General features: G+C 33.0%; 4 protein-coding genes, 1 long non-coding RNA gene, 1 other non-coding gene and 1 pseudogene across 7 annotated transcripts; 5 read left to right on the top strand and 2 right to left on the bottom strand.

Moving 5' to 3' along the window:
• Positions 1-6,459: 6,459 nt before the first annotated feature.
• On the top strand, positions 6,460-10,734 carry LOC149498246 (uncharacterized). The gene is made up of 6 exons (XM_089717266.1): positions 6,460-6,838; positions 6,946-7,727; positions 9,267-9,453; positions 9,774-9,921; positions 10,020-10,260; positions 10,414-10,734. Exons 1-6 carry the CDS (start codon positions 6,460-6,462, stop codon positions 10,732-10,734), a joined length of 2,058 nt encoding a protein of 685 aa, XP_089573392.1.
• A 29,748-nt stretch (positions 10,735-40,482) lies between these two features.
• LOC149498245 (small nucleolar RNA R71) lies at positions 40,483-40,589 on the top strand. Its single transcript, XR_016319836.1, has one exon. It is a non-coding gene; the product is annotated as a small nucleolar RNA R71 (small nucleolar RNA).
• Positions 40,590-86,312: 45,723 nt separating this feature from the next.
• LOC105634478 (serine carboxypeptidase-like 45) lies at positions 86,313-89,434 on the top strand. The gene is made up of 10 exons (XM_012217345.3): positions 86,313-86,676; positions 86,759-86,860; positions 86,978-87,073; positions 87,536-87,628; positions 87,745-87,815; positions 87,942-88,226; positions 88,363-88,487; positions 88,693-88,785; positions 88,905-89,022; positions 89,115-89,434. The coding sequence occupies exons 1-10, from the start codon at positions 86,430-86,432 to the stop codon at positions 89,286-89,288; spliced, it is 1,404 nt and encodes a 467-aa protein (XP_012072735.1). The 5' UTR covers positions 86,313-86,429; the 3' UTR covers positions 89,289-89,434.
• Positions 89,435-90,690: 1,256 nt separating this feature from the next.
• Positions 90,691-100,070, top strand: LOC105634484 (serine carboxypeptidase-like 45; annotated as a pseudogene). Its single transcript, XR_016319382.1, has 11 exons — positions 90,691-91,063; positions 91,464-91,508; positions 96,333-96,437; positions 97,887-97,982; positions 98,078-98,170; positions 98,245-98,315; positions 98,425-98,775; positions 98,855-98,977; positions 99,380-99,472; positions 99,580-99,697; positions 99,799-100,070. The product of XR_016319382.1 is annotated as a serine carboxypeptidase-like 45 (transcript).
• A 634-nt stretch (positions 100,071-100,704) lies between these two features.
• Positions 100,705-115,387, bottom strand: LOC105634477 (serine carboxypeptidase-like 45). The gene is made up of 10 exons (XM_089717935.1): positions 114,825-115,387; positions 114,639-114,743; positions 113,463-113,558; positions 113,284-113,376; positions 113,039-113,109; positions 112,182-112,520; positions 111,985-112,109; positions 111,684-111,776; positions 110,919-111,036; positions 100,705-101,023 (listed from the first exon to the last, which is right to left on the bottom strand). Exons 1-10 carry the CDS (start codon positions 115,075-115,077, stop codon positions 100,883-100,885), a joined length of 1,434 nt encoding a protein of 477 aa, XP_089574061.1. The 5' UTR covers positions 115,078-115,387; the 3' UTR covers positions 100,705-100,882.
• Positions 115,388-127,819: 12,432 nt separating this feature from the next.
• On the bottom strand, positions 127,820-130,540 carry LOC105634483 (serine carboxypeptidase-like 45). Its single transcript, XM_020679425.3, has 9 exons — positions 130,248-130,540; positions 129,993-130,097; positions 129,792-129,887; positions 129,549-129,641; positions 129,395-129,465; positions 128,823-129,304; positions 128,645-128,737; positions 128,440-128,557; positions 127,820-128,159 (listed from the first exon to the last, which is right to left on the bottom strand). The coding sequence occupies exons 1-9, from the start codon at positions 130,486-130,488 to the stop codon at positions 128,019-128,021; spliced, it is 1,440 nt and encodes a 479-aa protein (XP_020535084.1). The 5' UTR covers positions 130,489-130,540; the 3' UTR covers positions 127,820-128,018.
• An 11,878-nt stretch (positions 130,541-142,418) lies between these two features.
• Positions 142,419-143,037, top strand: LOC149498244 (uncharacterized). Its single transcript, XR_016319744.1, has 2 exons — positions 142,419-142,650; positions 142,761-143,037. It is a non-coding gene; the product is annotated as an uncharacterized LOC149498244 (long non-coding RNA).
• Positions 143,038-144,179: the final 1,142 nt, after the last annotated feature.

Here is a 144,179-nt window from a genome sequence, read left to right as displayed (position 1 = left end):
TTGAGATTTAACATGACAATCCTAAGTAGCTCTCCCTGCTAAATATTTATTAACAAAGCACTTAGTCCATAAGAAATTAGGATTCTTCATAGCACTCCAACATACCTTTCCCACTAAAGCTTTATTCATGGATTGCTATGTTTTGAATATTATTATGAAAATCTATGGTATAGAAAAGATATATTTGTAACGACAAATTAAAAAATAGACTATTGGTCTGATGGAGAAAATTATTGCAAAATTTCTTGTAGAATATGTTCCTTTATTTGTTAAGGAAATTACTGAAAAAATTATCTTTAGCAATTAAAATATATTGTAAAAGTCTAAAAAATAATAATTTCCATTTTGGGTTTTGTGTTGTGGGTTTTGCAAGACTTGTTCTCATGTTTTGGAAGACTTGTATGCTTTCTTCTAGAAAAGGCACAGATAAGAGAAAGTAATAAAAGAGAGAGGAGGAAAGATTTTAGATCTCAAAGTGGTTTTTCTATTTTGAAAGAGACTTCATATCAAAATCCCGATTTTGCATGCATAATACCTTTTCTTCTAGTTTTGCAGTAGATTTTGCTGAAAATAAAAAATCTTTTTTTAAAGTATAGGCGATTCAAATGGGTGAAGGTTTTCTCGTGTTGAGTAAAAAGAACATTGATCATAGGACTATAATTATCAAGAAAGCAAGGCTTGAACACTATGGTCATGAGATTGCCACGCCAATATCTCCCCTCTGCGTGAAAAATCTCAGACCATCTAAAAAGAATTATAATTATTATTTTATTTATGGTTGCCCGCGTGTGGACAACGCAGGTTGCCCTTCCAATTAAATGGGCAAAATGAACTTTAAAAACTAAGTTATGGAGGAATTTGGCAAAAAAGTTTAATGTTGATTTTTTGAATATATGGTTCAAATTCAAGGGGCAAAATGAGTCTTTTTCCTTTTTATTTTTAAATATTCTAGTTTCCTCGCACATTGTTTCCGTGCATTGAAATTTTACACATTTTTTTATAAATTATAATATTATAAATGATTTATATTACTGAAAATCTAATTGCATTCACAAAATAAAAAAATATTTTATAAACTATTAAAATAAAAAATTCGATAACTAAATAACTTGTTAAGGAAATAACATATTTGTACTAATAAAAATTATTATAGTTTGACAACTAAAAATTTCATCGAAAATAAAATTACTTACCAACCAATTTAAATTTTCTTATTACTATCTAAATTTAATTAGCTTATTTTTTTCTTAAATAATATAATATCTTAAACTGCCTATATTGCTAAAATATTAGAAATCAGTGTTAACTGTTATAATAAATTAATATCTTAATTGTTATTTTAGAGCATCATTTATAATGTTCGTATTTTTTGTTTTTTTACTTTTTGCTAAAGTGTATGAGCATATTTGAGAGAAAAAAAAAAAGAATCTTTCTAATATATTTTATGATTTGCCAACATAACATATTATATCATAATTTTATATCTTATTATATATATTTCTAGTGAAAAACAATAAATCTTATTATAGTATTTCTAGGTAAATTCATTTATTTTTTGTTTTCAGTAGAAAGGACATTATATTTTTAAACCTGCCAGGTTGAGTTAGGTTGGATGGGGTTAAAATGGGTGATGTACAGTCCTGGCTTCAGAAAATCCAACTAGCGTCTCTCTCCCCTTCTCTTCTCCATTACTGTAGTCCTTTCGATAAAAAAGCCGAGCAAGCACCGCGTGGATCTCCTAACCATGGGAACATCCCCTAATTTCCCTTCTAATAATTCTATTTTTTGTAATTATAGAATTTGAATCAATGAAATTTTTTGGATTTTCGTTATCTGGTATGGATATGCTAATTCGAAGTTGATTTATTTTCACTTGTAACCTATGCTTGATCCAAAGTTTCTCTTTAATTCTTATTGAATTTTCTGTTGAAATTCATTTTTTTGCTGGCTTGGGAATACTGTTAGGTGTTATCTTTGTTTCTGAGCATTTGGTTTCTCTTTGTAGTTATGATTATTTGAGGAGATTCATCGAGCTTTAATCTACTTGGATGCGATTGCATTTGAGAAGCTAAATTTATTGCTTTTTATGTTTTAAGGTTTCTGAGTAAATTGGAAATTGCTTGTGTGTGCTTAACTTAATTGTTTTTTAGTATTTCAACAATTGACTATCCTTCCTGAAACTTTCTGCATTCCACTTTGATTAAATCTTAGGAGAAGAGAATAATGAAGTGGTAGTGGAGTCCACAAAATAAACAAAGTTAACTTTCCAAAAAAATAAATGAAAAAATATTAATTTAACTTTTGTAATGATATTAATAATAAATAATTGTTTTTAAATAATTATAAATAAAATCATGGTATAAAAATATGATTAGTAGAAAGAACTAATAACTAATTATGAGTTTTATCCGCTATTATCAGTTATAAGCTATTGATTAAAATCCTTACCGAACGCCTTTAGTTGTTGAATGCAAATCAACTTTTAACTATATAAATTAGCTGAACTAAATGCCTTCTAAATACTTAGGTATTATACGTTTTATGAATCATATCAATCAAGTTTACAAATACTTATAACCTCACCACTTGTTCTCATATATAGATATAAATTGATATGATTAGATTTTAAAAACCACAGTTACTATTATTAAATATTAATATTAATTTTAAATATTATCCCAAGAACATTGTAATGTGATTTGATTAATATTTCTTTTTCATTCAAAAAAATGTGCAATTCACCAAGACAAAGTCTAGTAGTAAGTACATTTATGACCTGGCTATATATCCAGGTTCGAATTCCCTCTCTAATACTAAACAAAACAAAAAGAAAGAAAAAAAAAAAAAAATTTTAACTGCAGTTTGATTCTCAATAGCAATTACACTTATTAACTCTCATGGAACTCTCTCTTGGGTTTCTATATTATTGAACCTCCTACCAATTTGATTAGAGATTTTCTAGTGCTGATTAGTGCAGGGGCTGTTTGGCCTAGACAAGTTGTGTAATCTTTTTTGGGTTTAAGCCCTCATTCTTCATTTTTAAAAAATATTAATTTTAAATTTAAAAAAAATCTTAAATTATAAAATAAATATAAATAAATATGAATAGTTTCAAAAGTCATTGTTATTATTACAACAAATTAATTCTTAAACATAGAAAACTTATTAAGTTCTCAAATCAAAATGTATAAAGATAAAAAAATTAAAATTTACAAAAAAAATAGAATGCTAAATAAAAAAATATAGAAAATCATTTTCTTTTGGTTTCAGTTTTTATATATATAGATTGATAGATAAATATAAATAATAAAAAAAAAAGATTCGGCCAAATATATAGTTGCACTCCTAAGTTTTTTTACTTTAATCAAATGACACCCTATACTTGATTTCACACATGATTTTATGTGAATATTTTGATTCTTGAAGTTTATATTGTATTTATTCAACATATGGTATTTAAGCATAGAAAACAATTCAAGGGACTTGTTAGGGTCTATAGTAACTATTTAGTTACCAAGTTATTTTACTTGAATTTATTTAAAGGACATGTTCGCTATTTATGCACAAGCTAAATAATTTGTGCATTGCTAAAAAAAATTATTATTCTATATATTTATTCGAGCAATTACATTGACATGCATCGCTTGCGAATCAATATTATTTAAATAAGTTTTAATGTATCTAATGTGGTGTTTAATATATATTATAATACTTTTATGGGTATAAGCAATATGTGTATTTCAAATATGTCGTATGTGGTATTTCAAATAGTCAAACTTTTATTTGTAGATGACATTTATCTAGTCTTATATTCAAAATTTCAAAGAAAGAAAATAAATAAATTTCAGTTTGTGGTTTAGTGGAAGAATTTAATTTATTATTTTGAACTATAATATTTTATTGAGAATGAATATAAATAAGTGAAGTTAATGTTTTAGTGACTTATAAGAATTTCTCATAAATTTTCATTATAATTTATGAATTGCTCTTATCTAAAATGAAATATTATTTATTACATAATAGAGTATAAAGAATGGAGAAAGTTGAATTCCATAAAGAAAATTTATTAGTACAAAATTTTATACTCTTAGATCTTTCAAACCATTATGAGTTGAGAATATTAGTTTATTTGACATATTGTCAAAGGGTGATGCTATTTAGTACAGTTTGAGCCAACTCAAATGGAGCCATAATTGTATTTTTAAACTTTTTTTATATTTAGAAAAAGGAAAATTAATTATTATGACAATTTTATCCCTCATTAATTTTTCTCTTAATAGTAGGAAAACTTAATGGTATTTAAAAATCCAAAGTCTTATTAATTTTCAATCAATTGCCATGCTTTTCTTTTTTCTCTCTCTTATGCAACAACCTCTCCATTGTTATCTTCTCCCCTATTGTCCCTACTTTTTACCCAGAAAAAAAAAAAAAAAAAAAAAAAATCTTTTTCATTGTTATACTCTTCATCGTGCATCAACCTCTCGTCGGACATCGTGGCCTAACCGGAGTTGCTTGCATTTGTTATTTCCTATTTCATTCTCTTCTTTTTTTTTTTATTTTTTTTTATTTTATTTTATTTGTTAGTAAAAAGGATGAATAATTAATTATTAAAGTAAAGCTAAAATAAACTTTAGAATAATTGTGACTTGTTCGAACCAGCAAATTAATAATTTATCTTTCTCCCTCTTTCTTTCTTTTTTTAATTAAGATAATTCATGATAAACATTATAATATAAAATCGAAAATTGTAAGAAAATAATCAAAACTTTTCATGTAAAATACACATTAATTCAACATGCTTAAATTCAACACATAATTTTTCTATATTCTAAAAACATAATTATTCAGTAATTTGAAATTTTCGTTAATTCATATAAAAATAATTAAAAAAATTATATTTCAATTTCAAATATTATATTGCATATTAATACATAAATACATATGTATTAATTTAAACCATATCTATAATTATATATATACTATTTTTTGTCTTTTAGAATTAGCTACATATACTAAATGTACATTTAGTTGCTCCTCATATATGATTTAATTAGTAATTTAATATTTTATAAAACAAACCATATCTTATAATTATGTACATACTCTTATATTCCATAGAATCAGTATATATCGCTATAATATAGAATAATTAAATCTATATATTCAATTACTTCTTAAAATTCATATATAGTACTATAATATATGATAATTGTGAATTAAACCACACAACTATCAATTATTCATATCTAACAAACTTTATGGAACAAATATATACAATCATAAGATATGCTTCAGTTTATAAAATATTAATGTACTAACTCGACCATAAGGAATAACAAAGTGTATATATTTTCTCAGGGTATCACAATTTATATTTAATTTTTAGATTTCATAAAATTAATAAATAATGCTATAATAAATATATAATGGTAACAGTATTAGAACTTGAAATGTATAACATCATCAATAAAAAATATAAATACCTGATACAAGTTATCATATTAAAAAGAATTTTTTAACGTAAATAGTTAAATTAAGTATAATTCACAAATTAATTTGATTAAATAAAAAATCTTTAATTGTAGTTTAAAGTATTTACAAGAGTAATTTGATTAAACAAAGATATGCAATGTACTTAATCAAATTAAGTATGATTCACTAATGAATTTGATTATATAAAAGTTCATAATATTAATAATTTGAAGAAGTACTAATTATTTAAAAGAGTAATTCAAGTTAAGCACAGACCTGCGATATACTTAATTATATTAATTAGCATTTCTAATGTTTTGGATCGATTAGTTACAAAGTCTTTGTCATTATAATTAGATTAATTAAAGAAGAAAATTTATCTTTTTAAATTAGATATAAATCTATACCATGTAGATTATAGTACATATTATAATAATATTTATATGAATTGAATGGAAATTGTTAATTTCGTTTAAATAAAATAATAAATATAAATTATAATATGAGCAATGATTAAAAATAAAACATTTATGTGAGCTATGGAATTAATTAATATAATTTTCTAATTTGATTAAGTAATAATTCTTAGTTTCAGTTATCCTTAAGGACTTTTATTTAATTTTGGCAAATATATACATTCCAAGTATATTTACTTAATATTTTCACATCGAAATTATTTTTAAAAATGAGTCTTTTCTAATGTTTAGAACATATCATCTATCTCTTTAAGGGTATTAGATAGATTAAAATATTTATACCTACACTTTATTTTCTTTAATTTAAAGTATACATCTAACTTAATAATGATAAAAAATAGATTCTAATCTCAATAATTATATTTTATTTCTTTAATGTACAAATCAATTATTCTAAAAAAAAAAAAAAAAAAAAATCAGAGCCAAGAGCCCTACGGCATCTGGTCTCTTTTCTTCCTTTCATTTTTCTGTCTTCTTTTTTCTCGTGTTCTTCTGTATTTCACGAACACAAATGGCCACGGAACAGTCTTTAATTTCTACTACTGCATCAAGTTCTTCTTCTTCCCCCTTTCCTTCTATTCAAATACCAAATGTTACACAGCTTCTATCAATCAAGCTTACCTCAACCAATTATTTGCTGTGGGAGGCTCAGATTCTGCCTTTGCTCTATGGTTATCGCTTGTCTGGATATATTGACGGTTCTATCATTGCTCCGCCTCAGCATTTGCCTAATGGTGATTCTCATCCAGCGTTCCTTGATTGGTTTGCTCAAGATCAGATTGTTCGAAGTTGGATTAACTGCTCTATTTTGGAGTCAATTATGCATCAAATTATACGATGCAAAACAGCCAAAGATGCATGGGACAAGTTGGCTGTGATTTATTCTATTGGTGCCAGGTCACAAGTTCAGCAACTTCGAAAGCAATTGAAACATCAGTCACGTGGGAATGACAATATTGATGATTATATGCATAAAGCTCATTCTTTGAGTGATCAGCTTGGAGTTCCATTCCTGAAGAGGCTTTAGTTTGTGATGTACTTGAGGGACTTGGTTCTGAATATCGTCCCTTTAAACGAGCTATAGAAGCACGCAATTCTCCAGTTAGCTTTGATGAATTATATGCTTTTCTTTTAAGTGAAGAAATTCAACTCAAGTTTGATTCCATCCAAATTACTTCTACTATTTCGCTGACTGCTCATTATAGCAATACACACTGTGGTGGACAAGGTAATTCTGGACGTGGAGGTCGAAATAGTCGTGGTGGGCAAGGACGTGGTTATGGTCAATCCTATGGAAATTCTTATCCTGGCCGAAGTACATATGGCCACTCATATGGTCAATCTTATGGTCAAAATTCAAACGCTGGTCTTGTATGTTTTAAGTGTAATGGCAGTGGCCATCTTTCAAGGCAGTGCCCCTCACCTCGAACCTCACCTCAAGCTAATGTTGCCAAAGCTGAACTTGAACCAGACCAAAACTGGATAGTGGATTTTGGTGCCAATTATCATCTAATTGCTAATCAGGAGAACATTGCTCAGCCAATGCATGTGCATGATTCTACTGCGCTAACAATTGCAGATGGTAAAAGTCTTCCGATTCTTTCTCGTGGTTCCACTATTTCTCATACTAATGGTCGTTCTTTTGTTTTCAATGATGTTCTTTATTTCCCACATGTCACTACTAACCTACTATCTGTTTCTGCTTTTACTTCACAAAATAATGCGTCTATTGAATTTTTTCCTAACTCTTATTTAGTGAAGGATATCCCCACGAGGCAGGTGCTATTCTAAGGCCCGAGTAAAGATGGACTCTATCTTTTTCCTATGTAATCTGCTCGATCAGTTTCACCTAAAGCATTTCCTGCCACTGTGTCATTGTGGCATGAGCGTTTGGGTCATGCAAATATTCGTATTGTTAAGCATGTTCTTAGGACTAATAAAATTTTTGTTGATTCTCATAAGCAATTTGATTTTTGTCATGCTTGTAATGTGAGCAAGTCTCATAAACTTCCTTTTCCTGATTCTGTTTATCATGCAAAGAAACCTCTTGAGTTAATTTGTTCCGATGTTTGGGGGCCTTCGCCTGTTGTTTCTGTTGATGGTTTTCGATATTACGTCGTTTTCTATAATCACTTTAGTAAATACTATTGGTTGTATTTTCTAAAGCAAAAATCTGATGTTTTTCCAGTATTTGTTCAATTTCACAAATTAGTTGAGACATATTTTGGTCTTCCAATAAAAAGCTTTCAGTCTGATTGGGGGGGGGGTGAGTTTCGATCTTTAACCACATATCTCAAAGAGCATGGGATTACTCAACGTGTTTCATGTCCACACACACCTGAACAAAATGGTTGTGCTGAGTGAAAACATAGACATATTGTCGAATTGGGTCGTGCTTTATTACACCATGCTTCAGTTCCATATTCATATTGGACATATGCTTTTGACACTACTGCATATACCATTAATCGCTTGCCTTCATCGAACATTCACAATCAAATACCTTATGAGCTTTTATTTTCGGTGCAACGCAATTATGATGAATTATGAGTGTTTGGTTCATTATGTTATCCTTGGCTTAAACCATATTAACCATATAAATTAGCACCTAAATCCTCTTGTTGTGTTTTTTTGGGGTATAGCAAAATTCACAAAGGTTATACTTGTCTTGTGCTTTCCACTAATCTCACGACATGTTTTATTTTTTTAGCAGGTGTTCCCCTACCAGAAACTAGTTGATACTAGCACGAGAGAAACTGCACCACCTCAACCAATTGCAATTCCATTTCCTCCTGTCCCTATTCCATAATTTGCTGGAATTTTGGGTGCTCAACCAAAACGCAGCACCGATAACCTCTCTACTACACGAAACACAACAAATCCTTCACCTGGTTCACAAAGCCTACATCATACCAATCAATCTGTACTCACCGTTTCACTAAACCAGCAGGACCTCGCCATTAACCCAATGCATACCTTTTCACTAAGTGAAACTCCAACCGAACCAACTTTTGAAGCAAACCTGTTTGGTCCAACCACCTCAGCAACCCATACATCACTCCACACCGTTTTAATCAATTCACCAGGCCCCACCGATTTCATTAACTCTCCTTCATCTGCTCAACACGAAATTGCAGTAACAGAAGCAGTCTCTCTTTCACTACCTTCATCTTCTGTTATTGACACCACACAACAATCCGCAAAAGTGCATCCAATGGTGACACGCAGCAAACTAGAACACTAAAGCCTAAAATTCTGTGGTCTCCGCAGTCTCATAATGCTACACTTTCAACTTTGGTTCCTACTTGTTATACACAGGCTATTACATGCTCCCATTGGCAAGATGCTATGATTCAGGAATTAAATGCATTATTACAAACTAGTATATGGGAATTGGTTCCTCGTAGTATTGCACAGAATGTTGTGGGTTGCAAGTGGGTCTTTCGAATCAAACAAAAACCTGATGGTAGTATTGAACGTTACAAAGCTCGGCTAGTAGCAAAGGGTTTCCTCAATGCCCCGGTGTTGGTTATTTTGAGACTTTTTCACTAGTTGTTAAACCAACTACCATCCGAGCAATATTGTCTCTAGCTGTCTCCAGAAATTGGGTGGTCAAACAATTAGATGTTTCCAATGCATTTTTGCATGGTGACTTGGAGGACGGAGTATTTATGGAATAACCACCAGGGTTCCAAGACAAAATGAAGCTAGACCATGTATGCCACCTTCGCCGTTCTCTTTATGGTTTGTACCAAGCACCATGACAATGGTACAAGAAACTACATTCTGCATTGATTCTTCATGGCTTTCGTGTATTACCTGCAGACTCATCATTGTTTCACTATGCTAAAACCAATGTCATACTTTTTGCGTTAGTGTACATTGATGATATAATATTAACAGGCACTAGTCTTAATGAGATGCAGCGAATAATGGCCTCTTTACAGTCGGAATTTATGCTTAAAGATCTTGGGTAGTTAGATTATTTTCTGGGCATGGAAGCACACTGGTTGCCTGAAGGCCTACTTCTCATACAGCAAAAACATATACTGGATTTGTTGAAAACACTAGAATGGAAGATTGCAAAGGTATTGCTACACCGGCTGTCTCGAGAGATAAAATGTCATTGAATGGAAGTTCCTTATTCTTAGATCCTACGTTCTATCGTCGTATTATGGGTGGTCTGCAGTATCTCAGTTTAACTAGACCAGAAGTCTGTTTTTCTGTTCATAAAGCTTCTCAGTTTCTTCAGGCTCCTACCGATGATAATTGGAGTTTAGTCAAGCGCATCTTAAGGTACTTGAAAGAGACAGTACATTACGGACTTCTCATTTGAAAATCCACTCATACTGATTTGAATGTGTATACTGATGCTGATTGGGCAAGCAATCTTGATGATCGAAAATTCACCACAGGTTATGCAATTTTTATAGGTCAAAATCTTATAACTTAATTTTCCAAAAAGCAACAGACTGTTGCTCGCTCTTCCACCGAAGTGGAGTATAGAGCCATTGGATTAGCTACCACTGCATTAACATGGATACAAGCGCTTTTACGTGATATTGGCTTTCATTCTGTTCATACACCAAATCTATGGTGTGACAATATTGGTGGTACATATTTGTCCGTAAATCCAGTTTTTCATGCGTGCACAAAGCATCTTGAGGTTGATTTTCATTTTGTACGTGACAAAGTACAAAAGAAGGAGCTTCAAGTAAAGTTCATTTGTTCCAATGATCAACTCGCTGATATCTTAACAAAACCGCTTTCCAAAGCACGACATTGAGCTCTAATGTTTCATTTAATAATTCAATCATTCTTCAAGAATGCTCGAATTGAGGGGACGTGATAAGGATACCAGCTGTATATTTCATATTGCTGTAACTAACCGTATCTTAAGATAAGTTTGTATAACTACAAACTCTTATAAATAATACAGTACCGAAACACAGAAATAATACAAGTTGAATTCCAAAAGATATTAAACAATATATATAAAACAATTAAAATACTAATTAAACATATAATCATTATTAATTCACTAATAAAAAGTTGTTGGAACTAAAAAAGTCATTGCATTGAAACTAATTAAACACAATAAATGCTGCTCAAGAATCAATAAGTAATTTGAATTTCCCCATCTATAGCAAAGGATATTTACGTCTTCACATGATAACATTTAATTAATAGAAAATTATGAAATGTAAATACAATTAGTAAAATTCGAAAATGTCCTTCTTGAGTTATTTCAAAATGCTAAGTAGCATTATCCATTGTTAAATGCCAATTTTGATATGGAAGTTGTGTTTTCCTAGACGTTGTGAAATATAATAAATATCTAGTGGCATATTATTGAGAATTTTTCTCAATAGAATAATATATTTTTTTTTGCCTTTGGTATTATGAAATTTAATGGGGTGTCACATGTGGAGTTTAAAAAGAATAGGATTGACTAATGAAATTTATTATAATGGGAGTGTAGTTGTATTTCTTATTCTTTACGTTGTTAATAATTTATTGATAGAGACAGTGGTTTAATAGTACAAAATTATTTCATTTCAAAAATTTTAATATGAAAGATATTGAGTTATACCTTTTATCTTGAGGATTATTGTTTATCATAGTGTTTGTTTGATTTTCTTAAAGAACCTAAATGAAATTTGTGTTATAATTGGTTCAATCATGAAAAGAAAATATAAAAATTATTAACAACTCGTATATGCTTATGGTTGTGGGACGATTCAAAGTCAAAATTTAAAATTTTCAATTGATATATATATATTTTCAGCTATAACTGAAAATGTTAGGTTCACATTTTGTAAGGTATAGGTCAACCTATGCCATATTTGAAAAACAATATATATATATATATATATATATATATATATATATACTGTGGGTCCCGTTTTTCAAATATGGCATAATCTAAGAGAGGGTGAATTTGATTTTCCAAAAATTTAACTTTTAAAAACTCAAATCAAAATTCTAAAGCAGCGAAATTAGAAAGACTTTGTGAAAGACAGTTATCACGACTAGAACTTCTTTATAAAGCTTATGAAAGATTAGAAAAATTATTATAACCCAGATTCTGATTTCTTCTAAATGTAATAGGATAAATTAAAACTTGGAGAAATCACAGTATAAAAATCTTGAATTCTAATGATCCATAAAGATAAACCTTTTTTACTTTTAGAATTAGAAAATCATTAACAACTTTGCAGTTCTGAAAACATAAACAGATGTGTAATTAAACCATGATCAACTAAGACTTCAAAAATCAAAAGAAGAATAATACAGGAATTTATAATGATTTGACACTAACTCGCCTACATCCACTCCCCAAGAATCATTTTGAGATCCTACACTATGTTATCTCTTTTAAAGTGTAAGAGACAAATCAATGTTATGAGAAAATATATCAAAAACCTATATCTAACCTTTAATCCACTAGATTTTTAAAGGTTCTGGTTGACAGTTATCACGATTAAAACTTCTTTACAAAGCTTATGAAAGATTAGAAAAATTATTATAAACCATATTCTGATTTCTTCTAAATGTAATAGGATAAATTAGAAGTTGGGGAAATCACAATATAAAAATTCAGAATTTTAATGATCCACAAAGAAAAACCTTTTTAACTTTTAGAATTAGAAAATCATTAACAACTTTGCAGTTCTGAAAACATAAACATATGTGTAATTAAAATATGATCAACTAAGACTTCACAAATCAAAAGAAGAATAATACAGGAATTTATAGTGGTTCGACATTAACTCGCCTACTTCCACTCCCCAATAATCATTTTGAGATTCTATACTATGTTATCTCTTTTAAAGTGTAAGAGACAAATCAACGTTATAAGAAAATAGATTAGAAACCTAGATCTAACCTTTAATCCACGAGATTTTTAAAGGTTCTAGTTGACCTCTACCTTTCTGTTTTACGGAGAATATAAAACTCAGAATCAAGACATTAGAATCTCATTAAGATGAATGTTGCTTGATAACCTTTACAATATAGCTTTTCAATCTAAGCTATACATAAATGTTTTCATTAAAAATCTCTAGCCTATAAAAAATTACATGAATCTATATAGGCAGAAAGAAATTCAAATATAAGCACATGCAAAATAGAAAAAAATTTGAAAATAGAAAGTAAGATCAGAACTGTTCTTCAAAAGAGTTATCACAAAATTTCCTTTCTCTTAAAAATATTTCTTGAAGAACAGAGAAGAAAAAGAAACAAAAGGGTGTTGCAAAGAAGAGCTTGGATGACTTGAAAATCTGAAAATGAATCTCTTACTCTTGCCCCCCAAATGTTTTAGAGAGAGGGAAACGATTTTTATACACAAAGGGAATGATATTTCCGTTATTAAATGACGTTGGACATTACTCCACAATGCAATGAATGTGACTAACATAGTGAGCTTAAAGAGGCAATGCATGAGATATATTTTAAAAAGCTGTCAGAGCACTTATTGCATACACACATGCAAAGCTTTGAAGATGGAGAAATTGTTTTAGAAAACTGTGTTGCTTTAGAACAAAAAGTGTCAACTCTGTTAGAAACATAATTGCTTTTGTAGAAAATTTATTTAATAGCCACCAAAAATATTTTTCCCAAAAACCTTTTTCACTTGGATAAACATGAAGAGCAATGATTAAGAGTTTTTCTCTCTAAGATATTTAATTTAAAATATTTCAAAAATGATTTTAAAAGTGATGAAAAATAATTTTTGCTTATACTAAAATTATCTCTCTCTATCGTACAATTTTCTAGCCTCAATAAAATACTACCACTAAAACTCTTCATTATTCTTCATGGTCTTCAAAAATAAACCATGAGTTGTTAGAGCTTGAATTCTTCAAAAATTTTATCATTAAAATTATGCATAAAATTACTTTAGTTCATACAAAATATTAAACTTATTTGGTTTATTTAATTATCAAAATCTTAGGATAAATTGACCTTGAGCCAACAGATACTTATTACCTCTATAGATTATGTAAGTTGCTTGAAACAAAGTTTCAAGTAAATTATGTGATTAAAAGGAAAATGTATTTTAAAGATGGTTGTGGTAAATTTTCATTTGTAGATCACTTTGAATTTATTATAATAATTGTTTTATTTTGTTCTAATTTAAGAGTTGTAAAATTCAAGAGGTTATATGCATATAAAATTTAGATATCTCACCATTTTTGCAATATAATTAAGATACATAGATCGAGTATATATATATTGTTGTTGATTAATAATTGTTAGTTTGTTAACCATAATTCATGGTCATTATAAGACAAGGTTGTACCATAAAGTTTGTGAGCTCTTTTGATATACTTAATTAATGAGAGTTGATATTTATATTAATATGTTATTAGAGCGATTCCATATGTGTTGTTATTATCCATATATGGCAATAAATGTTGGATGTGTATGGTTCATTCTTAGTAACCATAATTTTGGTTTTATATTAATTATGTGGGCGCACTAATTGTGGTATTACCATAAGATGTGAATAATTGAATTCTTAAAATATTTGTGTTTAAATATTAAGTTTTGCTCTTTGCAAATAAATAAAGGGTCATAATCAATATTACCCAAGTGGGAGAATGTTAGAAATTTTAATAGGGGCTACTATTAATTGTGGACTATTTTATTTTGTGAAAACAAACTGAATAAATACAGTTTAAGAATATGTATGTGGAGTCTAATTTGCGTTTATGTGATCACATGTGTAATGGGCTTATGCACCTCCAGTAGGCCAATATGGTAAGGCGATTAAAGTGTTTCTAATCTTATAAGGACTTGTGATAGGAAGGTTCATAGGATTTTATATAAATAGGCTAGGTCCCCTCTCCTTACCCTAATATTAGCTAGTTCCATTGAAAAGTCACCTTGTGAATAAGGAAACAGAGAGGAAGATCTAGTCCCTCTTTAATAAATTCTAATTTCATATTTGAGTGTCTTCATTGCAAAAAATTTCATATTTGAATGAGGAATCGTGAACTCTACTTTAGATCACAAATCAGGTACGCAAATTGCTTCTGCATTATTAATAAATTAGTATTCTAAATTCATGTACTAGATCTGTTAGTTTTCTTACACCTCGGTGCTTGTTTAGTATTTATTTGATGTTGATCGTGTTGGTGTAATATGGCATAGGAGTTAGTTTCTTTCCCTATGGGCTTGCTACCATACTTTATTCCTTGATGTCATTACTTTCAACTATGAATCTCTGATAAATCTCAAAATCTTAAAAAATAAGATTTCAAGCATTCTGATCTATGCTCATGTTTTAAGTAGTAGAATGGTGATTTTGAAACTAACCTCATGTTTTTTTATTACCGTAATTTGTTCTTCCACTTTGAGGCTCATGACTATTCACGACCCGTTTTTAAAGGCCAGATTCACACTAAGACTTAGGTGACTTAAAGCCTCCTAGGCCCATAGTAAGCCTAAATCAGATAGATCAATATACTGTTCATAAACAATGTCTCAGGCCCATCAATCTAAAATCTCAAAGTCATTATGCCATTTTAACCATTCAATAACTCATCTCAAAAGTCTAATAGGTCTAATCCAATATATATATATATATATATATATATATATATATGGTTTTGAAAATCGGATTGGATCGGCCAATTTAACCAGAATCCAGAGTATGGTCTAGTCCGGATTGGATAGTCAAAACGGAAGGATAAAGAACTATTGAGAATCGGTGAAAATCGGATAAGAACAGGGAAACCGGTTTGAGTAATTATTATGGTTCAAATAAAATAAAATAAAAAATCAGAAGAGATATAAGTTTGGAGTGTGTAGTTTGATTCAGTAGCATACGATGGTCGGACCACCTTCACTTGAAGCGGCTCACCGAGTTGCTTCGGCTGGTGTTGGTGGTGAGACTCACCACCCGACAATTTGGTCCCAATCGGCGATCGAAAATTTTGAAAGGAATAAGAATTTATTTTTTGAAATTTTTTCTCTCTCCTGGTTTTCTTTTTCCTCTTTCTTCAATTGTGATAAGTTTGCATTAAAGAAGATAAGCTATCATTGGCTCATTGCTCTCCTTGATTTACGTGGCTAAAAATATGGCAAAATTATTTTACCATTAACAGTTCTCTATTCTTTCCACACAACTACCTAATGTTTGGATGAGTAAGATAATATTCTTTTTAAAAAATAACATGAAAGGACTAATTAATTATTACATTAGTATACTAGTGGTCAATAAATAAATTTCCTTTTTCCAAATAATTGAACTTCCTTGTTTGTGTTGTTATTTTATTATTATATTTTCCAAAATAAATCAAATTTTTTGAAAATTATTTTGTTTATTATTATGATTAGTTAAATTTTTATTAAATTGGATTTTGTATTCATATATATTGGACTTATGTATGGTTTTGAAATTCTTTCAATAACAAAATGTTTATAAGTAAATTCTTTTTAGAAAGCTTTTCCTTCTTTTAAAAAAAAATTACCATTAAAAAAATTAAATTAATGCATTAAATTTATTGTAACAGTTTAAAGAAAATTATGGACTAAAAATGTTTATAGAAAATAAATAAACAAAATAAAAATAGATTTATTAATTTGAGAATTTATATGATGTATTGTTAGATATCTATGAAGTAGTAGGGAAGGTTATTCGTTTTGATTTATATAGTCTTCAATTTAAAAATATATTTAAAAATATAAAATATAAAAATTCACTTGAATCATATTGAATTTGGTCGAACCCTCTGGTTTAGTGAACCCCTACCTTTATCGGTTCAATGGCCGGTCCGATTCTCAAAACATTGATGTTAGGGGCATTTTAATAGTTAAACCATTTGGAATACCTTCAACTTTATTACTTGTAAAAATTGCACCCTAAAATGACCCTAACCCCCCAGACACTCGAATTTCAAACTTATGTAAAAATTACACCCTAATTACAAATTCATTCAAAATTGATATTAAATTTAATAAATGTTGGATCACATGAGTTAGTTAACCCACCTTGGGTAGACTTACTAAAATGCACCGTTTAAGGATAGAGAAGTTTAACCCATTCTAGCCTCTTCGTGTGCAACCGTTCTCTCTCTCACCATAGCTGACAGTGACACCTCCCTCTGAGATCTCACTACCGAGACTATCCATGCACTCTCTCTCTCTCTCTCTCTCTCTCTTGTTTGCTCTCCTCAACTTTTTTTCTTCAAGCCCATCTCGTAACTCCCACATATTGCCGACAACTATGGTGATACCCATGGATGATCACATGCACAAGGCCATGGTGTCGTTGATATTGCTGCAATAATGACAATAGAACCATTCAATATCTGAACCAACCATGCTTATAAACTATGCCCAAAATGATGAAGAGCAATGGTAGAGAAAGAGAGAGAGAGAGAGAGAGAGAGAGAGAGAGAGAGAGAGAGGGTTCTTTCCTATTGATGTTTCATATTTTTCAGTTAAAACAAAAATATGTGCTAACAGGTATACATTGTGGTTTGATGTGTTTAGAGGCTCTTGATCTTAAGATTCACATCAAATTAGAATATGCATCTCTCTTTATAATTTTTGCTTTACATGTTTGATATGTTAACTGTTGTATTTTTCTAATTTCTTTATATCGGGAATATTAATGGTTGATGTTGTCTTAAATTATAGTTGCAAGTAGATGTTAGTTTCAAAATATGAACTCAAAGATAATATCAGCTCCCAATCTCAGTGCTCTTAACTTTCCACGATCTTCAGCAAAATGGCAATGCTTATCATTCTTCTAATAAAGAGAACATACTTTTATTCAAGTCTAGTTCTTCCATCCCATCTAGAGTTGGCCAACTCATGTGGCTTAACTAACTCATGTGAGTTCCATGTTTATTATATTTTAATGTCAATTTTGACTGAATTTCTAATTAGAGTGCAATTTTTACATAAGTTTGAAATTGGGGTGCCTGGGAAGTTAAGTTTATTTTAAGGTGCAGTTGTTATAAGTCATAAAGTTGAGGGTATCCCAAATGGTTTACCCAATTTTAGCAAATGTCAGTTTTGAGGTTTTACTTTTAAGTAAATGTCAGAAAGTAATATTTATTAACAAACTAACAATTTTAGTGAAAATAAAACAAATACCCAAACTAACCTCCTACGTTATAAACGACAACCACTTAACTGACAGCGGTGGCTTGATAAATTACTCTAAAAACTAACAACACACTTCAACCCAAAAGAAGGAGCTGTTGGTACAACAAACTTTCCATATCTACAACCGCCCCGATTACCACGCTAAAAATCACTCTATAAAAACCTCACACATCTTGCGATCTCGAATTCAAATTTATAGTATATAAAACCGCCATTGACCTAATCTATAAGGCAAAAACCCTAGTTCAGATTACTTAAGATAAGAAAAACGAAAAGTAAAGAAATATTCTGCGATTCAACGAACAATCTCCATAAAAAACGCCGACATCTTCTGCGATTCAAAGGTGTGATAAAAAAATGTGTGACAAAAACTTTGATTCCAAAAGAAAAACTATGGGTCTCGTTATATAGCACAACTCTTGCCTAAGAGGGGGGGTGAATTGGATTTTCTAAAAATTTAAGTTTTAAAATCAAATATCAGAATTTTAAAGTAGCGGAATTACAAAGTCTGCATGAGAGTAAGTTTTGCAATTAGAACCACCTCATAAAGCTATAAAAAGTTAGAGCACATAATACTACTCAGATTGAGATTTCTTTAACATATAGTAGAATAAATTAGAAATGGAGAAATTATGAATATAAGTCCAAAATTTTGTTATTTGCACAAAGATAAAAATTTTACATTTCAAATTAGAAAATCATTAACAACTTTGCATTTCTAGAAGATAATTATGTGTGTGTGTAGAGCAAGTGTAATCAAGCAATGACTCAAAGTAAAAAGAAGATAAACACAAGAATTTATAGTGATTCGATACTAACCTGCCTACATCCACTCATCAAGAACTTCTTTTTAGATTCTCCACTATGTTATCTCTTTGAAAGGGTAAGAGACAAGCCAACATTACAAAGGACATATATCAAATACCTAGATCTAACCTTTAACCCACTAGATTTCCAAAGATTCTAGACGACCTCTACCCTTCTGTTTTGTAGAGAACAAAAAACACAAATTCAAGACATTAGAATCTCACTAAAGAATAATGTTGTTTGATATACACAAATGTTTTTCATTTAAAATCTCTAATCTACAACAGATTGCAACAACTCTATGTAGATAGAGAGAAATGTAATTATAAGTACAATAAGAACAAAAGAAGGATTGAAAACATATTTTAAGATCAGAGCTGTTCTTCAAAAGAGTTTTTGTAAATTTATTTTCATCTAAAAGATTTTCAGTAAACATGGAGAAGAAAAGAAATAAAACGGCTAAAGAGAAGAGCTTTAGATATTTCGAAAGTTTGAAGACTATACTCTCTTCCTCTTGATTTTTATTTTGACAGGGGAGACATTTTATACTTAGAGAAAACATTTTTTCCATTAGAATTGCAACGTTAAGATATCTTTGGAGGAAGATATTTTTCTAAAACTGAAGGTAGAAAAGGGATGGCGGAAGATTGTGTTAAAAAAAAGCTATCAGCCGTTTGTTTATATAATAAGCAAAACTGGATAGGTGATATGTAGTATTATAAAACTAGTTAGCTTTTATCAGAGATGTTAGTTATGTCTGAACATAATAGAATCTATGTTGAAATCTTTGTGATTAAAGTAAATATTGTGTTTCCTAGTTTAGGTTTATTCCTAATTAGTGTAAAGATTGTGTTTCCTAGTTTAGGTTTATTCCTATTTAGATTACTTCCTATATTGGAACAATTTTTTGTATATATATAGTGGAGTAGAGGTTGAAAAATATAACACAATTGAAAGAAATAAAACATATTCTTTCCTTTAATTTCTACATGGAATCAGAGCCACTGCCGTGAATTTTTCGATAACGGTTTCAGTTTGCAAAGTGGTCTAAGATACACACAGCACCGCCGGAAGTGAGAGTTGGTCACACCGCCCATCTCAGAAGGAAGAACGACTGTCGATCGGCACTCTGTCCAAACCGCGTCGCCGTCTGACCACGCGTGTGTGCACACGCGCCTCTAGAAGATTCTAACTGTTCTTCACACGTCGGTGCGTGCGGCTATTTTCGGCAAGCTTCGTCAACGATTCTTGTTCCGATGACCTCGACTCAGTGTGGCGACTCAGACCTATTGGTTCTTCAGCACCAGTTTTGCCTTTTTTAGAATTTTTTTTCCCTTTCCACCACTGCTATTGCCTTTTACTGCTGTTGACTTTTATCGTTGCTGCCTTTTTTTTTTACCACTACTGCCGTTTAATTTTTTTTAAGATATGGTTGATGGAAAGAATGTGGGTCCCATATATGTATGGTACAACCCAAGAGGGGGGGTGAATTGGGTTTTCTAAAAATAAAAATTTAACTTTAATACCAAAAACTCAGAATTCTGTTGCAGCAGAAATATAATGCATTTGTGAGAGTAAATTATTAAGATTAGAAGTTTCTCACAAAGCGTTATGCAGAAAATAGAAAGACTTTGCAAAGTACAACTATTGATTAAAACTGCTGCACAATATCTTATTTAATATCAAGACTACTTTATGAAGGAAAGCTATTACGTTTAGAACTTCCTCATAACGTTTAGATAAGTATAAAAGACTATGTGAGAGACAGTTATTGAATTCTGAACTGCTTCACAAAGCTTTAAGCCAGATTAGAACATTGATTAGAAACCCAAATAATGAGATATACTGAAATTAAAAGAACAATTTAGAACTTGGTATATTCACTATGCAGAAGTCCAGAGTTCTAATGTTCAGTAATAGATAAAGCTTATTCCAGTTTAGAACATCAAAACCATTAACAACTTTAGCATTTCTAAAACATAAACAGAAGTGTGAGTAAAATAGTTTCAAGCAGAACTTTAGAAAATAAAAAGATTAACACAGTGATTTATAGTGGTTCGGCATTAACTCGCCTACATCCACTCCCCAAGACTCATCTTAAGTTCCTCAACTATGATTTCTCTTTTCAAGGTAAGAGACAAATCAACAGTACAAAGCAATAGATCAACTCCTAGATCTACCCTTTGTCCCACTAGATTTTCCAAAGGTTCTAGTTAACCTCAACCCTTTCTATTTTTGGCAGAGAACAGAAACTCAAATCAAGACGTCGCTTGATAACCTATTTTACAATAGCTATTCACCTAAGCTATTACACAAATGTTTTTCAAATAAAAACCTGTCTACTAAAGATTATAGAATCTAAATAGATAGACAGAAATGCAAATATAAGCATAGAAAAAATAGTAATTTAAGATTAGAAAATCATTTTAGAGTTCAGAATTGTTTTTCAAAAGAAGTTGTTATAAAATTTCTTTTCTCTTCTAAAGATAAAACATGAAGTAATAAGATGAAAAGAAATAAGGGGGTTTGAGAGAAAAAAAATTTTGATCAACGGATGTATACTCTTAAAACACAAACCCTTTTTCTCCACATCTTTTTAAAGAGAAGACGCCTTTTATAGAGAGGATACTCTTAAAACACAAACACAAACTCTTAAAACACATCTTTTTAAAGAAATAAGATTATGGATTTCCTTAAAAATTTATTTCCGAGAATAAAAACACAAAGAGTTTTATTCGATTTATTCTATTACCAAAATCGATTGAGACAAAGTCTCTTTAATTTAGGTAAGTGAATAAAATTTGAATCTTTATGAAGATATTTTTTGAAAATAAGAAAAGCTTTTTCTAAGAGATTTGTTACCAAAATGATTGAGACATAATCTCTTTAATTTTAAGTAAAAGAATTAAGGAACGAAAAGCTTTCAATTTTTAAAGAAATATTTTTGAAAATTCTTTTGATAAAGAGAGAAGAAATTAATTTTATGCTTATAAATGAACATTCTCTCTATCCTACAATAAATTCTAAAAAACTAACCACTAAGATCTTTAATGGTCTTCATGATCTTTGTTTATCCTTGGATTTGTAGGATTTTACCTTGTTTATTTATTTTCCATATTTAGATCTGCATAAAATGATATTAGCACAAAATAATATAATTTAAATTTATTCGTTTTGTTTTAATCATCAAAATCTCGAGACAACAAATTGACCCTTGAGCCAACAATCTCCCTCTTTTTGATGATGACAAAACCAGTAAATTTATCAAACATAAAAACATGTGCTTCCCCTAAATTTATGCATGTCAATAAGTTATAATTTCTAAATATAACATATTTTATCATGAAGCAAGTTTAGAACATATATAAGGCTCCCCCTGAGTAAGTGCAGTAAAAACATCTATGGGGATTTAGAATAGAAAATAGTTTTAGAAACTGAAATTAGAACATAAAAATAGAATTTAAAAAAATGTTCTAAGCTCTAATAATCAGAGCATATGTTCAGAGCAACAAGATAAGAATAGAAACTGACATTATAAATAGAATATAAGTCCTAAGTCTAACCTGCAGAGCATACATTAGAATAGATAACTAAGTTCTAAAAATCTAACTAATCATATTATCATATAAAACATATAGACCATATTCTATTTTCTGTAAATAAACAAAATAACACAGATTAAAACATGATAAGCATTTTAGATATAAGTACTAAAATTAACACATATTAGCAGTTTGAGATAAGTACTTAATCATCAGAATGTCCTGTGTTCTCCCCCTTTTTGTCATCATACAAAAGGGTTAGTAAACCTAGAGCAAAAAAAGAAAATAATAATCATAAAAAAAAATTTAAACAGAATTCAAACAACACAGCCTATAAAGACACAAAACAAAAAAAAATTGTTCACAAAACATAGATAAGCCAAGTAAAGAAAATCAAAGGGGTTTGGAGTCTGTTCTAAGTCTCTTAGAACTTCTGAGGCTTTGAGCATGAGTGGTTTCAGTAGAACTTTCTTGACGATTAGAAGAGGGATGCAGAGGAGGCTTCCTTCCATGAACTCTATGTTTACCAGCAATGTGCTTTACTCTCTTTGGCTTTTTCTGAGGTAGGAGTGTAGGGTGTTCCCTTGACCTTTAGAGTAGCTAGCCTTCTCTCATTAATATTCTTCATTCTTTCTAAAGACTCAATGAGGGACTGATTGTGTGCAATTTCAGCCTTGCTTTGTTTAATAGCCTCATCAAGTTCCTTATTGTGTTCTTCAATAAGCTCTTTTTCCATTCTGCCCAGCATAGCTTGTCTACTCCTTTGTGCTGACAGAAGTTCAGATTCCTTTTCATCCTTAACCCCACTTTCTTTTTCTTCTTCACTTAATTCTAAATTTTCTGTTTCAGCATAACTGGCTTCCTCAATCTCTACTATCTCTTCTTTCTCAAACTTTTCAGAATCTTTTTTCTCTTCAGACTTAACTTCAACTCTCTCAATTTCTTCTTCTGTTTCCCTTTGTGATTCTGTCTCAACCTCAGCCACTGTCTCCTTTTCTTCCTCTGTTTCTTCCTTCTTTTCTTCTTCTAATTTCTTTTTCTTTTCTTTCTTCTCTGCTTCTTCTAATTTAACTTTTCATTTTTCCTCTTTTCTTTTCTTTTTCTCAGCCTCTTCTTCTTTTCTTCCTTTTCTTCTTCACTTCCTTTTTCTTGTTCCTCATCACCTTCTTCATCTTTCAGTTTCAAAGATCCACTATCTAACTTCGAAACACTATGACCCTCTCTATCATCTAAGTTCACTTGCAAAAATTCAAACACAGGGGTAAACACCATGCCATAGGGTAATTTCTTAGGGCTGTTCTACATTTTGTCAAAAATAGTGTGACACAGATTAAAGGGTTTCTTCTCAGTTATGTGCCAGATTATGCACATCTCAATCTGATTAACATAAGTCAGCGAAGCACTTTTTGGATAAATATAGTGCACAATCAATTTATACAGCCACTTCTTACTGTCAATTAAATTTGAACACTCAATTATACCATGTTTTTCTGCAAAACCTTTCTTCACAATTTTCTTTACAAATTCTTCCTTTTTGTATCCGTTTACCCTAGAAATATCTTTGATTTTTGTTACCTTAGACCCAGTGTTTGGTATATTGAAAACCTTGGTCAAGTCAACATAAGACAACGCCTTAATTTCTCCTTCAATTTTTACAGAAATTGATTCTGACCCACTGGTTTTAAGAGAACCATAAAACTCCTTAACCACATTCTCATAACATGGTCTATTCAAGGATAAAAAATCCATCCATCCCTGCAACTCAAAGAGTTCCCTCAAGTTGAACTCGTCCTTTCCAAAGAACTTCCAGTCAATTACATAAGAGCGCATAAGAGGGTATGGAGAAATAACAGATTTACCTTTACTGCGAGAACCAGAGACCCGTTCCTTTGATTTTTCTATTTTTGATTTTTCTTTCTTTGATTCCTCAACAGATTTCTTCTGTTTCGACTCTTTCTGTTCATACTTCTTAGATAGCCTCTTAAGAAGTTGAAGCTCTTGTTCTGTTAGAGAATCTGAGGAGGAAGAGGAGGAACTCGATCCGGCCATGGTTAGGGTTTTGAAGCAAAAAGCATTTTAGGGTTTCGTTGCAAGAAGGGAAAAGAGAAGACAGAACAGTTTTAATAGAGAAGTAAAACGATTTAATTTGAGAAGATATAATCTTTAAGAAATAAAGAGACACTTAAAAGAGAAGTTAACAAAACAAAAAAAAAATAAAAGAAATGAAAACAGTTTTAAGGAAATTCAAACTGACTCACAAAAATAATACTGCCAAAACTTAAATGAAATAAAGACATAAAAACATAGTAAGACAAAAAAAAAAAGACTGTTTTTGAATTTTTTCTAAAAGTAGAATCTCATAATGACATTAGAAAGTCACATCAGAGCAATATGCATTTCTTTTAGACAGAAACATTTTTCAGAATCACACAGAATATAATATAACACAGAGCAAATCTTTCAATCTCAAATATGGAAAGCAGTTTAGAACATACTTACAGAGTTCTAAAGTTAAGAGTTTAGAACTAACATACCGAGTTCACTTCTAATTAAGCAGAATTGGCTTTCATTCAAATGTTTAGTAAAGATATCTGCCAATTGCTTTTCTGTGGAATGAACTCAATCACTATATCAACTTTTTGAACATGATCACGTATGAAGTGATGTTTAAGTTCTATGTGCTTGGTTCTAGATGCTGGACTAGATTCTTAGATAGATTGATGGCGTTTATGTTGCCACACTTAATTGGCACTGTTTCTAATTTCAGACCATAGTCTGCCAATTGTTGCTTGATCTATAGAACTTGTACAACACAGCTTCCAGCAGCAATATATTCTGCTTCTGCAATAGAAAGAGCAACAAATGTCTGTTTCTTGCTAAAGCATGATACAAGGGCGCTACCTAGAAACTGGCAAGTTCCAGACGTGCTTTTTCTATCTATTCTGCTTCTTGCAAAATCAGAATCACTATACCCAACAAGATCAAATGTATCACCTTTAGAATACCACAGACCCAAATTAGAAGTGCCACAAAGATATCTTAGAATTCTTTTTACAGCAATTAAATGAGATTCTTTGGGACATGATTGAAATCTAGCACATAAACAAACACTAAAGTGAATGTCAGGTCTGCTTGCAGTTAGATATAGTAGAGAACCAATCATACTTCTAAACAATTTAATATCCACATCCTTTCCCTTTTCATCTTTTTCTGATTTTCAGGATGGACTCATTGGTGTACTACATACCTTAACATTCTCCATTTTGAACCGTTTCAACAATTCTCTAGTATATTTACCTTGGTTTATGAAAATTCCATTTTCATATTGTTTGATTTGAAGTCCAAGGAAGAAATTTAATTCTCCCATCATGCTCATTTTGAACTCACCCTATATAATCTTAGAAAATTCCTTACAAAGAAGGTCATTAGTAGAACCAAAGATTATGTCATCAACATAGATTGCACAAATAGAATATCATGTGCTTTATTTTTAATAAATAGTGTTGTATCAACCTTTCCTCTAGAAAAACCATTTTCTAATAAAACTTACTTAATCTTTCATACCAAGCTCTAGGAGCTTGTTTCAGACCATAAAGAGCTTTAATAAGTTTGTAAACATGATTCGGTTTATCTTAAACTTCAAATCTAGGTGGTTGTTCTACATACACTTCTTCATTTATAAAACCATTTAGAAAAGCACTTTTCACATCCATTTGATATAACATGAACTTTTTAAAACATGTAAATGTAGAAAGCATTCTAATGGCCTCAAGTCTAGCAACCGAGGCAAAGGTTTCATCAAAATTGATGCTTCCTCTTGGTTGTACCCTTGAGCCACTGACCTTGCTTTGTTTCTCACAACATTATCTTGTTCATCAAGCTTATTTCTAAACACCCATTTTGTTCCAATAAAAGAATGGTTTTTGGTTCTAGAAACAAGTTTCCAAACTTAGTTTATCTCAAATTGATTTAGTTCTTCTTGCATAGCAAGAATCCAACTTTCATCATTTTGAGCATCTTCTAAATTTTTAGGTTCTAATTGAGAAACGAAAGCAACATTACCAAAATATCTCTTATATTGAGCTCTAGTCATCATACTTTTTGAAGGATTATCCATGATGTCCTCTTGTGGATGATACTTGTGGAATCGCCATTCTTTTGGTAATTGAGAATTTTCATTTTCTGTTTCTAGCATTTGACTGTAGTTGCGTTCTGATCTTCATGTTCAGTTTCTGGTTGAGCCTGATTATCAACATTCTGCTCATTTTATGGCTGTTCTAATTATTCTGATTGTTCATTCTGCTTTTCTTGATTAGAATCTACAACATCATCATTTTCTGAAATTCTCGAAGAAGAGTCAGATTCATCAAACACAGCATGAATAAATTCTTCTACAACTAGATTTTTCTTAGTAAACACCCTATATGCTTTACTATTACTAGAATATCCTAGAAAAATTTCTTCATAAGATTTAGCATCGAATTTAGCAAGGTGATTTTTCTTGTTGTCTAGAATAAAACGTTTACACCCAAAAATGTGAAAATAACCAATATTTGACTTTCTACCTTTGTATAGCTCATATGAAGTCTTTTTCAGTTTAGATCTTACCAAAGCCCTATTTAGAATATAACATGCAGTGTTTACTACTTCTGCTCATAAATACTTTGGTAGTTTAGAATCACTCATCATGGTTTTGGCCATTTCTTGAAATGTTCTATTCTTGCGTTCCACTACTCCATTTTGTTGAGGTGTTCTAGGTGTTGAGAAGTTATGGAAGATTTCTGATTCTTTACAAAAAGCATCAAATTTCTGATTTTCAAATTCTTCTCCATGATCACTTCTAATTGTAGAGATGTTGTACCCTTTCTTATTTTGCATTCTCTTGCAAAGATGAACAAACATGTCATATAACTCATCCTTATTTCTAAGCAAGAGTGTCCAGGTGAATCTAGAATAATCATCTACAATAACAAATGCATAGAATTTTCCTCCAAGACTAGAAGGAGTAATAGGTCCAAATAAGTCAAGGTGTAGTAATTCTAAAGGTCTAGAAGTAGAAACCATGCCCTTAGATTTAAAAGATGTTCTAGTTTGTTTGCCCAATTGACAAGCATCACAAATGTGATCTTTTTCAAATTTTAACTTTGGCAAACCTCGAACCAAGTCTTTCTTAGATAGTTTAGAAATAAGGTGCATGCTTGCATGTCCAAGTCTTTTATGCCATAACCAACTAGAATTATCAACAGAAACTAAGTATATGTCTAGGTTATGCACATCAGAGAGATATACTAGGCATATATTTTCAAACCTTTTTCCAACAAATAAAGTTTTGTCATCATGCATGTTCTGAACTTCACAAAAAGATGGTTCAAAGATCACTCTTCTATTTTTATCACAAATCTAACTTATACTTAACAAATTATAATGTAATCCTTCTACTAAGCATACATCTTCTATTGAAGGATTAGAACCTACCACACCAATACCAACGATTTTACCTTTTGCTTTGTCTCCAAAGCTTACTGTACCTCCCTTTTTCTTTTCTAATCTGGTGAATTTCTTTCTATCACCAATCATATGCCTAGAGCAAGCATATGTACCACATTTCTGTTTTCAGCTCACTCCTTAGGCACACCTGAAAAGATCAAGCAGATTTAGGTACTCAACTCATATTGGGTCTTGGAGGGTTAGTGGTAACAGGTGTATTTAGCTTACTATGATTTTTCTTTCTGTTGAGACTGTCAGATTTTTGATGTTCTAAAGTCACAACATTAGAAGCAACATTTTTCTTATTAGAAATATGATTCTATTTAGAAATGCCATTGACAGCTGTTTTCGCAAGTGTACGAAATCGCAACAAGTAATATAGAGTAAGAAAGTATCGCATCCACAGGGATTGTTTATCAATTACCAAAATTATGTTAACCTATTATTATTTAGACGATGATAAAAGGAATTCGTTGTAAAGTAAATAAAATTCAAAGTAGAAGAGATCAAACACAAAATTTAGGTGAAAAGAAATCAGGGGATTAAGCTACTAGGGAATTTGATTTCATTTAATTCTATCCAGCTTATTCTATTAGTTCATTAATCAAGTTTAATTGTTCAAGTAGGAGAAAACAACCCTAAGGTTACTAACAAGCTCTCCCGATTTATTGTTAGCTATTCTAATCCAATTTAATCACCTATCTTAATAGTGAAATTAAACATGAATCAGATCAAGTTAATCACCTATCTTAGGTTTTATGGTTGTTTTATGAATTCACAACTTAATACTTTATTAACTTATGAAAGCCCCCCTTGAGTCAAACCATATAGTTTCCACATCAAGTTATTATTCTCAAGTAAATTATTACCTTGTTCATATCAATAACCCTTCTCCCAAATGTGATTATTGAAATAATTCAATCCAGGGGAATTTTTCTGCCTGGAAGCCTTAAGCACAATAATAAGTTATAACAAGAACAAAGAAAAATAAATCTAATATTATAAGCTGGAATCGAATTAAATTACATCAAATCCCTAGTATAAAAGTTTAGCTAGACATAGTAATTAAATTAAGCTCAATCATACTTGAATCATTCATTATATTTAAAGACAATAATAAAGAAAGAAACAAGATGAAGAGTTTAGAATAAAAACTGTATCACAACTATGTTGATGGCTTCCTTGAATCTTAGCACAATTATTTGAAGCTTGAAATCTTTGAGAAGAAGAGAATTATGTAAAGTGTTGAACAAAAAACGAGATCCCCTACTATGAGAAGTTCCTCCCTTTATATAGAGATCCTGAAGGCAAGTCTGACTCCTTTTAGGAAAATAGAATCCTTATTTAGCACAAAATCCTTTATAGGAGATCATAACTGTTTAGGCTCTTGATTTCTTCTTGATTAGGACTCCTTTTTCTTCAAGAATAGGTCCAGGTCTTGTTTAGTGTGTTTAGGAAACTCCCTGAAGTCGGCCCATGTGAGAAAGGCTTGATTTGCGTGTTAAATTCACGCTGGTTCCGCCTGGGCAGCACGGGCGTGCTTCATGGCACGGGCTGGGCGTGCTGTAGTCTGGAGGTCTGGCTAGTGAAGCACGGGGCGTGCTAGGTAGCACGGGCTAGTGAAGTACTGAGGCACGGGAGTGCTACAGAGCACAGGCAGGGCGTGCTCTTCTCTGGAAGTCTGTCTAGAGTTGCCATGGGCGTGCTATGCTTGACACGCCCTGGTCCCATTGTAGCACGGCCGTGCCTTTTGACACACCCTGGCCGTGCTCTCTTCTGTCTCTCCTTTGGTTTACTTGGCTTCTAGCACGGGCGTGCCTTCCAGCACGGGCTGGGCGTGCTAGAAGCTGAGTGCCTTGCATTCTAAAGTTCTTTTCTGCGCCAAATTTCTGCAATTTTCTCTTAGATCAAGCGGATTAAAGACCAAGGAAGCTTTTAAACACAATTATACTAAAAGTGATTTAAAATTAAATTAAAGAAGTAAAAACTTACTAAAATTCTAATAAAAACTATATTAAAAACACTATAAAATTTACACTTATCAAAATTCCCCAAACTTAAACCATTGCTTGTCCTCAAGCAACAAAACTAAAGGAAAAATAATTTGGCGACACTAGTTTAACATGGTTAGAGATGATTTCCATAATCTTTCATGATATCATGATTAGTAAACAAGTGAATAAACTCAATCGTTCTCCATGCTAATCATACTTAAGTTTGACTTTTATTTTTGAATAAAACACATTCATTGAGTAAAATACAAGTTTAAAGAGATTGTCAACACTAATATTTATTCAATTTATGATAAATAGGACATGAATTATCTAAAGAATTTTCAACCTTTCAAAAATAAGACAATTGATAGTGCAACAGTGGCATTCCCATATGCAGAATTAGTCATTCTTTCTCCACGATTTAAATGCATACAATTAAAAGATCAAAAGGTCTTTATTTTGGGTTGTAATGGGGCTTTCTTGGTGCAAATTTTGCTTAATCAAAAGAAAGGATAAAAGGGTAGTCAAAGAGTACAAAAGAATGTATAATATTCAAGATTCTATTTTAATTAAACTTTTACTAGTTCTAGGGAGTTTTGGTTTTGAAGCTTTCTTACTAGCTAGAGGCATCTTGTACAAGGTCTTTTCTTAATATTTTGGCACTATTCTTACTTGCTTTACCATTCATCTTGCATTCTTTTGATTGCTTTGCATGTGCCTCTTTCTTGATTCTTTCCTCTTTTCTTTATTTGCTAGTATTGATTGATGAATTCTCCCTCTTTGTTGCTATATTCTAATTAAAAGTCGAATCTTTTAATCATACAATCCTTTGTACTTAGGGTAAGAGATTTGAATTTGGCTTTAATGGCCTGGTTTATTTATGGTGAAGAAGAAAATTGTACGGTTTAAAGCTTCAAAGTGGGTTTCAAAGGTCATATATTTTTGTTTAGGTAGTTTAGGCTATATAGGTGTCAACAAAAATTGCCTAAATCATCTCTTTCAAGATGTAAACATTTAAATTTCTCGCCTCGAAGGAAGTTCTAATTTTTGTTCTAGGAATGCCAAGGTTTAAAATACTTTAGAGTAAAACACACCTTTATATCATAACTTTCATAAAAATCAGTGTTTTAAAAGTCTAGAAACAAATAGTTTAGATCAATGAACATGATTGAGTCAAAAATTCAAATTCAAAACTTAAATATGCTAGAATTTAGAATCGACTATATTTAACACTCATTACTAGACATGAGAACTTTCAAGCTTACTTGTAATCATTCCAAAAATGTTAAACAAAAACAAAAATTTTTGCCAAAATTCCCTTCCCCCAATTCAATCAATGACATTGTCCCCAATGTGCATAAATTCCCCAAACTTATTGCATTACTAGAAGGAAAGCAGTAAGAGAGAAGAAGAAATCTTACCAACATTGTATTGAACAATACAATAGAACGGGTGTGGGAAGAGTCTTAGCTAAAAGAGCAACTAAACATTAAGAATAAAAAAAACTACTAAAAAGTTATAAAAATTCAAATAACAAATAAACTAAAGTGAAAGCAACCAAGACAATGTATTAGAACAAATAAACAAAAATAAAACAAAGAAAAGTGAGAAATCCGTCAATTCTCTGGTGGTGGAGGTGGCTGCAGAAGCTGGAGGATGGTCTGGAGTTAGCCTTGCATGGTGTCCATCCGAGAATCAAGACTGCCGTTCATAATCTCGATGGACTGGAAACGGTCTGCGATCATCGTTTCCATACATTTAAGGCGCGTGTCAAAGAGGTCCATCCGAGACATCCATCATTCTTGCAAGGACTTCATCGTTCGACATGTTGGCTGTGCCTTGGAACGATGGACCGACACCGGAAGTACCTGCACCAAAAGAAGAAGGAAAAGGAGGAGGATTATCCTCTTCCATGTTAGCTCCACCGGCTGCTTCTGCTCCTGTATCATCAGGATTAGCTTCTGGGGTGCCCACTACTTGATATGTATCCCCGACTTTTTCAATCAGTTTCATATGTATCATAACATCTAGGTCCAGTCTAGTACCACACCCTCCTCCTACACAATCATAAATTGGCCTTGCCGGGTTCCAAACCTCTAAGTATCTAGCAATCCGGGTTACAAAACATCCCACCATTATGGCCCCTTTGTCGGCTCCAGCCACCTTTCCAAATTTTTGGCAGAGCCAATAACCAACATTCAATAAAACTCCATTCTCAATAGCCCACAGAAAATATAATTCGTTCAAACTTAGCACCCCATCGCTTTCACTCCTTCCAAAAATGGAATTAGATAAGAATTTGTGAATGTAGCGCAAAGAAGGTTTTTTTAATTTGGATGCTTTAGAATATCTAGGATTATAATTCACTTCACCTGTCAAATTTGGCCAAGTATTTCGTGCACTAAAATCCTTAGATATTTGTATCTGGCTATTGTCTGTAGGAAACCCAAAAATGTGGCTAATTTCATTCACAGTTAATTCAAAGTCTTGACTCAGAAGCCTAAAGTTAACCCTGCTTGGTGGTGAATTAGGCGATAATGGAATAAAAGCGTGATAGGAACTCAGAAATTCTAGAGTTAGAGGGGCATAAACTAAGTCCTTCATATCAAGAAATTGCCCCCATCCTATTCTCTTAAGAGGGTCTAACACAATATCCCTAAGACCCACTTGCGCTAAGGCAGCCTCATCGATAAATCTATTCGGTAAAATAGGCCGAAGAGATAATTTTGTGTACCTTTCTTGTTGATCGGATGAGGCAAATTCGAATGGAATTTCAGGAGGTGAAGGAGGTTGAGGAGCCGTGGAGGATCGCATAGTCGAACGCTTCCGAGCAGCAACGGATGATGCAGGTCTGCTACGTTTGTATCTAGGAGGCATTGTTGGAGTTGATTATGTGAAAATTTTGGGTGGAGAGTGTTTGATTTGAGAGAAAAGGGAGAAGAAAAAAGAAAGTTTGAGAGAAAGGAGTTGACGGCTAGGGCGTGCTAGATGGAAAAGAGAAGGTTTGGAGGCGTGCTCTTTAAATAGGGGCGCCAATAAATGAGTTGGTCTGATCGTGGCACGGCCGTGCTGATGAGCACGGCCTGGGCGTGCTCCCCTCTGACCTGCAAAACAACAAAAGTGGCGTACCTGGCACGGGTGTGCTACATAGCACGGCTTGGGCGTGCTCTTCTCTGCCTCTCATTTTGAAAAGTGCCTGGTGATAGCACGGGAGTGCTATCTGGCACGCCTTGGGCGTGCTTGTCCCTGCCTCTCAAGTTCTTTTCGCGCTCGCACATATGAAAGTCGCGCTCGCGTATTTTGCTGGCAAACTTTCTACCTCTCAAAGGTGCTTTCTCATGCCTGCGCATATGAATATCGCGCTTGCGTCTTCTCGCGTCTTCTGGTCCAATTGCTTCTGACACTCAGATCTGCTTGTCGCGCCCGCGCATATGAATGTCGCGCTCGCGACTTCAGCGCGCGCCCGCGTATATGAATGTCGCGCTCGCGACTTCAGCTCGCGCCCGTGCATATGGGAGGTGCGCTCGCGAGTTTTTCTTATAAATCTTCTGACTCTCTTTTCTAATTGTCGCGCTCGCGCTTGTGAATGTCGCGCTCGCGACTTGGGCGTTTTTCTTTGTTGGGACTTGCTTCGTAGCGCGACTTGGGCGTGCCACTTAGCACAGCTAGGGCGTGCTCTCCTCTGACCTTCAAGTGTGTTAATCTCTTTTCTATGGCACGGGCGTGCTGATGGGCACGCCTGAGGCGTGCTCTTCTCTGACCTTCAAGTATCAACACCTTGGAAAAAATGCACGGGCGTGCTTCGGGGCACGCCTGGGTGGGCTGGCTTCTCATCTCATGGCACGGGCGTGCCACCCAGCACGGCTAGGGCGTGCTTGGTTCTGGATTTCCACTTTTTCCTACAAAAACTCTTAACTAAACAAAAGAACACTTATGGAGAAAATTTGGGATTTTGACAAATAAAATAGGGAATAAAAATAAATAAATGGACGAAAATTTAATAAAAATAGATGGGTTGTCTCCCATGAGCACTTTTGTTTAACGTCGTTAAGTTCGACGCACTTATCTTAATTTAGGCTAAGCAAGACCAATTGTAGTCTTGATGGGTTCAAAGGTTTCATTATAATAGCTTCTCAAACGTTGAGCATTTACCTTGAAACTTCGATTCGACTTACCATCCACTATTTCAATCGCGCCATGAGGAAAGATTTCCTTGATTGTGAATGGTCTAGACCACCTAGAGCGCAACTTACCAGGAAATAACCGAAGTCTAGAGTTATAGAGCAACACCTGCTGGCCTACCTTTAGATCCCTCATGATAATGTGCTTATCATGCCATTGTTTAGTGCGATCTTTGTATATTTTGGCATTTTCATAAGCGTGAAGGCGCATTTCATCCATCATGTTTAGCTGTAGCAATCACTTTTGACCAACCTCCTTTGCATTAAAGTTAAAAAATTGAATGGTCCAAAATGCCTTATGTTCTAACTCTACAGGAAGATGACAAGCCTTACCATACACCATGTGATATGGAGACATACCTATAGGCGTTTTGAATGCCGTTCTGTAGGCCCATAGAGCATCGTCTAGCTTTTTGGACCAATCCTTTCTCGATTGTCCAATAGTGGTTTCGAGGATCTTTTTGATTTCTCTGTTAGTGACCTCTACTTGTCCACTGGTTTGAGGATGATATGGAGTACCTACACGATGAGTGACACCATATTTTGCAAGAAGGGAGTCTAAATATCTATTACAAAAATGCTTACCTCCGTCCGTGATTATCGCCCTGGGAGTTCCATGCCTTGTAAAAATGTTTTTCTTGATGAAGCTTATCACACTTTTGGCATCGTTATTTGGAAGAGCAACAGCTTCTGCCCACTTTGACACATAATCCACCGCCACTAGAATGTATTGATTTGAATATGATGGTGGAAAAGGTCCCATAAAGTCCAGACCCCATACATCGAAGATTTCGACTTCAAGGATGCTGTTCAGGGGCATTTCATGTCTCTTCGAAATGTTACCTAACCTTTGACAACGATCACAAAGACGAACATAGTTATAAGCATCTTTAAAAAGATTAGGCCAATACAAACCACTTTCTAGTATACGCGCAGCTGTCTTGTTTGCTCCAAAGTGGCCTCCACATTCCATTGAATGGCAGAATTTAAGGACACTTTCTATTTCAGTTTCCGGTATACATCTCCTGAAGAGCTGATCACTACAATACTTGAACAAAAATGGCTCCTCCCAATAGTAGAATTTGATATCATGAAAAAATTTTTTTCTTTGTTGGTAAGAAAAATTGGGAGGAGGAATTTTGCAAACAAGATAATTAACAATGTCAGCGTACCAGGGGGTTTGAGCATTTGCCACTAGAAGAAGTTGCTCATGAGGAAAGCTTTCATTGATTTGTAGCTCGCTTGTGTCTTCTTCCCCCAATTCAAGCCTGGAAAGATGGTCAGCAATGAGGTTCTCGGTCCCCTTTTTGTCGCGAATTTCTAGGTCAAACTTTTGCAATAGAAGTACCCAACGAATGAGTCTTGGCTTTGCATCTTTCTTTTCCAGCAAGTATTTGATGGCGGAGTGATCTGTGTAGACTATTGTTTTAGCTCCAATTAGATATGCCCTGAATTTGTCAAAAGCAAAAACAATAGCTAGCAGTTCTTTTTCCGTAGTTGCATAATTTAATTGTGCATCATTCAATGTGCGACTTGCATAATAGATAACATGCAACTTCTTGTCTTTTCTTTGTCCAAGAACAGCTCCTACAGCATGATCACTAGCATCACACATGAGTTCAAAGGGCAAAGTCCAGTCTGGTGTAGTGATGATCGGGGCTGAGATTAACTCCTTCTTCAACCTGTTGAAAGCATCTAAACATTCTTTGTCAAAATCAAAAGGTACATCTTTAACTAATAAATTGCAAAGAGGTTTAGTAATTTTTGAGAAATCCTTTATGAATCTCCTATAAAACCCTGCATGCCCAAGAAAACTTCTTATGCCCTTCACTGTGTTAGGGGGAGGTAGTTTTTCAATTACCTCAATTTTTGCCTTGTCTACTTCAATCCCCTTTTGAGAGATTTTATGCCCTAGGACAATACCTTCACTAACCATGAAGTGACATTTTTCCCAATTTAACACAAGGTTAGTATCTTCACATCGTTGCATCACTAAAGATAAATTATGAAGGCATGCATCGAAGGAAGAACCAAATACAGAAAAATCATCCATGAATATTTCAATAAATTTTTCCACCATATCAGAAAAGATGGACATCATGCACCTTTGAAAGGTTGCAGGGGCATTGCATAGCCCAAAAGGCATTCTCCTATAGGCAAAAGTGCCATAAGGACAAGTGAATGTAGTTTTCTCTTGGTCTTCAGGGGCTATAGGTATTTGGAAGTACCCTGAATAGCCATCTAAGAAACAATAAAAAGGATATCCTGCAAGCCTTTCAAGCATTTGATCAATAAAGGCAAGGGGAAAGTGATCTTTGCGTGTTGCTTTATTTAATTTTCTATAATCTATACACACACGCCAACCTGTGACTGTTCTTGTGGGGATTAATTCATTGTTTTCATTAGAAATAACAGTCATACCTCCCTTCTTTCGAACAACTTGGACAGGACTTACCCAATTACTGTCTGAAATTGGATAAATGATGCCGACATCTAAGAGTTTAATAATTTCAGCCTTAACTACCTCCTTCATGTTAGGATTCAGTCGCCTTTGGTGCTCGATTGAAGGTTTGTAGTTTTCTTCCATCAAGATTTTATGCATGCACAGACTTGGGCTTATTCCTTGTAGATCTGAGATAGACCATCCTAATGCTTTCTTGTGCCTTTGTAAAACCTGCAACAACCTTTCCTCTTGATCAAGCGTTAAGTGTGTGAATACTCAAATTTTGAGGCTTCTCATGTTGTTGGTGGCATGTGAAGCTCTTTAAATGGAGGAAAACATGCTGCTACAGTGCCATGCCAATTAGTTTGACTTTGCTACAGTAAATTTGACTGTAGAAAAGTAACTTTGACTTTGCTGCAGCAACTGTGCAAACAGTCCGGCCGGACCGGAGGCCATTTTGGACATTTACTGGAAATATGTCAATATGGTACTTGAAACGTCCGGAATTTCACGAGGATCGCAGAACTGGTCCCGGAATGATTTTTGGAGGTCGGAAACTCCCAAAAAAGCTCCCGGAGCGAGACATGGTGGCCACCACCAGCTACGGCGGCGCCGGCCGCCGGACACAGTGGCTCCTGCCGCCCAGCATGGGCGGCACCTGCCGCCCCACCGACTGGGCGGCACCTGCCGCCCAGCCTCTTGGGCGGCAGCTGCCGCCGAGCCAGGCGGCACCTGCCGCCCTGGACCCGAAAATGGCCTATAAATAGGCCATTTTCAGTCCAATTTTGGCACCCCGGTCTGTGTTGACGGACGAATCCTTCTCCCTCTCACGCTCCTTGCGTTTTCTTTACCGCTTTTTGCATTTAATTTAATTTTTATTGCATTTTTATTGTGATATTTGGACATTAAAATTAAACAAATTAAAATTAATTAATATTTCCTAAGCGAGGAGCTTAATCCGGAGTTAAGAAGTGGTCGACGATTAAATCAGGTATGTAAACAAAACTCTGCCTATTTAATTTTAGCACTTCATGCATATTTCTCTTCTACTCTTAATAATTCTACAATTGCATAAATGCATCCACGTCATTATTTTTGGTAAATAAACTGCCTTAATTAATTTGATTAAGCTTAAATGCCCAGTTAATCAATAATCGTGGTATTAAAGTTTAAATCCGACAATATTGGCTAAAAGAGCCTAGTTAATTAATAACTACGGTTCAATTGCCTCATTTCGAACAAATCCGGCTTAAGTCCAATTAATCAATAATTGTGGCTAAAAGCCTTAATCAATCACGTCTCGACAATAAATTGTGATTAAGCTCGAACGCCCGATTAATCGATAATCGTGGCATTAAAGCCTAAATCGCACATTTTGGCAAACTAATTGCCTAAAACAACACCTTTTGGCCAAAGGCCTAAAATCAATCATTTTTAGCAACAAATCGCTTAAAATCAATCTTTTGGCAAAATGCCTTAAAATCAACATTTTCGGCTTAAAACCGTAAAATCAACCATTTTGGCGACAATCGCCTAATTCGCGCATTTTGGCAACAATTGCCTAAATCAAATCATTTTGGCTAAAAGCCATTAAAATCAACATTTTTGGCAACATGCCTAAAAATCAATCAATCTTTGGCGAAATGCCTAAACACTCATGCACAAAGCATACACAAAAATGCACGAAGCATACACACAATCATGCATAAAGCATACACACTTATGCACAAAGCATACACACTTATGCACAAAGCATACACGCTTATGCACAAAGCATACACACTAATGCACAAAGCATACACACTTATGCACAAAGCATACACACTCATGCACAAAGCATACACACTCATGCATTAAGCATACACCTTCAAAGCCCTTTTAAAAAGGCCTATCGAACTACGTTGACTTTGATCTTCCATTCAAACGGAAGTACGTAGGCATGTTCGGGATTTCACCCCGGGTGGCAAGTCAAAATCACTCAAACATTTCATTAATCCATCATTTACCTTGCAAAGCATTCATTCATCGGTTAGTTTATCGGCATGACATAGTCTCGGGATCCATCTCGGGTTCGTAGATTGTGCCTTAATCATTGGGATAATTAATCTAGTAACTAGGTTAATTAAAAATGGAGTCACTTAGGGTTTTTTCCTAGTTTACCCTAAAATAATTAAACAAGGTGGCGACTCACACACCCACGTGCATTTCTTCTCATTCATCATATGCATCACATGCTTATGACATTTGGGGAAGGGGTTCACAAAGTGAGAAGAAATAATAACAGGAAAAGAATGGTTCTCACCTAGAAATGCATGTTTTAAATGAGGTGGAAGTTGTTTCAGTTCATGCTTAGGAAGTTCCTTTTCTTTTTCATTCAAGATGCTTGACTCATTAGCATTATTTTCAACATGCAAAGTGGTCTCCACACATTCATCGACTACGTCAATTCTAAAACAGTCTCCATGATCCATAGGGAGTTTACAAGATTTAAGTACATCAAATACAATCTCTTCCTGTCCAACTCTAAGAGTCAACTTACCCTCATAGACATCTATCAATGCTCTTGCAGTTGCAAGAAAAGGTCTTCCAAGGATTAGAGATCCTTCCCTATCTTCATCAATATCAAGAATAACAAAATCAACAGGAAAGATGAATGTACCTACCTTTACAAGCACGTCTTCTACAATCCCTCTAGGATATTTAATTGAACGATATGCTAATTGCAAAGACATCCTTGTTGGTTTGAGCTCTCCCATACCTAGCATCTTAAAAACTTCATAGGACATAAGATTAATGCTAGCACCTAAATCTGTCAAAGCCTTTTCAAAGTCAAGATTACCAATGTTACATGGGATAGAAAAACTTCCTGGATCTTTTAACTTTGGAGGCAGTTTGTTTTGGATAATTGCACTGCACTCCTCAGTTAACATCACTGTTTCTTGATCATCAATTTTTCGTTTCTTGCTCAAGATATCTTTTAGGAATTTAGCATAGCTAGGCATTTGAGCAAGAGCTTCAGCAAAAGGAATATTAATTTGAAGCTTCTTAAACACATCCAGAAACTTGAGGAAGCTCTTGTCATCTTGTGCTTTCTTTAATCTTTGTGGAAAGGGAACAGGGGGAACATAGGGTTTTACCTTTTCTTTTTCCTCTAAATTAATGATAGGCACTTTTGATTGTTCTTTTTTCTCCTTTTCTTTCCTCAGTGGTTCATCTAATTGTTTGCCACTCCTCAAGGTGATAGCCTGCACTTGTTCTTTTGGATTCTTTTCAGTATTGCTAGGTAACGTACCTTGAGGTCGAGATGCCATCATGTTTGCGAACTGCCCTAACTGAATCTCCAAATTCCTGATTGCAGCTTGCTGGATTTTATGGTTCTCCCTGGTTTCATTCATGAATTCCATGTGTGATTTGGAGAGGGCAGTGAGGAGGTCATCATGAGATTTCTTTTCTGGAGGGTGGAACCCTTGGGGTGCATTCAAGGCATTGTTAGGATTACCATAAGATAAGTTAGGATGATTCCTTAACCTGTTATCATATGAATTTGAATAAGGGTAATTCTTTCTTCCTTGATTCATCACATAGTTCACTTGCTCCAAAGTCTGCGGATTTAAGGAGTCCATGATGCATTCCCCAATTTCATGTTGTCCATTGCACCTATCACACACTTGCATAATCGAATTCACAGGATTAGTGGTTAACATGTCCAATTTCCTTACCATGTTATCTACCTTGGCATTGAGTGCTGTAATGGCGTCTATTTCATAGACTCCTGCGGTTCTTCTCCTTTCGGTATTGTTTTGGTAGTGGCTGTTGCTTGCCATCTCCTCTATCAACTCATATGCTTCATCAATACCTTTCTTTTCAAAGGATCCACCTGCAGCTGCATCTAAAGTGATTTTAATATTAGGAGATAGTGCATTATAAAAAGTTTGTACCTGTAGCCACTTGGGCAAACTGTGATGCGGGCACTTCCTTTGCAAGTCCTTGAATCTTTCCCAAGCTTCGTACAAGCTCTCTTGATCATGATGAGCAAATGTCATTATCTCATTATGCAGCTTGGTGGTTTTTAAGGATGGGAAGAATTTAGCTAGGAATTTTTGAGCTAATTCATCCCATGTGGTAAAACTTCCAGCGGGACACGATTGTAACCATGATCTAGCTTTATCTCTAAGAGTAAAAGGAAAAAGCCTCAACTTGATTGCATCTTCAGAAACACCATTTTGTTTGAATGTGTCACAAATTTCCAAAAAATTGGTGATGTGAGCATTAGGATCTTCACTAGGCAAACCTCCATATTGGATCGAGGTAGAGAGCATTTGGATAATTGCAGGTTTAATCTCAAAGTTATTAGCTTCTACCCTAGGTCTTGTAATACTTGAGGTTGTCCCATTCAGATTAGGTGTTGTATAATCCCTTAAGGTACGGACCGGATGTTGAAGTGGTGGTCCAACTACGTTTTTGTTTCTGTTTTCGTTTTCGTTGGCCATGTCTGCTTGTTGTTCGAGTTTTATTTCTCTTGCTTTTCTTGCAGCGTTGTGCCTACGAAAGGTTCTTTCAATTTCTGGGTCAAAGACTAGAGGTTCAGTCGTCCTTGATCTTCTTTGCATAAAACACCTAGAACAACACTTAAAAGAAAATTAAATAAAAACGAAAGAGTGTCTAAATTAATAACAGGGTAATTTGTATTGATATTGATACGCCAATCCCCGGCAACGGCGCCAAAAACTTGACAGCTGTTTTCGCAAGTGTACGAAATCGCAACAAGTAATATAGAGTAAGAAAGTATCGTATCCACAGGGATTGTTTATCAATTACCAAAATTATGTTAACCTATTATTATTTAGACGATGATAAAAGGAATTCGCTGTAAAGTAAATAAAATTCAAAGTAGAAGAGATCAAACACAAAATTTAGGTGAAAAGAAATCAGGGGATTAAGCTACTAGGGAATTTGATTTCATTTAATTCTATCCAGCTTATTCTATTAGTTCATTAATCAAGTTTAATTGTTCAAGTAGGAGAAAACAACCCTAAGGTTACTAACAAGCTCTCCCGATTTATTGTTAGCTATTCTAATCCAATTTAATCACCTATCTTAATAGTGAAATTAAACATGAATCAGATCATTAGGTTTTATGGTTGTTTTATGAATTCACAACTTAATACTTTATTAACTTATGAAAGCCCCCCTTGAGTCAAACCATATAGTTTCCACATTAAGTTATTATTCTCAAGTAAATTATTACCTTGTTCATATCAATAACCCTTCTCCCAAATGTGATTATTGAAATAATTCAATCCAGGGGAATTTTTCTGTCTGGAAGCCTTAAGCACAATAATAAGTTATAACAAGAACAAAGAAAAATAAATCTAATATTATAAGCTGGAATCGAATTAAATTACATCAAATCCCTAGTATAAAAGTTTAGCTAGACATAGTAATTAAATTAAGCTCAATCATACTTGAATCATTCATTATATTTAAAGACAATAATAAAGAAAGAAACAAGATGAAGAGTTTAGAACAAAAACTGTATCACAACTATGTTGATGGCTTCCTTGAATCTTAGCACAATTATTTGAAGCTTGAAATCTTTGAGAAGAAGAGAATTATGTAAAGTGTTGCACAAAAAACGAGATCCCCTACTATGAGAAGTTCCTCCCTTTATATAGAGATCCTGAAGGCAAGTCTGACTCCTTTTAGGAAAATAGAATCCTTATTTAGCACAAAATCCTTTATAGGAGATCATAACTGTTTAGGCTCTTGATTTCTTCTTGATTAGGACTCCTTTTTCTTCAAGAATAGGTCCAGGTCTTGTTTAGTGTGTTTAGGAAACTCCCTGAAGTCGGCCCATGTGAGAAAGGCTTGATTTGCGTGTTAAATTCACGCTGGTTCCGCCTGGGCAGCACGGGCGTGCTTCATGGCACGGGCTGGGCGTGCTGTAGTCTGGAGGTCTGGCTAGTGAAGCACGGGGCGTGCTAGGTAGCACGGGCTAGTGAAGTACTGAGGCACGGGCGTGCTACAGAGCACAGGCAGGGCGTGCTCTTCTCTGGAAGTCTGTCTAGAGTTGCCATGGGCGTGCTATGCTTGACACGCCCTGGTCCCATTGTAGCACGGCCGTGCCTTTTGACACACCCTGGCCGTGCTCTCTTCTGTCTCTCCTTTGGTTTACTTGGCTTCTAGCACGGGCGTGCCTTCCAGCACGGGCTGGGCGTGCTAGAAGCTGAGTGCCTTGCATTCTAAAGTTCTTTTCTGCGCCAAATTTCTGCAATTTTCTCTTAGATCAAGCGGATTAAAGACCAAGGAAGCTTTTAAACACAATTATACTAAAAGTGATTTAAAATTAAATTAAAGAAGTAAAAACTTACTAAAATTCTAATAAAAACTATATTAAAAACACTATAAAATTTACACTTATCAGCCATCATTGCTAGAATTTATCTTTTCTTTAGAAAATGATTCTGAAATGGATTTTAGAATTCTAATCTCTGTTTTTAAGGATTCATTTTTAGAATTCAGATTCTTACATTTTTCTTCAAAGTGTTTTAGATTTTCAGAAAATTTATCATTACAATCTTTAAGATCTTTGATCTCTATGATAAGATCTTTGCATGTAACTTTTTGATAAAAAGCATCTTTCAAATGATTACATTCAGTTTTTAATTTTTTGAAATCCTTCTTTAGAACCTTATGCTTTCTAATAAGTTTTTCAAATTCATTGCAAAGATTATTATAAGTATCTAAAAGATCATTTTTAGATTCAGGTTCAGAAATACTTACATTGCTTTCTTCACGCTTTTGGACCGTGGTATCTGTTTCATTGCTTTCAACTTTCTATGGTGAAGTCAGATTGTTGATTTCTTTGGAGTCAGATTGCTAATTTCCTTGGAGTCGAATCGATAGTGGCCATTAGACAAATATTTGCAGTTTGTTCTTGGTCACTTTGGCTTTCAGAATTAGAATCATCTAAATCACTCCAAGCGACTACGAATGCCTGCTTCAGCTTTTCTTTCTTTGACTTCTTTTTCAGTTTAGGATAGTTAGACTTGATATGTCCGGGTTTGTTGCATTCATAACAAACCACTTCAGAAGGTTCTTTCTTAGGTAAGTTGCTATTTTTAGGTGGAAAGTTCTTTTTAATGAACTTTTTCTGTGGCCTTCCACTCTTTTTATAGAACTTTTTCAATCTCTTATCAACAAGTGCTAAATCATCACTATCAAGATCAGAAGAACTTTCTTCACTAGAAATTACTGTCAAAGCCAGTCCTTTCTTTTTCTTATCTTTTACAGTCAAAGAAGATTTCATTTCTTCTAAAACAAGAGCTTCTATCAGACAATCATAAGTAACAGGAGTCTCTTTGTAATTCATAAAAGTTCCTATAGAATCCCATTTTTTAGGTAGAATTCTAAAGATTTTCTTAACAAGCTCATCTCCTGAAATTTCCTTTTTGAGAGTTCTGAAAGGATTAACTATATTAGTGAATCTAGAATTTAATTCAACAATAGTTTTTCCTTCTTTCATACTAAACATTTCATATTCTCTCCAAAGGATATTAATTCTGAATTCCTTCACTCTATCAGTACCCTCATAGGTAACTCTAAGTTTTTCCCAGACTTTCGTTGCAGACTTACATCCAGACACTTTGTTGTATTCTGTTGGATCTAAAGCACAATGAAGAATATTAATGGCTTTTGCATTTATAGAAATATCATTCCAATCAGCATCAGTATATTCTTCTTCTATTTTTCTAACTCTCTCATTTTCTACAGTTTTCATAGGAATACAAGGACCAGTAATGACGTTCCTCCAGCAGTTTATGTCAACTGATTTTATGAAATTTTCCATTCTAGTTTTCCAATAAGAGTAATTAGAACCATTGAACAAGGGTGGTCTAGAAACAGATTGACCTTCTAAAGATGTAAGAGGAACTGGGGCTGCTATGGGATCTTACCTCTTAAGCTGTTAAGCTTAGGTAAGTCAAGAGCTAAAGCTCTGATACCAGATTGTGGATCCCGTATATGTATGGCACAATCCAAGAGGGGGGGGGTAAATTGGGTTTTCTAAAAATAAAAATTTAACTTTAAAACTAAAAACTCAGAATTCTGTTGCAGCGAAAATATAATGCATTTGTGAGAGTAAGTTATTAAGATTAGAACTTTCTCACAAAGCGTTATGCAGAAAATAGAAAGACTTTGCAAAGTACAGCTATTGATTAAAACTGCTTTACAATATCTTATTCAATATCAAAACGACTTTATGAAGGAAGCTATTACGTTTAGAACTTCCTCATAAAGTTTAGATAAGCGTAAAAAACTATATGAGAGACAGTTATTGAATTCTGAACTACTTCACAAAGCTTTAAGCAAGATTAGAAAACTAATTAGAAACCCAAATAGTGAGATATACTGAAATTAGAAGAACAGTTTAGAACTTGGTATATTTACTATGCAGAAGCCCAGAGTTCTAATGTTCAGTAATAGATAAAGCTTATTCCAGTTTAGAACATCAAAACCATTAACAACTTTAGCATTTCTAAAACATAAATAGAAGTGTGAGTAAAATAGTATCAAGCAGAACTTTAGAAAATAAAAAGATTAACACAGTGATTTATAGTGGTTCAGCACTAACTCGCCGAAATCCACTCCCCAAGACTTATCTTGAGATCCTCAACTATGTTATCTTTGTTATCGAAAATTCTTTTGAGTCAATATCCTTTCTTTTTGGTAAGCGAATAAGAGAAGATTAAGCTTTCCTTTAAAAACATAATTTTCGAAAATAAGGATATATAAAAAAAATATTTTTCGAAATATTCATTTACCAAAAATGATTGAGACAAAAATCTCTTTCATTTGGGTAAGTAAGTAAATAAGAACAAGATTCCTTAAAAATTTATTTCCGAGAATAAAAACACAGATTTTTATTCGATTTATTCTATTACCAAAATCGATTGAGACAAAGTCTCTTTAATTTAGGTAAGTGAATAAAATTCAAATCTTTATGAAGATATTTTTCGAAAATAAGAAAAGCTTTTTGTAAAAGATTTGTTACCAAAATGATTGAGATATAATCTCTTTCATTTTAGGTAAAAGAATTAAGGAACGAAAAGCTTTCAATTTTTAAAGAAATATTTTCGAAAATTCTTTTGATAAAGAGAGAGGAAATTAATTTTGTGTTTATAAATGAACATTCTCTCTATCCTATAATAAATCCTAAAAAGCTAACCACATAGATCTTCAATGGTTTTCATAATCTTTGTTTATCCTTGGATTTGTAGGATTTTGCCTTGTTTATTTATTTTCCATATTTAGATCTGCATAAAATGATATTAGCACAAATAATATAATTTAAATTTATTCGTTTTGTTTTAGTCATCAAAATCTCGAGACAATAAATTGACCCTTGAGCCAACAAAGAAGGTAGATATGGTTTTTCACTCAGAGAGCGCCTCACTTCAGATTAGTCCGGTGAAGCTAGGTGGAACAAACTACCTAGCTTGGTCTCGATCTTGTTTATTATTCATTGAAGCTAAAGGTTTGCAGGGATACCTTGACGGTGGAGCAACTAAACTAGTTTTGACAGATCCAGCCTTTAACAAGTGGAAATCTGAGAATTCTCGTATTATGTCTTGGTTAATAAATTCCATGCAGCCAACTATTTCCCGAGGATATTTGCTTCTTGATACAGTTAAGAAGATATGGGATGCTGCTTCGCAGACGTATTCACAAACTGGAAACTATGCTCAGAGGTATGAATTGCGAGAGAAAGTTCATGAAACCAAGCAGGGAGTGTTGGCTCAAGGGTCAAATATTTATCTCGAGATGTTAATGATTAAAACAAAACAAATAAATTTAAATTATGTTATTTGTGCTAATAATATTTTACACAGATTATATATATATGGAAAGATAAATGAACAAGACAAGTCCTACAATTTCAAGGATCATGAAGACATTTAAAGACCCTAGTGGTTAGATTTTTTTTAGGATTCATTGTAGGATAGAGAGAACATCCAATTATAAGTACAAAATCAATTTTCTCTCACCTTATCCAAAGGATTTTTCAAAAATATCTCTTTAAATTAAAACTTTTTCTTTCGTTCCTTGATTATCTTACCTTAAATGGAGGAGATCTTGTCTCAAACATTTTTGGTAATAAAAATCTTAGAAAAAGCTTGTTTAAGTTTTCAGAAAATTTTTGAAGGTTTGAAATATTCAATTACCTAAATTCAAGAGACTTTGTCTCAAACGATTTTGGTAATAAGAATAAATCGAATAAAATTCTTATGTACTTCATTTTCGGAAACAAATTAAACTTTTTAAAGAGATCCAAAATCTTGATTTTATTTTCTTAGCTAAACGAAGGAAGATTCTATCTTAAATCGTTTTTGGTAAATAAATCTTTCGAAAAAGATTTTCAAATATTTATTTTCGAAAATTTTTGTTTTTAAAGGAAAGTTGGATTTTCTCTTATTCGCTTACCAAAAAGATAGAATGTTGACTCAAAAGAATTGGTAACAAAGATTTCTGTATCTTCTAAATATGAAAGTCAATATTCTGATTTGAAAAGGGGATTTCACTTTCTAAAAACGGAATTCTCATCCCTCTCTATAAAAAGGATTTTCATCCTTAAAAGTTGTGGAGAAAAAAAGTTTTCTTTTTAAGAGTATTCGTCCATTGATCATATCTTTTATCTCTCAAAACTTACTCTCTACCCCTTTATTTCCTTTCATCTTAATACTTTACGTTTTATCTTTAAAAGAGAAAAGAAATTTCATAAGCAACTTCTTTTGAAAAACAGTTCTGTTTCTCTAAACGATTTTTCTAATCTTAAAAACTATTTTTCCTGTGTTTATACTTGCATTTTTGTCTGTCTATTTAGATTCTATAATCTTTAGTGGACAGGTTTTCATTTGTTAAACTTTTGTGTAATAGCTTAGGTGAAAAGCTATTGGAAAATAGGTTATCAAGCGACCTTCTCCGTGAGAGAGATTCTAATGTCTTGAACTGAGTTTCTGTACTCTGCCAAAAACAGAAAGGGTTGAGGTTAACTAGAACCTTTGGAAAATCTAGTAGGACAAAGGGTAGATCTAGGTGTTGATCTATTGCCTTGTACTGTTGGTTTGTCTCTTACCCTTGAAAAGAGATAACATGGTTGAGGATATCAAGATGAGTCTTGGGGAGTGGATGTAGGCGAGTTAGTGCCGAACCACTATAAATCAGTATGTTGATCTTTTTACTTTCCGAAGTTTTGCTTGATATCATTTTATTTACACTTCAGTTATATTTTAGAAATGCTAAAGTTGTTTATGTTTTTGATGTTCTAATCTGTAATAAGTTGTATCTCTTCTGAACATTAGAACTCTGGACTTCTACTGAGTGACTATACCAAGTTCTAAACTGTTTTTCTATTTTCAGTATATTTCACTATTTGGGTTTCTAATCAGTTTTCTAAACTTGATTAAAGGTTTGTGAAGCAGTTCTAATTGATAGCTGCAATCTGCAAAGTCTTCCTAACTTTTGCATAGAGCATTGTGAGGAAGTTCTAATCAATAACTTATTCTCATAAGTGAACTACTTTTCCGCTGCAATAGAATTCTGAGTTTATTTTTAAAGTTAAATTTTTATTTTTAGAAAACCCAATTCACCCCCCTCTTGGGTTGTGCCATTCATATACGGGACCCACAATCTGGTATCAGAGCAAAAGCTTTTGACTTACCGAAGCTTAACAGCTTAAGAGATAAGATCCCATGGCAGCCTCACTCCCTCTTACATCTTTAGAAGGTCAATCTGTTTCTAAACCACCTTTGTTCAATGGTTCTAATTACTCTTATTGGAAAACCAGAATAGAAAATTTCATAAAATCAGTCGACATAAACTGTTGGAGGAATGTCATTACTGGTCCTCGCATTCCTATGAAAATTGTAGAAAATGAAAGAGTTAGAAAATCAGAAGAAGAATATACAGATGCTGATTGGAATGATATTTTTATAAACGCAAAAGCTATTAATATTCTCCATTGTGTTTTAGATGCAACAGAATATAACAAAGTGTCTGGATGTAAACCTGCAATAGAAGTTTAGGAAAAACTTAGAGTTACCTATGAGGGTACAGATAGAGTGAAGGAATCCAGAATAAATATCCTTTAGAGAAAATATGAAATGTTTAGTATGAGGGAAGGAGAAACTATTGCAGAATTAAATTCTATATTTACTAATATAGTTAATCCTTTGAGAACTCTCAGAAAGGAAATTTCAGAAGATGAGCTTGTTAAGAAAATCCTTAGAATTCTTCCTAAAAAATGGGATTCTATATGAACTGTTATGAATTACAAAGAGACTCCCGTTACTTATGATTATCTTATAGGAGCTCTTGTTTCAGAAGAAATGAAATCTTCTTTGACTGTGGAAGATAAGAAAAAGAAAGGACTGACTTTGAAAGCAGTTTCCAGTGAAGAAAGTTCTTCTGACCTTGATAATGATGATTTAGCACTTGTTGCTAAAAGATTTAAAAAGTACTATAAAAAGAGTGGAAGGCCACAGAAAAAGTTTATTAAAAAGAACTTTCCACCTAAGAAAGAACCTTCTGAAGTGGTTTGTTATGAATGCAATAAGCCCGGACATATTAAGCCCAACTGTCCTAAATTGAAAAAGAAGTCAAAGAAAGAGAAGCTGAAGCAGGCATTCGTAGCCGCCTGGAGTGATTCGAATGATTCTAATTCTAAAAGCCAAAGTGACCAAAAAGAAACTGCCAATATCTATTTGATGGCTACTATTAATTCTGACTCCAAGGAAATCAGCACTCTGACTTCAACACAGAAAGTTGAAATCAATGAAACAGATGCAACGGTCCAAAAGCATGAAGAAAGCAATATAAGTATTTTTGAACCTGAATCAGAAAATGATCTTCTAGATACTTACAATAACCTTTGTAATGAATTTGAAAAGCTTGTTAGAAAGCATAAAGTTCTAAAGAAAGATTTCAGAAAATTAAAAATTGAATCTAATAATTTAAAAGATACTTTTTACCAAGAAGTTACATGCAAAGATCTTATAATAGAGATCAAAGATCTTAAAGATTGTAATAATAGATTTTCTGAAAATCTGAAGCACCTTGAAGAAAAATGTAAAAATCTGAATTCTAAAAATGAATCTTTAAAAACTAAGATTAGAATTCTAAAATCAATTTCAGAATCGTTTTCTAAAGAAAAGACAAGTTCTAGCTATGATGGCATTTCTAAATTGAATCATGTTTCTAAGATGAAAAATTTTGTTTCTAATGTTGTGACTTTAGAAAATCATAGTCTCAATAGAAAGAAAAATCATAGTAAGCTAAATGCACCTGTTACCACTAACCCTCCAGGACCCAATATGAGTTGGGTACCTAAATCTGCTTAATCTTTTTAGGTGTGCCTAATGAGTAAGCTGAAGACAGAAATGTGGTACATGGACAGCGCTTGCTCTAGGCATATGACTGGTGATAGAAAGAAATTCACCAGATTAGAAAAGAAAAAAGGAGGTACAGTAAGCTTTAGAGACAAAGAAAAAGGTAAAATCGTTGGTATTGTTGTGGTAGGTTCTAGTCCTTTAAAAGAAGATGTATGCTTAGTACAAGGATTACATTATAACTTGTTAAGTGTAAGTCAGATTTGTGATAAAAATAGAAGAGTGATCTTTGAACCCTCTTATTGTGAAGTTTAGAACATGCAAGATAACAAAACATTATTTGTTGGAAAAAGGTTTGAGAATATATAACTAGTAGATCTCTCTGATATGCATAACCTGGATATATTTTTAATCTTTGTTGATAATTCTAGCTGGTTATGGCATAGAAGACTTGGACATGCAAGCATGCACCTTATTTCTAAACTGTCTAAGAAAGATTTGGTTCGAGGTTTGCCAAAGTTGAAATTTGAAAAGGATCACATTTGTGATGCTTGTCAAATGGGCAAACAAACCAGAGCATCTTTCAAATTTAAGGGCATGGTTTCTACTTCTAGACCTTTAGAATTGCTACACCTTGATTTATTCGGACCTATTACTCCTTCTAGTCTTGGAGAAAATTTCTATGCATTTGTTATTATAGATGATTACTCTAGATTCACTTGGACACTCTTCCTTAGAAATAAGGATGAGTCATATGACATGTTTGTTCATCTTTGCAAGAGAATAAAAAATGAGAAAGGATACAATATCTCTGTAATTAGAAGTGATCATGGAGGAGAATTTGAAAATTAGAAATTCGATACTTTTTGCAACAAGTCAGGAATCTTCCATAACTTTTTAGTACCAAGAACACCTCAACAAAATGGAGTAGTGGAACGCAAGAATAGAACACTTCAAGAGATGGCCAGAACCATGTTGAGTGATTCTAAATTACCAAAATATTTTTGGGCAGAAGCCGTTAACACTGCCTGTTATATTCTAAACAGGGCTTTGGTAAGATCTAAACTTAAAAAGACTCCATATGAGCTATACAAAGGTAGAAAACCAAATATTGGTTATTTTCACATTTTTGGGTGTAAATGCTTTATTCTAAATAACAAGAAAAATCATCTTGCTAAATTTGATGCTAAAACTTATGAAGGAATTTTTCTAGGATATTTTAGTAATAGTAAAGCATATAGGGTGTTTAATAAGAAGACTCTAGTTGTAGAAGAATCTATTCATGTTGTGTTTGATGAATCTGACTCTACTTCTAGAATTTTAGAAAATGATGATGTTGTAGATTCTAATCAAGAAAAGCAGAATGAACAATCAGAACAACTAGAACAGCCAAAAAATGAGCAGATCGTTGATAATCAGGTTGAACCAGAAGATGAATATGAAGATCAAAATGCAATTGAAAGTCAAATGCTAGAAACAGAAAATGAAAATTCACAATTACCAAAAGAATGGCGATTTCACAAGTATCATCCACAAGAGGACATCATGGATAATCCTTCAGAAAGGATGATGACTAGAGCTCAATATAAGAGATATTTTGGTAATGTTGCTTTCATTTCTCAATTAGAACCTAAAAATTTAAAAGATGCTCAAAATGATGAAAGTTGGATTATTGCTATGCAAGAAGAGCTAAATCAATTTGAGATAAACCAAGTTTGGAAACTTGTTTCTAGACCTAAAAACCATTCTATTATTAGAACAAAATGGGTGTTTAGAAATAAGCTTGATGAATAAGGTAATATTGTGAGAAACAAAGCAAAGTTAGTGGCTCAAGGGTACAACCAAGAGGAAGGCATCGATTTTGATGAGACCTTTGCCCCGGTTGCTGGACTTAATGCCATTACAATGCTTTTTGCATTTGCATGTTTTAAAAACTTCATGTTGTATCAAATGGATGTAAAAAGTACTTTTCTAAATGGTTTTCTAAATGAAGAAGTGTATGTAGAACAACCTCCTAGTTTTGAAATCTACGATAAACCAAATCATGTTTACAAACTTACTAAAGCTCTTTATGGTTTGAAGCAAGCTCTTAGAGCTTGGTATGAAAGATTAAGTAAGTTTTTATTAGAAAATGGTTTTGCTAGAGGACCGGTTGATACAACACTATTTATCAAAAATAAAGCACATGATATTCTAGTTGTACAAATCTATGTTGATGACATAATCTTTGGTTCTACTAATGACCTTCTGTGTAAGGAATTTTCTAAGATTATGCAGGATGAGTTCGAAATGAGCATGATGGGAGAATTAAACTTCTTTCTTAGACTTCAAATCAAACAATGTGAAAATGGAATTTTCATAAACCAAGAAAAATATACTAGAGAATTATTGAAACGGTTCAAAATGGAAAATGCCAAGGTATGTAGTACACCAATGAGTCCATCCTCAAAATTAGAAAAAGATGAGAAAGAAAAAGATGTGGACATCAAACTGTTGAGAAGTATGATTGGTTCTTTACTATATCTAACAGCAAGTAGACCTGACATACACTTTAGTGTTTGTCTAGGTGCTAGATTTCAGTCATGTCCCAAAGAATCTCATTTAATTGCTGTAAAAAGAATTCTAAGATATCTTTGTGGAACTTCTAATCTGGGTTTATGGTATTCTAAAGGTGATACATTTGATCTTGTTGGGTATAGTGATTCTGATTTTGCAGGAAGTAGAATAGATAGAAAAAGCATGTCTGGAGCTTGCCAGTTTCTAGGTAGCGCCCTTGTATCATGGTTTAGTAAGAAACAGACATTTGTCGCTCTTTCTACTGTAAAATCAGAATATATTACTACGGGAAGCTGTGTTGCACAAGTCCTATGGATCAAGCAACAATTGGCAGACTATGGTTTGAAATTAGAAACAGTACCAATAAAGTATGACAATATAAGCGCAATCAATTTATCTAAAAACCCAGTCCAGCATTCTAGAACCAAGCACATAGAACTCAGACATCATTTCATACGTGATCATGTTCAAAAAGGTGACATAGTGATTGAGTTCATTCCAACATAAAAGCAATTGGCAGATATCTTTACTAAACCATTAAATGAAAGCCAATTTTGTTTAATTAGAAGAGAGCTTGGTATGTTAGTCTTAAACTCTTAACTTTAGAACTCTGTAAGTATGTTCTAAACTGCTTTCCATATTTGAGATTGAAAGATATAATCCGTGCTATGTTCTAATACTTTATCCTGTGTGTCTATGAAAACGGTTTTTGTCTAAAAAGAAATGCATATTGCTCTGATATGACTTTCTAGTGTCATTATCAGGTCCTATTTTTGGACAAAATTTAAAAACAGTCAATTTATTTCTTTTGTGTGTGTTTTACTATGTTTTGTGTCTTTATTTTATTTAAATTTTTGCGGTATTATTTTTCTTTTTAAATTTCTTGTGTCGATTTGAATTTCCCTAAAATTGTCTTTTATTTTCATTTTATTTTATTTTAATTTCTCTTGTTAACTTCTTTTTAAGTGTTTCCTTCTTTCCTAAAGATTATTTCTTCACTTAATCATTTTTTTTTTGTGTCTCTCTATTAAAAACTGCTCTGTCTTCTCGCTTGCCTTCTTGCAACGAAACCCTAAATTGCTCTTTGCTTCAAAACCCCAACAATGGCCGGATCAAGTTCCACCTCTTCATCCGATTCCTTAACTGAATAAGAACTTCAATTCCTCAAAAGGCTATCAAAGAAATATGAACAGAGGGAGTCGAAATAGAAGAAATCTGTTGAGGAATCGAAGAAAGAAAAAGGAAAAAAAGAGAAATCAAAGAAACAAGTCGCTGGATCTCGCGACAAAGGTAAATCTGTTCTTTCTCCATATCCTCTTATGCGTTCTTATGTAATAGACTGGAAGTTCTTTGTGAATGACGAGTTCAACTTCAGGGAACTCTTTGAGTTCCAAGGATGGATGGATTTCCTATCTCTAAATAGACCATGTTATGAGAATATGGTTAAAGAATTTTATGGTTCTCTTAAAGTTAGTGACTCAGAATTGATTTCTGTAAAACTTGAGGGAGAAATCAAAGCGTTCTCTTACGCTGACTTGAGTAAGATTTTTAATTTGCCAAACACTAGGTCTAGGGTAACGAAAATCAAAGATATTTCTAGGGTTAGCGGATACAAAAAGGAAGAATTTGTTAAGAAAATTGTTAAGAAAGGTTCTGCAGATAAATAAGGTGCTATTGAATGTTCAAACTTAATGGACAATATGAAGTGGTTGTATAAACTGATTGTGCACTACATTTATCCAAAGAGTGCTTCACTCGCTTACGTGAATCAGGTTGAGATGTGCATAATGTGGCACATAATTGAGAAGAAACCCTTGAACCTTTGTCACACCATCTTTGATAAAATGCAAAATAGCCCTAAGAAACTACCCTATGGCATGGTGCTCACACTTGTGTTTGAATTTTTGGAAGTTAAACTAAATGAGAGTAAGAGTTACAATGTTTCAAAGCTAGACAGTGGGTCTTTGAAAATGAAAGATGAAGAAGGAGATGAAGAAAAAGAAAAAGAAGAGAAAGAAAAAGGAGAAGAAGTTGAGAAAAAGAAGAGAAGAGAAGAAAAAGGGAAAGCTAAGTTGGAAGATGCAGAAAAGAAAGAAAAGGGAGAAAGATTGGAAGAAGAAAAGAAGAAAGAAAAGGAAGAGAAACTGGAAGGAAAAGAAAAGGAAGAAACAGAGTAAGAAAAGGAGACGGAAGCTGAAATTAAGACAGAATCTGAAAAGGAAATAGAGGGAGAAGAAGAAAAAGTGAAAGTTAAGACTGAAGAGAAAAAGGACTTTGAAGAGGTTGAAAAAGAAGAGACTATAGAGATAGAGGATGCCAGTGATGTAGAAACAGAGAAATTGGAATTGAGTGAAGAAGATAAGGAAACTGAGGTCAAGGCTGAAAAAGAATCTGAGTTTTTATCAGCTCAAAGGAGTAGAGAAGCTATACTGGGCAAAATGGAAAAAGAGCTTATAGAGGAACACAATAAGGAGCTTGATGTGGCAATAAAAAAAAACAAAGCTGTGATTGAGCATAATCAGTCCCTCATCAAATCCTTAGAAAGAATGAAAAATATTAATGAAAGAAGGCTAGTTACACTTAAAGTTAAGGGAACTCCTTACACTCCTGCTTCAAAAAAGCCAAAGAAAGTAAAGCATACTGCTGGCAAACACAGAGTTCATGGAAGAAAGCCTCCACTGCACCCTACTTCTAAGCGTCCAGCAAGTTCTACTAAAACAGCTCCTGCTCAAAATCTCAGAAGTTCTAAGAGGCTTAGAACTATCTGATTTTATTATTTTCCTGTCTATTTCTTGTGAACATTTTTTTTCTCTTTTTGTGTTGTCTGAATTCTGTTTATTTTTTTTCTATTTTTGTTTTTTTTTTTTTTTGCTCTGATCTATATTAACCCTCTTGTATGATGACAAAAAGGGGGAGAACACATGATTTTTTTACGGTTAAGTACTCTGCTTATTATTTTCTAATCTGTGTTATTTTGTTATTTTGTGAGTTATATGTTTTACATGATGAACTGATTATTTAGCTTTTAGAACTTAGATTCCTATTCTAACGTATGCTCTGCAGGTTAGAATTAAGATTTCTGTTCTATTTCTAATGTCGGTGTTTATTCTTTTCTTATTGCTCTGATCATATGTTCTGAAAATTAGAACATAGAATTTATTTTCTTTTATGTATGTTCTAATATCAGTTTCTAAAATTATTTTCTTGTTCTAAATCCCCATAAATGTTTTACTGCACTAATCTAGGGGGAGCGTTATACATGTTCTAAACTTGCTTCATGATAGAACATATGACATATTTAGAACTTATATTTTTTTGACATGCATAAATTTAAGGGGAGCACTGTTTTATGTTTGATAAATTTATTGGTTTTGTCATCATCAAAAAGGGAGAGATTGTTGGCTTAAGGGTCAAATATTTATCTTGAGATTTTGATGATTAAAACAAAACAAATAAATTTAAATTATGTTATTTGTGCTAATAATATTTTACGTAGATTATATATATATGGAAAGATAAATGAACAAGGCAAGTCCTACAATTTCAAGGATCATGAAGACCCTAGTGGTTAGATTTTTTTTAGGATTCATTGTAGGATATAGAGAACATCCAATTATAAGCATAAAATCAATTTTCTCTCACCTTATCAAAAGGCTTTTTCGAAAATATTTCTTTAAATTAAAACTTTTTCTTTCGTTCCTTGATTATCTTACCTAAAATGGAGGAGATCTTGTCTCAAACATTTTTGGTAATAAAAATCTTAGAAAAAGCTTGTTTTAGTTTTTCAGAAATTTTTTTAAGGTTCGAAATATTCAATTACCTGAATTAAAGTGACTTTGTCTCAAACGATTTTGGTAATAAGAATAAATCGAATAAAATTCTTATATACTTCATTTTCGAAAAAAAACTTTTTAAAGAGATCCAAAATCTTGATTTTATTTTCTTACCTAAACGAATGAAGATTCTATCTTAAATCGTTTTTAGTAAATAAATCTTTCGAAAAAGATTTTCAAATATTTATTTTCGAAAATCTTTGTTTTTAAAGGAAAGTTGGATTTTCTCTTATTCGCTTACCAAAAGATAGAATGTTGACTCAAAAGAATTGGTAACAAAGATTTCCGTATCTTCTAAATATGGAAAGTCAATATTCTGATTTGAAAAGGAGATTTCACTTTCTAAAAACAGAATTCTCATCCCTCTCTATAAAAAGGATTTTCGTGCTTAAAAGTTGTGGAGAAAAAGAGTTTTCGTTTTAAGAGTATTCGTCCATTGATCATATCTTTTATCTCTCAAAACTTACTCTCTACCCCTTTATTTCTTTTCATCTTAATACTTTACGTTTTATCTTTAAAAGAGAAAAGAAATTTCATAAACAACTTCTTTCGAAAAACAGTTCTGTTTCTCTAAACGATTTTTCTAATCTTGAAAACTGTTTTTCCTATGCTTATAGTTGCATTTCTGTCTGTCTATTTAGATTATGTAATCTTTAGTGGACAGGTTTTCATTTGTTAAACTTTTGTGTAATAGCTTAGGTGAAAAGCTATTGGGAAATAGGTTATCAAGCGACCTTCTCCGTGAGAGAGATTCTAATATCTTGAACTGAGTTTCTGTACTCTGCCAAAAATAGAAAGGGTTGAGGTTAACTAGAACCTTTGGAAAATCTAGTGGGACAGAGGGTAGATCTAGGTGTTGATCTATTGCCCTGTACTATTGGTTTGTCTCTTACCCTTGAAAAGAGATAACATAGTTGAGGATCTCAAGATGAGTCTTGGGGAGTGGATGTAGGCGAGTTAGTGCCGAACCACTATAAATCATTGTGTTGATCTTTTTACTTTCTGAAATTTTACTTAATATCATTTTATTTACACTTCAGTTATATTTTAGAAATGCTTAAGTTGTCTATGTTTTTTATGTTCTAATCTGGAATGAGCTGTATCTCTTCTGAACATTAGAACTCTGGACTTTTGCTCAGTGAATATACCAAGTTCTATACTGTTTTTCTATTTTCAGTATATTTCACTATTTGGGTTTCTAATTAGTTTTCTAAACTTGATTTAAGCTTTGTGAAGCAGTTCTAATTGATAGCTGCACTCTGCAAAGTCTTTCTAATTTTTCCATAGAGCATTGTGAGGAAGTTCTAATCAATAACTTATTCTCGCAAGTGAAATACTTTCCGCTGCAATAGAATTCTGAGTTTGTTTTTAAAGTTAAATTTTTATTTTTAGAAAACCCAATTCACCCCCCCTTGGGTTGTGCCATTCATATACGAGACCCATAGGGAGATCTGACTATCACTCACTATTTTGCTGAACTTAGTGGGTTATGGCAGGAACTAGATTATTATCAAGACTTTCAAGCAAGATGTACTGATGATGCGACTCAAGTTCAAAAGTTGATTGAAGTAGAACGTGTGTATGATTTTCTGGCTGGCCTAAATAACGAGTATGATCAGATTCAAGTCCAAGTTCTTGGACGAGATCCTTTTCCATCCTTACGACAAGCATACTCATTTGTACAGCAAGAGGAGACTAGGAGGAATGCTATTGTTCACAGATCTACCATTGACAAAGCAGGGTTGATTGCGAATTCTGTAGCAGAACATATCCAAGCTGCAAAGATCAGTTCTTCAGATAGAAATCAATTATTTTGTGACTATTGCAGTAAGAACAGGCACACTAAGGAATTCTGCTGGAAATTACATGGACGCCCAACTAATGGGCGTGGAGGAAAGCGGGTCAGTTCTTCTAGACCACAGGCACACATATCTGATAGTGGAGCTTTATCTGAGGAACCATCTACTGCTAGAAGCTTTTCTGATAAGTAGATTCAGTCCCTGAAACGATTGTTGTCACAGCTTGATTCGCCCTCAACTCAAATTGTAGCCTCTAATTTTGTTAATTCAGGTAATGCTTTCCTTACTTTTCTTGCAAAAATTGCAAAACCCTCTTGGGTTTAATCAAAAGATTTTAAAAAATAATTTTGAAAGAGAGATTTAAAATAAAAATAATTTTTGTTCATAATAACATAAATCTCTCTATCCTATACTAATCCTAATAACTCACACAAACTAACCATAATAATCTTCAGTTAATCTTCATGGTCTTCAATAATCTTCTTTAAGTCATAGGAATAAGAAATCTTTATTTCTTTATCATAAAAAATTCTGCATAAAATACTTTAGCAAATACATAATATTAAATTTATATGTTTTGTTAATCATCAAAATCTTTATGGCATTTGACCTTGAGATAACAAAAACGATTTTATAAAAGAAATTATTGACTATTTTCTGTACATACAATAAATAACTCTTTCTAGTATATTTTTATAAAAATCAATATCAAAACTTAATACATTTATAATCTATTTCTAATAAAAAAATTGAAAGTAAGGATGTTTAGGTAATGTAAATACAATAAATATTTAGACTGATTATATATATATGGTAATTGAGTTTCCAAAATCTGGATTATGTATTTGGCTACTGTAAATACAGTATATTGTATGTGTGTGTGTGTATATATATATATATATATATATATATAATAATTCTACTGTAGATGCTCAAATTTTGCTTCTAATGGCTCAATGATGATAACCCTTTTTTTAACATAAAATTGGATTGGGACCCCTGATCGCTGGTTCTCAGACCGATGGTCCGTGGTTGAGATAATACACGTGTTTGACCATTTTTACCTTTTCGGGCTATTGGGTGTTTTGCAGCGAAATTGGGCCCGGGAAACGCTTTGGGTTTGCTCAGTGCACTTTTCTGTGCACCGCCTCATTTTGCGTGCCACTTGGTCTGATTCAGTAAAAGTGGGCCTGGCCTGATTTTGGGGCCCACCAGTGGTATTTGCCATCTAAGTCCTAAAATAGGGCAACACATCCCATTTGCCTATAAATAGGCCTTGGGATTAATGATAAAGGAGGACTTTTGATTAACTAAGGGAAACTATTGCATTTTGAAAACAAAACCTTAATCAAAGAAAAAACTTGTGTTTTCTACTTTGATCTTTGGTTTCATTCATTGATCTTTGATAAAAGAAAAAAAATCCCTTTTGCTAATCAAGAAAACCAAAAACACACATTTACTCTCAATCTTGGATCTCTAGTTCAAGAACCAAGCTTTTGGGTGCTCTTACATTCAATCTTCCAAATATTTTTGGATTTCTACAAAGAGGTAACTCCTAAGAGACATTAAACCTTTTCTTCTTTTCTTCTTTCATTTAGGTGTGAAAAATACCATTTCCTTGATTAGTCGGGAGAAAAATCCATGAAAAACCAATAGCTTCTGACTGTGTTAGAAGTAGCGCACGACACAGTCCAAGGGGCGCACGCCACTTCCCTCTCAATCAGATTGCTCTGTTTTTCCACTTTATAACACTCTGGTCAAGGCAAATGCCTAGCGCCACTATGTGTGGTGCACGCCCTGTGACATCCTACTAAATCGAGTCGTTGCATAGAGTTGACTTGAGTCGGGCTGAACCAAAATCCGGTTCGAGCCATTAGAGTCTAAGGTGGGATAGAATGGGATTTACAATAATAATGAAACGAAGTGGACTTACTTGAATAAAACAAAAAGATCAAAGTATAAGGATTAGGACTTACTTGCACTAAAATATAAAGTTTAGGTATTAAATTGTAACCTATTGAAAATTTAGGTACTATTTGGTAATTTTTAACATACAATCAATGATATATTGGAGCTTTCCCAAGACTTGCATTTCATTTTCCCTTCTTTATCTTTATCTTCATCTCCTTCATCTACCTTACTATGCCACCTTCCTTTCTCCATCAATTTTAATGGTATTCAAGCCTTAAATTCAACCTCTATTCTATCCAGTAAATAGAATTTCTTGAATTTCATAATTTAGTGATATTTTAGATTATTCATAAGAGTTCTTATGTATAGGAGAGGTGAGCTCAAAGGTAGAAGAAAAAGGAAGCTAAGAAGAAGATTTCAAGCTTTTTAAGTGAAGGTTTGATATCTCTTTTAGTTTAATTCTTGCATGAGAACTTGTGTAGTGTGTTGATAATGAGAAGATATGTTGCTGAATGTTGAGTAAGAGGTCTAGAAATGGTGAGAAAGCATGGGATGAAATGAATAAATGAAGTAGATATTGATTTCATGCTGAAATAGGTTTGTTGGATAACTGACCAGTAACTTCATCCTGATTTTGACCCTATTTAACAATGGAATTAGGAAGTGGTACAGAAGAGTTATTTGTTCCTCTATGTTTTAGCTGTCCATGAGTTTTTGACTCACCTAAATCGGAGTTATAAATTGAGAGATATGACCAAAATAGTACAAACTATACAGGTTGGAAACACGACTCGCGCTCATGAGTTTCAAGGTCGCGCTCGCGACTTGTGCTTGTAAACTCTCTGACTCTCTTGTGTGCTTCTCGCGCTCGCACAGTTGAATGTTGCGCTCATGATCTGTGCTTGTAAACTCTCTGACTCACTTGAGTGCTTCTCATGCTCGCGCAGTTTAATGTCGCGCTCGTGACTTGTGCTTTGATGCCTTTTGGTCCTCTTTTTCTATGAAAACAAGCCTTTTCATTCCTTTGCTCAAATTGTATTCCTACAATCACTTTAAAACAAAAAGACAACACGAGCAAACGTAAAATGTATAAAAACAAAATGCAATCATGCAAATGATGTGAAATTAACATAACACAAGTTGCTCGCTTTGCGAGGCTATCAGCATACAGGTATACAGTATGGTTTATGAATTTTACTATTGCTTTTGTTTTGTACTATTGACATACCGATAATATGCTCCATTGAGGTTAGGTAGAAACCATGTAGATAAGGCTATGTCGCGATATGGAATAGCAAATCTGTGCCCCATATAGTTTGGTACTCCGGCTACAGGCCGTTGAGTGGATATGATTATATATGGGCCATAGCAGGCCAGTCATATAGTATTCACCCAGTTTCATACAGTTCCTCTTATCACTTTGGTTTCACTATAACCCTATGGAGCCATACAGTTATATTGACTAAAAATTGCATAACTCATACAGCATAATGAACAGCAAGTACGATAATGGAAATATCATGATATGTGTGCTTACATGTTTATTTATACATATGTGTGTGCTTACATGTTTCTTTATACGTTGAGATATCCACTGAGTTTTATTTGCTCAGTGAGTTACCTGTTTAACTCGTAGGTTTTGGGACTGGACCGTAGAGAGTCATCTTACAACTGCTGCAGTTCATCTTTGGAAGACCCAGTCTTCAGGGTAGCTACTCATTTTGATATCTTGGTTCTGTCTATACTTATCATGGCATGTACAGGGCACATAGTTGGGCCCATTTCATTTTGGAAACTAGTATAATGTCTTGTAAAGTACATATCTATATAATATTAATGTAGAAAGCAACAACATGATATAATATTCAGCATACATAAGGATATCAGCCTGAAAGGACATAGGTTCAACCAGATTGTAACGTCTCGGTTCGGTTCATTCGGGTTAACGGGTGGACCGGGAAGGGATATTACATGCCCCATCACAAGTGGCACACGCCACACCCTCTATGGCGCAAAGCACTTCAGTTCAAAGGTTCAGAACCTTAAAAATCAATAAAATGGACATGATTCAGAATTCCAATGGTTAAGCACTAGACTTTATTGATCTAGAATGTGTTTCTAATCACAAATGGATTGAATAAACAATAATAAACAAGATATGGGTAGTGACAAGTGTATTTGTTCATCATTCATGATGAATATCAAGGCTTTGAACCCAAATCTTGATTAAAACTTTAAATTTATTGCATTTAAGATATTGTTCTTTATCTTTATGCACTTTTATTATTCTGTCTTTTAAATTTTTGCACTTTTATTTATTGGTTTGTGATTTTCACTGTGCTAACCCATTAACTCTTACTTATGAACATTAACGTACATTATTCTTATCATTAATTGTATGAATGAGTGTTTGTGGTTCTATGAATGATGACATTTTTTAGATTGTTATGTATGATAGATTGATTCTTTTCATTGAATCTTAAGCCTAAGGTAAAGGACCTTAATGGGTCCGGTTATTGCTTATTTGTAATAAAGGGATTTAGGAAATTTAGAGGGTTAAGGGTAGATTCTACACTAGGATATTGGTTTGTAATCTTTTCTCCTCATCCCCTTCTTTTGATGATTTATCTCATGTTTTGTGTATGATACTATATGCATGATTGCCATGATTTCCAAAAATTGCATTAAAATCGATTTTTATACCCCAATTTAAGTTAATCTTATTATTAATCTTTGTGAATTAATGGACAATAAGGAGGTAGGTTTAATTAGGCGGTTTGGGTGCCTAACACCTTTCCAAAACCATACCAAACTCCCTTACCTAGTCTCTGGTTTAAAACTGAGTTAGCCAACTCCAAAGAATCGACTAATTCGAGAATTTTTCCGAAAGAAGGTGTTGACTCCTAAAACAAAACTCTTACCGAAGTAAGAGACCCTTTTCCGAGGATCAATGAATGGGTCTAATAATGAAAATCAACTTTCTTAAATAAAATCAACCAAGTCCATTCAATTTTTCTTTTAGCGAAAATGATAATAAATATAAAGGATCCTTAGTCTGGTGACTACGCTAGGGATCGAACCCAGAATCTCTGATTTTTTATTTTTGGGTTCTAGTAAGGAGTTGACTCCAAATGTTGTCCATCTTATTCACAATCATTAATAATATTATTAACTTGAAAATTGAGTTTACCTTTTGTACATATATAAATGTCATTCATGCATTTATCTCTTCTTAATCTCTTTTTTACCCTAAACCCCAAAGGTGATATTGGGGGTTATGGTCCTTTCACTCTACTCGACTGTTGGATCCATCAGTAATATACACCACCCATAAGTATAGTACCTTTTGGTGTATCAAAAGAATTGACACAATCTGTTATCACCATTTGCTTAGACCCTAGGCTAAATGGGAGGAAACAACTAATTCATACTTATGGAACCAAAGACTTGTATAAACCTGACCGAAACTCATATACATGACCCTAGTTCCTTCCCTTAAGGTTACCATAATAATTAATGTTGTGTCATTCATACTAATAAATGTGAGAGACGTCGGTCCAAAATCCCGTGATGGTTTATGGGCCCAACTAATATGTCCTAGGATTTTAGAAAGACCTTTGATCATGAATCGTGTGTGAGAGATATAAGGATGAAGTTCATGCATTTTTCAACTCTCGTTCCCCCTTTGTTTGTATATACCTATGGTGATTGTGTTCTTCTCATGCATCACTTAATGTGTTTTGTTGTAGCCATATAGGAATATTCTATAATGGCTTGATCTCATCGTTCAAAGTGTCGAAGGGCGAACGGCTTGAGAGAAGTGCTAGAAGCAAAATGAGCAAAGAGAGCTCTTTCAAATGTTGAATATAAGGCTGAAGCTCAAGTGCCTAAGAGGGAAGTTCCTCTAGTTCCAACACCGACTAAAGAAGACCTATCAAAAGAGGCTCATCAACTCTTGCTCGAAATTAAGCAAGCTCAACTCGAGGCCATGACCCTCTTCCAAGGTGTGGAGGCACATTTTACGCTAATGCGTAATATCACCAACCGCCTTGTAGAGATTGGGCACTTCACCCTAGAGGATTCTAAGCCATATTAGACCTCTTAGGCTTTGAGTTTCAAAAGAACTATCATTGTAAAAATTCAACTTTTGGAAGCAATAAAAGGTAGTTTATTTTGATCCAAATATTATTAATATATATAAAAAAACCACAATAACAAAAGAAAAAAAGAAGAAAAAGAAAAATCTCAACTGTATATAAATAAAGAACCCTGCTCAAGTATCTTCGCTTAAGGCAAAAAGAAAGATACAAAATAAGCGAAAGGTCATTATAAATATTTGGCTATAAAATAGGGCACGTTTTGATTCTGTCAGTTCTCAAGAGCGCTTCTCTAATCTTCATCTCGTACAAGTCGTGATCAAGCCATGATGGAATATAACGTTAGCTGCATTTCACGATGTCATGTTGTGTGACTCCATTTTTGTATGTCATGCCATAGTCATGCATTCATGCATACATGCATACATGCATCATGTTGTGTTTTCTAACCTTTGTTTTGTGTAGTCAAGATACGCCAAGAAGAGAGAAAGCTCTGCAAGAAGTCAACTAGTTCAGGACGAATAGCCGTTTGGTTAGAGTTAAAGAACCTTCAATCCCTTTTGACCTTCCTGAATCAATTTCTACCAGTTCATTAGGCTCCCATTTTGAGATTAAGAACTCCCCGATTCAAGCCAATTTTACAGTTACTACTTCTGCTTCTCCATCTACTAATAATATGGGTGATAGTAGCATTCTCGTCTCAAAAATTGAAAAGCTGGTTGAGAAGATAGTGGCTGCCAGTTTAGAAAAGCTCTTACGGTCTGATAAGGGAAAAGACCATGCGGTCATTGAGGACGATGAAGCCAAAGGAGAGTCTGAAAATAAAAAGCAAGTGGGTGATACATGGCAAGGCGAAGAGTTCTTCGCCAAGAAGGCCAAGTCCGAACTGGTCGTTTTTGAAAAATTCGAGAAGCTAGATAAAAAATTTGAGAAGCTCCATGTCTTTATGAAATCAAAAGGCATGGACCAGTTTGTGGATATAAATGATGACGAGGATGAAGAGCTTGAGCTAACGAATACCATTCCCTTGACCTATAAGATGCCCAAGGTTTCCAAATATGACGGTACAAGCGATTTGAAGGTTCATGTAATGCAATACAAGTCTGTAATGGAATTGGCGATACTTCCATCAAAAGAAATCTTGAAGATGTTTCCTATGTCTCTAACCAGGTCAGCTCAGACTTGGTACTACAATTTGGGGGAGAAAGTAAGAAAGGACTTGAATGAGCTCACTACAGTCTTTTTGAAAGAATACGCCTATAACCTCCAAGTGAGTGTCAACCTGAGAGATTCAGAAGCTATAATTCAGAGAAGTGATGAGTCATTCATAGATTACATGGCTAGATGGAGAGCCAAGGTCACTCAAATGAGAAACTAATAATATACCAAGGAACAAATTACGATCTTTATCAAGGGAACCCCGCCAGCTTATAGGGAGAAAATGTATTATATGCCTTTGACTGAGTTCTTGCAAGTCTATGAGGCCAGTACTGCCATTGAGGACAAGTTGAGAAAAGATAAGAAATATGGACACTGCTCTGGAACCTTTAAGAAGTCAGGATTCCAAAGGTCCAGTTCTTCTGGAAAGACCCCGAGTTCAAGCAAGACTACCATAATAACTACCTTAGACCTGAGAGCTACCAATTTGCAACCTACGAGATTCTCCAACTTTGGTACTCCCTTATCAAAGGTGTTTGAAAAGGTTAAATCAGTAGGTTTGTTGCAACCGCAAGAACCAAGACCACCTCCCAAACCTCTGCCTAAGAACTTCAACCGTAATGCTTATTGTAAGTTTCACCAAGGCAATGGTCATACCATCGACCAATGTCTACAGTTGAGACATGAAATTCAAAACCTCATTAATGAAGGCAAGGTAACAGATCCTGAGAAATCTAGACCAAGCATAAGAATTAATCCATTGCCGAACTTTTGCAATGTGCTGCCTCTAAAGAATTTATACATGGTTGAGTCTGGCAAGACTCTCGAGAGAGTGATGGCTGAATTTGCGGATGAGGAGGAAGAAAGGGAAAGATAGATTCTGTTAGAACAGATTTTTGTAACGGTCCTGAATGTGTGGGACGACAGTGATGAGGAATGGCTGAACCACAATGAGGAATGGGTAGAGAGTGAAGATGATTTGTTAGTGAATCCCATTACTTTATATGTTTAGAGTAGTGAGGAGGAAGCCAACAATGTGAACCGTATGACCCGTAGCGGTCGAGTTTACCAGCTGTAGCTTAAACTTTGCCCCTAAAAGGTTCAGTGATAATATATTGTTTTTCCATATAAAACTGGATTGGGATTCCCGATCGCCTTGGTTTTTGGACCGATGGTTCATGGCTAAGATTATGAATGTGTTTAACCACTTTACCTTTTTGGATTATCGGGTGTTTCGTGACAAAATCAGGCCTGGGAAGTGCGTCGGTTGTGCCCGGAACACTTTCTGGTGCTCCACCTCATTTGGCGTGCCACTCAGTCTGATTTTGTAAAAGTGGACCCAGTCCTGTTGCTGGGCCTAATAGTGGCTTTTTTGCCACATTAGCCTAAAATGAGGCCATCCACCCTTATTTGCCTATAAATAGCCATTGAAGGGTGTGTTAAAATGGGCATTCTTTTGGGAAAGAAGGGGAAGTTCTTGCATTTTGAAAACTCAACAAAGAAATCTAAAGGCAACTTATGTTAACCTTGGATTTGTGTTGAGAATTTATTATTAATCAATCAAAAACCCCCTATAGATAATCTAGAATCCTAAAAACACGGACTCTAATCTTGAATCTCGGATTTTTGGATCAAGAACTAAGTATTTGGATTTCCTTCATCCATTTTTGAGCAAATCATTGAAGAAATCACAAAGGTAATTCCTGAGAATCTTTAAACATTTTCTTCATCTTTTTCTTTGCTTTTTTGGTGTTTAAAACACCATTTCTGGGTCTAGTTGTGAGGGAAACCTAGGGTAAACCAAATAGGGGTTTCTGTTCCATTGTGGCGCGAGGCCAACAGTTGGTGGTGTACACCACTACGTGTGGCATGCGCCACTTCCCTGTGGCTCATTCCATAAGTACCCAGAAACCTCTTGTTCTTACCTAATAAAAGTCCCGATTCAGTGATCCGATGGCCAAGCTCTGATATAAAAAGGTTCGTGATGCGTGTTAGGTTATATACGAATCAAATAAATAAACAAAACATGATTGAGAGTAATGATTGGTGGATTTATTCATCCTTGTAGGATGAACATCAAGACCATGAGCTCAAATCTTGTTAAAATCTTTAAATTTCTATCATTTAATTATTGTATTTTACTTTACTAGCATTTTATTATTTTTGTTCTTTATTATTTCTGTCCTTTAAACTCTTGTCATTTAGTTTAATGTTCATTGTTATTGTGCTAACCCTTTTATTGATTAATCTTGTATCATTTACATTCATCATATTCATGCTTGTTGGATGACTGATTGTGTTGTGATCTTATAATTAATGTATACTTCTGTGGATACTTGTTATTCCTTATGTTTGTTGCTTGTGGTTCGGATTTATTTTTTATTTAAGTTTTTTATTGCCAAATGTAAAGGATCCTAATTGGATTTCCTATTATTGCTTTAATGTAATAATTATTTGGGTTTGGAAAATTTGGAGGGTTTAAGGGTAGATTGTAATGATTAGGGTGGTTTGTAACTCTATTCTCCTCACCTCTCCTTCTTTGATTGATTTATTTTATGTTGCATGGATTAGATTGAATGTATGCTTGACATGTTTTCCAAAAAAATATAAAAAGTTTTACATCTCAGTTTTTTAGTTAATTGTATTGTTAAATTATTGTGAATTAATAGACAATGAAGAGGCTGGTTTAACCGGGCAAAATAGGTGCCTAACACCTTCCCATTTCGTACCTAACTCCCAAACCATATGCCTAACACCTTCCCATTTCGTACCTAACTCCCAAACCCTATCTCTGATTTAAAACTGGATTAGTCGATTCTGAAGAATCGGCTAATTCGAGAATTTTCCCTAGTAAGGGTGGCGACGTAAGAAAACCTTGTTTCAAAGATTAAATGGGTTTAAGTAAAAGAGAACCATTTTTAATAAATAAAATATATCAAGCTTGTTCAATTCGATTCTTTCCAAATCACTTTTGGGAAAATCCGATGTCCTTAGCCTGGCGACTCCGTTGGGGATCGAACCCAGAATCACTGGTTTTCGGTTTTGGGTTTGAATAAGAGAGTTGACTCCAAAAGTTGTCCAATTATTCACAATCTCTAAAAGAGTTATTAACTTCAAACTGAGTTTACTTTTCGTACTTATATATGTCAATCATGCATTTATCTCTTCTTAATCTCCTTTCTACCCTAAACCCTAAGGTGATATTAGGGGTTGTGATCCTCTCCCTCTACTCGACTTTTTGGATCCGCCACTAATATACACCACCCATAAGTCAAGTACCATTTGATATATCAAAAGAATTGGCACAATCCGTTATCACCATTACACTTAGACCCAAAGCAAATGGGAGAAAACAACTAATTCTTACTTATGGAACCCAAGACTTAATAAACCCGACCTAAGCTCATGCAATTGACCCTAGTTCCTCTAGGTTTACCTTAATAAGATTTGATTAATGCATTCATCCAAAAAATACGAGAGACGTCAGTCCAAAACCCTATGATGGTTTATGGGCCCAACCTATATGTCCTAGGGTTAGAAACAACCTTACCTTGAATCGTGTATGGGAGTTATAAGGGTGGAGGTCATGCATTTCCTTACTTCTTTTCCCCTTTGTTTGTATAATTGCTATGGATATGACTTGCTTTATCCATGCATCATTTAACTTGTTTATTGTAGCAATATAGGGTATATTCCATCATGGCTCGATCTCGTTGATCAAAGCGCCAAAAGACGAAACACCTAAGAGAGGTGTTGGAGGCAATACCAACTAAAAAAGCTCTTTCTAATAGTGACTGTTAGGCCGAGGCCCAAATGCCTATGAGGAAAGCTCCTCCGATTCTAACTCCGACGAAGGAAGACCAATTAGAAGAGGCTCATCAACTCTTGCTTGAAATAAAGCAGGCACAACTCGAAGCTATGACTCTCTTCCAAGGTGTGGAGGGCGATTCACGATCATGCGCAATATCGCCAACCGCCTTGCGGAAATCAGCCACGTCGCTCTAGAGGATGCGAAGCCTTATCAAACCTCTTAGGTTTGGCAGTTAAAGAATTGAAAATATTTAGTTATAACCTCAAAAGAACAATTAATGTAAAAAGTTCATTTTTGGAAAAGTAATGAAAGAGTCAATTTTTGAGCCAAATATTAGTAATGCAACAAAAAAAAAAAAAAAGAAAGGAAAGAAAAAATTCTTAATTGTATATAAATAAAGAACCTTATTGTAGTATTATCATGCTTGAGGCAAAAAGAAAGGGATACAAAATAGAAGAATAAGCAATAACGATCATTATAAGTATATGGCTATGAAATAGGGCATGTTTTGCTCCTAACAGTTCTCAAAAGCCTTTCTCTGATTTTAGATTTCAATAGTCATGATAAAGCCATGATGGAATATAACATTAGGTGCATTTCATGATTTGGTGATTGTATGATTGCATTATTGTATGGCATTTCATAAGCATGCATTCATGCATACATGCATCATGTCATGTTTTCTGACATTCATTTTGTGCAGTTAAGATAGCTTCACGAAGAGAGAAAACACTAAAAACAGTTAGTTAGTCAAGGACAGACAGTCAGTTGATTAGAGTCAAAGAATCTTCAACCCCCTCTTATTTACCTAGTTTAGTTTCTTCTAGTCCGTTGGGCCCCCGCTTTAAGATTGAAAACTCTCCAGTTTGAATAGATTCGCCAATTTTAGCTTCCACCTCCGCTGATAAAATGGCTGAGCCAAGCATTCTTGTTTCTGAAATGGAGAAGATGATTGAAAGAATAGTGGCATCTAGCCTTGAGAAGCTCATGAGGTCCGATAAAGGGAAAGAAAAGGTGGTTGTCGAAGTTGACGAAGAAGCTAAAGGAGAGTCTAAGAAAAAGGAGCATGTAGATGACACTTGGCAAGATGATGAGTTTTTCAAGAAAATGTCTACCAAGCATGCTGAGTCTGGGCCGGTCATCTCAGAAAAGTTTGAGAAGTTGGATAAGAAGCTCCAGAAACTACACATGTTTATAAAGTCCAAGGGAATGGACCAGTATGTTAATCTCAACGATGATGAGGATAAGGAGTTAGAGTTGAGGCAAGCTACCCCGATGACCTATAAGATGCCAAAAGTGGCGAAGTATGATGGCAATGGTGACCCGAAGGTGCACCTCATGCAGTACAAGTCTATCATGGAGATGGCAGATCTGCCGTCTAGGGAAATTTTGAAGATGTTCCTAATGTCCTTGACGGGGTTTGCCCAAACTTGGTATTACAATCTCGAGAAGAGGGTAAAAAGAGGTTGGAATGAGTCGATAACGGTTTTCCTCAAGGAATACACTTACAATCTCCAACTGAGCATCAATTTGCGAGATTTAGAAGCAACTATGCAAAAAAATGACGAGACCTTCACTGATGGAGAGCCAAAGTCACGCAAATGAGAAAATGCCCGGATACCGAGGAGTAGATCAAGATATTCATTATGGGGACTGTACCAATCTTCCGTGAGAAGTTGTACCATATGCCTTTGACTGAAATTTCTCAAGTTTATGAGGTGGGGACTGGCATCAAGGATAAGATCTGAGAAGGTAAGAAGCATGGGAACTGGGCCGGAAGCTTTAACAAGTCTGGGTTCCAAGGCTCGAGCCAATCAACTAAGACACCGAGCACCAACAAGAACACAACGCCAACCGCTCTGGATTTGAGAGCTACTAATGTGCCACCAAGGAGATTTTCTAACTTTGGCACTCCTCTCTCTAGGGTATTTGAGAAAGTAAAAGCGGCGAGTCTGTTACAACCGCTTGCCTCTGGCCATTTTGCTAAAGAACTACGATCAGAGTGCTTATTGCTAATTCCATAGGGTAAGGGTTATACAACTGATAATTGCTTACGATTGAGAAATGAGATACAAGGTCTAGTTGATAGTGGTAAATTTATTGATCCTAAGAAATCAAGGCCTAGCATGAGGACTAATCCCCTTTCGAACTTTAGGAACGTGCAGCCTCCTAAGAACTTACATACGGTTGAGTCTGGAAAGACTCCCAAGGAGGTGCTGGCCGAGTTTGAAGAGGAGGAGGAGGAAAGAGAGAGGGAGATGCTTTTGGAGAAAATTTATGTGATGGTGCTAAATGTTTGGGATAGTGATGAGGAATGGTTAGAACAGAGCGAGCAAGTCTAGGTAAGAAGTGAGGATGAAGAAGAAGTGAATCCTATTATTCTAAACATATGGCGTAGCGAGGATGAGAAAGAAGCCAAGACTATAAGCCATATGAGCCGAAGTGGTCAGATTTATCAACTGGATTTGATCAAGCCGAGGGAAGAGAAAGAAAAATCAAGCTCATTAGAGGTGCCAAAGAAGGAAGTAGAAGATGATGCCCTGATGAGACAACTGAAAAGAACCCATGGAAACATAAGCATGCGGGACCTATTGGTATCATCAAAACAACATCAAGAGGCTTTGCTAAAAGCCATAGTGGAGATTCTGGTTTCATCATCCATTTCTCTAGCTGATTTCATGGGGATAGTGCACTATGATCCGCTCACTATCACTTTTTATGATGATGACTTCTTCCCGAAGGAAGGAATCACACCAAGGCATTATTCATTACGGCTGAGGTTAGAGGGAGAGTGACTGAAAATGTGATGACAGATGATGGGTCAGCTCTGAATGTATGTCCGTTAAAGCTGCTTTCCAAGTTCAAGTTGGAATTGTCTGATTTGGAATCTTCTGATGTTGATATTAGAGCATACGACGACTCAAAGAGACAGGTTGAAGGCATCTACAAAACAATAGTCAAGGTGGGGCCAATAGAAAAGGAGACCGAGTTCATTGTAATTAACGTTCCCCCAACATTTGTCCTACTTTTGGGGTGCCTATGGCATCATTCCTTGGGAGGAGTGCCATCAATGCTATACCAGAAAATTAAATTTTCTTTCAATGGGAAAATCATCACCATACCTGCTGCTAGTGAAAGGAGTGTAGCTATGCTCAATGTCCATATATTTATCCAAAGAGTGCTTCGCTCACTTATGTTAATCAGGTTGAGATGTGTATAATGTGGCACATAATTGAGAAGAAACCCTTCAATCTGTGTCACAATATTTTTGACAAAATGCAGAACAGCCCTAAGAAATTATCCTATGGCATGGTGCTTACCCCTGTGTTTGAGTTTTTGAAAGTGAACTTAGATGATAGCGAAGGTCACGGTGTTTCAAAGTTAGATAGTGGATCTTTGAAACTGAAAGATGAAGAAGATGATGAAGGAAAAGGAATTGCTGAAGAAAAAGAAATTGAAGAAAAGAAAGAAAAAGAAGAAGAAGCTGAGAAAAAAAAAAGAAGAGAAGAAAAATGGAAAGTTAAGTTAGAGGAAGCAGAGAAGAAAGAAAAGGAAGAGAAATTGGAAGAAGAAGAGAAGGAAGAAACAGAGGAAGAACAAGAGACAGTGGCTGAGATTGAGACAGAATCTGAAAGGGAAATAGACGAAGAAAAAGAAAAGGTGGAAGTTAAGACTGAAGAGAAGAAGAATTCTGAAAAGATTGAGAAAGAAGAGACAGTAGAGATTGAGGATGCCAGTGATGCTGAGATAAAAAAATTGGAGTTAAGTGAAGAAGAAAAGGAAACTAAGGTTAAGACTGAGAAGGAATTTGAACTTTTGTAAGCTCAAAGGAGTAGAGAAGCTATGCTGTGCAAAATGGAAAAAGAGCTTATTGAAGAACACAATAAGGAGCTTGATAAGGCTATTAAACAAAGCAAGGCTGTAATTGCACACAATCAGTCCCTTATTGAATCCTTAGAAAGAATGAAGAATATTAATGAGAGAAGGCTAGCTACTCTAAAGGTCAAAGGAACACCCTACACTCCTACCTTAGAAAAGCCCAAGAGAATAAAGCACACTGCTGGTAAACACAGAGTTCATGGAAGGAAGCCTCCTCTGCATCCCTCTTCTAAACGTCCAGAAAGTTCTACTGAAACTGCTCCTACACAAAACCTCAGAAGTTCTAAGAGACTTAGAGCTGACTCCAAACCCCTCTGATTTCTTTTACTTGATCTATCTATGTTTTGAACAATTTTTCTTTGTGTTTTTTTTTTTTTTTGTAGGTTCTGTTGTTTGAATTCTGTTTAATTTTTTTGTTATGTTTATTTGCTTGTTTTGCTCTAGTTTTACTAACCCTCTTGTATGATGACAAAAAGGGGCAGAACACAGGACATTCTAATGATTAAGTACTTATCTCAAACTACTAGTACGTGTTAATTTTAGTACTTATATCTAAATGATTATCATGTTCTAATTTGTGTTATTTTATTTATTTACAGAAAATAGAATATGGGCTATATATTTTATATGATAATCTGATTAGTTAGATTTTTAGAACTTAGTTATCTATTCTAACGTATGCTTTGCACAGGTTAGACTTAGGACTTATGTTCTATTTCTAATGTCAGTTTCTATTCTCATCTTGTTGCTCTGATCATATGCTCTGATTATTAGAACTTAGAATATTTTTTTAATTCTAATTGTATGTTCTAATATTAGTTTCTAAAACTATTTTTTATTCTAAATCCCCATAGATGTTTTATTGCACTTACTCAGGGGGAGCTTTATATATGTTCTAAACTTGCTTCATAATAGAATATGTTATGTTTAGAACTTATATTTTATTGACATGCATAAATTTAGGGGGAGCACATGTTTTTGTGTTTGATAAATTTATTGGTTTCGTCATTATCAAAAAGGGGAGATTGTTGACTCAAGGGCCAATTTGTTATCTCGATATTTTGATGATTAAAACAAAATGAATAAATTTAAATTTTATTATTTGTGCTAATATCATTTTATGTAGATCTAAATATGGAAAATAATTAAACAAGGAAAAATCCTACAAATCCAAGGATAAACAAAGATCATGAATACCATTGAAGATCTTAGTAGTTAGCTTTTTAGGATTTATTGTAGGATAGAGAGAATGTTCATTTATAATTACAAAATTAATTTCTTCTCTCTTTATCAAAAGAATATTCGAAAATATTTCTTTAAATATTGAAAGTTTTTTGTTCCTTATTTCTTTTACCTAAAATGAAAGAGATTATGTCTTAATCATTTTGGTAACAAATCTCTTGGAAAAAGCTTTTCTTATTTTTGAAAATTATTTTCATAAAGATTCGAAATTTATTCACTTACTTAAATTAAAGAGACTTTGTCTCAATCAATCTTTGGTAACAGAATAAATCGAATAAGATTTTTATGCTCTTTATTTTCGAAAACAAATTTGTAAGGAAATTCAAAATCTTGTCTCTTATTTACTTACCTAAATGAAGAAAATTGTCTTAATCAATTTTGGTAAATGAATATTTCGAAAAAGATTTTTCAAATTCTTATTTTCGAAAATCTTATTTTTAAAGGAAAGTTTGATCTTCTCTAATTTGCTTAATAAAAAAAAAAGAATATTGACACAAAAGATTTGGTAACAAAGATCTCAGTATCTTCTAAAAATGGAAAGTCAGTATTCTGATTTGAAAAATAGATTTCACTTTCTAAATACGGGATTCTCATCCCTCTCTATAAAAGGAGTCTTCTTTTTAAATGACGCAGGGGTTTTTGTTTTAAGAGTATATGTCCATTGATCAAATCTTTTATCTCTCAAAACTTACTCCCAAACCCCCTTATTTCTTTTCATCTTATTACTTCACGTTTCATCTTTAAAAGAGAAAAGAAATTTAATAACAACTTCTTTTGAAAAACAGTTCTGATCTCTAAAACGATTTTCTAATCTTAAATGTTGTTTTTCCTATGTTTATATTTGCATTTCTGTCTGTCTATTTAGATTCTATAATCTTTTATAGATAGGTTTTTATTTGATAAACATTTGTGTAATAGCTTAGGTGAAAAGCTATTGTGAAATAGGTTATCAAGTGACCTTCTCTGTGTGAGAGATTCTAATGTCTTGATTTGAGTATCTGTTCCCTGCCAAAAACAAAAAGGGTTGAGGTTAACTAGAACCTTGAAAAATCTAGTGGGACAAAGGGTAGTCTAGGAGTTGATCTATTGCCTTGTACTATTGATTTGTCTCTTACCCTTGAAAAGAGATAACATAGTTGAGGATCTCAAGATGAGTCTTGGGGAGTGGATGTAGGCGAGTTAGTGCCGAACCACCATAAATCACTGTGTTAATCCTTTTATTTTCTGAAGTTCTGCTTGAAACCAATTTATCACACTTCTGTTTATATTTTAGAAATGCTAAAGTTGTTAATAGTTTTGGTGTTCTAAACTGGAATAAGCTTTATCCATTACTGAACTTTAGAACTCTGGACTTCTGTATAGTGGAAATACTAAGTTCTAAACTGTTCTTCTATTTTCATTATATTTCACTATTTAGGTTTCTAATCAGTTTTATAATCTTGATTAAAGCTTTGTGAAGTAGTTCAAAATTCAATAACTGTCTCTCACATAGTCTTTTATATACTTTATGAGGAAGTTCTAAACGCAATAGCTTTTCTTCATAAAGAAGTTTTGAAATTGAATAAGACATTGTGAAGCAGTTCTAATTGATAGCTACACTTTGCAAAGTCTTTCTATTCTCTGAATAGAGCATTGTGAGAAAGTTCTAATCACAATAACTTACTCTCACTAATGCATCATTTTTCCGCTACAACAGAATTCTGAGTTTTGATTTTAAAGTTAAATTTTTATTTTTAGAAAATCTGATGCACCCCCCTCTTAGGTTGTGCCATACATATTCAAGACCCACATTGTCATCTCTATCTATCGTCTATCTCTATTGTCTATCACTATCCTGTACTTGTGTCAGTCACCTATGTATACTATTCATAGTATCAAAAATCTGAAGGTGTTAACTAAACCCTCTATATTTCACGGGTCAGTATCTTATCTCAAAGCCCTCACAAAAAAATATGGGTTGAATCAAAATCAAAAGAAAAGATCTTACCCTATCAAGATAAGATCGATATGCACCGAAGGAATAGTTAATCTATCTGCGTTGCCTCAGATGTATGTCCATAGAGTCATCAGAGTCCTTGGGGTCAGCCCGTTAGGTAGAGTCTAGGGGTCGTCTTGGTCATCGCCCCAAGTCTAGTGTCAATCTCCCGAGTCAGAGTCGCTCTACGCTCTCTCTCCTAGTCTCCATGCTCGGCTATCCACCAAGCCTCATAAGCAGCAGTCCTGCCTCAGAAACTCCAACCTCTACTAAGTGAGCCTCTCTGGACCAATGATCCAGTATGGTAACCCTGGGAGAAATCAGTACATCCTAGAAAAGAGCTCTAGTTGGTGGCTACCCTTGAGTGTGTCCCATTTGCCTCATCAGCCTGGAACCCGGAGAAAATGTGATGGGGTCCATGCCAAGCAGATAAGCCATTTGGAACCCAGTTGGCCAAACCAGAAACCTCTTGATCTCATACTAGTCACACCTTTACATGATTGATCCAGCCTCCGCACCAATAAACACTATAGCCACTCATCCTCTAACCCAAGTCTCACCACGAATCACATGGATCGGTACTATGATGGCTCATAAGGACAGCGTTATGGTGGCTCCACTACCGTCAAATGATCTTTTAAGCAAACTTGCAAAACCAGACATTGCACCAATAGCACAATGATAAAACAGGCATTCAAATGCCAAACCCCAACCAAATAAATCTAATTATATCCTAAATTAAACACCTAAGCATTTCTCTGAAAGCATACAAGATCAGACTCTTCCCTTGCTATCCAAATACTAAACAGGCAGCATAAGCAATTACTTAGAAATTTTGTTTATTCAGAACCCAAGCCTTTTTCAAAAAGCACATTAATCAAAACTAGATCCACACTGAGCTAGTTCGAGAATGCTCACCTGAAGCAGGATCGGGCTAGCCGACCAAACCCCATCCACTCTATAAGCTAGATCGAGGCTCAAGATAGTCTTAGCCAAATCCGAACTAGCTATCTCGGCTCCTCACACCATCTGAAGGACTAAGTAGGCCACCCTCAAATCACCCCAGCTAATTGAACCAGTTAGTACACAAGTGCTCACCAAGCAAAAAAACTACAGCCCGGGTCCTAAACCTTTAAAACTCTAAATCTACAAAATCGAGTGGGTTCAGATACTGCTCAATGAGTCCAGCCAAATCAGCTCGGTCATCTACCACAAGCTTCCTGGTCGAAAAAGCCCAGCATCCTCATGAAGCTCCTAAAAGAACCAATCCCGGTAAATGTAGCTATCAGAGCCCTCTTAGGGTCACTACCCAATAATGCCGCAAACTCCTCGTATGTCGAGCACATCTCCTCATAGTGTGTACCAAACCGAAATACGTGAGCCTGTGGATCCCATGAGTGCAGGCATGCGTCCAGAAAAGCCCAATCAACCGGTAAACCCCTCAAAGTAACCAAAGAAGCCATATTGTACCAGCTCAAATTAATTTTCTCAACCTTCTCTAAATTTTTGGTCCATTTTTGCATGCCATAATTGATAAACGGCTCCATTTTTAGGCAAGTGCTTGAAATTTCAAAGAAATCGGGCTCCGAGAACAACACCATTTTAAGGCCATAAATGAAGCATTTATAGGCTCCCAATCCTCTACCTATAAAAATGCGGCGGCATTGATTTGTTCATAATCAGTATCGTCTGGCACTCCACAGGTACCGATCTGGCTAATCGGAGAAGCCTCTTTCAGTACCGATTTGGCAGTCCCCGTTGCCGGCCAGAAATACCTCGGTACCGATTTGCCCCTCTTTCCCAAAAACACATATTCTTTTCAAAATTCCATTTTTTCAGAGAATCGGTGAATTTCTCAAAAATAATAATGAAAATTACAATTTTCAGACACTAAAATCAATTTTTTTGCAGAAATCAGTTTTTTTCATACTATAAAATAAATAACCTTTTCACTTAAAAGTTGATACTTTTAGACTGCAAATTAAGTAATTTTCAAAATCGACTTTGGCAAACCAAGCCTAATATCTCCAAAAGAGCACCTACTCAAAAATTGAGCCGAGACTCAAAAATGGCACTCATGCATCATGCATAGATATTTTGTTCATTAACCATGACTTTTAGGCAAAAAGAATTAAGGCAGTTCAATGCAAAACTCAGAAAATCCGAGCAATTAGTGCCAAGTTCAGAAAATCAGGGTACTCAGTGCCAAGTTAAGAAAATCAAGGCAGTCAATGCCAAGTTCAGAAGATCAGGGCAGTTTAGTGCGAAGTTTAGAAAATCAAGGCAGTTTAGTGCCAAATTCAAAAAATCAAGGTAGTCAGTGCCCAAAGTTGAGAAACATGCAAATCAGTGCAATAACAAATAAAACAAGCAGTCAATGCAAATGTTCAATTCAAAAACAAGCAATCAGTGTCAAAATCTTATGATTCAGTGCGGACTTTGGATAAAACAGGCAAATCAGTGTAACCCCAGATGAAACGGGCAATCAATGCAATCCTTAATTTGAAAACAGGCAACCAGTGTGAAAATCTGACAATTCAATACAATTCAATATAGAAAATAGGCAGTCAGTACAATCTTCAGTTCAAACAGTGTAAACAGGCAGACAGTGCAACCACGGATGAACATAGACAATCAGTGCAACCACAGTCAGATAGTCCAAGCATTCAGTGCCGAATAATAGAGGAGAACAAGCATATAAGACTTGCAAGATAAAATATGAAAAATCCAATGTTATAATAAGCAAAGTGGGCAATCCTTTACAAAAGAAGATGTTGCTACCAGAGCAACATCAGCCCAAAATATGCTATGCAGTTAGTACCTAGACTACTCGAGCAAAAAGTTAGAGGCCTATCCTAAAAAGGGTGAGCAAAATGAAAGCAATGGCCAAAGACCTCAGCGGCACCTAAGATCATCCCACATCCTCCTGATCTGGTCCTCCAAGAAACTCTCATGGGTTAGTGCCTCAGACAGTGCCTCGCGGAGCTGACCAACCAGAACCGTCGTCCCCTCACATTAGCCTAGGGGAGGCTGCACGACTAAACAACATTTCAGAGTTAAGAAATAGTGCAGGAATCAACAAATGAATAAATTAAGTAAATCAGGAAATATCAGCACGCCCTTAGGATAGACTTTCCAATGATGTAGGACATCATCTATTAGAATGTATGATGCCATGCCATGCTGAGTAACATATCGTACCCGCTGTATACTCTCAAACAGCATATCTAGTACCTCAAAAGCGATAACCTTATGGCTCAACCCTGGTCTAGGTGGTGATGGTGGCCCCCGCTCTTACTCTACTCGTTTAGTCAGTAGCGAACTGGGGGAGGTATTCACACTCCGTTTGTACTCGCTAAGTGGGGAATAGGAGGATGTTGGTGATTGTAAGCCCATTCTGGCAAAAATCAAGTAAGGAGACAAGTTGCCAAAGAAGAAAGCAAGGGAAGAGAGAAGGAGAGTGTGTAGGGCAAATGGACCACCACCAGCCCCCTTATTTATAGAAAATGGGGAGGATAGGCCTCGCCCTTACCCAGAAGATCAAGCTTTTTGAGATTCATCTGAACTTAGAACTTCACAGGTTTTAGCCAAAGTGACCACAATAGATTTCCAAAAACAACGGTACCTTCTAATATGACAGATGATTAAAGAAAGGGCTTGAAAAATCAGCTGAATCAAACCGGCTCCAGAAAAAATGTTCTCGAAATCAAATGAGATTTTAACAAGATGTTCCAGATATTGCCATGACTTATCAAGTATGGTTCTCAGACCAAAATTCTATTCAAAAGTGCTGAAATTAGGGCTTTAAAAGCTCAGATATTGATAAGCTTCGATCTTTTAGAGGGGCAAACTGTTGACCATGATTTTAGCACTGGCTTCTAGGAAATTCTGCTACGGTTCTAACAGCATGAGAATTAGCTCGATCAGACATCATTGGGCCTCAAACGAACTCCTAAAAGCCTGAAAACCCTAAAACTAAAGTCCAGGGGCAGGGCAGTAATTTGCCATGATCTGCGTCGACCTGCCCTTGGCCGGCACCGATCAGCCCCAAATCAGTACCAATCTGGTGGTTGTTGAGCATCTCAATTGGTATCGATTTGCAGCACAACGGTACCATTTTTTAGTTGCTCGAGCATTAACGACTCTAATTCTCCCTCGTGAACGATTCTAAGGCTATATAGTCCGACCTTGCTCTTCTTCCTTAGTTGAGTTAAAACCCAACTTGGTTCTTGAAAGTCTATCCTTTCGACTTTCGCTCACACTTTGGTCTTCCTTAGACCTAAGCTACTAGTTAATTAATTTATTATTAATTAATTTAAAAATTAATTAATAATTTGTTAATTAATAATATTATAAATAATAGGGTCCTCGCGCCCGACCTGTGCTTAAATTGGAGGAAGACCCAACGTCTTTGGTCGTTTTTCACTATGGAACTCTGAAGCCGCACGCTTGCACCATCCGACCTTTTTGACCCTGCATCCTAGGGTACAAACACTAAGCTTGATATTTGTCAATTAAGCCTGGTTTATCCGACACCTTATCAACTGTTAAGCCCAATCCGTCCGGCACACTGCATGCTTTAAGGCCGGTCCGTCCAGCACACTAAGCCCAATCCATCTAACACACTATGCTCGGTCTATCCAGCAAAATCAATAAAACCAATTCTCAACTAAGCCTAGTCCACCTGGTCCCCGTGGCACACCCTATAAGCCCACTCCCGGAGTGTCACCTTCAAAACTCTACCATCCTAATCGATAGTAGAATTTCGTGCGCCCCGATCCTCATACAAACGAGGTACGAAGGCATACCTATGGATTTCAACCTAGGTAGCGGGCACCGACCAAACTAACCGGTCGGGATTTAGGGAAATATGTCGCACGACCTAGAATCTTCGATAAACAAGGCTGGAGTCGGGCTCTCCTCCGAATTACACCTTTATAATTATTACTACTTTTAATGCACTATATTACTAATATTGCCATGCATTATTAGTATGCTCATGCATTGATAAACTGACATCCATGCAAAACACTGGTTTTGATTCCTTAATTATAACCCAAACCATTGATTCATTTCGAAAAGAAGCTGAAAACCTAATCCCCAAACCTAATGATTCGAGGCTAGTTCATTTTATCCTAAAAGGCAAACTGAAAATGGAGTCCATCGTGGAGTTTTTTCCTTAATCTTTTCCCCAAAAATAAAAATCAATTAAGATGGTGACTCTAACACAACACGCACCTGTCAAAGCATTCCAAAGAGCCAACCGACATCACTTAAAGTGCTGAATCGAGCCACAATCTGACAATCAATCTAATCATAAATAAAAAGGAACCGTAAGGAGTTTCTCCCAGTTTTCATGACAAACCGACCAATGGGTCCGACCGGATCAAAGACTCCGCCCTTCGGACATCTTTTTCCTCTGTGCTCGGTTGGAGGCGCACAATTACATATCATATGTTGATATGGCAATGAGTAGATCTCATTTTGAGCTAAAATTCTGACATGCCACGTATGCTAGAAAAAACCTGATTGTAAAATTATTTGATCATTACACAATTAAAAAATGTTTCTGTTCAGACATCAAAAGAGCAAAATTCAAAAAGTACAAATACTAATAATGTAACTAACCGTTATCCTAATAATTTTTAAAAATATCAACATTACCATCATCGTTAACAACCTTTTTGACTTTTTTTGAAGGTAAACAGTATTGAGTTTCTTTTTAATATTTATTTTTTTATTTATTAGAAGCTTCAATGACTAAAAGAACATTGTAGACTAAATAAAAGAGGATAATGCTCCCCTTTACTCTTCACTGAATTGGTAGAGACTATTGTTGTCGCTTGAACTTGAGGCCTCTAATTTTCCATATAAATGAGAAGACAAATCTAAACACATCTGATTTGCACTTTTAAGTGATTATTGGTCTTTTTTATGACGTGCGTTGCACGTTGACTATGTTCGTTATATACTCATTTTTCGAACCCTTTTAATTTTTTTATCTTTGTAATATTAAAGCATAAGTTTTATTTAGATTAAAATAAATACAAGTGGTTAATTTGTATAAACTTTATTGTAAAATTTACTTGTAATGCTACTTCTTATGTACTTAATTCTATTTTTATATAATGAAGTGGTCTCAAACTGAATTGATAATGGTAATTATTTTGACTACAGTAGCAGTATTACTTACCCAGTGTATTAGAAAAAGGAATATATGCACATACACACAAATTTTTGAAACCCCAGAAAGTGATCCAAAACAAAAATATATAGTTTTAGTTTTTTTTTTAATTTCCTAAACACTATTTTCTATCAACTCAAATAGATTTAGAATAAGAGAAAAAAAAATATCAAAAAAATTAAAAATATTTAATCATCAAGAGGCCATATATTATTGTAAGGGAGATATAAATATCTTACTAAATTAAAATGATAAGAGTTACAAATTATTCGGCAACAAAAAAAATAAAAAAATAAAAAATCATTATTAAAAATAAAGTTCTTTCAGAACTCACTTAATAAAAAAAGTTTCAATATATATAAATATAAATATATCAATAAAATATTATATATATTTTTAAATTAAAAAATTTAAATTGTTCACCAATTCCACACACACATATGTTCATTTTATTTAAAATAAATTTTGCAAAGTAAAAATTTTAAAATTTGAAAGGTTTAATTATGTGTATTCTATTTGAAATTTATTTTTAAAAAATATACCCAATCAAATTATACGACCATAAAGAAAAAATATTAATAAAATAATATACTATTTCTTTTTTTATTTCTCTCATAAATAAAATATTATATATATTATATTTAAAAATTTATTTAAAAATATATCCAATCAAATTTTATAAATATAAAGAAAAAAGGATATTAATAAAAAATATTTTAAATTATAATTAAAATAGAATTAAATATTTAAAAAATAAAATATAAAATTTCAAATGTCTCCTTATAATATATTTATATTAATAATAAATTTAAAAAAGATAAAGTTAAAATTTTGAAAAGCTTAATTATCTATATGCATTTATTTAAAAATAATTATTATAAATATACCTAATCAACTAATTGGCTATGACTAAAGTTATTTTAATATATTTTAAATCTCATTAAAGGCACTATCAAAAATTTCATTATTCCCACATTTATATATATTATTACTTTTTTTATGACGTGCATTACACGTTGACTATACTCGTTATATACTCATTTTTTTGTACTCTTTTAATTTTTATTATCTACATAATATTAAAGGATAAATTTTTATTTAGAATAAAATAAATACAAGTGATTTATTAGTATTATACTTTGTCGTACAAAATAGTTATAATGCTACTTCTTATATACTTAATTCTATTTTTATATAAAGAAGTGGTCTCAAACTGAATTGATAATGGTAATCATTTTGATTAAGTGGCATTATTACTTACCTAATGTATGAGAAAATGGAATATATGAATATATATAAATTCTTAAAACCCCAAAAAGTGACACAAAATAGAAATATATAGTTCTAATTTTTTTTCTAGTTTCTTAAACACTATTTTCTTTAAAGTCAAACAGATTGAGAATAATATCAAGAAAATTAAATATACTTAATCATCAAGAAGACATCTATTTATTGCAAGGGAAATATAAATCTTTTACTACATTAAAATGATAATAGTAACAAATTATTCAGTAACAAAAAAATAAAAATAAAAAATATTATTAAGAATAAAACTCTTTTCCGAATGCATCTAGCAAAAAAAAATTTTCAATTATTAAGATTAAAATTTAAAATTTAAATATTAATAAAAATAATATTTTTTTTATTTTTTTATCTCACCTCTAAATAAAATATTATGTATATTCTATTTAAAAATTTATGTTTATAAAATAAATCCAATTAAATCATAAAAATATAAAGAAAAATATTAATAAAAAAAATTTTAATAGAATTAAATATTTAAAAAATAAAATATAAAATTTTAAATATATCCTCATCATATTTATTTATTAAAAATAAATTTAAAAAAGATAAAAGTTAAAATTTTAAAATATTTAATTATTTATATGTATTTATTTAAAAATAATTTTATAAATATATCAAATTAATTAATAAAATATAATTTTTTAATTAACTATGATCCAAATTATTTTAATATATTTTAAATTTATTTAAAAATATTATCAAAAATCTCATTTATTTCTTTTATCTCTGAGTTTACACAGAGTATAGATAGGGGTTAACCAAAACACATGAACTACTTAAAAATAAGAAGAAAAATTGATTGGCGCTGACTGATTTGACAATTTTGGAATGGTGTATGAGTGTTCAAACTGAGGCCATAGAACGTGCATTTGAAAAAGCGTTCAAAGTTTGAAAAAGAAGATGCCGACAATATCAATATTGTCTCACTTTTTGTCTCGAATTTGGCTTTTCTGTTTGCTTGTGTGTATCGCATATCCACGGGCTCTGTTTTCTCTATATACATACTGCTACCATCTTTTGTCTCAATTATCGCACCAACTTTGTATTATTGGTTTCTCAATGCTACTATATATTTTTATTCTTTATTTTAATTAATATTATGAAAACCATTATATTTTATTTTATTAATTTGTTGAAATTCTAATCTCACAAATGACTACACAATGAAGGTTTTTTTTTCATGAAATTCTAATTTAGCAATAAAATAATACTACAAGTAATTCATGAAATAAATAATAGTAATAGGACAAGTCTATGTTTTATTCCCTAATACTTTAATTCAATCTTCTTAGTAATAGTGCTTAATGAATATATGAAAATTAATATAGAAGAAATTGTCCTAAAAAAATTTTCTAATAAAGATATGTATTAATGAGTTAACATGACCATATTTCTAAAAAAAATAAACAAAATGCCTTTTATACCATAGTCAAATTAAAAATACACTTGATTATAATTTTTTTTATTAGCAGGGTGAAATTACACTTTCACTTGTTGGGCAGTGTAATAAATTCACTTTATTAATAATTTTAAGAAAGAAAAAAAGAAAATTTTAAATTATTATTTACTTAAAAGAACGCAATTTAAAGACTGCTCTAGTAGTAATTAAGGCAACCTTAACTTCGAGAAACGATGTTTGCAAATCTGAAACGAAGCTAATTTTATATTCTCGTACTCGTGAAAATGGTGTGATTGAATTTACACTAAGTATTTTGTGACTATATTTAAATAAATAAATGTTCCTCCTTACTCGTTACACTGAATTTAAAAATTCATTTATTAATAAAAAAATTATACTTTCATTCAAATTCTCCACGTTACTTAAAGCATCCAATACCTTATCTCAATCAGCCAAACCGTAGTTAATTTATTATAATTCTTTTTATTAATTAGTAAAGGTGGTATCGCATGTTTTAGCATTATAATAAATTTTCTTTATTCTAATTTTATAATTATTTTATATAATTAAAAAACTGTTAAGGCATCAGCTCTGATATCAGTTTTTGGGCATCAGCTCTGATACCATTCGTTGGGCCCTTTCAACCAATTAAGAGAAAATTAACGCAGCAGAAAAATAGAAATGGGACACACAGAAATTTACGTGGTTCACCCTCAATTATTTAGGGCTACGTCCACGAGACAAACTCCGAATAATTCTTCCACTATTAAAAATAGTAAGTATAGAGAGTAATACAAAAATAGTGATACACAAATTGTTTCCCAAAAACACCCCAAAATAATCTTCACTATTTTTCTCTCTCTAATTTTAGGAAACCATCCTAAAACTAGAAAACTCTCTCGCATTTTCTCTCTTCTTTCTTCTGTGTGCTGAGATGAGCTGAGCCATCTCCTATTTATAGGAGAGTTGACGTAAAAGCCGTATGTGAGTTACACACGGCTTCTCCATTTACGTCATAGTTTGGTTGCCAATCTTTGATTCCTTCTAAAGAACATGTGTTTTTTTTTTTTTTTTCAAATTTATTGTGGGTCCCACTTGAGTGGGCACCGCACAACAAAAACATAGGAAAGGATTTATTCAAAAGAAAAAACATGTGAATGAATAAATTTTCTTTTCCTTCAAATTAAATAAATAAGTAATTAAGTAAATTTTCTTTCAAAATATAAGATTCAATTAATATTAATTGCGGAAAAGTGAAGAGAGAGAGAGAGAGAGAGAGAGAAATTGTATTATTGCTTGGTTAAAAGAAGACACATTTTCAAGAAACTCCACTCTCTCTCTCTTATTCTCTCCTCACTAACTCTCCAATGAAGCCACAGCAATGGATTATCAAAGCCACAATTTGCGTAACTGTGCTCTTGTTAGCAGCACAATGTCTCTCAGCCTCAGAAATCGATGAAATTGTAAAATTGCCAGGCCAACCAGAGGTCAGTTTCAAGCAGTACGCAGGTTACATAACAATTGATGAAAACCATAAGAGAGCTCTTTTCTACTACTTTGTGGAAGCAGAGATAAACTCAGCTTCGAAGCCTCTTGTTCTCTGGCTAAATGGAGGTACATATATATACATATAAAAAACCAAAATTTGCATGCTTTTTAAATGCTCTAAACTGATGAAATTAGATATTCTTTATAGGGCCTGGTTGCTCTTCTATTGGAGCAGGAGCTTTCTGTGAGCATGGACCTTTTAAACCAAGTGGAGACATACTACTTAAAAATGATTTTAGCTGGAATAAAGGTTGCCCATTTGAAATATTCACGGTTCTTGCATTTTTTTTTTCTTAATAATTGAAGCTTTATTTTTGTTTTTTGGTTCATTTTTCTGTGCTCTAATCTTTTCTTTTCTTGCTTACAGAAGCAAATATGTTATACCTGGAATCACCTGCAGGAGTTGGCTTCTCCTACTCTGCTAATGATTCCTTCTACGCTTCTGTGAATGATGAGATAACAGGTTGCTTCTTATAAACTGATAATTATATCATACATAAATAACATTGAATTCGTGTTATTTATAATTTAATTTCATTAAGCAAGTTCATTTATAAATAAATTTTCATATTTGGATAAAATCTAAAGTTCTTTTTTAATATATAACTTTACTAGCTCGTGCTTTGTTCTGAATTTATTTGCAAATTCTATGATTTGGGTAGAACTTGGGACATGTAACTACTTCTATAGAATTAAAAATTTAGAAAACGAAATTTTATTTATAAGCTTTGATTGTGGATTTACAAATAAATTTGTTAAAATTGTGGAATTCGTTTATACCAAACAAGCTCAAATGCATAAATAGCTTTGAACTTCATTATATATCTAATACATGTACAATGTGAATTGTTTTAGTTCAACAGTTGCCTATGCTGGGATTTTCTTGTATTGAACTTATAAAGAGGCTTTTTCTTTTCCTTGATAGCTCAAGACAATCTTGCATTTCTTGAACACTGGTTTTCCAAATTCCCAGAATATAAAGATAGAGATTTCTTCATAACGGGAGAGAGCTATGCAGGTAGAATATTTATTTAGTTGTTAGTTTTGAATATGACAGTAAGAATTTATTGCAATTTGAACTAAAAAGGACTCAGAAAGGAAAGAGATTCTAAATGATCTTATTTCTCTTTGTAGGTCATTATGCCCCACAGCTTGCACAGCTCATTGTCCAGTCCAATGCAAAAATAAACCTGAAAGGGATTGCAGTGAGTAAAAAGAATATTTATAGTGGAGTCCTTATACAATGAGCTCATGCTTTCTATACCATTTTCCTTTCTATATGCATATCTGAATTGTTAGTAATAACATTTATTCAACTTTGATGGCTGCAGATAGGAAACCCACTTCTAGAATTTGATACAGACTTCAATTCACGAGCCGAATATTTTTGGTCTCATGGTCTAATATCAGATGCAACCTACCAGATTTTTACCACAATTTGTAACTATTCTCAGATCAGGAGAGAATACGAAGCTAGTGGCTTTCTTTCCCCTGCTTGCTCTAAAGTGAATAGTGAAGTCTCAAGAGAAGTTAGTAAATTTGTTGATACTTATGACATTACTCTTGATGTTTGCTTATCATCTGTCCAATCCCAAGCGCATCTGTTGAATCAAATGGTATGCTCTTCCACTCTTCATTTCCTTTAGTTCTGCTTATTTCCTAGATCAAATTGTAGGCCGTTATAAGACAAGTTTCAATTCCATCCTACATAAATGGTTTTTGATGAGGCTACTACTACGTTGTGTTGAACAGGAATATGCTGGGCAAATTGATGTCTGCGTAGAAGATAAAACAGTGAAGTATTTAAACAGAAAAGATGTTCAAGAAGCTCTTCATGCTCAGCTTCTTGGTGTCAATGCATGGACTGTGTGCACCGAGTAATTATCTGATCTTAACCTTGCTAATACCAATTCCTTCCATACCAGATTAAATTCCATTTGGTGCAGTGGTCTAATTGATTCATTGATTGTTAGAAATTCAATATCCAACTTTAACAACTATTTTCATTGAATTAAACTTTATTTCCTATTACTTTGGTTTTGCTCTCACCATTTTGTGTTTTATTTTTTCTTCTGATAATAGTGTGGTGAAGTATAATACTCAAAATCTAGAAATACCTACCATTCCTATTATTGGCAAGCTTGTCAAATCCGGCATTCGAGTTTTTGTTTACAGGTGATCAACTTAACAATATAGTTCAGAATATTATCTAATATCCTAATTATAAACATTAGAATATTTGGCCATGTGGGAGATTTCTCATCAGTAATTAACATTTTGAACTTTTTCTGCAGTGGAGACCAAGATTCAGTCATTCCACTTACTGGAACAAGATCACTGGTGAATGGATTGGCAAAGCAATTAGGACTCAACACAACTGTTCCCTATAGAACCTGGTTCGAGGGAAAACAGGTTTATTTAAATTTCATCACTAGGAAACCAAAATTTCTTCATAGTTCAGCTTAGCAGAATAAAATGAAGGCTAATTAATCAATTTTCTCCAGGTTGCTGGTTGGACACAAGTATATGGAGATATCTTATCTTTTGCCACCATTAGAGGTGCATCTCATGAAGCTCCATTTTCACAGCCAGAGAGATCCCTTGTGCTATTTAGTTCATTTTTAGAGGGAAAACAACTCCCAGAAGCCTTCTCTTTCGCCGATAAATTTCATAAATAGTCATTTCATATCAGTAGTTGACATTGTAAATTGTTGCTGCGAGTACTAGCATTTCTCTCTATCTGTTAGATTAAACATGTTATTGCATATTGGCCGTAAAAATTTTCCATAATCTTATTATTATTTTAGCTGAGGATTACTTACAAGATGCTAAGCACGTCGTACAAACTAGGCAGGACTGTTGCTAAACACCATAAGTGTAGAATAAATTCTCGAATGCAGAGTATATATGTATAGATATTTATATCATAGATGCATTTGTATTAGAACCTATAGGTGCGTAAATCATAGAGAATTTGTCGATGCACAATGATGGCTGAATATGTGCGATGGGTGAGGAGTGATTTGGAATGTTATATCGAGGGTTACGGTTTATCGGTTTACATGAAAAAATGAGTTATGGAATTGAGAAATCAAGTGTGGGGCTGTCTTTCGAGTATTCTCAACACCATGCTTAAGGAATTGGGGTTGTCAGCTCGAGTATTGGCGGGCCAATTCCAGTGGCATGCTGGCTTGAAGAAAGGACGTCGCCACCCGCCCAAAAGGTTAAATGACCCTTATTGGATAGCCAGAACTCAGGGATAGGCTCCCATTTAGTTTTGGAATTCCTAGGACTAATTAAACCCATCTTATTGTGATTATTTGTTGAATTGACTATGTGTTCTTGATCATGACGATATGATACAAAGCTATGCCCCAGATTTTGCTTTTTTTTTTTTTTTTGCTTCTTTTTGAATATTTTGTAACGTAATTAATAAATGTACTAGAAGTTTTAATGAATTATGGTGGAGCTTATTTTTAGCCTTAAATAAGGGAACAAATTTCCTTAAATCATGGAGATTTGATATTGACTCATACTCTTTTGTATCAGTATATATATTTCACTACAACAATGAAATCTGTGTTTTCCCTTTACAGCTCATTATCTTCTTCTCTATATCTGTATACCAAACAAATTTTTACATCTGGTATTAGAGCTGAATTGATCTTTGTGGGACTGTGTGAGAGAACCAACAAGAAACCCTCACATCAAAAAACCAAAAACACTTGAATGATTTGGTTATCCTTGCAATGGCTACAAGCAGCAACATTTCTGCTCCTTCTCCTCCAGTTTTTACTGGAGAATTATCATTTGTGGTCTATAAAAATGGAAGCATATCTCAAGGGTCTGCTACGGTGGGAGGCTGTTGAAACAGACTTTGAAGTTGCATTGCCAGGGAATCCAACGTTGAATCAGATTAAAGTTTATGAGGAAAGGATTTCTAGAAAGTTTAGAGCCCTGCATAGTGTTCATTCAGTAGTAAATGAGACTACTTTCCTAAGGATCATGGCTTGCAAAATAGCAAACTAAGTCTGGGACAGCCTGAAATCAAAATTCCAAGGAAGCGAAAAGACAGAACAGATGCAGATCTTCAATTTAAGGAAGGAGTTTGAGATTCTCAGAATGAAAGATATTGAGAAGGTGAAGGAGTACATCGATCGAGTTATGAAAGTTGTGAATAAAGTAAGGTTGTTCGGTGAGGATTTACCAGAAAGGAGAGTTGTGGAGCAAGTAATGTTAACTCTTCCAGAAAGATTTGAGGCAAAGATCACTTCACTTGATGATGCCTATGATCTGTGTATGTTGTCTCTCACAGTGCTTGTAAGTCCTCTGCAAGCTATTGAGCAACGAAAGGCTTTTAAAGAAGAAGAAGGCTCAACTAAGAATGCACTTGTTGCCTCAAAAGGCAAGGTGCAAACTGATGGTGCAAAAACAGACTCTCATTTAAAGAGAAGTAAAAAATTTAATTATAACAGTAAAGGAAGAAATAAAAGACAAGTATCCACCTTGTCCTCATTGTAAGAAGTCAAATCACACTAAAAATTACTGTTGGTTCAGGCCTGGGATCCAATGCAAAGCCTGCAAGCAGTTTGGACATGTTGAGAGGGTCTGTCCAGGAAATGCTAGTTAACAAAATCAAGCTCAGCCTGCTCAAATCACTGATGGGTCTGAAAATCAAGAGAAAAACCTTTTTGATGTTGCCATTGTTGAATCATGTTCAGTTGGAACTCAAACCATTGATGCCTGAATGATTAACAATGGCTGTACTTACCATATGACAGCAAATTCAAAAATCTTTACAACTATGGACAGAACTTATTCTTCTAAAGTAAAGCTTGGTAACAGGTGACAAGTTGACGTCAAATGCAAAGGTGTTGTATTTGTGCAAACTCTATCAGGTACAAAACTTTATCTCTGATGTACTATTTGTGCCTGTGATTTGTTATAATTTATTAAGTGTCGGTCAGCTCTCAGAAAAGAATTATTCACTTAAATTTAAAAACAAATTCTGTGAAATTATTGATCCTTCTGTGGTAAAGCTTCTATCAATTAAAATGCATAGTCGGAGCTTTAATATTGATTGGAAAAATGATAACATTGGAGCTTTTATTAGTATTGAAACTAATTCTTATTTATGGCATAAAAGGCCAGAACACATAAATTATGATGCTTTAAAGTTGCTCCAGAAAAGCAAAATGGTGAATGATTTGCCTGTTGTTTCTGTGATTTCTGATGTTTGTGGCACTTGTCAACTTGGCAAATTTAGTAAAACTCCATTTCCTCTAAATTTAGCGAATTTTGAGAAGCTCCAGCTGGTTTATTCGGATGTATGTGGACCCATGAGCGTACCTTCCCATAATAGCAGCAGATACTTTCTTTTGTTTATTGATGATTTTTCAAGTTATTGTTGGGTCTACTTTCTTAAAAACAAATCTAAAGTGTTTTCTATGTTTCAAAAGTTCAGGGCTCCTGCAGAAAATCAAAGCTGATATATGATCAAAACTCAAGACTATCACTATCTTTCTTAGTTGGTCAATTTGGACTTACCTTGTAATCTCTATAATAACCTAGGTAGCACAGATGAGACACCAAACACCAAACATGACATTTCATGCTAAGACACGTTGTACTCTTATAAAAAATAGGTGTAATGCATGACTTATGTATTTTAGGTAAAAAATTTTGTGGCACTCTCAACTTTTACTTTAATATATTCAACACTTCGATTCATAAAATAGTACCCATTAAATACTTTTATAAAAATTATTTATTGAACACTGAAATTTGTAAAATTAGATTGATTGGATAGTTGAAAAATATAATAATTATTATTTCAAAGATTATACGACGCATGCTTCAAGTGAATAATTTGCATATAAATGCCAAAAACACAAAAAAAAAATATTATTGCTACAATGTGAATATATTTTTTCCATACCACAATATTTTTTTTCTATAAAGTGCACGAGTTAATTTATGCATTTGGTCCATAAATTAACAAAATTATCACCAAAATCAATAGCTAATCTTAACATTTTATTTCGATTAAATCCAAACCTATAGGACATTTTCCTTCTCATAATTTTTATTTATACTATATATAAATGTGGAAATATGGGGGAATAATAGGATTTCAAATAATGCTCTTAATAAAATTTAGAATATGCTATTAGTCATAACTAATTAGAAAATTATTTTTTACTAGTTGATTGAATATATTTATAAAAATTATTTTTTAAATAAATCCATATAGATAATTAAGTATTTCAAAATTTTAAGTTTTATCTCTTTTAAATTTATTTTTAGTAAATATATATGATAAGGAGACATTTGAAAATTTTTATATTTTATTTTTTGACATATTTAATTCTATTTAATTATAATTTAAAATATTTTATTTCTGAGAAAAATAAAAAAATATGTTTTTTTATTAATATTCTCTTTTTTCTTTGCATTTGTATGATTTGATTGGATTTTTTTTTTTCAAAATAAATTTTCAAATAGAATATATATAATATTTTATTTAGGAGAGAGGTAAGAAAAAAAATATATTATTTTATTAATATTTTTCTTTATATTTGTATGGTTTGATTTAAATATTTTTTATAAAATAAATTCTCAAATAGAATTCACATAATTAAACCTTTTAAAAGTTTAAAATTTTTATTTTTCAAAAATTATTTTAAAATTTTATTTTTAATAAATATATATGATAAGCAACATTTGAAAATTTTTATATTTTATTTTTAAATATTTGATTCTATTTTAATTATGATTTAAAATATTTTATTTTAGAGAGAAATTAAAAATATATTATTTTTCTTAATATTATTTTTTTTTATATTTGTATGATTTGATTGGATATATTTGTTTAAAATAAATTCTCAAATAGAATATAAATAATATTTTACTTAGGAGAGAGATAATTTTTATTTGTACTTTTTTTTTATATTGGTATGATTTGATTGGGTATATTTTTTAAGAAATAAATTTTCAAATAGAATACACATAATTAAATCTTTCAAAATTTTTAAAGTTTTATTTTTAAAATTTATTTCAAATAAAATGAATATATGTCTCTATGGGATTGGCAACATTTTAAAATTTTAATTTTAAAAATATATAATATTTTATTGTATATATATCCAAACTTTTTTGTTAAGTTATCAGTTCTGAAAAGAGTTTTATTCTTAATAATAATTTTTTTAATTTTCTTTTTTATTACTGAATAATTTATAACTATTATCATTTAATTTAGTAAGAGATTTATATGTCCTTTGTAATAAATAGACGACCTCTTGATGAATAAGTATTTTTAATTTTCATGATATTTTTTTCTCTCATATCCTAAATCTGTTTGACTTGAAAAAAAAATTTTAAGAAATTAAAAAAAACTAGAACTATATATTTCTGTTTTGGATTATATTTTGGGTTTCAAGAATTTGTGTGTATAACCATATATTTATTTCTCTATACACATAATCAATTCAGTTTGAAACCACTTCATTATATAAAAATAGAATTATGTACATAAAAAGTAGCATTATAATGAGTTTGTATAGCAAAGTATAATACAAATTAACTACTTATACTTATTTTAATCTAAACAAAAATTTATGTTTTAATGTTATATAGATAAAAAAAAAAACAAGTATATAACGAGTATAGTCAACGTGCAACGCACGTCATAAAAAAAAAGGTAAATTATAAAAAGATTAATAGACTATGTATACATGATTTACATCTCATAATATTTTATTAAAAATACAAATAACTGAACAACAATCCAGAATAATTATAAATATAAAATAAAGGGTACATCATTTTCTATTTCAATGTTGTTAGTTAAATTCTCTAACTTATGGTAAAAATCCTCTCCTCTGTCTCAAGCATACCTAATTCTCTTATTACGATGTAAACTAGCTTTTGAATTAGACAATAATCAATTCATATATAGTAAACTTACTTATTATAAACATTAATCTAGGATTTTTCCCTTTTTATCTGTTTTTAATTTTTTGTTTTAAGCAGTGTTTTGACAATCAGACTGGTCAGTGAATAAGTAAAGGGAGGGGTTCACTGAATCGGAGGGTTCGACTGGATTCAATATGGTTCAAATAAAAAATATTTTTAAATTCGACTTTTACAAAAACAATAAAAATTAGTAAATAATTTAAAAAAATAAAATATGAATAAATTTAAAACAAAAATATTTATTAATTACCATATAATATATTTTTATTTTTCATGTAATTAAATATATTAGGACCTTTGGTTTAGAAATAAAAAGGCCCAAAAATTGACAATTTTTAAGAGGCCCGAATTTTAAAAAATGCCTATATTTTTTGAAAAAATCTAGAATTGAATTGAATCGGTCTGGCTCAATGGTTTTCATTCGATTCAGGCCAGTTTTTTTAACATTTAATTTTCCTATACAATTTGGACCGGACCATAGTCCGGTTTCCGGTCGAACCGATCATTTCGGTTTAATTTTCAGAACAATGGTTTTAAGTATAAATAATTATTTAATTTTATATTTAGGCACTAATTTATAAATTCTATTAGTAAATTTATTTAAACAATTTTTAAAATTTTCAAATCTATTTTAAAAGTGTTAAACAATATCCTTAATGTATCTTAGAAGTGTATTTAAAATGTTCAAAATTAATAAAATAAAAAAAATAATAGGACACATTTTTTTATATAACATGATCGACATATTTTTAAAAGTGTTGTCGGAGTGTCCGTGTCCATAGAGGCAATTGCTAAAAAATTCCAAGCAACATGCTAAGTTGAAACCTTGGTTGCTGGGATGAAAACAAGTCGAGCAGAATTCGAATTCCAATCGTAGCAGTGATGCTCGATGCTTGAATAAGTTTAATAGAAATTATTTTGACAGTATTAAGGAATTAAAGTCTCACTATTTTATATTTGGGTTTGATTATATTATTCTTCCATAATTTTATAAAGCAGTTTCAAAAGTAATCGTATGAGTTATAAAAAAAGAATTTTATAATTATAAGGAAATTTGAATAGATGCAGACTGTTTTCAACCGGCACTAGAAGTTTTGTTTTATTCGAAATTAATAACCGTTAAAACAACACTTACTTGAATTAATTAAATAATTAATTTTGAATTTAAATAATAATAATAATAATAACAATAATAAAGTTGCATAAAAAATATTAACTAATTATTTTATGGTCAAATTTTGGTTTCCCTTCATATTTTCCATCATCTATTTTGTTGAAATTTTCATACTAAATGATTATAATCTACTAACTACACTAATATATATATATATATTTAAACTCGAGTCTAATGATATTTAGCTCGAAAGCTCGTCGATTTTTATCGAACTTAAACAACTTGCGAGCTGGCTCGACTCGCCTTATTTACACCTCTAAATGGTTGAATGTGTTTTATGTTGGTTTTTCAACTATTTTCCCCTTCACCCATGTCTGATATTTCTTTAAAAAATATTTATATAGTTTAGCCCTCTTCTATTTATTAATCCTGGTTTTACCCCTCCTAACAAGTATCCTTCAGAAGTACACGTGCCACATAGATAAATCCATTGCTTTACATGTGCGTAATGTTAACTTCTGTACACACTGACCTTACAAGTTAGCTTGCAAAAGCATATAGCTTTCTTTCTCTTCCTCACTCTTTAATTTCTAGTTAATTTGATGTTGGGATATTATATTGGATCGTATGGTAGGTCCTGGCTGCTCTTCTGCTGGAGCTGGAGCTTTCTCTGGGCGTGGTCCTTTCAGGCCAACTGGAGAGGGCAATTTGGTCAGAAACGAATACAGTTGGAATAAAGGTACCACTTTTTCTTTTGTTTTTAACTCTATTTTCTTTAGTCTTTTCTTTTATTCCTTCCTTCGTTAGCTGACCAAATAGAAATTACATTCAGGAATTGGAGCCACAAATACTGATCCGATGGCATCCAATGGCAGCTAATTCATTGCTTGTAAAGTACTTGTGTTTTGATATTTTTTTAATATTATGAACTAAACAATATTTTTTTAATATTTAATATTTAATATTTAATATTTATTTTTGATAATCCTCTAATAGATAATATAACTTTTATTGACACATGATCTTAAATTATATAACGTAAATTTTCAAACATTTTTTAACAAAAAATAAATCAAAGAACGTGTTTTGGAATAATATAACTGATCAATTATTTAATTATTCTTTAATTAAAAAAAATAAAAAATGAAGGTTAGAATCTAGATATTATATACTGTAATTTTTTTGGTCAATTTAAACAGTAAAGCCCACCCACACATCGTCTCTATTATTTTATTGTTCCTTTGGAAAAATTGGCTAAAAAACAAAAAGGCGGCATGTATAGTACCCAAATGTCTTATTATCTGATAGGCTTGACACGCTGGCCCCATTACTTTTGTTGTCATGTCATTTTTTCCATGGAATAACAAACGGACCGAGGACAGAACAATCAACCCACTTAAGTAACCGAAGCCTAATCAAATGCATTCCCTCTTTGTCTCATTGAAAGGCTATAATTGTCAAATCAGAAACCAAATAGTGTTTCTATAAACAGCCAAATTGGCTTCCATTTTTCTATATTTGTATATTTCTTAATATAAATTTTAAAATATATATATTTTTTAAACGTATAATTAGAAATACTTTTATTTTAATAAAAAATTTTATTTTTATTATTTTATCAATAAATGAAACATAAACCTAATTTAGACAAGTCAATCCCATTTATAAATTATTGGACGGTGAAACTCATTTTGCAGGTAATCAATTGATTTCGGTTAAGTTGATTTGTGATAGGTCTACCATATATTACATTATACATCTTTTAATTGTTTAATTATTATTAACTGGTATAATTATATATATGGTGCTTAAATTTTGTCAGTTTTTCTATTTATTATCTAAAATTTGTCATTTAAATCCATTTGGTCGGCTATCTAATATAAATATCTGCTAAGTTGAATATTTGTAATTTTTGCATACTAACAAACCTGACTACACTGTAATTCTGCAACTCATATAATCATATTAAAATTGTAATATGAGATTTCCTATTTCAAGTTTCAAGCCTTAACTACACTGTAATTCTGCTTACAGGAAATATATTTTAAATTTAGTTCTTTAGAAAAAATCATGTAGAAAACATATAAACTATGAACTGAACTAAAAAAATTTTTGCATAATTGTAATGAATCATAACTGTATATGGAGAGCAGAGCTAAAATTACAGCTTTCTTGTTTATATATGCAGAAGCAAATATAATACACCTGGAATCACCAGCAAGAGTTGGCTTCTTTTATTCTGCTAATGCATCTTTCTATGACTCTGTAAACGACACTATCACAGGTTTGGATATGCTTTCCTACTGCAAAATATTTATGATATAAAAATATATAATTACTATTCATTTTGGTATTTACTTATTTATGTTTTCTCTTTAGCACAAGACAATCTCATATTCTTGCAGAAGTGGTTCAAAAAATATCGTAAGTATAAAAAGAGAGATTTCTTTATTCCTGGAGAGAGCTATGCTGGTAAAAACAACTTATTGGAAATAGTACTAAGACCATTTGATGAGCAGCAATGAACTCTATTTTTTTTTTAGCAGGTCACTATGTCCCACAACTCGCGAAGCTAATTGTTCAGTCCGGGTTACAATTCAATTTGAAGGGCATTGCTGTAAGTACAAGTGCTTATTTAAAAACCAAAAGGATTATTTTTCTTTTTATGCCAAATTTTTCTTTCCAACGAGTACATAACAATTCTGATTATTCATCCTTTTTTCCAGATAGGAAACCCTTCATTAGATTTCAGCATAGACTCAAACGCACGAGGCGATTACTACTGGTCTCATGGGCTGATATCAGATTCTACTCATCCACTTCTCACTTCAGTTTGTAACACATCACAGCTACTGAGAGAGGCCACAATAATAGGGTCATTATCACCTGTTTGTGCAGCTGTAGCTGTTCAATTTACTAAAGAACTTTCTGATTCTATTAATGGCTACGATGTTACTGCTGATGTCTGCGTTCCTGAAGGGAATTCAAAACTCAAACTCCACAATAATCTACTGAGACCAGATTTTCTAGTTTCATTATCCACTCAGTTACTGCAGAAAGAACTTAATCATCATGCAGTAAGTTCTCTACAAGAATCACTAATTTCTCTCAGCCGTTTTACATTGAAATAATTAGAATGGACTTTTTATTATACAGAAAGCGCCAGAGAATATAGATGTTTGTGCAAGCAAAGGCTTTTGAATACTTGAACAAAAAGGAAGTGCAAGAAGCTCTTCATGCCAAGCTCATAGGAGTAGCCAGTTGGACTAACTGCAGCGAGTAAGTAATTATTCTTCGCTCTTTAAGATATGATTTTTATTTATTCACTGAGAGGCCAAATGAGCAGAATAATACTGTGAGCTATACAACAGAAGGTAATATTTTTCTTTAACTCATCAAATTATACAATAGAAGGTAACACTTTTCTTTAACTTATCAAATTAGTGAAAACTCTCGTAAATATATAAATATTATTACTTTCTAAATTTATTGTTTTTGGAAAAAAACTAACATACAATGATAGATATATAAATATGCGCCAACACCCATATTGTAGAATGTTGTGAAGCACTGGACAATTCAATTTTTAATTTTTTTGCAAGTAATTTTAATGAATTTTTTTATTTATTTTAAACTAATTTTTTATTGATAGTTTCTAAGATCTATGTAATTATAGTTCAGGGTACTGGAATATGATAGGAAAAACCTAGAGATATCTATGATTGATGTTGTTGGCTCTCTGATCACTTCAGGAATCCGGGTCACAGTGTACAGGTATATACTTAATTTTTTTTAAAAAAAATATTTATTTCTTTTCTAAAGCTAGAGCAAAAAGACCTTTTTTAAGTCATTTTAACTCGATCTAAAAAGTAACTGTATAGTGGGGATCAAGATTCAGTTGTTCCATTTACTGGGACAAGGACTTTGGTAAATGGTTTGGCAAAGAAGCTGAGATTGAATACAACTACCACTTACAGAGTTTGGTTTGAAGATAAACAGGTTGCTCTGTTGTTATGACTTCAGGAAATATATATATATATATATGACTTCAGGAATTTTTTTTTCTGAACTTGTTATTTGTTATTTGTTTGCTTTTTAAGGTTGGAGAATGGACATAAGTTTGTGGAGAAATGTTAACGTTTGCAACTATCAGAGGAGGCTCTCATTTGTCACCTGTTTCATCACCAAAGAGATCATTAGCACTATCTAAAGTATTTCTTAGTGGGGATCCACTTAGCTAATTATTTAGTACTTCTGGGGTTAATGCATTTTCATATGCATAACTATGATAGCAATAAATGCTTTTATGATTTAAACAAACCTCATGTGCTCATTTTTCCCTAATTGAGAATATGATTAATGGTTTCAAGAATATATAGTTTTACTCAATACTCCAACCTTTTTCATTCTTATATCTAATGCAATAAAGTTGATCATCTATCTATTGATCGTATAAGAGCATCTCCAATATTAATGCGGACTGTGGTTGATGTGTTATATGGAATAAAATGTGTGAATAATGATGCGGTTGAATGTCTATTTATAGATGTTCAATTTTAAAAGCTCATCTCTAATATATTGGTTTTTAATCCTCTTCCATTCTCTTTTTTTCTTTTCTTTTCGGGCCTACGATTCACTATGCAATCAATTATTGTAGAGCAATATTCACATTGTCTAAAAAACCCTCTAGAAATAGAAGGTGTGATACATAATGTCTATTTATTTTTTTGACACGTCAGCTTGACATTCTAAATAAACATTAGCATTGGATAGCATTTTTCAAAAAGTCTTTTCATTTTTCTGATATAACAATTAAATAAAAGTAATCCACATTATCATTGGAGATGCTCTTAAGTTTTTTTGGCGCTCTCCATTTTGGATAGAAATCAAATATAACAATGAATAGGAAATTAAGCAGGAATAGTCAATACTCGATAGTTTCCATTTAGACTTAAAATTCTTTTTTCCATAAGGAATCATAGGAAATGAAGAAGATAATACATATATTTTTAATCAGAGAAAATTATTAAGTAAATTGAATATATAAAAATATGCATTACAGAATCTACATTTATGCGTATGAAAATGCACAACACAAGTACTCAATAAGTGGATTTCCAGTAACAAATGTTTTAAATAGTGCTAATGATCTCTTGGTGATGAAAGAGGTGCACAAGACAAGTACTAAATAAGTGGATCTCCAGTAACAAATGTTTTAAATAGTGCTAATGATCTCTTTGGTGATGAAAGAGGTGTCATATGAGAGCCTCCTCTAATAGTTGCAAATCTTAAAATTTCTCCATAAACTTGTGTCCATCCTCCAACCTAACAAAACAAACAAATAAATAAATGAAAAGCTAGGGAAAAAAAAATTCAAGAACTAAATTCATATATGATATTTAATAACAATATTCAACATTATTTTTTTCAATATTTTTTAAGTTTAACTTATTTAAATGACTTTTTTTTTATTCATTAGAAAGCTCAATTGATCGAAACAACCTGATTAGCTACACAATTGGGTAATCCTTTCATTGACTTATCAAATTAATGAAAACTCTAGTGATTAAGAGGACTAGAGTTTGTTACATCCAACGAATCACATTAGTGAGAAAACTAACCAACTACACAGATATATTTTAAAAAAAGTTAAAATTCATTTAAGGTAATAATTCAAACTGAGTGTAAACATGACCCTGAAATAGGTTATTTCGCTGTCCAAATCCTCAAAATTACTCATTCATAAGAATAGGGCTAAGACCTATGCCAAACTAGAACTCTAGATTGTGACAAAAATCTTATTGTCAAACATTTTCTTACTGGGACTACCAACAAGCATGGACTAATGTCTTTCTAGTCCAAAACAAATACAAAAAACATTCTTCGCTCTTCTTCCTTGGCTCAAAAAGCCAGCAAGTTGACATGATCAAGACAAAAATCCCATTTTGGTTCTCCAATTGGTGGAAATGGTATGGAGCTCAAAATAATAAATGGTGTGCCCAAAATAATACTATGAGAAATATCTTGTGCAATGAGAAAAGAATTTCGAATATAAACACCATTACTAACAATGAAAACATTTATCTTTTACTTGATTCTTAAAGGAGTATCATTAGCTGTTCTCAACTCCTCATCTATTTTTTAGAGAAAGGTTGTAGGTATAATTTCTTCTTTAATAAAATTACATCAACCCCTATATCAAAGAGTGCAACAACATCAATTTGAAAATCTTTTTGAAAAAAAAAAATGCTTTTTGTTGAAAATGATTTTGCAAACTTAATAATGTGACTTTGATCAAGTACTTTCGAGAGGTAACTTTTTGCAAAATACAAACAAAATCAATTGGAATCTTTTTAGATTTTTGTAACAAAAGCATTTGTTCTTGATCAATACTCTTTTATGAGGTTTGATCATTACAATTAAACTTCATTTATGCAAAAACGGATTTGTGGAAAATTATTACGAATGGATACATCTTGGTGAACCTCGGGTTTCCAGTGGGTCAGGCCACTCTGTTTCTGTAAGTTTAGAGAGTCAGCTTTTGCAATTTGAGTATGGTAATTGATGCAATGATATGGTAATCGATACGGCTAGAGCAGAATTCCATTGGGACAATATGGAGGAACCGCCAAACTATGCAGTATAACAATTGTTTGACATGCTAAGTGCAGCTAATAGTGAACTGTGGCCTGGATGTAAGAATCATTCAGTTCTATCTGTAGTGGCACGATTACTGCACATGAAATCGAAGCACCATTTTTGAGAAAGGTATTACGATGATTTTGTGCAATTATCAAATGAAATATTGCCTGAAGGCCATTCGATGGTGGATAATCTTTACCGGACAAAAAAATTAGTTTGGGGATTAGGACTACCAATGAAAAAGATTGATTGTTGTCAAAATGATTGTATGATATGCTGGGGTGTTGACTCTGAATTTAGAGTATGCAAGTTTTGTAATCTTCCAAGATATCAAAGGCAGAGTCAAGGACTAGTAGAGTACAAAGAGAGAAGGCTTTCAAGAAGATGCATTATTTCCCTCTTGTTCCTCGCCTTCAAAGGTTATATGCATCTAAGGCGACAGCTGAACACATGAGATGACATGCTTTGCATGAATATGAGGATGGTATAATGACTCATCCGTCAGACTCTAAAGCTTGGAAACACTTTGATAACGATCATCCTGGGTTTGCTGCTAAGATGAGAAATGTGAGTTGGGGCTTTGTACTGATGGGTTTCAGCCGTTTGGCCAATCAGGACAACAATATTCATCATGGCTTGTCATTATAACACTACATAATCTACCACCCTCAATGTGTATGAAAGATGAATACATGTTTTTATGTGTTATTGTACCTAGCCCTAATAATCTGAAATACAAAATTGATGTGTTTCTGCAACCTTTGATTGTTGAACTTAATGATTTATGGGAATATGGGGTTAAAACGTTTGATATTTCGGCCAATCAGAATTTCATAATGCGAGTTGCTTTGCTTAGGACCGTCAGTGATTTTTCAGCATTTGGAATGTTATCTGGGTAGAGTACGACAGGCAAATTGGCTTGTCCTCGTTGCATGGAAAACACTAATGCATTTACACTAAAAAACGGAGGTAAAAAATGTTGGTTTGATTATCATCGGAAATTCTTACCAGAATTTCACGTTTGGAGGCGAAATCGACAATGCTTTAGCAAGAACACGACTATTGCCGATCCCCCTCCACCTATGAAGTTTGGAGCTGAAATATTATAAGAAATTGAAGGTCTAGGGCTTATGAAAGTTATAGATTTAGGTGCAGAAGAGGTAAATAGTAGAATTGGCCGGAATAGTGAATGGAAAAGCGAAGCATCTTTTGAAATTTGCCATACTGGAGTTCACTTCTTATCTGTCATAACCTTGATGTAATGCACATAGGAACAAATGTGTTTGAAAATTTGGTCAACACTGTCATGAACATTGAGGGGAAATACAAAGAGAATGCAAAAGCGAGAGCAGACATGAAGGAAATTTGTCATTAACTAGAACTCGAGCAATCTTTAGCTACTAGAAAGTTTCCAAAGACTGTTATTCTTTAGATAAACCCTAAAGGCAAGTATTATATGAGTGGGTCCAATCATTGAGGTTTTCAGATGGAAACGTATCAAATATGGGTAGATGTGTCGACATGAGGAAATACAGATTATTTGGCATGAAAAGCCACTGTCATATTTTCATGCAAATATTGATTCTTGTGGCATTCCATGAATTGTTGCCAAGGAAAATTTGGGAAGCAATGACAGAGTTCTCTTTTTTAAGGAATTGATGATGACTGTTATCCGATGCTATGATATGACGAATTAGCGCAAGAAATCCCAATAGTGATATGCAAATTGGAGTGAATTTTCCTATCCGGCTTCTTTGATTCTATGGAGCATCTACTGGTTCATTTGCCCTATAAATGTCGTATAGCAGGACTGGTACAATATAAACGGATGTATCCATTTGAGAGGTGAATCACTAACATCCCATTCTAATCATTACAATATTCATTCAACTCATATTTACATATTGTCTTTGTACAATTATAGACACCTGCACAAAATAAAAAAGAACGTGCGCAATAAGGCAAAGGTCGGGGGATCAATTTGCAATGCATATTTGGTGAAAGAAGCTTCCACCTTCTGTTCATACTACTTCAAACCACATGTTTATACCAAGCATCGGAGAGTGCCACACAATTATGACGGAGGAGATCGAATAGAATCTGAGTTAGAAGGGAATCTAACAATTTTCACCTATCCTGGCCGTACGATTGGTAAATAAAAAAAAAAAAGACGATTGATTGATGCAGAGATACGAGCGGCTCAAACCTATATTTTATTGAATTGCAAAGAGATTATGGCATTTATACAGTAAGTATAATCTTATAGAGAGTCTAAACTTAATACAGCTCAGTTAAATCATATTTATGATTTTTTTTCATTCATAAACAGGAAATATATCAAGCTTTTACGACTATAAAATTCCAATTTGACTGATACTGCAGTTGATGCAAAACTAGACTCTAAATTTGTAGAATGGTTCAAATGTTATGTAAGTAACTTTCTAGTTAGATAATATATATGTGTACATTCTTATATTTTACTTGTGTCATTACTATTTCCCATAGGCTCGAAGCTCGCGAAGCAATGTTAATAACAGATTCATTAATGATCTAGCAAAAGGACCTCTTCCAGTTGCTAATGCCTACTTGGCTACTTTGTAAATGGTTACAAGTTTCACACTGAGGGATATGGGACAACCAGAAAGTCAATGAACAGTGGTGTTTGCATAAAGGGATCAAACTATAGTGACGAGTCAAATGATTTTTATGGAAAATTGGTTGAGATTTTGGAGTTAGAATATCCATCCCTACCAATCAAGTGCACAATCTTATTCAAATGTTAATGGTTTGATCCTACACCAAATGTTGGCATGAAGGTTCATCCTAAGTATAATCTTGTAGATATTAATCATAGAAGAAGATGTACGAAGTATGTTTTGGCGATGCAAGCTGCACAGGTGTACTATGTTCCATATCCATCATTAAAACGAAATTGTTGCGATTGGATGGCGGTATGCAAAATCAAGCCTAGAGCAGTTGTCCATGAAGTTGAAACCAAACAATTGCTTTACTCACAATATTTGAGCCATTTCAAGAAGTTGCGGTTGATACGCAACCGATGCAAGTTATTGAAGATTTAACGGATAGACTGGATGATGAAAGCAAAACTTATGTTGAAATAGGAGCATCAGATGATGAAGAGGAAGAAGATCAAATCATCATGGGTTCCTCAAAAGACGAAGATCAAGAAGAAGAAGAAGAAGAAGAAGAAGAAGAAGAAGAGGAAGAAGATGAAGATAGAAATACTTAATGCATTATGTATTATGGATAATAAATTAATAGATGTATATATAATATTATCAATGAAGAATTTTAATGTTCTTGACTTTCTTTATACATATTTACCATATGTTCTACAATTCATATTATTGTATACATACATATATAGGTTCTGTTATCTATAGTACAGATGGCTAGATGTAAGGGGTTGATTTAGACGCGTCCGACAGGGGTCTGTGTGGAGGTCGTGGCCGAGGACGCAGCACACATGGACGAGGATGGACTGTCCCTCCTCTACCTCCTCCTCCTTCTTTAGGTACAGTTGGGGCTTCATCTTCTGCTCAGCCCCCCGTGCCGCCACCACTTCCTTCTATTTCTTCCTCTTCTACCCCATTTGCTGGACCAGTAGAGTCTTCACCAACTTCACAGTCACCTACTGCACCAGGTAATCATAAATGTCATTTACTGTCATTTTAGTTATATATTATTCCCCTATATTGATAGCAATTGTCACTTACTCCTTTTGTAGCTTCATCAGAGCCACGTAACAAGCTCAGTTTAGTAGCGAGGCAGTAAGTACTTATTTACTTTTTCCTTTGAATTTGGTTTTGTTTAGATTTTGATGCATTCATCTACTTATATTTCACTTATATTTTTTTTTTCTCAGCATATATCCATCCTCTCGAGCATCAAGGTAAATTATGAGGATAATCAAGCTACATCTGGATAAAGATGGATACACATGGGATGCCATACCATAAAAGGTGAGATACTTTTATTCGAAAGAGTTTCAGGTACGATTTGATTCAAGTTATATCTTCATTCAATGTAGTTAATAATCTGAATCTATGGGCCTTCACGTACTCTTTATGGAAATATTATTTTTCATTTTTGTAGAAGCATTTCGCATGGGAAGAGGCTATTACGGCTATGCTAAAAGTGGTCTGGGAAAAATTGTGTGATCTACGGTACATTGACTTCACTTATAGGATGCAAAAAAGCGGTAAAAAGCAGCAGTGCGTGTCTCAGGAGATATGGAAGAACTGGCAGAAGGCTTGGGAGGATCCTACATTCAAGAGAAAATATGAGATATTTGCATGAAACAGGCGTAGTGAGACTGGTGGTGTCGAAGCAGGACCTTCCCGACACACAGGCAGATCAATATCTACTATAGAGACATCTCAATTATTGGTGAGTTAATTAGTTACAGTTACAAAACTGATGTTTAATGAAATGACACCATATTAATATATCATGCATAAAAATTCATTACAGGCTAAAAAATATGGTCATGAGCCCACACCAATGGAGGTGTTTACTTACACTCACACAAAGGACCACGATGAAAATACGTTTGTTGACAGATATGCGTTGGGCGTCAATGTAAGTAATAATGAAGAATTTTTACATTTACTTTCTAGTCTTCTCTTATGCGTATAAGTTTAATATAATAAAGCTTGCAACTGCAATGATTAATTAATTTGTTGTTTTTAGGAGAACTACAGTACAGCTCGCAAGCGTGTTATTTCTTCTCAGGCTGGATCTAAAGTTGAGCCCAAAATTGATGAGTTAGCACTTTATCTAGAGGCCATAGGGACGAAAAAAAGAGAAACGTATATGCAATTGGGTCTCAGGCATCACAGTTTTACTGCGACTCAGGGTCTGACTCTCCTACAGCCTCCTCAGGACCACAGCCCGACCATAGTGCTGAGGAGACTCGTGCATTACGAGCTCATGTTGATGCGCAGGAGAGACAACTTGCAGAGCTTAGAGCACATGTGATGCGGATGTTCGGTCAGCATGGTGCTGGTACGTCTTCCTCTGATCCTCCACCTATCGATCGACATGTTTCTACAGCTCTGCATCAACCACTATCGTCTCCTCTTGATCCCGATACTGCAGACGATACTTTGGTCACTCCTGCTGACACTACGACATATCTAGCAGATACTACGGCCCATCCAATAGACACTACACTGGATCGTGCAGAGGACCAACATCATAGATTTGACTTTAGACCTTTTTAGCATTTTGTGATTTTTCCATATTTTGTATAGTACATTACATTTACAATTCCATTCTTAAATTGTTATTCTATTCTGATGTTGATGATGATGCTTGTGATTGTGGTATATATATATATATATATATTTTTTTTTTTTTTTTTTTTTGACAGGTGGAAAAAATTATGGTTTTTAATATTATTATTTTTTTTTTTGCCTATAATTATATTTTGCAAGCGACTGGCGGTCGAACTGCAACCAAATTATAATTATTAAATTTAAATTTGCGACAGACGATTAAGTAATCACTTTCAGAATTTGCAACCACATCGTCATAATTGTGACCAATAAATTTTTTGCGACAAGCTTTCAGCAGGAAAACACAACGAAATTTAGCGACCGATTTGTATAAGAGTGCGACCAACTAATTTGCGACCGCTTAGTCATTCAGTCGCACAATTATTTGCGACGTGCACTTTTGCCATCGATCGAGGTTTGTCGCAAATCGGTCGCTGAATGAAAGTAGTGACTAATTTCTTACACAAATCGGTTATTTATACTTATTTAAGTTATTGTTTATTTAACGATTTTTTTGTAGTGTACTAGTCCATTTTAATTATACTTATTTAAGTTATTGTTTATTTATTTTCTTTATTATACCAGTTGTTCATGAAACTGGTTCTTGCCTAGTTCGTGTTACTGGTTTTTATTTATTTTACTGTTTATCTTCCAATTCTCTAATCCTTTAATTTAATATCCAGTCATCTGGTCTTTTATTTTATTTTCATTTTATTTTTCAATTATCTGGTATTTTAATTTACTGTTTATCTTTCCAGTTATCTTGTCCTTTATTTTATTATTTTATTTATTTTTATTATTTTATTTATCCTATTTATTGCTTTTAATCAATTTATTTCTTGTTATTATCTCTTGTTGCTTTAGTTTGCTCTTCTTCCATTTTCAGTATCTTTAATATTAATTGTTTGATCTATTCTCTGTCTCTTTCAATCTCTCCCTTCCTCCTCCTTGGTGTGCGTGTATATATATATAGTTGATGATTAAATTTTTGGCCAAAAACCAAAAAAGAGTAATTTTCTAGAAGTTGTGATTTTTATCTAAACATTCAAAAATATATAATTTGCTGCAACTTTTAAATTATTAAATTATACATTTGTTACGGTTAAAATAAATTATATTCTATAATATTTTTTTTTAAATCACTCATCACCAAATTTAATTCTAATAAAACACTTTATAAGAGAGCATTTAGTTCAGCTAACTTATAGAGTTAATAATTATTCGTATCTAATGTTTAGCTTGTAGATGTTCGGTAAGGTTTTTAACAATAATTGATAGCTAATAAAAGTCTCATTCTCTTATTAATTTCATCAACTACGTTTTAAAATTTTTTGTATCTGCGGTAACTGATTTTAATTTATATCATATTTAGACTTTATTAACCTCGTAAAAATAATTACCAATAAAATTATTTTATTCAAATTAACATTTTTATGCTTATTTTATTTATAGTCATGTAAAAATAATATTTTTATAATAAATATTATTCTAAAACTTTAATTAATATCTTTATTTATATAATCCATTAAAATAAAAAATATGATGGAATACATAAATTCACCCCTGAACTTTATCACTTTAATTTTATGGCATCCTCAGCTTTTACTTTGACTCATCAAACACTTTAACTTATAAAATTATACTTATTACACACTTCAATTTTTAAAATTATTTTATTGAACACTTTAGCTTACAAAATTACATAAATTAAACACTTATTAAAAAGTTGAAATGTATGAAAATTATTTTTCCAAAAGTCATGCTAACTATATATCAAGTCGATATTTACAAATAAAAGTCAAAAATCTTAAATATTATTGATATTAGTGTGGAAACATGCATAATATTACCAAAATTTACAAGTTCAAGTGCACGATAGGTCATTTCTAAAGTTCAGAGTGTCATAAAGTTAAAGTTAGAAAATTTATGGGTGAATTTATGTATTCAACCTAAAAGATATTCACCTAGTATATATACGCAAACACATTATACATCATAATATATAAAAATAATTATATTCAATTTTACTAAATACCATTATTTATCAGTTAACCACCAGCGGCAACTTCTATCATCTGGTACGAATAACTAAACTAAATGGGCCCCAGACCTCTTCTCTGTTGCAAAATATGATGGCATAATTTTGTTCAAATGAACACTGATAACAAATACCTAAAGTTATATTTAGTAAGCCCTAAAAGAAATGTAATATAACAAAAATCATTTTAATGTAACGCGTTTGATTATATTAGGTTATGTTCTATTACTAAAATTTAGAATAAGTTGACCAATTTTGGAATGTCTGATAATAATTGTATTAATAATTAATTAGCCATTAAACTTTTAAACAATTTTATAATTTAAAGATTTCAAAACTAATACTCTCCCCTTCCATATTAAATATATATATATATATATACTAAATGTCAGTTTTTGAAACTTTATTTTAAAAAAAGTCAGTTTGACCTTTAAATTTAAGTTAATGTCATTTATGTTATTCAATTATAATTGTGCCCATTTATTTTTTGTTAGGACGCTATAAAATATTTCATTGTTTTCTTTCTTTGGTGTTTCCTTTTTGTCGTTTCTCTCTAGTAAGGTTATTTTGATATTATTTAAACTTAAGTGTTATTATTTTAATTTATAGTATTCTTTTCCTCCATAAATATAAGTTGTTTAATATTTTAGCATGTTAATTAAGAAAATAATTAATTTTTCTAAATTAAATAAACGATCATTAATTTGATTAAATTACCTTTTATCTCACATTATTAACAAATAATTTATTAATAGTATATACTACCTCCAAATTACCTTTTATCTCATATTATTAATACTTAATTTATTTAATAGTATATACTATCTACGTTCCATAATACTTGTAACATTTATTGTTTCAAGGAGTAATAAATATTTTTTTCTATGTTTATCTTTTGTGTAGGACTAATAATTATTATTTAAATTTAATGGTTTCTTAGAGAATTAATATTAAATTAAGGGTAATATAGTCAATTTACTCAATAATTTATTGTAACTTAAATAAATTTAATGGTTTTTTTAAAAATCGTGAAATTTCAAATGTGATAAGTATTACAGAACAGATGTAGTATAAAGGTAAAATTAAAAAAGATCATTAATTTAACAGAGAGAATGCTACGTTGGGATTAAATTCAAATCTTAACTTTAAATTTTACTAAATTTATACTCATATACTGTTTGAAGTATTAAGAACATACAAACCATATTTCCAAAAAAAGAAAAGAAAGAAGCGGACAAACCTGTTTATCTTCAAGCCAAGCTCTGTAAGTTGTAGTTGTATTCAATCTCAGCTTTTTGGCCAAATCATTTACCAAAGTCCTTGTTCCAGTAAATGGAACAACTGAATCTTGATCCCCACTGCACAGTTACTTTTTAACTTGGGTTACAATGACTAAAAATTCTAGATCTTTTTTCCGGCTCAAATTTTAAAAAATTAATCAATAAAAAAAAGATAAAACTTGTCGACACACGGTAAGACAGAGCTAATGGGTAACTCATTTCAAATCGAATTGAATAGAGAGTATAAAATACAAATCAAATTTTTTTACAACAAGTTGAACCAGACTGAAATTTACATCTGAACCAAACCAACCGAATCGAACCAGTCAGTTCGGTCTATTTTTGTTAGTTTTTGCCATTTCAATTCGATTTTAAGTCCAACGATGAATTTTCTTATAACCAAACTGAACAACAAATTTGGTTCAAACCCAACAAACTAATTAACTGAACATCTCTTGGACACTGATCGAACCGAACCAAGAAGGATCAATTCGGTTCGGTCAGTAGTTTTACTCACCTCTATGCCTTGTATATTGGCCCACTTATATACCAAATCAATCAGTAAATATATTTTATTCTTTTTCCAGTGAATATTAAAAAATACTCTTGTTTGATTTTTTTTTTTTTTTTTCGATTAGCTTCGCGTAAGGATAGACTCGTGCATAGGGAGCAAGCAAATCCTTTCCGATAAGAGTAAAAAAAAAAAAATCACTAACGATATATACCTGTACACCATGACCTGGATTCCTGAAGTAACCAGTGAGCCCACAACATCAATCATAGATATCTCTAGGTTTTCAATATCATATTGCAGTACCCTGTAATTTAATGGCAAATATAATTTAAACATATAAAAAATAGTTAAAAATTAGTTTAAAAAATAATAATGAAAAAAATTATTTTTCAGAAGTTCCATTGATCCTTTCAGTAATTAAAACTACAATATTTTAGATTTTTATGCTCAAAATAAAATTGGAAAGTACTTAATGTATCAATTAATTCTACGAGTGCAAAATAATTACTTACGGGCTGCAGAAAGTCCAATTTGTGACTCCTACGAGCTTAGCATGAAGAGCTTCTTGCACATCTTTCTTGTTCAAGTATTCAAGAGCTTTTTCTTCCACACAAAGATCTATATTCTCTGGAGCTTTCTATACGGATAAAAATAAAAATGTAATTGTAAAACAGCAAACAGAAATTATTGATTCATACAGAGAACTTACTGTAGGATGATTAGGTAATTGAGTGGACAATGAAACTAGAAATTCCGGTCTCAACAGATCATTGTGGAGTTTGAGTTTTGAATTCTCGTAAGAAATGCAGACATCAGCAGTTACATCGTAGCCGTTGATCGAATCAGAAATTTCTTTAGAAAGTTGAACAGTTACAGTTTTACAAGCAGGTGATAATGAGCCTATTATTATTCCCTCCCTCAATAGCTGTGATGCGTTGCAAATTGAATTGAGAAGCTGATGAGTTGAATCTGATATCAGCCCATGAGACCAGTAGTAATCACCTCGTGAGTTTGAGTCTCTACTGAAATCCAATAGAGGGTTTCCTAACTGAAAAACATGCATCAACAATCAAAACTAAGAATTTTTTTATGCAAAGAAAATCGAACAGAACGAAATTATATTTTTAGCCTCATAGTCCGAGAATGAATGTTTTCTACTTTTTTATAAAGTAAAAACAAAAATGATGAATTCCAATTGCAAGTTAGTGGAGAAAAAGTCTGTAATAAAAAATAATCTCCCCTTTGTATAAATGAATTGGACATGTAAAGTTTATTTATAAATGAATATTAGATATAATTCCTTTATAAATAAATTTTTTATATTTGAAATAAATTTAAAATTGAAAATTCATTTACTTTTATTATCTAAAAAAGTTTCGACATAATAGTTGTGAAAAAGCTAGGAGGATGTTCAGAAATTTTACCTTTTTGAAAGAATTTATTTTAGTTCTACTCAAATTAATAAAATTGAATTTATAGAATTTTTTTTTTTCAAAAAAAATATAAATAAATTGGAATTTTCATTTATTCCAAATAATGGGTTAGTTTTTAATAAGTGGTGCTTACAGCAATGCCCTTTAAATTGAATTGTAAACCTGACTGAACAACGAGCTCTGCCAGTTGTGGGACATAGTGGCCTGCAAATTAAACAAATAGATTTTTACTTTTGGTAAGTTGAATTAAAGGAACATAATATAAAGTAATTAAAGGTATCTTTAGTATAAATATTTTTTATTACATAATTCTATAATTCCTTACATTCCGGCTCACCAGACATAACCTAAGTATAATTTCCAGAAAATTGTTTTTACCAGCATAGCTCTCTCCTGCAATAAATAAATCTCTGTTTCTGTATTCTGGAAATTTGATGAACCACTTCTGCATGAATATGAAGTTGTCTTGTGCTAAAGGGAAAACAAATAAATAAAAATGAAAATTAATAATAATGTATTATATCATAATTATTTATAGTAGGAAATCATATTCAAACCTGTGATGGTATCGTTTACAGAATCATAGAAAGATGCATTAGCAGAATAAGAGAAGCCAACTCCTACTGGTGATTCCAGATATATTATATTTGCTTCTGCATACATAACAGAAGAAAGGTTAACTTTAGCTCTTCTTCTTAAAATTGTTTTCTACTTGATATACATGCAGGGGTGAGCAAACGGTAGGTTAGGTTCAAACTGAACCGAACTAAAAACATAAAATATAAACCGAACTTTTTTTACAAGAGGCAGAATCTGAACCGGATCGACTCAACCTGAGCAGTTAATTTGGTCGATTTTGATCGGTTTTTACTATTACAATTTGGTTTTAAGTCCAACCAATAAACTTATACCAAAATAACTAGAACTAAACATTAAATTTAATTCAAACCGAGTAAACCGATTAACCAAACCTCCTTTGAACACCTGATCAAACGGAACCAAAAAAGGTCCGTTCGTTTCGATTCGGTTTAATCGGTAACTTTGCACACTCCTATATACATGTATAGCCAAAAATAGAAAAAAAAATATAATTGCTCTCTATTTGATTTTTTCTATATAACTAAACTTAAAATATCATTCCTAAGTAATCAGAATTACATTAATTAATTCTCAAAAAAAAAAAAAAATTTACAATAGTTAGACTTGGATCGACACCCCAATTGGACCTAATTAATATTAATAATATAATAAATAAATAATTTTATTTGATTATGTTAAATTTCAATAAATTCAACTTATGAGAATAAAATGAATACTTTAAGATATTACAATAGAAAAGATTGAAAATTTTAAATGAATTAAATGCATTTGTGTAAAATTTTTCGTTAGAGAACAAAAATTAACTATTTTTACCCATTAATTTTCTTTTTTTCAATTTCTCTATACTTTTACATTTATATATTTCTTATTTTTTCACTATTTGTTATTAAATTTTGTGGAAAGTTATATATCATAAGAAATTCTCGAGACTTTTATTTTAAAGCAGGAATATAAGACAATAAAAAAAAGGTAAGTCTTATCCTAAAGTACAAGGGACAAAAGAAAAGAAAAAGAAAGAGTATAAAAGTTCAGCTTTAAAATGAAAAAAAAAAAAAAAAAAAAAAAAAAAAAAAAAAAAAAAAAAAAGGAAAGACTACATGTGCAGAAAATGGAAAAATATTAAATGAATACACCTTTATTCCAACTATATTCGTTTCTGACCAAATTGCCCTTTCCACTTGGCCTGAAAGGACCATGCTCAGAGAAAGCTCCAGCTCCAAGAGAAGAGCAACCAGGCCCTGCAGATGGAATACATTAATCGAATACCAAATTAATACATAAACAAATACCAAATTAATAACTACTTAAAATGGTTTTACCTCCATTTAACCAGAGAACCAGAGGCTTCGAAGCTGTGTCTCTTTCTGCTTCAACAAAGTAATAGAATAGAGCTCTCTGTTGTCTTTCATTAATGGTAACGTAGCCTGCGTATTGCTTGAAACTGACCTTTGGTTGCCCTGGCAAACTTAATATTTTGTCTTCTTCCTTTGAGGATGATCCTACTGCTCTGAATATTTGCATCAACAGAACACAAATTACAGCCATAGCAGTTATCCATGACTGAGATTGCATTATAAGAGGAAGTAATTAACACAGAGAGAGATAGAGAGAGAGAGAGTGAGGAAGCGGAAGTAGAGCTTTATGCTTTTGTGAGCTAAGTTGTAGGGTCTGTGAGTACAGAAATTAAGGACATTATGTATATACAAAGAAACGGTTGACGTAGAAAGGGGCGGACCTAGACTTCAGACTTTTGGGAAGTTCAAAATAAATTTTTCAAAATTAGTAGACTGAAAAAAAAAAAAATTATACTAATTTATAAGACAAATTTAAAAAAAAATTCTGGAGTTTGGAGGCCGGCCTCCCCCAGTCCCCCCTTCCTCCGCCCCTGGTCATAGAGATTCGCGTGGACATAATTGACCAGCTAATAAGATATTGATGTTCTCGGATTATTTGGAAAATAAATATATATGAAAAGAATAAAGGGGAAAAAGACAAATCTATCCTATCCTTGATTAAGCTGGTTTCGAGAAAAAAAATACCCATTACTTATATAGACGTGGACACCCCTCTGTTTTATTTTAATAGTAATATTTACTCTTATTATAGTGATTTTTAAAAGTGATTGAAATTCATTGATCTTTTAAAAATACATGATAAAATATTTAAATTGTTCTTCTTAAATATAAATATAAAAATAAAAATTATTCTTCTAATATAAATATAAAAATAAATTACACCTCATAAATATGGGTAAAATAAAAAAATTAATATACTGAAAATTCTAAATGAGTACTTAAAGTGGAATAAGGTAAAATACATATTTGTTGCTATTAAATTGAAACATAGTGAGTATAATACTCTCTTACTCCCAAAAAAAAAAAAAAAAGAGTCTCAACTTGAGTTAGTTCAACCATAAAATTTATCATTCTTTTTTCATATATACCCCTATATTAATATTTTTTTTGATAATTTAAATTTTAAAATTATTTATAGAGTTTTTCAATAAAAAATTAATATCTTGGCACATATTTTAATTACTTTATATTATGTACATTATGTTGTGAGAGAAAATACAAACAATGTAATATGAAATGTTCCTTTTCATTTTTATTAAAACATAAGTAAGGAATAGGAGCATTAAATATGATGATGGTTAGGATAAAGAAGTTGTAGTATAATTACTTATAGTTATACTATTTGACTAAATGTTTAGTAATTCTATGGTATTTTAGGAAAGTTAATAAAAAGACCATTTTCAAAAATGAAAGTCAGACTATTATTTTTGGACATTCATTATGAAAAATAAGACTTTTTTTTTTTTTTTGAAACAGAGGAAGTATATATTTACCAATCAAGTTACGGTTCTATGCTTGCGAATCTGTAGTTTAGGTTTTATTTAACATTTTTTAATTAGTTTATTTATTTAAGAAAAGTAATTCAATTTTATAAATTTAAATCCAAATAAAAATATTATTAGTGAAATTAGGAGAGATAGGACTTCATTCCATAATGTCAATACATAATAGGCATAAGTTGCTAATAAATGTGCAACACTAGTTATTTAAAAACAAAACTTTGATCAAGTTCTTGAATAAGTAAAATACAGTCTCAAACAATGATCGAAATAATAACGATCATTTCGCTTGCTTGGACAGCCTAAACTAATATAAAAAAAGTCTAGTTCACACAAAACTTGGGGCTTTTTATGAAAATGGAGTTTATATATAAAAAAATACATATAAATGATGTTCCAAAAAACATTTATCGAATTTGGTGTTTTATTGACATTGTAAAGCATTTGTTAAACTTTGAATGTAAAAATTGTATTGTTATACTATAATTGTAACAAATGTTGTGGATCCCTCTCACACGTGGGACAAGTTTGAAAGAAAAAAAAGGAAACAAACCACGTTTTTTTTAAATGGTCAAATAAGGCTGCAGATAAGGAAAAAAAAGGAAGAAAATGTTGAAATTTTAGACGCGTTAATAGCGCATCCATTCGGTAGACACGTTAATAATGTGTCCCCTTCTCCTATAAATAGGAGAAGGTTTTTCCTAAACAAACACACAAAAACAAAGAATAGGAATACATAATTAAGTGTAGAGAATTTTAGGAAAATGTTCCTAAAATTGGGAAAGAGAGAAAATAGTGAGGATTATAATTTTTTTTGGATGTTTTTGGAAATCACTTAAAGTACCACTATTTTTGTAATCTCTTTTGTACCTACTATTTTTAGTGAAAGAATTATTCATAGTTTTTGTCCCGTGGATGTAGCCCATAACAGTTGAAGGATGAACCACATAAATCTTAGTGTCCTTATTTTTCATCTGGCATTTACGGTAATTATTTAATTTTTACCGTGGTTATTATTTCTGGTGAATTCGATCGTTAATATCCAATACGTAATTATTGGAGGCCCCACTCGGGATCAGTTAGAATTCCAACAACTAGTATCAGAGCCTTTGGTTGATAAATTCTGTCAATGTTTCTACAAAGTTACTATTCACGTGAATAGTGAATTTCGTGAATTGTAAAATTTTTTCAGTTTCAGAATTCGTCGACGGGTCAATGATCAAATTGACGGATTCGAATTATTCAATGTGGAAATCCAGAATGGAGGACTACCTTAATTGCAAAGATCTGTACGATCCAATTGAAGGTGACAGTGCAAAGCCAGAAGAAATGAAAGAAAGGCAGTGGGAGAAATTAAAAACGCAGACATTGGTACAATACGCCAATAGATAGATGCTAGCCTGTACAACCACGTGAGAAATGAAAAAGATCCCCAAGTTCTCTAGAAGAAATTAGAGAATATGTACGAGGCTACAAATGCTCAAGGTAAAGTGTTCATGATTCGTAAAGTCATGAACTTAAAGCTGTCAGAGGGAAGATTAATTACACAACACCTGAATGATTTTGAAGGACTCGTAACTGAGTTAGCAGTTAGCAGTATGTCCTTAGATGACGAGATGCAAGCATGCCTACTATTGGGATCTTTACCGAATAGTTGGGATACTCTTGTGGTATAATTAAGTAACTCAGCTCCAAATGGTGTGGTAACAATGTCTATGGTAAAGAATAGACTACTCAATGAAGAACTACGAAGAAGAGATGTTGCCAGTACCAGTTCACAAGCCCTTGTCATAGAGAATAGGGGCCAGACCAAGAGTAGAGGTCGAGGGCATGTAAAGTCAGGTGGTAGATCCAAGTCCAGAGAGATGAGAAAATGTTACAATTGCGGTAAGGAGGGTCATCTCAAAAGAAATTGTCATTTACTCAAACAGGATCATGCAAACCGAAGACAGGAGAATGACAGAAATACATCTACTATAGTCTCAACAGAAGATGGTGAGGTGACTTTAGTCACTCATGATGCAGATTGCTGTTATGTTGGAGATGCAGATACGGAGTGGATAGTAGACTCTAGTGCTTCATACCACTGTATTCCAAAAAGGGAATACTTTTTCACTTATAAAGCAGGAGATTTTGGCACTATTAGAATGAGAAATAATAGTGTCTTGCAAATGGTGGGAATCGATGATGTCTGCATAAAAGTGTCGGGTGCACATTAATACTTAAAAATATGAGACATATTTTCGATCTTCGGTTAAACCTGTTGTCTGTCAATGTACTGGACAAGGAAGGCTATTAACACCATACAGGTGACGGTAATTGGAAACTCACCAAAGGGTCTTTGGTGGTGGTGAGAGGACAATTATGTTGCTTGCTGTATAAGATGCACGCAACAATATGTGCGGGTCAACTGAATACAGTTGAAGATGATGCTTCACCAAATTTGTGGCATAGGCAGCTGGCGCACGTAAGTGAGAAAGGGTTGAATATGTTGGTTAAGAAGTCCCTTATCCCATTAGCCAAAGGTAAAATAAACACTTGTGATCACTGTTTATTTGGGAAGGAACATCGTGTCTCATTTTTGAAAAGCTCTAGATGGAGAGACAACAAGTTGGAGTTAGTACACTCTGACGTATGTGGTCCCATAGAGGTAGAATCACTTGGAGGAAGTAGATATTTTCTAACTTTCATTGATGATTTCTCAAGAAAAATATGGATATATTTGTTGCGCACAAAGGACCAAGTATTCAAGCAGTTTTAGCAATTCCATGCGATGGTGGAAAGGGGACTGGAGCGGCATTAAAGTGTTTACGCACGAATAATGATGGTGAATACATCTCTAAGGAGTTTAGAGATTATTATAGTCAGCATGGTATCAGGCATGAAAAGACAGTTCCTGGTACGCCTCAACACAATGGCGTTGTTGAACGGATGAATCGCACCATTGTTGAAAGAGTCAGATCCATGCTCAAAATGGCCAACTTACCTAAGCCATTTTGGGGAGAAGCTGTCAATACTGCTGTCTACCTAATCAACCGACTACCTTCAGCACCTTTGGACTTTGATATCCCAAAGAAGGTCTAGACAGGTAGAAATATTTCATACTCTCACCTGAGGGTATTTGGCTACAAGGCATTTATGCATGTTCCGAAGGAGCAGAGATCAAAGCTTGATGACAAGTCAGTTCCTTGCACTTTTGTCGGTTATGGAGACGAAGAGTTTGGCTACAGGTTGTGGGACCCAGTGAAAAAAAATTTGTCCGGAGCCGAGACATAGTATTCCACGAGAATGAGATCATGGCAGATACAACTTGTGAAGAATCCACAAGTGATGGTGTTGTTGATATTACAGCTGGAAGCATTCCTACAGATGATGTCACAAGAGGAGGAATGCCAGAATCAGAACGGGAAGAAGAAGAAGAGCCAGTCATGGGGGATCAAGAGACGATTGTAGATGATAACAGTGATGCAGAGGGTATTGAACAGGGGGAGGCAGAGAACCCTGTTCTACCAGAAGGAGTTGAACCTCAGTTAAGAAGGTCAACCAGAGAACGCCAATGTCATAGCCCAGCCCATGGTCAATATTGTCCGCTTTGGGGCTCCAGCCCGTACGAGTACCCCCTCACGGTTTTGTTTTCAGGCAGGCTTTGCAACCCGCCCAAAAGGCCTCAACCATGTTCTGGAACCACCCCTCTTATGTACAGGACCACCCCCTCGTACTTAACCGATGTGGGATTTGCCTAAGGTGTGCTGGCCTTGCCACATACACCCCCCCTTGGGGACTCAGCGTCCTCGCTGAGGTTGAGTACGAGGGGGTGGTCCTGTACATAAGAGGGGTGGTTCCAGAACATGGTTGAGGCCTTTTGGGCGGGTTGCAAAGCCTGCCTGAAAACAAAACCGTGAGGGGGTACTCGTACGGGCTGGAGCCCCAAAGCGGACAATATTGACCATGGGCTGGGCTATGACAATTGGTATCAGAGCCGACCCTCGTTCCTCTGGCCGGTGGTGGGGCAAACCTCAGCGAGGACGCTGAGTCCCCAAGGGGGGGTGTATGTGGCAAGGCCAGCACACCTTAGGCAAATCCCACATCGGTTAAGTACGAGGGGGTGGTCCTGTACATAAGAGGGGTGGTTCCAGAACATGGTTGAGGCCTTTTGGGCGGGTTGCAAAGCCTGCCTGAAAACAAAACCGTGAGGGGGTACTCGTACGGGCTGGAGCCCCAAAGCGGACAATATTGACCATGGGCTGGGCTATGACAGCCAACCATCTACAAGGTACCTTAGTTCTGATTACATTATGATTTCTGATGAGGGGGAGCCAGAGAGCTTCCAAGATGTGCAATCTTGCAAAGATAAAGATTGCTGGACAAAGGCCATGCAAGAGGAGATGAATTCTTTGAAAAAGAATGATACATATGAGCTGGTGAAACTTCCAAAAGGGAAGAGAACATTCAAGAACAAATAGGTGTATAAACTGAAGAAAGATGATGGCAACCTAGTGAGATACAAAGCTCGATTGGTCGTCAAAGGCTTTACTCAAAAGAAAGGTATTGACTTTGATGAGATTTTTTCACCAGTTGTGAAAATGAGTTCTATTCGAGTTGTGCTAGGTCTAGTAGTCAGTTTGAATATTGAGTTAGAGCAGCTTGATGTAAAGACCTCATTCTTGCATGGGGATCTAGAGGAAGAAATCTATATGGAACAACCAGAAGGTTTCAAGGTCAAGGGAAAAGAGGACATGGTTTGTCGTTTGAAGAAGAACTTGTACAGGTTGAAACAAGCACCGCGACAATGGTATAAAAAGTTTGATTCTTTCATGGTGAATCAAGGATACAAAAGGACAGATGCAGATCCTTGTGTATATGTCCAGAAATTCCCTGATGGTAAATTTATTATCCTTCTCTTATATGTTGATGATATGCTAATCGTTGGACCAGATGCATATATGATTAGCAAGTTAAAAAGTGATTTGTGAAAAGCATTTGACATGAAGGATTTGGGATCGGCAAGGCGAATTCTCGGAATGGAGATTATCCGAGACAGAAAGTCCTGCAAGTTATGGTTATCACAGGAAAAATATATTGAACGAGTTCTAGAGAGGTTCAATATGAAGAATGCTAAACCAGTTAGCACTGCGCTTGTCGCTCACTTCAAGTTGAGTAAGAAATCTTATCCATCAATAGAGAAAGAAAAAGGAGATATGTCAAATGTTTCATATTCTTCAGCGGTCGGAAGTTTGATGCACGCAATGGTGTCTACGAGACCAGATATCGCTCATGCAGTTGGCGTTGTGAGCGAATTTCTGTCAAATCCCGAGAAGACACATTGAGAAGCAGTAAAGTAGATCTTCAGATACCTGAGAGGAACTTCAAAGTTATGTTTAACTTTTGGAGGTGAAAAGCATGCACTTGTTGGTTACACAGATGCAGATATGGCCGGTGATCTTGATGAAAGAAAAAATCTACATCAGGATACCTATTTTATTCTCAGGAGGAGCTATTTCATGGTAGTCGAGATTCCAAAAATGTGTTTCATTATCAACGACCGAAGTAGAGTACGTTGCAGCAACGGAAGCAGGAAAGGAAATGCTTTGATTAAAGTAATTCTTTCAAGAATTCGGTGTGCAGCAGGAAGAATATATAGTTTATTGTGATAGTTAAAGTGCGTTAGACTTGAACAAAAATACGTATCATGCACAGACGAAGCACATTGATGTAAGATATCATTGGCTTAGATCTGCCATTGAAGAGAAGCAGTTTCAGTTGCGAAAGATCCACACAGACAGAAATGCTGTGGATATATTGACAAAGGTCGTTCGAAAGGAAAAGTTCAAACTATGTGTCAAAGTGGCAAGAATGGAGAGTCTCACCATGTAGTCAGGAGGGGGAGAATTGTTGTGGGTCCCTCCGACATGTGGGACACACACAAATTTGAAAGAAAAAAAGGAAACAAACTACGTTTTTTTTTTTTGAAAGAGTAAACTACGTTTTTTTAAAAGGTCAAATAAGGCTGCAGACAAAGAAAAAAAGGGAAGAAAATGTTGAAATTTTGGACGCGTTAATAGCGCATCCATTCGATGGACGCGTTAATAATGTGTCCCCTTCTCCTATGAATAGGAGAAGGTTTTCCCTAAATAAACACATAAAAAGCAAAGAATAGGAATACACAATTAAGTATAGAGAATTTTAGGAAAAGGTTCCTAAAATTAGGAAAGAGAGAAAATAGTAAGGATTATAATTTTTTTGGATGTTTTTGGGAAACACTTAGAGTACCACTATTTTTGTAATCTCTTTTGTACCTACTATTTTTAGTGGAAGAATTATTCAGAGTTTTTTGTCCCGTGGACGTAGCCCATAACAGTTGAAGGATGAACCACGTAAATCTCGGTATCCTTATTTTTCATTTGGCATTTATGGTAATTATTTAATTTTTACCATGGTTATTATTTCTGGTGAATTCGATCGTTAATATCCAATACGTAATTATTGGAGGCCCCATTCAGGATCAGTTAGAATCCCAACAACAAAAGGAATAATTTTTTTTTTTTTTTAATGTTGTCCTTCTCTCCTTGTTAAATGTTACACTTATAGTGTAATAATGTCAGAATATACGCATAGAATGAGATTCTCATGCAAATTCATTTGTGTTAGGTACAATTGTTGAACTTACAGTGTAACAACTTATAGTTGAGATTCCCTGCAAATTCATATATGCTAAGTGCATTTTTTACACTTATAGTGTAACAACCTATAAACTATTGTTATTGTTATATTTAGTGTAACAACCTATAGGTTTTATTTACTCAATTTAAACCATATATGTGAATGAAAAAGGAGAAAGGAATGATTTTATGTATGGAATTGTATAAGTGATGGTATTATTGTTAGGAAGAAAGATATCGTTGTGTAAGAGGTGGTATTATTAAGAGGAAGAAAGGTATTTGGCTGGTTGCAAGAAGAATTTATATTATACTATCTCGTGAATGTTTGGAACTCAAAATGCTTATACATCTATCTATTGTATAACAATACTTCCTATTTATAGTCATTGCTTATTCTTCATTTTCTCTTTCTTTTATATCTTTAACTATTCTAAGTAAACTATAATTATACATATTGCTAGGGGCGGAGCTCCCTTAGGGCCTAAGGGTGCTGTGGCGCCCCAAAACTTTTTTTTTAAAAAACTTTCTTATGAAAATGATTTTAATCCTTCAAAATATAGAAAAATTGCATTAAAAAAAATTTTTTTATTGCTTTTTGTTATTGCACAACATGTTTGAAGATTTGTGGTATTTAGTAAGGTTTAAATTTCTTTTTTTTTGTTAATATATAATGGTAGATGTTTGTTGATCGAAATAATTACCTTATTTTGTTTAGATATGCTTTTTTTTTTTTTCTTATTATATTGTGTAACTATTTTGTTTTAGATTTGATAATAAAGGCAAATGTGATCATCTTATTTCAAGATAAATACTTATACTTATATGTAAAAGTTATTTGATTTAATTTTATTTTCCTGCATGATTCTAAATTTTTTTTTCTTATTATATTGTGTAACTGTTTTGTTTTAGATTTGATAATAAAGGTAAAAGTGATCATCTTATTTCAAGATAAATACTTATACTTATATGTAAAGTCATTCAATTTTATTTTATTTCCCCGCATGATTCTAAAATTTTTATTTTATATATTGTTATATTTATTGTGGAACAATATCATAAATATATTGTTAACTTTAACTTTAATTTTTAACTTATTGTGATCATCTTATTGTTATCATCCTTTTAACTTTAATTTTTTAAATTGTTACGTTGTAAGTGTGATAATGTCCTTTAACTTCAAATTTTCTAAAAGTTCGTGTTATATCTGTGTCTACATTTAACGTTTAACAAGGAGAGAGAGGGAAGAAAATATTTTTCCGACAAAAAAATATTGCTTTTGTTACAGCCATAATATAACAATGCATTTGTTACATTTAAAGTGTAATAAATACCTTTGAAATACTATATTCGTAAATACTTTTTGGAGGACATCATTTCTGTAATTAATAATTAGTTTTTTTCTAAACATGTCACGATCCATTTCTATTGACCGAATCAGCACTATGGCCTAGGTAGTAAACTCAAATACTAATTATAACTCTATAGACCCAATTAAATATTCAATTGGACGGTCCAATAAAATATTAATGATCCAAATTATTGTAAGTTCTTAATTCAAATACCAACGTGAATACATATATTCATCACTCGTTATCTTTTCAATCTTCACAGCCTTGCTCTACATGCATTTATAGGTATAATCATTAACTTACTCATTGGGCACCATTTAACTATTCGACTTGTACTATCAATTTTTCAAATAAAATTCACATGTAATTGATATTATTATTACAATCATAAAACTCTTATAATAACTGCATATATCCACTTCTATTACAAATATTAGAGGACCTTAGTTAAATAGGAACTATTGTACACATCTAGACATTACTTCAACAAACTCCGAGAAGAAGGATGAATTATGCTATTTTAAATTTGATAAAGTATTATATATTATTACTCTCATCAAAAGCAAGAATTTGTTTCTCTTCTTGACCAATTAAACTTCCACAACAATTTCTTGGAAATCCTCAATCTAATATCAAATTCACATACATTGCATATTTAGTTATTTACTTCCAGTTCTGTTGACATTTAAATTCCTATTATTCTTATTCATAATTCACTTTTATATTTTTAAACAAACTAATAACTTTAAATCCTTCACAAATTTATTTACTATTTTGAAATTCATATTTCTCTAAATGGGCATTGAAATCTATATTTATTTAAGAAATCATTAGGTTCACTTGAATCCATTTATTAAAATCCTTTGACTAAACTTAATTTTCTTTAAGAGACATATTTTATAAATACTTTGGCTAACTTAAAAGACATATTTTATTTCTGAAATTAACTTAGAGATTACCTTTTTCAAATCCAATTTAAAACAAGGATTTAACTTATTTACGTAAATCAAATGTATATACATATATACTCATACATTTATTTATCTTAATAAATAAATATTATATAGTTTTACCATATATATATTTTCATATATTTATTTACTTTACCAAATAATAAAATATAATTTTGTAGTAACATCTTTAATTTATTTACTTAAAATATCACTTAACATCTCATTTTTAAATACTTTGTCAAATTCAATCAAATACAAATAAATTTTGGTTTTTATTTATCTAATTCATTCTTTCATAATTTATTTCTTATTTAATATTACAAAATGTTATCTTGTATGATAAATTAATTCTTTAAGAATCCCTTTCTTTGCTTTTTCTGTAAAAATTTGACAGCATTTCATTTGTAATTTAGTTTATCCGAATTTCACATACTGTGCAAATTGCAATAACAACAGCCCATCCACCGTACTTCATAATAATTTTTTTCCATCCGCACTTACGGTATTTCATAAATTACCAATGTCAATATTTATTTTATTTTTGATTAATTCATTAATAAACTTAAATTGTCTAAATTTTAAATTTGAACTTTATACCAAATTTAACGGACTACATCTTAAAGTGTACCGATAAAAAATGGAATTTGAATTCGGATTCGGTGCACGAAATCCACATTTCTACCTCTTGGAGTCTCGCCGCCCGGAAAATCGACACTGCCAAGAATTTTGTAAAGACACCACCACCCGACTGCACATTGCAACTTCAGCTCGCCACACTTGTTGTGCCGGCTGGAAACAAACGGAGGGAGAGAGAGAGAGAGAGAGAGGTTACGCCGTCGACAAGGGAGTTGCTGGAGCCGTTCGATTGTGACGAGATCGTCGGAGACGGCGAAGGGGCTGCTGCGTCGTTCGCAACGGAGAGATCGCAGCTCGCCTGCCTGCTGTTAACCAGAGACGAAAACCGAGAGAGAGAAACTGGCTGCGCGACGACGAAGAGGAGGTGGCACCGGCTGGCTCAAGTGGTGGCCGGAATAACAGAAAGAGAGAGAGGAAGGGCGGCTTACTGCCGCTGGAACGAGGAAGAGGAAAGAAGAAGAAGAGAAAGAAAAGAGAGGAAAAAAAAAAAAAAGATAAAAAAAAAAGCTGCTAGGGTTTTCTAGAATAATCCGGTTTATTTTGAACTGAGTTTGATCAAAACCAAGGATTTGGTCTGATTTCCACTTGATTTATATGTTTTTTCATTTGGTTTGAAGATTTAAACTGATTTATGAGTCTGATTTAATAATAATAATAATAATAAAATGTATTCTTTTAAGTGGTTGTATAATGCCATTGGTTGGAATTAAAAATTAGCTTTTTAATGAAAAATCTATAAAATTGAATTTTTGGATATTTCGAAACACCATTTTCGTAAAAGCCCCAAAACCTGCATAAGAGTTTGCCTTCCACCCAACTTAGTGCTTCCTTAAAGGATAAAGCTTCGGCAACATTGATGTCTGCTGCACTAGATAAGTCCAACTGACAGGCGTTAAAAAAACTCGCATCTGTAGTACGCAAAAACCAATTGGTGGTATTATCCAGACAGCTGGGCGTGATTAACTGGAATCGGCAAACAACAGTTGAGCGGACTGCCAAGCCTTTTGCCAAATGGAAGCAGCTCTAAATTGCCCTCTGCAACATAGCACAGTGTTCGGATTTTGCAATGTAACCCACAAAATCAAGCAAAATGTGCGGACATCAGCTGAAACACATGTAATGACCATATACTAATAGAATCCTTGTTAACTTTTTTTGTGTGCTGAAAAGTAGAATTTGAATTTACAATTAGTATAATTACCTATATATCCTTTCAATTAATGCAAAGGTGAAAGTTTTAGTTTCGTTAATTTTTATTGACATGGCAAAATATGCCTATATGTAGGTCATGCAATAAGCCTAAAATAAGCTAGGCTACATGTAACTCTATTTACCAACAAGTTAACGTATTTTATGTTAGGATTTCTAGGCGTGGAAACCCTAAATGATAGTGTGTGTTTGCTGGGAAAAGGGAAGTAAGTTCAGGAAAAAGAAAGAAAAAAAAAAAAGAAAAAAAAAGAATTAACAAGTTGCAAATTCAAGGTTTAGATCTGCCCTTAAAAAATAAATTGGCATCCACCAATCCATATAATGATTGCCATGCGGCAATAAAAATGGAAGAAATGACCTAATTAAGCTCTTAGAGCAACATACGAACAAATAGTGTACTTTTGAAAAAATAATAAAGACTAGTTAAAACTTTGAATTAGTCACATGTTATTAATTAATGCAAATTAATTATCATTAACAATAAAAAGAGAAATTGTTTTGTCCAGTAGTAGGTCTTTTAAAAAAATCTAACAAAAAAGTGGTAAGAAGATAATTAGGCAAAATAGTAAAAGAATGTGATCAAACAATGTCAAAGAATAAAAATGTGATCAAACCCACTGTCTGATAGAATGCATCTAGACAAATTGGTCAAAATGACTAGAAAATAAAAATGAATTTGAATTGCTAAAAAAGAGATGAGCAATCAATGAAATACATCAGGGATTCAAACATCTCAATTATTCAAAAATCAAAAGAAGAAAGAAGAAAGAAACATAAAAGAAATTGCATTGCCCATCAAGTATGATTGTATGGGGAAAACTCCTTTCTTGAAATTTAGATCCATGTTCTTGATTTAGCTAAGTGGCTTCCCAGCTAGAAATGCTTTAAATAATGCTAGTGATCTCTTGGGTGATGAAAATGGTGCCAAATGAGACCCTCCTCTAATTGTTGTAAAACTTAATATGTCTCCATAAACTTCTGTCCATCCACCAACCTGAACAACAACAAATAAACTTAATTGTTGTAAATTTCCTTTTTTTTTTTTTTTTTTGGTTTTTTTAAGAATAAATTATTTCCTTTAAAAAACTATCATAAGACAAAAAATAATCCATTTTGCTCCTTCAAATTCAAAAATTTATATTTGGCCCTTCAAATTTCAACTTCTAGTTGGATCCATGGGCATAGCAAAACTTTCTGGCATAACAAACTTAATTAGGTATCAAGTCCTTTGGTTCTTAACAACATATACTTATTATGTATAGAAAAAGGCTAACCTGTTTATCTTCAATCCAACCTCTATAAGCCACAGTTGCATTCAGTCCCAGCTGCTTTGCCAAATTATTTACCAATGTTCTTGACCCAATAAATGGAATAACCGAATCTTGGTCTCCACTGTATCATTATTTTCAAAAACGAGAATTAATTGACTAAAAATTGTCTCTCCTTTTTCACTGAGAAATGTAAAATCAAATTACGTACCTGTATATTAGAACCCGAATGCCTGAACTGACAAGTGAACCCACCACGCCAATGGTAGGTATCTCAAGGTTTTCCCTATCGTAGTTAACTACTCTGCAATAAGCGATAGTATATGTTATCAAAATATGTAATATGGAAAATTATCTATGAGGCTTAAGAGTGTGGAATTGTAAATTACTGGCTGCAGGAACTCCACTTGGCGATTCCTACTAGCTGGGCATGAAGAGCTTCTTGAACATTTTTGAAGTTCAAGTATTCATAAGTCTTTTCTTGTACACAAAGATCGATATTTTCTGAAGCTTTCTGCGTATAAGGAGAGCTTACGGGCTTGCTAGAATTTTCTTGTAATGATTTAGAAAATCGGAACCTTGCCCTCAAAGGATGATCATTCACTTTCAGTTGTGCTTGGCCATAAGAAACACAAACATCAGAAGTGACATCATACTCATCAATTTCATAAGGAATTTCTGCCGAAATTCGATCATTAACAGCTTCACAATCAGGTGAAAGAGAGCCTCTTATTCCCTCTCTCCATAGCTGTGACATGTTACAAGTTGAAGTGAGAAGTTGATAAGTAGAATCTGAGATCAACCCATGAGACCAGTAGTAGTATCCCTCTGAGTTCATGTCCGTACTGAATTCCAGGAGAGGGTTTCCTAGCTGAAAGAAAAAAGAGAGAATAATGAAATAAAATAGTGAGTAAAAATGCCTAAATCATTTTTAATTTCTTTGGGACTGGTATCTCCTTACAGCTATTCCCTTCAAATTGAATTTTAATCCTGATTGAACGATGAGATTTGCAAGTTGTGGGACATAGTGACCTAATAAAGGAGTTAAGGACATCAAATCCCTGTCCAAGAGATAAATATTTCCTAATATATTTTCATTACAAAGAAAAGTAAACCTGCATAGCTCTCCCCAGTGATAAAGAAATCTCTGTTCTTGTAATCAGGAAATTTTTCAAACCACTGTTGCAGGAACACCAGATTATCTTGTGCTGAAGAAAAAGCAATCCTGATATCAGTTTTGGCGAAACAAAATCTAACCAATAGAATTATTTTTATTTATACCAAGTAAGATGGAGTATAAAAATTTATACCTTTAAGCATTCTAAATAAGAAATTTACCAGATTTGATAGTATCATACCTGTGATAGTGTCGTTCACAGAGTCATAGAAAGATGTGTTAGCAGAATAGGAGAAACCAACTCCTGCTGGTGATTCCAAATATAGAATATTTGCTTCTGTTGCACATATATATAAAATAGAATGTTAGTTCGGTTGGTCAATCAGCGCATTAAAGAACACAAGAAAAAAAAAAACACAACATAAATTAATAACAGTGGCACCTTTGTTCCAACTATATTCATTTCTGGTCAGATTCACTCCACCAGCTGGCCTGAAGGGACCATGCTCAGAAAAAGCTCCAGCTCCAACAGAAGAACAACCAGGTCCTGCAAATTTATTCCAATAATTCAAATCAGTGCACGTCTATACATATATGCAAAAGAAAAAGGTGATATTTGTGTTTAAATTTTCATTTATATTTCTTTTTAATTCTAAAAATTCTTCAGGCAGCTAGTTTATTAAGTAAAATGGGTTACCTCCATTTAACCAGAGAACGAGAGGTTTTGAAGCAGGGTTTGTTTCTGCTTCAACAAAGTAATAGAAAAGAGCTCTCTGTTGCTTTTCATCAACGGTAATATACCCAGCGTATTGCTGGAAACTGACTTGCGGTTGCCCTGGTAAACTAACTATTTTATTATCTTCTTTGGAGGATGCTCTGCATATTTGCATGAAACTCATGCAAATTAAAGCCATTACTAACCATGATTGAGATTTCATGGTGGAGAGAGAGAGAGAGAGAGAGAGAGAGAGAGAGAACAATAAAGAGTGATATAGGAGAGCAGAGCTCAATGTCCTGGTTGTCAAATTGTAGGGTTTTATAGCTTTCCAAACAGTATTTTATCAGCTGGATGTAATTTCCCAAACTTTGTAATAATAATTACATGGAACGGCCATATCTCATCGTGATTTACGCAATAAGAGAAATGAATAGAGCCAGGCAGTAAGTCCCACCTAAGTAATACACGTTGACCAAACAAAGAGATAGAGACAGGCCAAAGGTATATCACATACACAAAAATTATGTGCCGGCTCAAAATCCTTGCAATTTCATCGTTGACTTCATCGCCTTTGTGGAAGCCAAAAGGGTCTTTTAGATACACCAAAATTAATAGAACAATGTGTGCGTATGTTGTGTGTACACATACTCCAAAGTTAGAGATTATAAAAAGAAGAGAGAAAATTACTATTTCATCCCTCAGGTTTGATCAAATTACTAACTTAGTCCATATATTTTGGTCAAATTATTTGGACATCCTTAAAGTTTGATTCCGTCTCACAATATAGTCCATCCGTCAAAAAATGCTGATTTTCCATTAATTTTACATGAAAAGACAAAAAACCATATTGTGGGACCCACAAATAACAAAAGCCCATATGGAAAAAAGCAACACAAGCATAACTATCCTTGAATAGTTCCTCAAAGAACACAAATTTCTCTCAATTCCATCACAACCCAAATGCTAATTCAAAGCAAAGAACATAAAATAACTAATTAAGCAACCAATTCCAAGATAATAGAATCTAAAACAACCCGTAATTTTATTTTCAAAACTTTAGAATTTTATTAAATTAAAAATCTGAATTTTTGACGGTATGGGCCGTAAACACTGAACAATTCTAATTTGAGCCCAAAATTTCACGAGTTAGGCCCAAGCCCAAATAAAATGTCGAAAATAAATTTTGAATCATAAACAGTTAAAATTTTTGAGAAATACTACGAAACCCCGAAATTTAACCTATTATGAATATGTAAATTAATTATTCTAAAATCAAATATCATTACTATTACTATTTTTATTATTATCAAGTAAATGGAGGAAATGTTTTCTAACCTAACTAAATAATTACAATAAAATCGAATTGAACCTGGGAATCAAATCGTTTTTTTTTCGGAAACCATATGAATAATCTGAAAACCAAGTGAAAAAACCTCCAAACCGAGCAAGAATCGAGCGAAATCGTTGAATCTGATCAAACCGGTTCGAATCGAACCGGAATGATCTAGAAACCGACCTACTTTCTTTCTTTCTTTCTTTTCTCTCCTTTCTTCTTCTTCCAGCAGCGTCGACCTCACCCCTCCCCTCTCCTCCTCTCATTTTTTCAACGACCAGAGACCCGCGCCGCGCCTCCTCGTCGTCGACTCCTCGCCGCGCCTCCTCGTCGTCGACTCCTCGCCGCAGCAGTCCGGTCTTCCTTTCCCTTCTCTCCGTTTCCGTTTCTTATGAGCGCCAAAGTCACAACGAAGCAGGAGACTTCAGCACGATCGGGACAATTGCGTCTTCGTCCTTCTCTCCGAGCAACTCCGGCGACTATCGCCGACAAGGTAAGCCGATTATCCTCCCTCCTCACTCTTTTGCAAATTAAATTGCATAAATTTCAAGATCTTTGTAGTTAGAGTTTTCAGGTACTGTTTATACAAAAAAAAAAAAAATTTAAAAAGATTTATAGAAATCTTGAATTAAACTACAAACTAAAGTTATGAACTAAGTTTGCTAGATGTTAATAAGTAGTATAGAGGGTTCATTACACAATTTGTTAGAGGAATTGATAATCCCTTAAAGATGGCAGTAGTTTAATGGTTATTTGCTTGAGTTTTCACTATGATAGGAAGGAAATCTTGAATTTTTATCATTCCAAATGAGTTGCAGACTGAAATTTTTTTAAAAAATGTGTAGGCTAATGTGTTTGCTGCATATTCTATATAATAAATTAGAGCAATTTTAAAATGGCAGCAGCTATTTCTCATTATTTCTATAAACCATTGCTTGATATGGATTATAGGATGTTAAGAATCTAAGTTTTGATGGCAAATGAGTGAAGTTTGTGCATATATGTATAAGTCTAAGTTAAGGAGAACCTATTGCATTTGGTGGGTAGTAGCTATTGCAAGTAATTGTTGCCATTTTTATATGAACTAACATAGAAATGGATATATTCTCAATATTTTTGTGATGGATACCATTGGTTAATGCTCAATAGCTTCAATCTTGTTAGGTAACGATTCGATGGTAAACATAATTTACTATAATCTAGAAATTGTATTTTCGTGGCAAGATGAAGGAAATTTAGGAGGCTTTAGTTATACGTTCAAGTTGTGAGTTGGGTTACCTAGTAGAAGGATTTATGAAATTGTAATTTAATTGAAGCATTGGTTCTTAGTGGCTAGTTTAGAATTTTAGTAAATGTTTAAAGATGTTGTTTATACCTTAAGCAAGGATGATGAAATAAAGGTTTAATAAGGAGTTTTATAATAGTTAGAAGCTAATTAACTTAATGGTATAAGTTCTGTTTATATGTATATGTATAAAAGATTTCATTTATTTGTCAATTAGCTAAAGAAGCTGATTATATTTATGTGAAGCAAAGAATGTTCAATAATATTATTGGAACCTGTTTGAAGGTTATTGTAAGTTGTGAATTAATAGTTGAATGTTGACATTATTATTTGGATGGAGGAAAGGAAATTTAACTGTTTGATCGTCCGACGGATGGGCTGTGTGCATTGATTGATAAATATATATAATATTGTGATATTTGAGCAGGTAGATAGTCCAATTTTTAGGGTAGGTGCTGCCAAAATTTCGATAAGAACTTAGACTAATTTTAATTAACAATATAATTAATAAGTTTATTTAGATTTATTCTATAACTTAATGCATAGTAAATAAAGTGCTCTAATTATTTTACTATCATCATTATTTATTTAATTATTCAATTACTTATTTATTTTCATTATTATTGTTTATTATTATTATTATTTATTCTATCATTGATGTTTATTGTTAATATTATTTATTTATTTGCATTTGAGTATGAATGTCTAATTGTGCATTGCATTCCGATGTTTAACTGTTCAATATGTCTGCATTTAATTGCAATGCTTGATTAGTTGTGATGTGACAATGCATTGCCATGTTTGTGTGGGATTGGGATGAAGTGGGTCACCATGGGTTTGTAAGGACGGTCGATAAAATATGGATCCTGATTATGATGAAATTGTGAAATTTGGACCGTCAGCCGGGTAAATGGGAGATTGGCGCCCCCGTGTGCACCTGTTGATATGATATGGATGATATGGAAAAGAAAAGAGAGAATGTAAAATAAATTATTGAGAGGACTGGTCAAGTGAGGATTAGACCAGTCAGCCAGATATGTGGAATTGGCTCCCTGGGTGCACATGTTTGAGAGGATGGGCTGTTTGAGAGGACGGCTCATCGGGGGATTCGGTGACGCCACTGACCAATTTTCACGTGATGTGATTATGTGAAGATGTTAATAATTGTGAGTGCTGGTAATATGTCATTTGTGTGACTGGCTGTGTGAGCATATAACTAGTCGGATGACTAGATTAATATATTTATTTATTTGTGTGAATGCGTGTGCTGTGCAATAAGTATTACTTCTTAGAAGGCTCACATATCTTGTTTAATTTTTCAGGAAGTTTCTCTTCAATTCGGTAAAACTATGTTTCTTCGCTGCAGGGCTAAAAAGAAATTTCCCTAGTTCGATAATCATGTTGCTATGTAACTATATGTATAAAAGCTATGTATACCAAACAATTAGTGATTCCGCAGTTGTAGAATTTGTGTACAATTAGTCGTGTATTAACATAGACGATATAATTATGTGAGCCCATATTAAAAATGTAATGTATTGTTAATTAGGCCCGAACTGTGAAATATTGTAGGTGATAAATTTGGGCCGAGATTTAATAGAATCTTGAGGTTTATTTTTCTATAAATATGGGCTGAATGTTTAAAATTCTATTGAGATAGTAAATTTTTAGTGTTTCAGGTTTACTATGGGCCTCGGGGGCCTTAATCTTACCTGGGCCCTAGTGTAGGTCCGGCCCATGGAATCGGGTCGTGACAGAGTCAATCATCAATTACAAGAGCGAACCTTACCTTGAAAAGAAATTTACAAAAATCTGTTAATTAAGAAAATATTTCTATCAAATTGGTTTGCTATTTTGGTGGGGGGGGGGGTGGGGGAGACACCAAGCCAATAGCAATCGGAGTTTTCGTCACATGAAAAGCCAACTAATAAACAATGGTTGCAAAAAGACAACCAAAGACAACAATTTTTGTTGACAAGCGTCAGAAGCCCAGAAGAAAAATAACCAAAAAGCTAACGAACTATTGATTATATCGTTTTTTTGAGTCGTAGAGAGTATAAATTTAGCCCAAATAATAAAAACCCAGTTGAACTTCACCATTGCCAATTAATTCTTCAAATACTTAGTTGAAGAAATCTTTGCGATTCTTTTCCGCATCTTTCTTCTCTTTCACTGTGGATGAGATTGATTAATACCAACATCAATTTTTCAAGGTTTCATGGAGTCCACAAGGACGCAGTTGCCTAAGCTGAATCAGAATTCCTTCTAGATCACCGAAGACAGGGTTTGGTGGGATAGCTTCGGCTTGGTATTGGCCGACGTAGGATGGAACTCCGATGGCAAGCTCGTCTTTTTGTGCTATATTTTTTTTCTTTTGGTCAAGCTTTCCTTGATTAGAGATTGATGAGTTGGAGGAAGAAAAAAAGATTAATTCTTGAGATCAAACAAGAAGCAAGATTACGATTGAGTTTTTTGGAAGGAAAGCGCATTTGATTAACGTTGAAGGGAGATAGGGAGAGTGAAAAATTTATTTTTTAAATATTTTATGGGTCCCACAGTATGATTTTTTTAGTCTTTTCATGTAATGGAAAATCACCTTTTTTTTTTTTTTACGGAAGGACTATATTGTGAGATAGAAGCAAATTTCAGAGATGTCTGAATAATTTGACTAAAATACATGCATGAAGTTAATAATTCGGTCAAAAATCATGGATGAAATAGTAATTTTTTCAAAAGATGAAGAAGAAGAAGAAGAAGAAGGTCCACTATTGGGTTTTTTATATTCAATTATATTCAGTTTGTGTTCCACAACAAATTTTTAAATAGCTTTAGCGTTTTGATTGGTCAAAATGCTAAAAGCTATTTTTTATAGTGTTCGGTAATATAGCATTTGAACTAGCTTTTATAGGTTAAGGTAGTGTTTTATAAAAGGTTAACATTTGTAACATTTAACTTTTAGCGTTTTGTGAAAAGCCTGCTACAACTACTCAAACAACTACAACTATTCAAATAGTTAAATGCTATTAAAACAGCTAACAACTACCAAAATAACTAATTTTGACTAAACAGATCCCTTTATGTGATTGATTACTATTTTATTTTATATAATTATATTTAAAAGGAAAATGGTACCTGACTTGTAACGAGCCTGGATGATGGCATATAGATTATTATATATAATCTAAACTTCTATTCTAGAGTTGCAGAGAATTTTTAACTCCTTAAGGGATAAATAGGGTTTTAGTCTCTTTCATTTGTAGCCCTATATGTTAGCTTTTCAATGGCTCATGTAGCATGAGACTAGGACACCTACAATTCTAGAAAATCCTAAATTACATAGCAAGGGTTAGAATTAAGAAAATGATAGAAATTCCTCAATTAAAGCAATTATTCACAAAACTCACTTGAACTGTATCCAATTGATCAATAAACACTAATAATCCAAAATTAGGTATACATTTATAGCAAATATTAAGTGTAATTACAACAAAATATAATATTTGCTCTCATCAGTAACAATTCCAAAGCAAGAAGGATTACATCATATATCTATGTAGGACCTTTGTTGATTTCCATGTTAAGGCAGTTCACTAAAGGTAAAGATTTGATTAGACTAGTTGTTACATGGTTTGCTACTGCTTATTTGACTTTAGGATGCCTTAATGAGCAAAAGGAATCTTTGATGTCCATGTTTACTTCCAAACATGGAAAGCTAGCAAGTTCACTTTCAACACAGGATTCTAGATTTTGAAAAGATATTTTAACATGTCTTAAGACTGCATTTCCTCTCATCAAAGTGCTTAGATTGGTTGATTCAGAAGAAAAATCAACCATGGATTTCATTTATGAAGAGATGGACCATGCAAAAGAGAAGTAGAACTAATTTCAATGGTGTTAAGAAAAGGTAAAAAGCCAATTCTTTTAAACTTGCTTTTATTGTTTGATTTTTTTCAAACTTTTGCTAATTAATTTTTTCTAATTTATTTAAACTATGCGCATATATATAAAACCATTGATGAAAGATGAGAGCTCAATTATTTAGGCCTTTACATGAAGCAACTTACTACTTGAACCCTCATTATCATTATAGTCCTAATTTTAGGCCTAATGCTGAAATTAAGATTGGACTCTATAATTACCTTCAAAGAATGGTTTCGGATGTAGCTGAGTGCAAAATTGATCTACAAATATTCTTTCAATAATAGAAAAATTTTATTTGGTATTGAAGCTGCAAAGTTAGCTAGGGACAAAAAAATCTCCAGCTAACTGGCGAAATTCTTATAGTGAACAATGCCCTAAGTTGCCAAAATTTGCAATTCAAATATTAGGTTTGACTTGCAGTTCTTCTAGTTGTGAGCGTAATTGGACTGCATTTGAAATGGTAATAAGATTACTAAACCTTGTGATATATTTTTTAATGAATCAGAATTTTTTTAAATATATAAACTTCATTTAACAATACTTATTTAGTGATTTCTCTATAGATTTGCATAAAGAAAAGAAATAGCTTGCACCGAAACAAGATGAATGATTTGGTCTTTATCATGTATAATTTGAAGTTAAAAGAGAGAAAAGTTAGAAGATGTTATGAACAACCTTCTTTTAAAGAACTATCATCTGATCATGATTGGATAATTGAGGAAATTGATATTGCTTCACCTTCAACATCAAGAAATGATCGATTGAATGTTCTTCAAAGTGGAGCAACTAAGAATATAAAAAGTCAAGAAATAGGAGAATATGAAAGTGGTAGAAATGAATGAGCAAATGTCAATATAGAAAGTAAAAAAAAAGGAGATGATTTACAATTCCATGGCTATAATTACGATGTTATTGGAGATGACATTGGTAGTGGCTTTGATGACATAAGCAGTGAATTTGGTGATTATGAAGAATATGGTGGAGATGAAACAACTGAAGATGATATTGAAGGGGCTAGTCTTGAAAAAAAATGCTGATGACTTTCTAATTTCTTGCATTTTAAATGTATTTAGTGTTATTGTCACTTATGACTTACTAGTTGTCATGTTATTTTTTGATTATGTTTCTAGTGGATTAAACATAGTATGCATTATGTTTTTAATTAATTTGTGATGTGTGTTCTGTGCTTTATGCATCATGACGCAATTCTATCTTCTTTTTTTTTTTTTTTTTTATATATAATTTTTATTCTTGAATTATTACCAACGTGTGTATGGAGCTCTATTATTGTATTTTAGGTGGTTTGTAAAATCTTGTGATTTTACAATTTGAATTTACTTTACGATTTTGAGTTCGCATGACTTTGCAAGTAAATTACAATCCTACTTATAATTTGTATAAATCCTATCTAAAGATATTTACAAGTTTAAGCACAAGTATAAATTAAACTTAAACGCAATTAAAAATAAATATATCGTATTATTTAAAACACAAATGAAATAAAATAAAAGATATAAGCTAATAAAACAATTTTAACCTACAAACTCTACTAGGCTGTACTCAAAAACCTAAAATGTCGAGTCCTCAAGGCTTCTCCATTACAAACTAGGCTATTGGGTTTTTTGGCTGGGGTCAATAACGCCCAATCCATAGGTTTTTAGACCCACACCTTTAAAGTCCATGTGTAACTTCACTAGCATACATTCTAGGCCATCTCATATGTAGCCGCTTGAGATAATTGAAGAACTATTGTCTCTTTGTCCTTATTATCCTTTCACATCGAGGATACGTGATTTTTCCCAAAAGAGAAATTTGGAAATAATCGAGTCGAACGGACTTGGTTTGATTTTATTTAATAAATCGGTTTTCTTTGTTTATTCCATTCGTTTATCCTCAGAAAATGGTTCTCTTACTTTGGTAAGACTTTTATATTTGGAGTTGCCGCCCTTATTAGGGAAAATTCTTGAATTAATTGATTCTTTGAAATCGACTAACTCGGTTTTAAATCAGTTACGGAGTTCAGGAGTTAGGTGGGATAATGGAAGGTGTTAGGCACCCCTATCGGCCGGTTAAACTGGCCTCCTCGTTGTCTAAAGATTCACAATTAATAATAATGCGATTAACTAAAATTGAGATGCTAAAAATGATTTAAATGCAATTTTGAAGAAATGACAATTTATGCAAATAATTCTTAAGCTTAAAGACATAAACATAAACATTCACGAAGAAAGGGGAAGGAGAAAAGAATACAACCCATTCCTAAATATACAATTTACCCTAATCCCTCCAAAATTTTCCCAAAACCCAAATAATTATTACATACAAGCTTTAGTTGAGATCCATTAAGATGTCATTAAATTAGGTAATAACACAACATTAAAGCACAATGAGAAATAAACATCCATACAATCAACATAAGCTCAAAGATATACATTATTCACAAAATTAAAGATCACATATTCCAACCAACAACCACTCATTCATTCACAAAATGAAAATATGATGCATGTTAGAGATACTAAATTAATGAATAAAGGGGTTAGCACAATAATATGATAGAGATATACTATTAACCATGCATAATTAATAGTATAGCTATGAATGATTTTCTATTGACAATTATTTCTTTGTATTTAATTGGAAATTTGCATTAAATAAATTTTATTAGCATATGAATAATAATTGTGATTAGTACATTTTGTATGTATTTAATTGGACCAAGTAGAGAATGGATGTTTAGTACTGACTGTTAAACATATTCTCTAGGACATTAGAAATAATGTTTATTGTTCTTAATCTTGATTTATTTTAATATGAGCAAACATTGATTGTCTTGTGCTTTGATTCATTAAAGGGTGAGTTTCATTATTGGAATAATATTCTCGGTGAATTGGGCAAAGATTTTTTGTGTTTGTGAAATATTAATTAATGATAGAATCCATGTCTCGGTTTAGAGATTGATGATGCACTTTAAGTAAGCTTATAAGGTTTCATAGTGTAAACCCTGCAGGTGGATATTGAATCCGACACATGAAATAAGTTGAGCGACAATCTTAAAGTTATATTGTGATTTAAATAAATTGTCAGTAAGTTATTTAAATGACAGCATCTGTAATCTTAACATGGGGAACATTATTTTATTATGTTGTGGAATAGTAAAATAAATAAGGAGTTCAGTCATGAGTTTTTAGTGGAATAATTCATGATTAATTATAATAAGAATATGTTGGTCTACATAGGTTCTTATTATAATTAGTAGCCTGATTTATTTTATTCCTGCGGTCCCTGTAGTGCCCTAATTATTTGGAAAGTTAAGGGTGTATTAAATAATAGATAAATTATTTAGTTTTAAAATAATTGATTTTATTTTAATTAAATAATTTTTTATTTAATTTATTTTATATTAAAAAATATCTTCCTATCGAAGAGAGGTTTTTTAATATAAGATTGGAAAACCCTAAGAATATATAGACGCACGTTATTCTATTCTCTGCCACTCAGAGAGTTCCAAAAGAGAGATAGTTAGGGATTACTGCAGAAGATCGTGGGTGACTCCAAGATCTCTGAAAAGAAGACCGGTGAGCGATTCTGCGCTTCAAGAGGTCAGTTTATTGATTTGTTCGATAATGTTTTTAGTTTGCCTCATATGGTTTCGATAAGGGTTGTTTCCGCTTTATACCCGCTCCCATCAATTGGTATCAAAGCCATACGAAACTGTATGATGGTGGCTATTTTGTCATGTTTCAATCGTGTATCTATTATCTGTTTTGATTGTTTGATTGGTACATGGTTAAGACAGCTTCAAGAGTTTTTGAAGGACAGCAGCACAAAAGTGCAGTACCTGATACAATTTTTTTTTTGAAACTGTAGTTTTTAATGGGCAATTAATATATAAAAAAAAAAAAGCATATATATATATATATATTTTGGGTGTTGTTTCGATGAACAGGAGAGGGGCAAGAAAAGACAAAATTTTATTTTTGTTTTGAAGATCAGTAGAGGGGCAAGAAAAAAAAAAAAAAAAAAAAAAAAAAAAGCCGGCCAGCAGCGTTAATGCAGGTTGAAGGGAAAAAGGGGCGGCGGCTAGGGCTTCTTCGTGAAGAAGAAGCTGCTGCTTGCCAAATTTCCCTTCTGGTCCCTCAATTTGTTAAATTTTATATTTTGACCCCTGATCTTTAAGTTTTTATTTTTTGACCCTGGATCTTCTGTTTATTATATTTTAACCCCTGAACTTTAATTGTTTATATTTTGACCCAGAAAGTATCAGTTATTCCGTTTTAGCCCCCTGGAGTTATTTAAATTATAAAGTGACCCTGATTGTTTCTGGTATTATTAAAATTGCCTAGATGTTTTCCGATTTTTGCAATTTTGGCCCAATAGTTTCTGTTTTATGCAAAATAGTCCAAACAAGTTCTGAAATTTGCGAAATGGCCCAGAATGTTTCTGTTTTTGCAAGATAAACCCAGAATGTTTTAATTTATTTGCATAAATAGACCAGAACACTAAATTTTAACATTTTCAACCAAAAAATGTTAATTTTATTTGCAAAATTGTCTTAAAAATATATTATTTTGCAATTTTGATTATAATTAATTTATTTTAATTATATGAATTAATTTGTGAGTGGTTTTTTATTACTTTCTAGTTGTAATTATTTGCATTTCTTCCCCATCGGAAGATGTCATGTTTTAATATAATTACTGAGCTAGTCTAATTTGTCTGTATTGATTTAACTCTCCATCTGAGTAAATTAATTAGTGACATGAATTAGATGTAATATTTTCTCACACATTAATGTTAATTTAAGAGGCATGTTATCTCCCATCGAGTAGTATGTGCCGGTCTTATCTAATTATAATATGCAAAACATGTGATTGGTTGAATTCTCCCATCGAGGTTGCTATTCATGAATGTTGTGAATGTGTATTTTTTTTGAATTGTGATATCAAAGTTGTATATTTGCAATTTGATTTATTCAATGTTTATTATTGATATGCTATTTTGTTTAATGCATGAAATAGAAATGGCATCATTCAGTCCCCTTGCAAACATCTTAACCCAAAACAAACTTGAGGGTCCAAACTATGCTGACTGGAAGAGGAATTTGGACATTTTGCTTACTGCTGAGGAGTATAAGTTTGTGCTTACTGAAGTTTGTCCTGAAAAACCCGGTGAGGGTGCCTCTGAGGAGGTCACCAGAGCTTACCAGAAATGGGTTAAAGCTGATGAGATGGCGCGATGTTACATTTTGGCTTCTGTGTCAAATGTTTTGCAACATCAGCATCAGAAGATGGACACAGCTTTTGACATGCTCGAAAATCTCAAGGAGATGTTTGGAGATCAAACTAGTGCAGCAAGGCAAAATGCATTGAGGGAGATTCTTACTTCCAAAATGGAGGAGGGAACTCCAGTTAGAACTCATGTCTTGAAGATGATGAGTCTTCTGAATGACATGGAGGTTCTTGGTGCTGAGGTTGACAATGCTACACAGATAGAAATGATCTTGAACACTTTGCCAGCCAGTTTTCAGCAATTTCGTTTGAACTATAACATGAATAAGATGGATTTCACTCTGTCTAAGTTGCTGAATGAGCTGGTGGCTGCTGAGACTATCATTAAGCAAGGAGCTGCACCTGTTGTGCTTAATGTTGAGCGAGGTTCTTCTTCTGCCCAGAACAAGGGTAAGAAGAAGAAAAATGCTCACAAGACTAAGCCTAAAACAAGTGGTGCATCTACTAGTGCAAGTGTTGCTGTGAAAAAGCCTAAGGGTAAGTGTTTTCACTGCAAGCAACCTGGGCACTGGAAGTCACAATGTCCAACCTGGTTAGCCAAGAAAAAGCAAGGTATGTCTCTGTTTTATATGCTGATAGTTGAAACTTGTTTAGCGGTGTTGACTACACTCCAATGGTGTGTAGATTCTGGAGCCACTAATCATGTCTGCAATTCATTGCAGGGGTTTCAGGTAACTCGTCAGCTAAATAAAGGAGATGTAAGCATTTTTCTGGGAGATGGCACAGAAGTTGCAGTTCTAGCTATAGGAAATGTTTCTTTGAATTTTGAGAATAATAGAACTTTGTTTTTGAAGGATGTTTTATATGTACCTTCAATTAGAAGGAATTTAATTTCAGTTTCTAGTTTGAGCAAGAATGGATATTCGGTTTGTTTTAATGAATTTTATGATGATTCTGTCGTTATTAAATTTAGAAAACAAATGATATGTTCTGGCTCAATGATTGATGATCTTTTTATTCTCAAAGTTTCACCTGAATTGCAAATTCCTAATTCTGAAGTTAACTTTGATGTCATTGTTCCATTGAAAAGAAAACGTCCTATTGAATTTAGTCATACTTATTTGTGGCATTTAAGGCTTGGTCATATTAATTTAGATAGGATTTCTAGGTTGGTCAAGGATGGACCATTGAGTTCATTGAAAGTGGAGGCACTACCAACCTGTGAATCTTGTTTAGAAGGTAAAATGACTAAGAGGCCTTTTCCTATAAAGGGTAATAGAACTAATGATGTACTTGAATTAATTCATTCTGATTTGTGTGGTCCAATGAGTGTCCAAGCTAGGGGTGGTTTTGAGTATTTTGTGACTTTCACAGATGATTACTCAAGATATGGATACATTTACCTGTTGCGCCGTAAGTCTGAATGCTTTGAGAAATTCAAAGAGTTCAAGGCAGAAACGGAGAAACGACATGGAAAATATATCAAGTCGTTACGGTCTGACCGTGGTGGCGAATACCTCTCTAGGGAATTCATTACTTATTTATCAGAACAAGGAATTACTTCACAGTTGTCTGCACCTGGTATGCCACAACAGAATGGTGTAGCAGAAAGAAGAAATAGGACGCTTATGGAAATGGTTAGATCAATGATGAGTTATTCAGATTTGCCCATTTCGTTTTGGGGGTATGCCATAGAAACGGCAGCATATATTCTGAATTTGGTTCCATCTAAGTCAGTACCTAAAACTCCTACAGAACTGTGGACTGGGCGAAAGCCACGTCTAAGACATGTTCGGATGTGGGGTTGTCCAGCCCATGTGCTGAAAGGGAAAGCAGATAAGTTGGAATCAAAAACAGACTTATGCTTCTTTATTGGATATCCTAAAGGAACAAAAGGTGGTTTATTTTATAGTTCTCAAGATAAAACGGTCATTGTTAGCACCAATGCACATTATCTTGAGGAAGACTATATTAAAAACCATATTCCCAAAAGTCAATTAGCCTTGTATGAATTGAGAGGAGAAAATATACCAACTAGAACCTTTCCATTAGAACAACAACCTAAACCATCAATGGTTGGAGCTGACATTCCATTGCCTAGTCGTAGTGGAAGACATGTTAGTCGACCAGTAAATCAACAT

Source organism: Jatropha curcas, chromosome 2, assembly GCF_041381405.1.
Source record: "Jatropha curcas cultivar XTBG-Jc1 chromosome 2, XTBG_Jcur_1.0, whole genome shotgun sequence".
NCBI lineage: Eukaryota > Viridiplantae > Streptophyta > Magnoliopsida > Malpighiales > Euphorbiaceae > Jatropha > Jatropha curcas.
This window is presented reverse-complemented; position numbering and strand designations above follow the sequence as displayed.

Coding starts and splice junctions, on each gene's coding strand:
- LOC149498246 (XM_089717266.1), top strand. CDS start 6,460: ATGGCCACGGAACAGTCTTTAATTTCTACTACTGCATCAAGTTCTTCT. Junction 9,922..10,019: donor TTTATGCTTAAAGATCTTGG/GTAGTTAGATTA, acceptor TGAAAACACTAG/AATGGAAGATTGCAAAGGTA. Junction 10,261..10,413: donor TAAGGTACTTGAAAGAGACA/GTACATTACGGA, acceptor TTTTCCAAAAAG/CAACAGACTGTTGCTCGCTC.
- LOC105634478 (XM_012217345.3), top strand. CDS start 86,430: ATGAAGCCACAGCAATGGATTATCAAAGCCACAATTTGCGTAACTGTG. Junction 86,861..86,977: donor TGATTTTAGCTGGAATAAAG/GTTGCCCATTTG, acceptor TCTTGCTTACAG/AAGCAAATATGTTATACCTG. Junction 88,786..88,904: donor ATTCGAGTTTTTGTTTACAG/GTGATCAACTTA, acceptor CTTTTTCTGCAG/TGGAGACCAAGATTCAGTCA.
- LOC105634477 (XM_089717935.1), bottom strand. CDS start 115,077: ATGCAATCTCAGTCATGGATAACTGCTATGGCTGTAATTTGTGTTCTG. Junction 113,377..113,462: donor TGTAAACGATACCATCACAG/GTTTGAATATGA, acceptor TTTTCCCTTTAG/CACAAGACAACTTCATATTC. Junction 113,110..113,283: donor TGCAGGAGAGAGCTATGCTG/GTAAAAACAATT, acceptor TTTAATTTGCAG/GCCACTATGTCCCACAACTG.
- LOC105634483 (XM_020679425.3), bottom strand. CDS start 130,488: ATGAAATCTCAATCATGGTTAGTAATGGCTTTAATTTGCATGAGTTTC. Junction 129,642..129,791: donor TGTGAACGACACTATCACAG/GTATGATACTAT, acceptor CTTTTTCTTCAG/CACAAGATAATCTGGTGTTC. Junction 128,558..128,644: donor ATTCGGGTTCTAATATACAG/GTACGTAATTTG, acceptor ATAATGATACAG/TGGAGACCAAGATTCGGTTA.